This window comes from Salmo trutta, chromosome 14 (assembly GCF_901001165.1).
Source record: "Salmo trutta chromosome 14, fSalTru1.1, whole genome shotgun sequence".
NCBI lineage: Eukaryota > Metazoa > Chordata > Actinopteri > Salmoniformes > Salmonidae > Salmo > Salmo trutta.
This window is the reverse complement of record NC_042970.1, coordinates 62,694,159-62,832,145: the sequence shown is the minus strand read 5'-3', so window position 1 is coordinate 62,832,145 and position 137,987 is coordinate 62,694,159. Positions and strand designations below refer to the sequence as shown.

At 44.6% G+C, this 137,987-nt stretch overlaps 7 protein-coding genes, 1 long non-coding RNA gene and 1 other non-coding gene across 17 annotated transcripts in view; 6 read left to right on the top strand and 3 right to left on the bottom strand.

Moving 5' to 3' along the window:
* Window positions 1-31,201, top strand: part of LOC115208582 (ubiquitin carboxyl-terminal hydrolase 34-like) — a 75,166-nt gene extending 43,965 nt beyond the window's left edge. For 5 of the 7 annotated variants that reach the window (XM_029776753.1, XM_029776752.1, XM_029776749.1 and 2 more), the window contains exons 34-78: window positions 2,259-2,341; window positions 2,617-2,657; window positions 2,844-2,968; window positions 3,394-3,546; window positions 3,760-3,920; window positions 4,216-4,520; window positions 5,029-5,192; window positions 5,566-5,631; window positions 5,804-6,007; window positions 6,265-6,342; window positions 6,624-6,718; window positions 6,997-7,169; window positions 7,540-7,690; window positions 7,772-7,850; window positions 7,947-8,000; window positions 8,098-8,193; window positions 8,299-8,363; window positions 8,671-8,746; window positions 8,886-8,933; window positions 9,083-9,148; window positions 9,259-9,339; window positions 9,420-9,505; window positions 10,110-10,278; window positions 10,575-10,649; window positions 10,723-10,874; window positions 11,250-11,403; window positions 11,652-11,708; window positions 11,875-11,979; window positions 13,098-13,245; window positions 15,418-15,548; window positions 17,931-18,104; window positions 18,457-18,630; window positions 19,137-19,292; window positions 19,659-19,816; window positions 20,559-20,637; window positions 21,248-21,374; window positions 22,011-22,118; window positions 22,297-22,401; window positions 22,762-22,886; window positions 25,231-25,354; window positions 25,480-25,559; window positions 27,683-27,823; window positions 28,129-28,275; window positions 29,212-29,368; window positions 29,594-31,201. In XM_029776753.1, coding sequence (XP_029632613.1) covers window positions 2,259-2,341; window positions 2,617-2,657; window positions 2,844-2,968; window positions 3,394-3,546; window positions 3,760-3,920; window positions 4,216-4,520; window positions 5,029-5,192; window positions 5,566-5,631; window positions 5,804-6,007; window positions 6,265-6,342; window positions 6,624-6,718; window positions 6,997-7,169; window positions 7,540-7,690; window positions 7,772-7,850; window positions 7,947-8,000; window positions 8,098-8,193; window positions 8,299-8,363; window positions 8,671-8,746; window positions 8,886-8,933; window positions 9,083-9,148; window positions 9,259-9,339; window positions 9,420-9,505; window positions 10,110-10,278; window positions 10,575-10,649; window positions 10,723-10,874; window positions 11,250-11,403; window positions 11,652-11,708; window positions 11,875-11,979; window positions 13,098-13,245; window positions 15,418-15,548; window positions 17,931-18,104; window positions 18,457-18,630; window positions 19,137-19,292; window positions 19,659-19,816; window positions 20,559-20,637; window positions 21,248-21,374; window positions 22,011-22,118; window positions 22,297-22,401; window positions 22,762-22,886; window positions 25,231-25,354; window positions 25,480-25,559; window positions 27,683-27,823; window positions 28,129-28,275; window positions 29,212-29,368; window positions 29,594-30,372 — 6,075 coding nt within the window. In that variant the 3' untranslated portion in view covers window positions 30,373-31,201. The remainder of the gene's footprint in view (window positions 1-2,258; window positions 2,342-2,616; window positions 2,658-2,843; window positions 2,969-3,393; window positions 3,547-3,759; window positions 3,921-4,215; window positions 4,521-5,028; window positions 5,193-5,565; window positions 5,632-5,803; window positions 6,008-6,264; window positions 6,343-6,623; window positions 6,719-6,996; window positions 7,170-7,539; window positions 7,691-7,771; window positions 7,851-7,946; window positions 8,001-8,097; window positions 8,194-8,298; window positions 8,364-8,670; window positions 8,747-8,885; window positions 8,934-9,082; window positions 9,149-9,258; window positions 9,340-9,419; window positions 9,506-10,109; window positions 10,279-10,574; window positions 10,650-10,722; window positions 10,875-11,249; window positions 11,404-11,651; window positions 11,709-11,874; window positions 11,980-13,097; window positions 13,246-15,417; window positions 15,549-17,930; window positions 18,105-18,456; window positions 18,631-19,136; window positions 19,293-19,658; window positions 19,817-20,558; window positions 20,638-21,247; window positions 21,375-22,010; window positions 22,119-22,296; window positions 22,402-22,761; window positions 22,887-25,230; window positions 25,355-25,479; window positions 25,560-27,682; window positions 27,824-28,128; window positions 28,276-29,211; window positions 29,369-29,593) is intronic. The other 2 variants (XM_029776751.1, XM_029776748.1) reach the window with 1 other exon arrangement.
* LOC115147954 (small nucleolar RNA SNORA17) lies at window positions 9,707-9,840 on the top strand. The gene has a single exon (XR_003866534.1). It is a non-coding gene; the product is annotated as a small nucleolar RNA SNORA17 (small nucleolar RNA).
* A 7,207-nt stretch (window positions 31,202-38,408) lies between the features above and the next one.
* Window positions 38,409-54,125, bottom strand: LOC115208581 (protocadherin Fat 4). The gene is made up of 30 exons (XM_029776744.1): window positions 53,953-54,125; window positions 52,149-52,214; window positions 51,679-51,842; window positions 51,414-51,458; window positions 51,192-51,281; window positions 50,976-51,065; window positions 50,377-50,484; window positions 50,167-50,280; window positions 49,968-50,061; window positions 48,502-48,614; window positions 48,114-48,287; window positions 47,769-47,897; window positions 47,347-47,502; window positions 47,006-47,186; window positions 46,576-46,709; window positions 45,539-46,486; window positions 43,300-43,425; window positions 42,624-42,863; window positions 42,243-42,341; window positions 41,881-42,053; window positions 41,526-41,677; window positions 41,076-41,383; window positions 40,815-40,925; window positions 40,501-40,692; window positions 40,309-40,403; window positions 39,994-40,155; window positions 39,475-39,663; window positions 39,203-39,280; window positions 38,989-39,028; window positions 38,409-38,903 (listed from the first exon to the last, which is right to left on the bottom strand). The coding sequence occupies exons 1-30, from the start codon at window positions 54,029-54,031 to the stop codon at window positions 38,826-38,828; spliced, it is 4,728 nt and encodes a 1,575-aa protein (XP_029632604.1). The 5' UTR covers window positions 54,032-54,125; the 3' UTR covers window positions 38,409-38,825.
* A 5,393-nt stretch (window positions 54,126-59,518) lies between these two features.
* LOC115208579 (cell surface glycoprotein 1-like) lies at window positions 59,519-60,359 on the bottom strand. The gene has a single exon (XM_029776742.1). It carries the CDS (start codon window positions 60,319-60,321, stop codon window positions 59,635-59,637), a length of 687 nt encoding a protein of 228 aa, XP_029632602.1. The 5' UTR covers window positions 60,322-60,359; the 3' UTR covers window positions 59,519-59,634.
* Window positions 60,360-60,399: 40 nt separating this feature from the next.
* LOC115208578 (uncharacterized) lies at window positions 60,400-62,840 on the bottom strand. The gene is made up of 2 exons (XM_029776741.1): window positions 62,545-62,840; window positions 60,400-61,433 (listed from the first exon to the last, which is right to left on the bottom strand). The coding sequence occupies exon 2, from the start codon at window positions 61,423-61,425 to the stop codon at window positions 60,631-60,633; it is 795 nt and encodes a 264-aa protein (XP_029632601.1). The 5' UTR covers window positions 61,426-61,433; window positions 62,545-62,840; the 3' UTR covers window positions 60,400-60,630.
* An 84-nt stretch (window positions 62,841-62,924) lies between these two features.
* LOC115208580 (COMM domain-containing protein 1) lies at window positions 62,925-84,512 on the top strand. Its single transcript, XM_029776743.1, has 3 exons — window positions 62,925-63,139; window positions 63,687-63,974; window positions 83,007-84,512. The coding sequence occupies exons 1-3, from the start codon at window positions 62,966-62,968 to the stop codon at window positions 83,112-83,114; spliced, it is 570 nt and encodes a 189-aa protein (XP_029632603.1). The 5' UTR covers window positions 62,925-62,965; the 3' UTR covers window positions 83,115-84,512.
* A 3,265-nt stretch (window positions 84,513-87,777) lies between these two features.
* LOC115208577 (N-acetyllactosaminide beta-1,3-N-acetylglucosaminyltransferase 2-like) lies at window positions 87,778-104,267 on the top strand. 3 transcript variants are annotated; one of them, XM_029776737.1, is made up of 3 exons: window positions 87,778-88,065; window positions 100,929-101,068; window positions 101,940-104,267. In XM_029776737.1, exon 3 carries the CDS (start codon window positions 101,964-101,966, stop codon window positions 103,167-103,169), a length of 1,206 nt encoding a protein of 401 aa, XP_029632597.1. In that variant the 5' UTR covers window positions 87,778-88,065; window positions 100,929-101,068; window positions 101,940-101,963; the 3' UTR covers window positions 103,170-104,267. The 3 variants fall into 3 exon arrangements, with proteins under 3 accessions (XP_029632597.1, XP_029632599.1, XP_029632600.1); XM_029776739.1 differs by lacking the exon at window positions 87,778-88,065 and adding an exon at window positions 99,999-100,385; XM_029776740.1 differs by lacking the exon at window positions 87,778-88,065 and adding an exon at window positions 100,402-100,561.
* A 444-nt stretch (window positions 104,268-104,711) lies between these two features.
* LOC115208576 (uncharacterized) lies at window positions 104,712-105,309 on the top strand. The gene is made up of 3 exons (XR_003881203.1): window positions 104,712-104,901; window positions 105,031-105,067; window positions 105,221-105,309. It is a non-coding gene; the product is annotated as an uncharacterized LOC115208576 (long non-coding RNA).
* A 30-nt stretch (window positions 105,310-105,339) lies between these two features.
* LOC115208559 (uncharacterized) lies at window positions 105,340-114,837 on the top strand. The gene is made up of 7 exons (XM_029776710.1): window positions 105,340-106,339; window positions 106,517-106,558; window positions 106,703-106,803; window positions 112,771-112,832; window positions 113,028-113,194; window positions 113,458-113,685; window positions 114,156-114,837. Exons 1-7 carry the CDS (start codon window positions 105,664-105,666, stop codon window positions 114,563-114,565), a joined length of 1,686 nt encoding a protein of 561 aa, XP_029632570.1. The 5' UTR covers window positions 105,340-105,663; the 3' UTR covers window positions 114,566-114,837.
* The last annotated feature ends 23,150 nt before the right edge of the window (window positions 114,838-137,987 follow it).

Sequence of the window (137,987 nt, the reverse complement as noted above, 5' to 3'; positions counted from 1 at the left end):
GTCTTCTATTTCCTTTCCTTCTGAAGCAGTCTTCTATTTCCTCTCCTTCTGAAGCAGTCTTCTATTTCCTTTCCTTCTGAAGCAGTCTTCTATTTCCTTTCCTTCTGAAGCAGTCTTCTATTTCCTTTCCTTCTGATCAGTCTTCTATTTCCTTTCCTTCTGAGCAGTCTTCTATTTTCTTTCCTTCTGAGCAGTCTTCTATTTTCTTTCCTTCTGAAGCAGTCTTCTATTTCCTTTCCTTCTGAGCAGTCTTCTATTTCCTTTCCTTCTGAAGCAGTCTTCTATTTCCTTTCCTTCTGAGCAGTCTTCTATTTCCTTTCCTCTCCTTCTGAAGCAGTCTTCTATTGCCTCTTCTCTTCCTCTGAAGCAGTCTTCTATTTCCTTTCCTTCTGAAGCAGTCTTCTATTTCCTTTCCTTCTGAAGCAGTCTTCTATTTCCTTTCCTTCTGAGCAGTCTTCTATTTCCTTTCCTTCTGAGCAGTCTTCTATTTCCTTTCCTTCTGAAGCAGTCTTCTATTTCCTTTCCTTCTGAAGCAGTCTTCTATTTCCTTTCCTTTCCTTCTGAGCAGTCTTCTATTTCCTTTCCTTCTGAAGCAGTCTTCTATTTCCTCTCCTTCTGAAGCAGTCTTCTATTTCCTTTCCTTCTGAAGCAGTCTTCTATTTCCTTTCCTTCTGATCAGTCTTCTATTTTCTTTCCTTCTGAGCAGTCTTCTATTTCCTTTCCTTCTGAAGCAGTCTTCTATTTCCTTTCCTTCTGAGCAGTCTTCTATTTCCTTTCCTTCTGAGCAGTCTTCTATTTCCTTTCCTTCTGAGCAGTCTTCTATTTCCTTTCCTTCTGAGCAGTCTTCTATTTCCTTTCCTTCTGAGCAGTCTTCTATTTCCTTTCCTTCTGAGCAGTCTTCTATTTCCTTTCCTTCTGAGCAGTCTTCTATTTCCTTTCCTTCTGAAGCAGTCTTCTATTTCCTTTCCTTCTGAAGCAGTCTTCTATTTCCTTTCCTTTCCTTCTGAGCAGTCTTCTATTTCCTTTCCTTCTGAAGCAGTCTTCTATTTCCTCTCCTTCTGAAGCAGTCTTCTATTTCCTTTCCTTCTGAAGCAGTCTTCTATTTCCTTTCCTTCTGATCAGTCTTCTATTTCCTTTCCTTCTGAGCAGTCTTCTATTTCCTTTCCTTCTGAAGCAGTCTTCTATTTCCTTTCCTTCTGAGCAGTCTTCTATTTCCTTTCCTTCTGAAGCAGTCTTCTATTTCCTTTCCTTCTGAGCAGTCTTCTATTTCCTTTCCTCTCCTTCTGAAGCAGTCTTCTATTGCCTCTTCTCTTCCTCTGAAGCAGTCTTCTATTTCCTTTCCTTCTGAAGCAGTCTTCTATTTCCTTTCCTTCTGAAGCAGTCTTCTATTTCCTTTCCTTCTGAGCAGTCTTCTATTTCCTTTCCTTCTGAGCAGTCTTCTATTTCCTTTCCTTCTGAAGCAGTCTTCTATTTCCTTTCCTTCTGAAGCAGTCTTCTATTTCCTTTCCTTTCCTTCTGAGCAGTCTTCTATTTCCTTTCCTTCTGAAGCAGTCTTCTATTTCCTCTCCTTCTGAAGCAGTCTTCTATTTCCTTTCCTTCTGAAGCAGTCTTCTATTTCCTTTCCTTCTGATCAGTCTTCTATTTCCTTTCCTTCTGAGCAGTCTTCTATTTTCTTTCCTTCTGAGCAGTCTTCTATTTCCTTTCCTTCTGAAGCAGTCTTCTATTTCCTTTCCTTCTGAAGCAGTCTTCTATTTCCTTTCCTTCTGAGCAGTCTTCTATTTCCTTTCCTTCTGAGCAGTCTTCTATTTCCTTTCCTTCTGAGCAGTCTTCTATTTCCTTTCCTTCTGAGCAGTCTTCTATTTCCTTTCCTTCTGAGCAGTCTTCTATTTCCTTTCCTTCTGAGCAGTCTTCTATTTCCTCTCCTTCTGAAGCAGTCTTCTATTTCCTCTCCTTCTGAAGCAGTCTTCTATTGCCTCTTCTCTTCCTTCTGAAGCAGTCTTCTATTTCCTTTCCTTCTGAAGCAGTCTTCTATTGCCTCTTCTCTTCCTCTGAAGCAGTCTTCTATTTCCTTTCCTTCTGAAGCAGTCTTCTATTTCCTCTCCTTCTGAAGCAGTCTTCTATTGCTCGCAGCTGTTTTGTTTCTCTGTACTTCCCTCCCTGTGGTGTCTTGGCCTCTACACGAACTTCAGAACTATCCCCATGGTTAATTATTTCTATCTTAAACACTTGATAAACCATCCTTTTTTTTCCCTTTTCAGGTCTTCCTAGGCCTTGTCCAAGGCACCAACCTGATCCAGCGCTTGATCAACGTGGCCTACACCTACGACAACCTAGCACACAGGTGAGCGAACACCGAAGACGAGGCCTATGTTTCAATAGTCACACTACGCACTAGTATGTAGTACTTAACTACTTAGTGTATTTGGTGTGGCGCAATGCATGTGGTCACACTCTCCATGCCAATAAAGGCTTTTGAATTTGAAGGATAAGGAATGTGTTTGGCATTCATTGTAAGTTTTCTTGTTGTATGGACATGGATATCGGTGTGAAATGTTTTTGTACTGAAGGTTTCCCTCAACCTATCTTGACTATGTTTACTTCCTGTCTCACCTGCAGAGTTTTGAAGGCCCAGTCAGATCACCGGTCCCGTCATGAAGGTGAGCAACATTTTTACGTACGCTTAAATAACGTTCATCTACATGAAAAGTCCCACAGATTTTTTTTCCACACACACGTTTTGCTCTGACAATACAACTTTCATAGCCTCCTGTCCATTCTGTTTGTGCTTAAGAACATTGTTCTCAGTAGTTTCACATGTCTAATGTGTTATTCCTATGTACCAGTGACCCACTACTCCATGTGGCTGCTGGTGAGCTGGGCCCACTGCTGCTCTACGGTCAAGTCCAGTCTGGCCGACAGCGACCACCTCCACGACTGGCTGAAGAAGCTCACCCTGCTGGTGCCGGAGGTGAGGTCTGGGGGAGAATATCATGAGACGTTGACCCCCCCCCCCCCCCTGGAAATGATGAACAACTGCTATCTAGCATCGTCTTCATCTTGCTTTTCTTCCCCCTACCTAAAACCATGACTTTTATTTGTTTCAGTGTAACATCTGTGGGTATTTCCATCCAAAAATATTGTCTCTGGAAAGAATCTAGCTATACTGCGATTTGTTCACTATCCTATTTTGATGCCACTGAAATACTAACGAATCTGTGACCCAATTGAGCCGTGTGACTTTGGTAACAAAAGACACTCACGTTAACACAACACATTCCTCTATTTGATGTGGTCACCAAGGTCACACGGATCAATTGGCTCACAGAATCGTATAAATAGAAATGCAAATAGAGGAATGTATGGCGTTTTTAACGTGCGTCTCGTCCTTCTCAGACGGCGGTGCGTCACGAGGCTTGTAACGGCCTGTACAAGCTGTCCCTGTCTGGTCTGGACGGAGGAGAGTCCATCAACAGGTCCTTCCTGCTGCTGGCCGCCTCCACACTGCTCAAGTTCCTCCCTGACGCACAGGCCCTCAAACCACTGCGGGTGGGTACAGCACACATGCACACTTGCCCGTATAGACACATGCATATATACGCACGCATTCACAGAAACATAGACGCACACAAGCACAATTTTGTTGTACTGTATACTGACTAAAACAAATGTGTTCAGTGTGGGTTATTCAATTCCTAGGTCACGTTACAGATGCCTAATATGAGTGAAAGGGCTCTGTAGCTGATGTGCTCATGTGTTCAGGTGGAGGACTATGAAGAGGAGCCCGTGCTGAGGACGGGCTGTAAGGAGTACTTCTGGCTGCTGTGCAAGCTCATCGACAACATCCACGTCAAAGACGCCAGCCAAACCACTCTGTTGGACCTGGATGCTTTAGCCAGACACCTGGCCGACTGCATCCGGAGGTGAGTCCAAGATGAATCCAAGACCAGTTCGGTGTCTGAAACAGCATCGTATTGCCTGTTTGGTGCACTACCTTTTGATGGACCTTCGGCTCGGGTCAAAAGTAGTGCGCTATATTGGAAATAGGATCAACCCGGGTCTCTCTTGAATTAGATATTTTATGTCTGATTGCTTGCTTTGTCCACATTCTTGCTGGAGCATGAAGGCCAGCTCAAATACACAAGACAAGACTGTTTTTAAACCAGTTCTACAATTAAGTTTGCTTGATCAAACCTTGACCTGTCTCCCGCTCCCCAGCCGTGAGATCCTGGACCAGCAAGACGGCGCAATCGAGGACGACGGTCTCACGGGCCTCCTGCGCCTCGCCACCAGCGTCCTCAAACACAAGCCCCCCTTCAAGTTCTCCCGCGAGGGCCAGGAGTTTCTGCGCGACGTCCACAACCTGCTCTTCCTCCTTCCCAGCCTGGCCGACCGCGCCCAGCCCAAGTGCAAGTCGCATGCGGCCCGCGCCGCCGCCTACGACCTCCTGGTGGAGACGGTGAAGGGCTCGGTGGAGAACTACAGGCTGCTTCACAACTGGGTCATGTCCCAGCACATGCAGAGTGAGATGAACCTTTAGGAACTGTTGAAAATGCCAGTAGGAATATTTGTCAGTGAGAGTAATGCGTTGGTGGGAGGGCCCAAGGGAATACAATGGGTATTGAATTTGACATTGTGCTGGCTGACCAAACTGAAAATAGTTTTTGTCCCTAAACTGCGCCTAGCTGTTTTTTTGGGGGGAGGGGGGAGTGTGAGGGAGTATAAATACAATACGCTGGTTTTAAACAAACATCCAAATAGCATCTCGTTGAAGTCAGGCCTTCCTGTTGGTAATGTCTGCTCCGTGGATTTCCATGACTGGATCAAATGAGCGGAGCAAGTTGGTTTATTAAGTTCCAGGTCCCATTTATAAATGATGTGATTAGGATCCAGTGTACATGTTTGGGCATCATCAAGCATATCATCTTATGTCCACTATATTCTATTAGGCTTCTGAAAGATATGAAGATTTGTGTTTAGTTAATTCAATTGACATTTCTACCCCCCCCCCCCCCCCCCCCCCCCCCCCAGCCTCTCACGCCCCGTACAAGTGGGACTACTGGCCCCACGATGACGTGCGTGCCGAGTGTCGCTTTGTGGGCCTCACTAACCTGGGGGCCACCTGCTACCTGGCCTCCACTATCCAACAGCTCTACATGATCCCTGAGGCACGCCAGGCTGTCTTCACTGCGAAGGTCGGTCCTCTAAATACTGTGCTCCTCTTTCGCTCTCTTTGTCCTATCGTACCTCTCTTGCTTTTCTTACACCTCTCTTTCATTCTTTCTTTTTTTCCTGTCTTGTTCTCGCTCTCTCTCTCTCTCTATTAGTGATTGTAATGGATGATATTACAATGGTTCCTTTTTCACAATGCTGTAGGTTGTATGGGGCAATTTCACCTCATCCGCGTGTGTGTGTGTATATAGCACTCATCTGGATGATATGCGGCAGCCTTTTTGCGCATGAATGCTCATCCCACACATGCTATTTCACTCCCTCTGCCACCTGAAGAATGCTTTGATGTTGAAGTTGTGAATGTTGTTTATTAACGAGAGTTGTGCGTTTTCCCAGTACGCAGAGGAGATTAAGCACAAGACCACCTTACTGGAGCTCCAGAAGATGTTCACCTATCTCATGGTATGCAGCCGCTCTCTCTCCTCCAGCCGTCTGTCACAACACTCTATCGCCTCAGTCCGTTGACAAGAACAAACAGACATTGTCCCCGTAGAGACACTGCTACTTCAATTCTGCTCCGCTCCACCTTTCTTCCATTGCCTAATTCTCCTCCTCTCTCCGTCCCCGGTTCCAGGAGAGCGAGAGGAAGGCGTACAACCCCCGCCCGTTCTGTAAGACCTACACCATGGACAAGCAGCCCCTGAACACGGGCGAGCAGAAGGACATGACCGAGTTCTTCACCGACCTCATCACCAAGATAGAGGAGATGTCCCAGGACCTGAAAAACACAGTGAAGACTCTCTTTGGCGGCGTCATCACCAACAATGTGGTCTCGCTGGTAAGAATCACCGTACTCCTTTTTAAATGTTTCCCGGCAACATTTCCGTAGTGCAAAAGAATTGTGTAAAGTGCAAAACTCTATAAATCACACTGCGAGATAACGAGGTTTACTGTCTTTTTTGTGCTTTGCACAATTCCTTTTGCGCCACAACAATTCACTACAAAATATCGCCCTACGCGCATGTATTGCGTTCGTGTTGGAGTGTGTGTGTGCGTGAAGCCATTCTCGTTCAACTCATTTTCTCCGTCCAACAGGACTGTGACCACGTGAGTCAGACAGCCGAGGAGTTCTACACAGTCAGGTGCCAGGTGGCCGACATGAAGAACATCTACGTAAGCACATCGCCATCAGCATCGTTGACTTGGTTTAGAAGTGCAACCAAGTGTTATAGACTGGGATTTACCTTCCAATCACAAATCTCATAGCGCTGTAGTATCACACTGCTGCCTTCTATTCAGCTTGGAATTTCTACTCTGGCAAATGGCAACTTTTCCTCAAGTCATCCTATGTGTTCTGTTAGTCTGGTGTATTTTCTACGCTCCTCGTTCTTGTGGGCGTACAGTACTGCTTGGCATGCTGCTAGAGACGTTGGTGTGTCTTGGTGTTTCCTCAGGAATCTCTGGACGAGGTGACCATCAAGGACACTCTGGAGGGGGACAACATGTACACCTGCTCCCAGTGTGGCAAGAAAGTACGCGCCGAGAAGAGGTGAGTCGACTCAAACCTCCCGAAGAGGACCCTGCTGGTCCAAATGCCCTGTGCTTTCTCTCCTGAAAATCAGCAGAACCTAATAAATTGGAGGTGGTAGTTGTATATTAGACATTTTTGGAATGGTTAGCTGGTTTTCCACCAGTTGATGTTAGTTTACGATTTGAAGAAATAACTATTATTGACATCTCTAGTTTCTCTTTTTTTTTTTCTTTTTTTGTCCAAGACCTGTGCTTATATTAATCTCCCTTCCCTTTCTCCATCCTGCTCCTTTCCAGGGCCTGCTTCAAGAAGCTTCCTCGCATCCTGAGCTTCAACACCATGCGCTACACCTTCAACATGGTCACCATGATGAAGGAGAAGGTCAACACGCACTTCTCCTTCCCCCTGCGCCTCGACATGACCCCCTACACTGAGGACTTCCTCATGGCCAAGGGCGACAGGAAAGAGGGTACGCGTCACTTCCTGTTCCCGACAGACCCCCAAGCACCTGATTGGTTCTCCATAGGCCCTGTACTAAATTCACGTGTCACTATACTGTCTATTTGGTGAATTTGAAATCGGGTTGAATAGCAATATGAGGAGAATTCCCTTTTCATAGTCTGTAGAAAAAGGACAAATGTGCAGGTGCTGGATAGGAAAAACGAATATTTGAAAACAATGTCGTGTCTGTAATGCTCCGCAGTGATTTATCGCCGATATGAGAAGTTTTGATCCTAGCCTATCAGAGGGCAAGCTCGGTGGAGCAACCAGCATACCTTCAACCAATAATTGGAGGAATGGGTTTGCTCATTGATGTGGTCCACTATATCCTACTACAGGTTTCCGGGAGGAGGGTGGGGCTAAGGTGGCGGAGAGCTACGAGTACGACCTAATCGGCGTCACGGTGCACACAGGCACGGCGGACGGCGGCCATTACTACAGTTTCATCCGAGACATCGTCAACCCGCACGCCTACAAGAATAACAAATGGTGAAGAATATCTCTGGCTCTAGTATTGAAATCAGAATAAAAAAAAAAAAAGAGGTCTCTAACTTAATTTGCTTTTCTCAGGTACCTATTCAATGATGCCGAGGTGAAGCCGTTTGATTCAGCCCAGCTAGCCTCCGAGTGCTTCGGTGGAGAGATGACGGTAAATCCTAAAATAAAGACAAAGCTCCAGTGTTTTCCTGTTCATTTATACTTTTCAATATTGAAATGTTTCGTCTCACTATCATATGTCTTTTAGACAAAAACATACGACTCGGTCACCGACAAGTTCATGGACTTCTCCTTTGAGAAGGTCAGTTTCCTTGTAAATCATTTTCTAAAGTGAAATTTAGTTGAATAAAATGATGGGTTTTAAAGTTGACAGTTTGTCCCGTGTCTCTCCCCCCCAGACCCACAGTGCCTACATGCTTTTCTACAAGAGAGTGGAGCTCGAGGAGGAAAATGGCAAAGACTTCAACTTCGACGTTTCTCCAGATCTACTCGAGGTACCCGGCTGGTTACAATCTCGTAGCACTCTCCTTTCTCACGTTCTTTATTCTCTCAAAACTTTGAAATACTTATTCTGTATTTCTTTTATTTTCTCTACTCAGTGGATTTGGCAAGACAACATGCAGTTTCTCCAGGACAAGAACATTTTCGAGCACACATACTTTGGGTAAGTGACACATTTTTATACTAGCCGTCATGACTGTACCTTTTCTGAAGCTAGAATGCAGATGTGATATTATTGAGAACGTATGTTAAGAGTACTTTGCTTGTGTGCCCGTGACTTGACCCTGAAATGTATAACTAAATCGATTTTACTTATGAAGTACTGGCTCAATTAAAGCTCATATCCATTCAAATATGAACACGGTCTTGATCTGTTAACATGGTGTAAGTTATGTAGGATGAAGTGTTGCCTTGGTGGATAAACTGGTCTGAGATCAGTGTTGTGACTCACTCTGCACTCTTACCTACAGGTTCATGTGGCAGCTTTGCAGCAGCATCCCTAGCACTTTACCAGACCCTAAACCCATCTCCCTCATGACTGCCAAGGTACGACCGCACTCCACTAAAGCCTTATTCTCAACCATAGAACTTAATTTGAAAGTCCTTGAACTTTTCACAGATTTATTTATGGCTTTATCTTTCCACTTTGAATGTACTTTCTCACACTTCTCCTCCTTGGTTACAGCTTAGCACGTCATTTGTCCTGGAGACATTCATTCACTCTAAGGAAAAGGTGAGTTGTCCTTCCTTACTGTCAGTGGATGGCTCCCTCTAGTGGCTAGATTGCAGTCTGGTTATTTTTCGGCCCTCTGTTTTACAGCGTGGAAGATGGTCTGTAACTTCTAGCAAAGGTTTGTCTAAATTTCGTCTGTGTGTTTTCAGCCCACCATGTTGCAGTGGATCGAGCTCCTGACCAAACAATTCAACAACAGCCAGGCGGCCTGCGAGGTAAATTGACTGTTTGTTGAAGCACAAATCGGGGACCACATATTGTGCTGAATGGTTTTCAGTCTTTATCAGGGTAATTGTTAACTTCCTGTTTTCGTGTGGTCTTTCAGTGGTTTTTGGACCGCATGGCTGATGACAACTGGTGGCCCATGCAGATCCTCATCAAGTGCCCCAATCAGATTGTTCGACAGGTGAGAGCCCCAATCAGATTGTTCGTCTCACTCACTCACTCACTCACTCACTCACTCTCTGCCCATTTGTCCCCCATCAGATGTTTCAGAGGCTGTGTATCCACGTCATCCAGAGGCTACGGCCCGTCCACGCCCACCTCTACCTACAACCTGGCATGGAGGACGGGTAGGAATGGTTGCTTATGTAGAAATTAATCAACCAGCCAATCAATCACTCACAACTCAGAAACATGTTAATTTGTAAGCTTTATAGCGTAAACAATTGATGGCTTACGCAAACATTTTATGTTGAGTTTTTCCCTTATTAAACTAGCTTCTGATATCCCATGAGTCGTCTATAACGTGGCTCTTGAGCTGATCATGTTTTGCTGCCACTAGAGGCGATGCAGCGTGACATCACCGTGTTGTGTCTGTCTGTCATTAGCTGGCTGAGAGAAAGGCGCCACGTGTCACCAAGTTGTCCTAGCACTGTGGGCACTTGGAGTTTTGTGGCACAACATGGAGGGAAATGGTCACTAACCAAAGAAGTTTAGATTTGATAATGTTCTGGACAAACTCAGGGAAAACTCCCAAGTTTAATTCCACTGTATCACCTGGGTCATGTTCATTAAGGTACTCAACAGAGAACGTTTCAAAATGCTTTGCAACACAAAACAAAAATGGGAGTTTAAGGTAGTCCCTTTCTGTTTCAGTCCATTTTCATTTGTTTGGTACCGAATGAACGTGACCTGAGAAGTTGTCTGATGTCACTTCCTGTGTGCGGCCTCCAGGTCTGACGACATGGACGGGCCGGTGGAGGACATCGGCAGCCGCTCGTGCGTGACGCGCTTCGTCAAGACGCTGCTGTCCATCATGGAGCATGGCGTCAAGCCCCACAGCAAACACCTGACCGAGTACTTCGCCTTCCTCTACGAGTTCGCCAAGATGGGAGAGGAGGAGGTGGGTCGTGGATAACAATAGTCATTTTATAGGAATATACTCTTGACACTTTTATCCCAAAGGACTTAACTGTGTAAAAATGAGTTCCAAATGGCACCCTATTACCGACAGAGTGTACTACATTTGACCAGAGCCTGCTCTCTGAGTGCATACATTTTCAGTATGTTTTCTGTGATTCCTGCAGGGCGTGAACCCCATGACCTTGGTATTACCTCACCAAGATGCATGGCTAAAAGTCTTTTTAGAGAACAAGGTTTTTGCTAACAGTCTGTTTTTCTCTTTTCTCATTCCCCCAGAGTCAGTTCCTTCTGTCCCTACAAGCCATTTCCATCATGGTGCACTTCTACATGGGCACCAAGGGGCCTGAGAACGTAAGTATACGCTAGTTTGTGTGTGTGTGTGTGTGTTTCTGTGACAGTGTGTGTAATGCCCCGGTCACCCCAGCCCCAGGTGGAGGTGCTGTCTGAGGAGGAGGGAGAAGAGGAGGATGAGGAGGAGGACATCTTGTCCCTGGCGGAAGAGAAGTACCGCCCGGCCGCCTTGGAGAAGATGATAGCTCTCATCGCCCTGCTGGTGGAACAGTCCCGCTCTGAGAGGTAGGGCACTGCCGGGCAGAGATGGCCACGGCACCACTTGGGACACAGGAAAGCCATATATGGCACAGGGATTTGACCTGCTGCTCGCAAAGTGAGATTAGTCAATGGTACTGGGCAATTTGAGTATCACCCAGAACTAGAAAATTGTTGTGACTAGACAATTTGGTATTGTACATTTGCTGGGTCACAGAAAATGTTCATAGCTTTGGCGCAGGACAACATAGTGTTGGTAATACAGCCCAGAAGTTAGCTATAAATACTACCACATTCAGCACCCAATTTATTCGCTGTTGTCACTATCAAATCCTCCCCCTTCTTCATATGCTTAATTTCACCTTCATTCTAATCTCCTTTTCACCCTCCGTCTCTCTCCAGACACCTGACTCTGTCCCAGAGTGACATGGCAGCCCTGACCGGGGGGAAAGGCTTCCCTTTCCTCTTCCAGCACATCCGAGACGGCATCAACATCAGGCAGACCTGCAACCTCATCTTCAGCCTGTGTCGCTACAACAACCGCCTGGCCGAGCACGTACGTTTAACACGCACCGGGGCACACGCACCCACAAACAAACATGTCACCGTTGTTAATGGCAGACCCTGGCCGTGACCCCACTCTCCGAGGGTGTCTCAGGGAGAGTTGGAATTTGCAAAAAGCACATTTCCAATTTGTATTAATACACACTTTTACATGTTTGAAATAGGACAAATATAAGCACCCACTAAATTCTTATTATTACATAAACACAGAGACATCATTTCTCCTGTGTTCTATTCCAGATTGTATCCATGCTCTTCACCTCTATCGCTAAACTGACGCCTGAGGTAAGCACTGATGTGAGAACCTATACTTTTAATACATAATGCTCTCAATCTATTATCCAACTCAATTATTAGTTTGCACAAATCTCAATTTATCCCTTAAATGTGCTCTACTTTCTCTCATCTCTCTCTCTCTCTATCCCCTTCTCTCTCGCTCTCTTTCTCTGCATCCCTCTTTTAGGCGGCAAACCCTTTCTTCAAGCTGCTCACCATGCTGATGGAGCTGTCAGGTGGTCCTCCGGGCATGCCTTCCTTCGCCTCATACATATTACAGAGGATCTGGGAGGTACGGTCACACACTCAACATAAAATCACATGTTATTGGTCACATGCTTCGTAAACAGTAGGTGTAGACAAACAGTGATCCTTACGGGCCCTTCCCAACGGTTTAGATAGAACAATTATAATAATAGAAGAAATAAATAACAATATTTTGGTGCTGTTACCCCGTGTGTATATAGCCAAGTCGATGTGCAGGGGTACAAGGTCATTGAGGTAGATGTTCACATATAGGTAGGGGTCGAGTGACTCGCCAACAGGATAGATAATAAACAGTAGCAGCAGCGTATGTGATGAGTCAAGAGCTGGTGCAAAAAGGGTCAATGCAGATAGTCCGGGTAGCTATCTAGCAGTTGCCGTACCAAGCGGTGACTCAGCCAGTCAAGATTCTCTCAATGGTGCAGCTGTAGAACTTTGTTGAGAATCTGAGGGCCCATGCCAAATCGTTTCAGCCTCCTGAGGGGCAAGAGGCATTGTGTGGCCTTCACGACTGTGTTGGTGTGTGTGGACCATGTTAATTCCTTAGTGAGGAACTTGAGGCTCTCGACCCACGCCACTACAGCCAGTGGATGAGGGCGTGCTCGACTCTCCGTTTCCTGTAGTCCTCGATCAGCTCCTTTTGTCTTGCTCACGTTGAGGGAAGAGGTTGTTGTCCTGGCACCACACTGCCAGGTCACTGACCTCCCTATAGGCTGTCTTGTCGTCGGTGATCAGGCCTACCACCGTCGTGTCGTCAGCGAACTTAATGATGGTGTTGGAGTTAGGCGTTGCCACGCAGTCGTGGGTGAACAGGGATTATAGGAGGGGACTAAGCACGCGCCCCTGAGGGGCCCCGGTGTTGATGGTCAGCGAGGCGGATGTCTTGTTGCCTACCCTCACCACCTGGGAGCGGCCCGACAGGAAGTCCAGGATCCAGTTGCAAAGGGAGGTGTTCAGTCCCAGGGTCCTTAGCTTAGTGATGGGCTTTGAGGGCACATAGGTTCATCTGATTCATTGTTCTTTATCAAGTTACTTCAGTTAAACATCAATTTATTCATCTATTTGTCCTTAATCCACATTATGAAGTTATTTCAGTTGATCTTGATGCCGTTGACTAAAATATTTGTTGTGTGTGTTCTCTCCCAGGTGATAGAGTACAACCCTAGCCAGTGTCTGGACTGGTTGGCGGTGCAGACCCCCAGGAACAAGCTGGCTCACAGCTGGGTGCTGCAGAACATGGAAAACTGGGTGGAGCGCTTCCTACTGGCCCACAACTACCCCCGTGTCCGCACCTGTAAGAACACTTGTGATGTCTTTCTCTGTCTGGAAGTTCGTACTAGCTACACTGCAAAAGTATATGGACACCTGCTCGTCGTACTTGTCATTCCAAAATCATGGCCATTAAATATGGAGTTGGTCTCCCCTTTTCTGCAAAAACAGCCTCCGCTCTTCTGGGAAGGCTTTCCATTAGATGTTGGAACATTGCTGCGGGGACTTGCTTCCATTCAGCCACGAGTATTAGTGATGTCGGCCATTGATGTTGGGCGATTAGGCCTGGCTCGCAGCATTCCAATTCATCCCAAAAGTGTTCTATGGGGTTGTCAGGGCCCTGTGCAGGCCAGTCAAGTTCTTCCACACCGATCTTGACAAACAATTTCTGTATGGACCTCACTTTGTGCATGGGAGCATTGTCATGCTGAAACAGGAAAGGGCCTTCCCAAACTGTTGCCACAAATTTGGAAGTACAGAATCGTCTAGCATGTCATTGTATGCTGTAGCATTAAGATTTCCCTTCACTACAACTAAGGGGCCTAGCGCAAACCATGAAATACAGACCCAGACCATTATTCCTCCTCCACCAAACTTTACAGTTGGCACTATGCATTGGGGCAGGTAGCGTTGTCCTGGCATCTGCCAAACCCAGATTAGTCCGTCGGACTGCCAGATGATGAATCGTGTTTCATCATTCCAGAGAACGCGTTTCCGCTGCTCCAGAGTCCAATGGCGACGAGCTTTACGCCACTCCAGCCGTTGCTTGGCATTGCACATGGTGATCTTAGTCTTGTGTGTGGCTGCTCGGCTATGGAAACCCATTTCTTGAAGTTCCATAAAAACAGTTATTGTGCTGACGTTGCTTCCAGAGGCAGTTTTGGAACTCTGTATTGAGTGTTGAAACCGAGGACAGACAATTTTTGCGCCCTACGGGCACTCGGTGGTCCTGTTCTGTGAGCTTGTGTGGCCTACCACTTTGCGGTTGAGCCGTTGTTGCTCCTAGACGTTTCCACTTCAAAATAGGGTGATTTTTGTTCATCATTCTATTTTCCATAGTATCAACGCTCTTATTAAAAAGTGGTGCTGTGCAAGAGGGGCTTTCTCCTCTACTTCCTGTCGGTCAGGTTGCCACCAGATACAGGGAGTTAAGAAAATTAACTGTTTTTTCTTTCTTTCTTCTGGGATCTTCTGTATACACATTCTCCTCACAGTCCTTGTGTAATGATTGCACAGTGAGATCAATGGCAGGTTTATAGAAGTGGGTGAACAATCCAACGCTTGGTGAATTTGGCTTCAGAATGATAGGAAGAGCCGACCTCGAAGGATCATAAAGCGAACTTCTTACTGCTTATCAGACATATTTCCACTTGCCGAACACGTACTTCTCAGATGAAACATGCATCCTCTTAAGACAATTGTTACATAGTTGCAGTCCAAATTGGGCTGTGGTCTCTCAGCCTTTCATTCAACAGAATAAAACAAGAGTATAGTACAAAAATAATGGTATCAGAATAAAAACGTTGACGTCAACAATAAAGGAAATAAATTCATTTGAGTAGGAGTTGCCCTCAAAAACAAGGAAATAAATACAGCAAGTAGATGGCGCTGCAACGACGTCTTTGAAAGAAGTCCATAAAGCAAACATTAAATAAAGATTTCACTACAACACAACGCCACTCCATCCTGTTCAGCATTTCCATGGTTAAGCTATGTGGTGCTTCGACCCCTGGCCTTGCGCAATCTTGCCTGCATCCATCTGATCTTACAGTTGACCGGGGCAGCTCTATCATGGAAGCCCGTCCAACATTTTTAAAGTCACTGAGCTGTTCAGTAAGGCCATTCTACTGCCAATGCTTGTCTATGCTCGATTTTATACAGCTGTCAGCAGCGTGTCCACATACTTTTGTGTATATATATAGTGTAGGTTACAAAAGCTCCCCATAAAACAATGCCCTAAACGGGTTACAAAAGTGCCCTTTCATCTTGTGTGTTATTTGTTACTCCCTCTCTCGCTTCCATCCCCACCTCTCACAGAGAACCAACAGAGAGCTAGGTACCACTGCACTCATCCCCCATCATTCTCTTCTCACTCTAGCAAAAGAACAATTGTGTAGTTAGCCTGGAAATATAAAAAAGGGACAGACATTTAGGCGAACCGCTTGTCTAACTCTGAATTGTCCCTCTGTCCCTCTAGCGGCAGCCTACCTCCTGGTCTCCCTGATTCCCAGCAACTCGTTCCGCCAGATGTTCCGCTCCACGCGTTCCCTCCACATCCCCACGCGGGACCTGCCCCTGTCCCCCGACACCACCGTGGTGCTCCACCAGGTACGGGTACACTCTGCAGTCCTGTGTTCTATTAGTGTTCGGTTCTACTCATGGTACAGACGGACACCGAGAAAAGCTCAGAGCAGATTTATTCACCCAACTGGATGCTTCAGCTAAGTAGCGTAACGTGCAACAGGGCCGGCCTGCTCGTTAGGCAGGGTTGGGCGTCCGCCTATGGCGGCAGATTGAGGGCGGCATTTTCTGAGCTAAACTGGCCAAGGCGCACCAACAAAAACACACAAAACCTCACACAATTCTGCCCAAAAACAATGACAATTTCTCTCGGCCAGTGGCATACGGGCTTTTTAGGTGAGCGCTGACGCCGCCCTCTGATGAGCAGTGCCCACTTTGTCAAAGACGGGGGGGGGGCGTAAAATATTGTGCTTGTCCATTTCCAGCGAGCTTCTCCAGGGGGCTATTGCAGAGATGCGGCGCTCCACCAACATTCGGTCAAAAGGAAAATCTTAACGTAAATCATGTAGCCGATAAAGCATATGGTAGAATGAGCACGTAGCCTTTTCTGTAGTCTACAGGCTGCAGATAAAATTTGACAATTTATTAAGACAGACACTTTTTTTTACATCATGCAGGTTTCTCTGATCAAATGAAATGGCGCCCAATTACATAAAAAATACTCTGTCACGTTAACAAACAACGTATCCTAAAAACAGGACAGGTCAGAGTAAAATGGACTGTCTAGAATCTACTATCACAACTGTTGTCCAGGACTTTCACCCCATTGTCATGATCAGTGGTTTCAAGTTTGTATCTGTACATTTTTTGGACCAGTTGATCATAGCGAAAAATTCAAATATTTCTGCATTTCCTGTTGTGCAAACACATTTCAAATAGGCTCACGATAACTCCTGATGAGGTTGGGTAGATGATATTCAGAGCTTAAATAGCCAAATTGATTAGTCACAGGAATTGGGACTAATAATGCCAATGCAACGGTCTGTTTTCCAAATGGGCCTACCACGTGTATGGGTATTCATAAAATTCCATGGCTGGCCGACATGGTAGGCTGCACCCCAGTAAGCCAGCAGCATACCACCCTGCATCCCACTGCTGGCTTGCTTCTGAAGCTAAGCAGGGTTGGTCCTGGTCAGTCCCTGGATGGGAGACCAGATGCTGCTGGAAGTTGTGTTGGAGGGCCAGTAGGAGGCACTTTTTCCTCAGGTCTAAAAAAATATCCCAATACCCCATGACACTGCCCTGTGTAGGGTACTATCTTTTGGATGGGACATTAAACGGGTGTTCTGACTCCCTGTGGTCACTAAAGATCCCATGGCACTTATCGTAAGAGTAGGGGTGTTAACCCCGGTGTCCTGGCTAAATTCCCAAGCTGGCCCTCATACCATCATGGCCACCTAATCATCCCCAGCTTACAATTCATCCCCCTCCTCTCCCCTGCAACTATTCCCCAGGTCGTTGCTGTACATGAGAATGTGTTCTCAGTCAACTTACCTGGTAAAAAAAAACTGTAAAATACAAGCATGAGCTGACGTTTTTTTGTTATCTCGCCAAGGGCGGCAGAAAGGCACGGACCGTCCCTGCGTGCAAGTTACACAAGCATATATATTTATACCCCGACTAGGCGGATTTCCCCGTCTTGTAAATCTAAGATAAACAATTAGTCTCTGTTGCTGGACGGAAACTAGGTCTGTGCCTCTTTTGTTGGTGTCCAGAACTTTCCTGGCCGAGTGTGTGTCTGTGTGTGAGAGAGAGAGCTGTAGTTAGTGTCGCTGGGGCCCCTCTGGTCCCCCACAGATGTTTCCTCCCTCTTCAACTCTTGTCCTCACATTGATGTTGAGTTCCACCTCTCCTTGCCCTTGTTCCTCACAAACTAACTTGGCTTAACATCAACCCGACTGTTGCTCTCTTACCTACTTCCTCAGTGTTCATATACAGCACTAACAGTGTGTGACATGAAACCGACACTTTGTACTTCCCCTTGTCGCTACAATAACACACAAGCTCCAACAACCTAACCCACAACAAGATTACTACCACTAATGAGCTAATTATACAGTTAAAATGGGGTCAGGTCAAAAGGTGTCCATCATTAGTGACGTTTCGACCAATCAGGTCTCGGCAATAATATCCATATCCTGGTATTTTCTGATCACCTGCTCAGACTTTGGATGATATCTTCTATTTCGAAGACTTCAAGTACAGATATTTTGTTGAAACTGGGATTAGTGGATTTAATTTGCAACCCATAAAGGAGACTTACTGTGTCTTTTGAAGAAATTGTATTATGCATGTACAACGATTAGATTGAAGTGTCCGTGTTTCAGAGGAACCGTTTTGAAGTTATGTTTATTTTGTATGAAAAATAGAGAATAATATCTCCAGTCTTTCCCTTGGCTCCTATACCAGGTGTACAACCTGCTTCTGGGCCTGCTGGGCCGGGCCAAGCTGTACGTGGACGCGGCGGTACATGGGACCACCAAGCTGGTGCAGTACTTCAGCTTCATGACCTACTGCCTCATCTCCAAGACGGAGAAGCTCATGTTCTCCGGTTACTTCATGGACCTGTGGAACCTCTTCCAGGTGAGGGGAGGGGGAGGGTGAAAGGGCTTTGTTTGCTTCGGGAAGAGTTAAGTGGGATAAATTAGACTAGTATTATATTTGCATATTATTCATAGTCATTAGAAGTCTGTTTGTGCGTTCACCACACTACACTAGAATAAATACAGGTATTTAGTACATCTCAAGGCGTACACTTAAAATAAAAATGAAGCATATTAACTACTTTTAGATTTGTTTGGTTCCTTTTTCTCTTCCTCTGTGGTGTGTTCACCTACACACACCTTATTGAAGAATAACATTAGTGATAGTAATGAAATAATTGAAAGAGCACTTGTCTGCTCTTTCTCCATGTTCCCCCCCCCCCCCCTCTCAGCCCAAGCTGTCTGAACCAGCCATCGCCACGAACCACAACAAGCAGGCCCTGCTCTCCTTCTGGCACAACGTGTGTATGGAGTGTCCCGAGAACGTCCGGCTGGTCGTCCAGAACCCCGTGGTCACTAAGAACATCGCCTTCAACTACATCCTGGCCGACCACGACGACCAGGAGGTGGAAATAATAAATATAGCTGCAAAGACAGCCTAATTATTTTTACAAATTAATTTAAATCTAGCTGCGAGCAGAGGCAACGAGGTCCTAGCAATAGAAACAGTACCACTTGGTCAACCGTTGGGAAGCATGACACTAAAATGGGCAAAGGCGATACCGATCTGAAGCATGTTTACGAAGTTGCATAATTCTACCTCCAGTAGGTGATGAGTTGTGTGGTGCATGTTTTCCACAACGACTTTGAGGACTAATGCTTCCACGCTACTGCCACAGACTACTGTCCATTCCAACTTAATGTTTACCCAACTCCCTGCACCTACGTCCAACAGTTCAGTAGTTTTAACCTTCAGTGCAAAGAAGCGTCTTCGACTAGCGTAGAGCGGCGGTCTCTGAAACGCATCTTTTTCTTAGCTGTTTGTCCAGGAACAAGTTGTAAATGTACAAATGTTACTAGCAGGAACACAACAGTCGCTAGAGGCGAGTCTGAAAGCCTGCTTTCCCAACAGGTGGTGCTGTTCAACCGGGGAATGCTGCCAGCGTACTACGGCATCCTGAGGATGTGCTGCGAGCAGTCGCCCGCCTTCACCCGCCAGCTGGCCTCGCACCAGAACATCCAGTGGGCCTTCAAGAACCTGACGCCGCACGCCAGCCAGTACCCAGGGGTGGGTGGTCCGACTGACTGACTCTCTGTCCCTTTGTGTATAATGGGAAGATTCCCTTATTTGACTGGGTGCTGGTGTGTGTTGTCTATCCGTGTGACTGTCAATCTATCTTTTCTCTCTTACTGCCTCAGGCGACTGTCTTACCCCTCTGTTATACTGCCTATGTCCATGACCCCCTCAGTCATGTGCCCTGTCCAGAAACATCCCCTAGGCACTTCCGGAAGAGATCAGATGGGTAGTAGTGGGGGCTAGGCCTCTGATGTTTCTAGATGGGCTCTCTGACTCCTGTATGAGGTTGATTTGCGTTTGTCTCTGTTGAATCTCTGACCACTGTCTGGTGTGTCTGGTGTGTTTGTCCCCCTGCAGGCAGTGGAGGAGCTGTTCAACCTGATGCAGCTGTTTGTGGCCCAGCGGTCAGACATGAGGGAGGAGGAGCTGGAGGACGTCAAGCAGTTTAAGAAGACCACCATCAGCTGCTACCTCCGTTGCCTGGACGGACGCTCCTGCTGGACCACACTCATCAGGTAACACACAGAGAGGAGATCTCACACACACACACAAATAGAGAGGAGAACACACACACAGAGAGAGGAGATCTCTCTCTCACACACACACAGAGAGGAGATCTCTCTCTCTCACACACACACACACACACACAGAGAGGAGATATCTCTCACACACACACACAGAGAGGAGATCTCTCTCACACACACACACACACACACAGAGAGGAGATCTCTCTCTCTCTCTCTCTCACACACACACACACACACACACACACACACACACACAGAGAGAGAGAGGAGATCATCACACACACACACACAGAGAGAGGAGAGCACACACACACACACACAGAGAGAGATCACACACACAGAGAGAGAGAGAGAGGAGAGATCGCGCACAGGGGGCAAGGGAGGGGGGAACGTGCTCACTCACACTTGCCACCAGGGTCATGTTCATAAGGCACCACATGGAAGAAAAAGGACTGAAACCGGGACTACCTGGAATTGTCCAATAGGACACAATCATTTGTTGCAAAACGTTTTAAAACATTTTCCGTTGCATGCCCTAATGAACACGGCCCAGATACGAAGCATCTGCAGAGCTTTAAAATATGAACACCCGGCAACTTAACCAGAGAGATGTCTGATGCCTTTTTAGAGAACCACATGGGCACGGTCTTTCTTTTGAAATGAAAGCTGTGTGAAATCCAGTATATGTCTATGATATAATGTATGTGGTGTTTTGTGTCTTCGTTCCCAGTGCCTTCCGTGTGTTACTGGAGAACGACGAGGACAGACTACTGGTGGTCTTCAACAGAGGACTCATCCTCATGACAGAGGTACGACGAGACACTAGTTATGGTCATCAGGCTTATTTTGAACCATTTATACATTGCATCATTTCCCTGGCTTGTTTATTAGAATTCTGAGTTTGTTTTAGGAAAGTGGGGTTGGGGGTAGACTGGTCACATTTCCAAGTCTCGTTCATCGCTCAGCCGAGTGAAAGCGGAAATCAAGACTTGGTTGGAGTTAACGGGTTCAGAATGTTAATAATATGAGCGTTTTTAATGTAGTTTATATCCAATATAGTTTCTCAAACTCAAGGGTGTTTATAGAGGTTCATCATGACATCAGCTGTTACATAAATCATGTCCTGTCCTTTGACATGCCCCTCCCTCCCTCTCTCTGCATCCTGCAAATAATGTTAGTAGTTTGATACAGTTTCTTCATTGTGAACTGTATCCAGTAAAACGATATTTTACTGTAAAGTGTAGGAACGTTAAGTGTCAATGTAGGTTTAATTTCAAACATAAACTGTTGCCTGTCATTTGACCTGTCTCTCGGTGTGTGTGTGTGTGTGTGTCTCTCTCTCTCTCTCTCTCTCTTCTCTCCTCTCCTCTCCTCTCCTCTCCTCTCGTCGGTCTCTCTCTCTCCTCTCTCTCTCTCCAGTCGTTCAACACCCTGCACATGATGTACCACGAGGCCACAGCGTGTCATGTGACGGGGGACCTGGTGGAGCTGCTGTCCATCTTCCTGTCGGTACTCAAGGCCACGCGGCCCTATCTGCAGCGCAAAGGTCAGTAAAAGCTACCCCCTCTCTGGATGTTGTAACTTTAATGGGTTACAGAGTTCATGTTTACAGTTTATTCATTGAGCTGTATCTAAAGATATTTTAGTTTTATATGTAAGAGTAAAATATTATTAGAATTCATGTGATGGAGATTGAGAGAACTATGTACATATTTATGTTGTATAAGTTAGTATTGGATTACGCTATTGACTGCAAGTACCAGAATGCCTTTTTAAAAAAAGAACACGCCAGTTATGTGACAAGTATCCTGGCTTTCGCTAGCAACTTTTTTTTATTGTTTTGTAGAATCTAAAGTGGTAAAATGTGAGTGTTATTACTAAAACTAAGCTTTCATGTCACAACCAACATCCCGAGTCATTACTTTGAAGATATTTATTCTATACTGACCACCTACCTTGTAGCAAAACCTAATTTTCAAGTCAAATGTTCTGTCTCCCATTGACATCAATGCTAATGACTAAGAGAACATTTGACTGAAGTGAAAGTTAGGATTCACCCCCTTGTGAATAAGCCCTGTGTTGTTCTGTCACAGCCTTTTTGTTAACTAGAGCTCAATGACTTGCCTTTTTTTATTTAAGGGCCCTGGTGTAAAGTCTCTGTATAACCTCTGTTCTCCTATAGACGTGAAGCAGGCTCTTATCCAGTGGCAGGAGAGGATTGACTTTGCCCACAAGCTGCTCACCCTCCTCAACTCCTACAGCCCCCCGGAGCTACGCAACGCCTGCCTGGGTGAGAACACACACACACACCATTTGGATAATATTTGACCACATTTCCCCTCTAAACTATTCCACATCATATATACAATAGACCTTTGGAACAATTCAAATCCCTCGACGTGATGTCACAAGTAGTTCCTGTGTCTTTCTGTCCTCCCCCCCCCCCCCCCCCCCCCCCCCCCGTCCAGATGTTCTGAAGGAGCTGGTCCTGTTGAGTCCCCATGACTTCCTGCACACGCTGGTGCCCTTCCTGCAGCACAACCACTGCACCTACCACCACAGCAACATCCCCAGTGAGTCCCCCTCCAACTGCTACGCTAACAACTAATGTACTGACGCAAGTTAACGAGGACCAACACAAGCAATCATGAAAATAATAATGATGAAGACTACACAGTTCACGTATTATATGTAGCAGCGTGCTGTCCTAAGAACTCTGGCTCTGTCTGTAGCCTCTGGTTCTCCTAGTGCAGGCCAGAGTACCGGGGAGTCTTTGACTGTCCTGCAGATATCGAGAAAGAAAATAAACATGTTTTTTTTTTTTTCCGGTCCAAATCTCCCGTTGACTTAAATGTTGCTGTAGATTTGCGTGAGACCAGGTAGGATTTGTCCCTCTGTGATTTGTCTGAATGTGACTCTCTCTTTGTACACAGTGTCCTTTGGGCCTTACCTGCCCTGCAGAGAGAACATCAAGCTGATGGGAGGCAAGAACATCATCAGACCCCCTCGTCCTGAACTCAACATGTGCCTCCTGCCTTCCATGGTGGAGACCAGCAAGGTGTGTCTCTCTGAATAGTACCACTGCTTTGTGTCTCTTGGCCGATTCGTCCGTTTCTTAACCTCTCTGGCGCATGTGGGACGAACTCGTCCCACCTACGTAACAGCCACTGAAATCCAGTGGCGCGATTTTTGAATCGTTAGAAATACTATTACTTCAATTTCTCAAACATATGACTATTTTACAGCTATTTAAAGACAAGAATCTCGTTAATCTAACCCCACTGTCCGATTTCAAAAAGGCTTTACAACGAAAGCAAAACATTAGATTATGTCAGCAGAGTGCCCAGCCAGAAATAATCAGACACCCATTTTTCAAGCTAGCATATCATGTCACATAAACCCAAACCACAGCTAAATGCAGCACTAACCTTTTATGATCTTCATCAGATGACACACCTAGGACATTGTGTTATACAATACATGCATGTCTGTTCAATCAAGTTCATATTTATATCAAAAAACAGCTTTTTACATTAGCATGTGACGTTCAGAAAAAGCATAACCCCCGCAAACTTCCGGGGAATTTACTAACAGTTTGCTAAATTACTCACGATAAACGTTCACAAAAAGCATAACAATTATTTTAAGAATTATAGATACATTACTCCTCTATGCACTCGATATGTCCGATTTTAAAATAGCTTTTCGGATGAAGCACATTTTGCAATAATCTAAGTACATAGCCCGGCATCACAGGGCTAGCTATTTAGATACCCACCCAGGTCAGCCTCCACCAAAATCACATTTCCTATAAGAAAAATGTTCTTACCTTGCTTGTTCTTCGTCAGAATACACTGCCAGGACTTCTACTTCAATAACAAATGTTGGTTTGGTCCCAAATAATCCATCGTTATATCCAAACAGCGACGTTTTGTTCGTGAGTTCTAGACACTATCAGAATGCTTCATCACGGTGTCGCGCATGGCGCATTGGCTTGACAAAAATGTCTAAATATTCCATTACCGTACTTCGAAGCATGTCAACCGCTGTTTAAAACCAATTTTTATGCCATTTATCTCGTAGATAAGTGATAATATTCCGACCGGGAATATGCATTGAGCCTAAACAGCCGAATAAAATTTCTCCTCAGGAGCGAATCGTGCATGCGCCTCATTCAAAGGTCCTCTGAGCAGCCACTTACAAAAGGTGATAATGTGTTTCAGCCTGAGGCTCCCTTGTAAACCTTCAGGTTTTTCGCGGGTTCTGAGAGCCTATTGGAGCCCTGGGAATTGTCACGTTACAGCTAAGATCCTTACTTTTCAATAAAAAGATGCAAGACGCACGACTCCTTGTCAGACAGGGTAATTCCTGCTTGAAACCTTGTCAGGTTTTTGCCTGCCATAGGAGTTCTGTTATACTCACAGACACCATTCAAACAGTTTTAGAAAATTCAGAGTGTTTTCTATCCAAACCTGAACAATAATATGCATATTCTAGCTTCTGAGTTGGTGTAGGAGGCAGTTAAAAAAGGGCACATATTTTTTCCAAAATTCTCAATACTGCCCCCTATCCCAAACAGGTTTTAACATGAAGACAGTCTTTGGCACAAAGCTCATCTTAAGTATTGATGGTAGTTAACAGACCAGTGGTCTTAATGCCGAAGAGGATCTTTGTTTTTGGGGAGATTGTTCTCGATAGCTTACCTGGTGTCTTCTCTTAAATGAAATCTGTCCTACCTGGTTAAAAGAATGGTTGGATAAGTGGAAACGGTGCCCGGTAGTGCCGCAGCTGATGTTTCTTCGCAGTTCAAGGTCTGTTCATACCGTGTGTATGTTTGCGCTAGTGTGGTCTTCTTGCTGTCGTTGAGAAGGATCATCAACTTCCATGTCTCTCTCTCCTACCTCTCTCCTTCCTTCCTCTCTGCTTCCTTCCTCTCTGCTTCCTTCCTCTCTGCTTCCTCCTCTCTGCTTCCTCCTCTCTCCTTCCTCTCTCGCTCCTCCTCTCTCGCTCCTCCTCTCTCGCTCCTCCTCTCTCGCTCCTCCTCTCTCGCTCCTCCTCGCTCCTCCTCTCTCCTTCCTCTCTCGCTCCTCCTCTCTCGCTCCTCCTCTCTCGCTCCTCCTCTCTCCTTCTCTCTCGCTCCTCCTCTCTCGCTCCTCCTCTCTCGCTCCTCCTCTCTCGCTCCTCTTCTCTTCGCTCCTCTTCTCTTCGCTCCTCTCTCTTCGCTCCTCTCTCTTCGCTCCTCTCTCTTCGCTCCTCTCTCTTCGCTCCTACAATGAATTTACACAGATTATACTTACATTAGAATTTGATCAGACACTTATACAATGAGAGAACTATGGCCACGGTTAGCCCCCTAATCAGACAGGTCTACTGTCTCGCTCTCGCTCCTCTCTCCCTCTCAGGGTAAAGATGAGGTGTATGACCGGATGCTCCAAGACTACTTTCTGTCTTACCACCAGTTCATCCACCTGCTGTGTCGAGTCGCCATCAACTGCGAGAAGTTCACAGAGACCCTTGTCAAACTGAGTAAGTGGGGGTTTGTGTGTGTGGATGCATTTCTAATGTTTCTCTATCTAATGACCTAAGAGGCTCTATGGTTGTGTATGTGTGTATCTGGGGTCTCCAATATGGCCATATCTCTCTGACTCCAGGTGTCCTGATAGCGTACGAGGGCTTGCCTCTGCACTTGGCCCTCTTCCCCAAGCTGTGGACGGAGCTTTGCCAGTCTCAGGTAAATAACACATACTTACACAGACTTGCGCGCACACACTTTAACACACACTTTAACCTGTTGAGGACAGACGTTCCGCTAGCGGAACCCCGTTTCGCCTGCAGAACCCCTAGCCAACAGCTGTCGTGGAAAATTGTCTTAAGAACATAATACTCTTACAAGAACTTGTGAATTCAATATAGACTTTAATACAGAGTAGCAAAGCCGAGCCCTTCCATGGAAGGACCCTATTACATACGTAACCGAGCCCCTCCATGGAAAAGACTACATTCTCATATAACAGAGTCCTATCTTTATAGGATTCTGTCTTTGCATAACGTATAGAGTCCCCTCCCTCTATATGAAAATGGCTTCTCTTGACCGTTCTTTACCATTATCTCTCCATATCAGTTGTTGCTTGTTAACGCCCACATCTGACAGCTTTATAGGTTCTAATGCTAGCAGGGCCTCCTCATGTGGTACAAAAATGATGCATGCACTGCATGCTCATGTGTGGTCCTCTTGCCACCATCCTTTTCTCTGTGCCCCTTTGTCTGACTATCTTGAATGTATTTGGGGCCCTTTCTGCATAACTCAAGTACAGTTGTCAGGTCGCTATGCCTCCCACCGTGGCCTGTTTCTCTATTAGAACCAGATGTCATCTTCTCCTCCTATAGCCAATGTGTTTATGTTCTTTCTCCTTTAGCACAGCTGCTTATCTCCCACACAGCCAATGGCATCACACGGCGCGAAATACAAAACCAACTAAAATACCACAATTCAATTTTCTCAAACAATCAACTATTTTACACCATTTTAAAGATAAGACTCTCGTTAATCTAACCACATTGTCCGATTTCAAAAAGGCTTTACAGCGAAAGCAAAACATTAGATTATGTTAGGAGAGTACATAGCCACAAATAATCACAGACATTTTCCAAGCAAGCATATATGTCACATAAACCCAAAACACAGCTAAATGCAGCACTAACCTTTGATCTTGATTAGATGACACTCCTAGGACATTGTTATACAATACATGTTTTGTTCAATCAAGTTCATATTTATATCAAAAAACAGCTTTTTACATTAGCATGTGATGTTCAGAACTAGCATACCCACCGGGTATCCGGTGAATTTACTAAATTGCTCATGATAAACGTTGACAAAATACATAACAATTATTTTAAGAATTATAAAATAGCTTTTCGGCAAAAGCACATTTTGCAATATTCTGAGTACATAGCTCGGCCATCACGGCTAGCTATTTTGACATCCGCCAACTTCGGGGTCACCTAAACTCAGGGGTATTTCGTGACAAACAAATTCAAAATATTCCATTACCGTACTTCGAAGCATGTCAAACGCTGTTTAAAATACATTTTTATGCTATTTTTCTCGTAAAATAGCGATAATATTCAGACCGGGCAACGTTTTATTCATTCAAAGACTGAAAGAAAAACATGGCGAGTTCTTGTGACCGCGCATCTCCATTCTCACTGTCCCCAGGCTGACCACTTACAAACTCTGCTGCTGTACTTTGCCCAGAGACAGCAGACACCCCATTCCACTTTCTGGCGCCTTTAGAGAGCCAATGGAAGCCTTAGAAAGTGTCACGTTACAGCACAGATGCTGTATTTTTGATAGAGATGCAACAGAAGGACAACAAATTTTCAGACAGGGCACTTCCTGCATGGAATCTTCTCAGGTTTTGGCCTGCCATATGAGTTCTGTTATACTCACAGACACCATTCAAACAGTTTTAGAAACTTTAGAGTGTTTTCTATCCAAATCTACTAATTATATGCATATTCTAGTTTCTGGGCAGGAGTAGTAACCAGATTAAATCGGGTACGTTTTTTTTATCCGGCCGTGAAAATACTGCCCCCTATCCCAAAGAAGTTAACACACACTTTAACACAAACACTCACTCAAATAGTCACTCACACTATTTCTCTCTCACTTGCAAACACACTTAACACACATCAAAATCTACTAACACACTTAACACTCATCAATCTACAAACACACTTAACACACATCTGAAACACACTTAACGCATCTCAAACACACTTAACGCGCATCTAAATCTACAAACACACTAAGTGTACACTGTCACTGACATCTCCTGTGCTGTTCTGTAGTCAGCCCTGGCTAAGACGTGTGTGAAGCTGCTGTGCGAGGACCCGGCCTTCGGCGAGTACATCAAGTGCATCCTGATGGATGAGAGGACCTTCCTCAACAACAACATGGCCTACTCCTTCCTCACCTGCTTCCTGCACAAGGTAGCCATCTTGGAGCCATCGCTACCATCTGTTTATTTCAACGCTGACAGCCTCTGCTTTAGCCTGTTTATAGCCTGTAATTTCATTTATGCATCCAATGACGAAGTGCACCCTTTACCAAGGTTTCATGCGTAGCCTGAGTCCCAGATCTGTTTTGCCGTCTTGTCAGCTTCAAATGACCCCAATGATGTTGGCAAGACTGCATAATCTGATCTGGGACTCAGGCTAACCCCTTGCTACTTTAAATACCAAGTTGATGTAACTTGCGAGTGCATGGCCGTAAGTGTGTGTGTGTCATCTCTCAGGTCCAGAGCCAGGTGCTGTCAGGCCCCAGCTGCGCCAACCTGATCAGTCTGCTGGTGACCAACCTGCTGAACGAGTACCACAGCCTACAGCCCGAGCTGGCCTCGCACCGCCTGGAGCTGAGCAAGACCAGCGGCCTCCTCAACGCTGTCTGTACCCCTTATTCATACACTATTCACGCCTTATTCACATTCTGATGATGCACTATTCACGCCTTATTCACATTCTGATGATACACTATTCGCGCCTTATTCACATTCTGATGATACACTATTCACGCCTTATTCACATTCTGATGATACACTATTCACGCCTTATTCACATTCTGATGATGCACTATTCGCGCCTTATTCACATTCTGATGATACACTATTCGCGCCTTATTCACATTCTGATGATACACTATTCACGCCTTATTCACATTCTGATGATACACTATTCACGCCTTATTCACATTCTGATGATACACTATTCACGCCTTATTCACATTCTGATGATACACTATTCACGCCTTATTCACATTCTGATGATACACTATTCGCGCCTTATTCACATTCTGATGATGCACTATTCGCGCCTTATTCACATTCTGATGATACACTATTCGCGCCTTATTCACATTCTGATGATGCACTATTTGCGCCTTATTCACGTTCTGATGATACACTATTTGTGCCTTATTCACATTCTGATGATACACTATTCGCGCCTTATTCACATTCTGATGATGCACTATTCGCGCCTTATTCACATTCTGATGATGCACTATTCACGCCTTATTCACATTCTGATGATACACTATTCGCGCCTTATTCACATTCTGATGATACACTATTTGCGCCTTATTCACATTCTGATGATACACTATTCGCGCCTTATTCACATTCTGATGATGCACTATTCACGCCTTATTCACATTCTGATGATGCACTATTCACGCCTTATTCACATTCTGATGATGCACTATTCACGCCTTATTCACATTCTGATGATGCACTATTCGCGCCTTATTCACGTTCTGATGATACACTATTCGCGCCTTATTCACATTCTGTTCTTTTGTCTCTCTCCCTCCCACTCTTTAGGACCTGCGAGCGTTGGCGTTGATGTTGTCCATACACACACCCCAGGCGCTGGACCCGGCTCTGGGTCCGGCCCTGCAGGAGTTGCTGTCCAAGTGTAGCGCCTGTGTGCAGCAACGCAGCGTGCTCGAACAGGAGGCCAAGGACCGCAAGGCCAAAGGTACGACACACACTCATGCATACAGTATACTGTCACAAACATGAAACATTTAAACGCTTTGATGGTAGTCAAGTGTGGTGTCCCTTTCAGCCTATTGTCACATAACAGGGTTGGACTCTATCATTTAAACTCGTTGGGAAATGATGAATTGAAGTTGAAAATGCTAATGATGGCAGTACCTGTACACAATGTGAAGGTTAATCACCTGAGTTTCTTCTCTCTCAGCGGAGGAAGAGGGCGCCACCCCAGTGAAGCGCCGGCGGATGAGTAGCGACGACGGCCCCGGGGAGGGCACCAGCGCGGGCACCAGCACCGGGGGTGTGACCGTTTCCGGACCCACCTGCGCCGCCGCCTCCTCCCTCCCCCCATGTGTCGAGCTGAAGCCGGAGCACCAGGAGGCACTGACTCCCACCAGCACCTCGGACACAGAGACGCGGGACTCCTCGTCCCTCATCGACCCGGGAACCGAGCACGACCCGCCCTCACCGGATCCTACCGCTGTCACCAGTTGCAGCCAACCTCCAGGGGACACCTCCCCCAAGGAGGAGAAGATGGAGGCTTCCTCTTCCTCGTCGTCCTCATCATCATCATCCTCTTCCTCCCTCCCGGAGACGGGAGAGTTGTCGTACGGCGGCAGCGGACAGGGAGGGGAGGAGCTGCAGTCGTCTCAGACTCAGCAGGCAGCCATGGCAGGAGCGGAGGAGGAAGAGAGGAGGGAAGCAACGGCGGCAATGGATGAGACAAAGGAGGAGAGGGAGACGGGCTCTAAGACTTGCGGAGGCTCGGCCGCCCTGGCCTCGGAGGACCTGGCCTTCCCATCTGCCCTGGGGCTGGCAGGAGAGGGGCCGGAGGTCCCAGGGTGCAGTAGCCACGCCCCCTCGCAGGCTCTGACAAACTCGGCCCCGCCTCCGGACACACTGGAAATGCTCTACAGGACAGTGGAGGCCACTATCGCCGTGGTTACAAAACTATCTGGGAAAGGGCCCTGCTCCGCCTCCTCGTGACATCACCATTATTATTGTCAGCACCATGAGCCCTTTTAATATCTTTTTTTTGTCTGTTATTTCTTTTATCTAAATGAATTATGCTCTTTCGTTTAACACTTTTCTTTCCCTGTTTTCATCCTTTCGTTTGTCGTTTCCCTTTTCTCTGTGTGTTGCGTTGGCCTCTGCTGATGTGCTTCTATCGATTGGCTCTTGTGCTCCGGTATGTCACGTGATCTCTCTTCTCCGGCTTCAATGACAGAAGAAGGCGCTAGACGGCATGCTCCCAAATGACTATAAACATGCACAGCCGCCGATCCATTGGACGAAAAAGATCAAGTTATAATAAACTATAGCACATTTTTTCTAAGGGCAAAAATAACGTGTTTTTTTTTTTTTTTTTTTACTGATTTCAGAGTTCTTTTTGAAGTGATTTATTTGTTTGAGGTTGCTGTAATGGGGAAAGGTTTACAGAAATTTTAGTCTCTTCTGTATGCAATTTAATTTTATTGCATTTTTACTCTGTATAAAATGGTGTCCTCTGTGCCAGTTTTGTACTTTATGAAAGAGGCAAAAGTTGCCTTGCTTTTTTCTGTGGTTAATATCCAAACTAAGTTTACCTGTACATTAAAAAAGAACCACAAGAAACTTGATTCTGTAAAGAATCTTCTCTAGTTGTTGCCTGGCGGTGTATATGAAAACGATATATATAGATATATATATATCTTTATATATATATATAATGGTGCTTTATTTGACACGATATCTGTGGCTGAAATAAAGCAGACTTGGTGTGACAGTAGGAGCTTTATTTTATTTACTGAAAATACATTCCATATTGTCCTTCTTGCTTCTGGTTTTATTTCTTTTTTTTATTTCTTTCGATATAGGATGAATTAATCAATTGTAATATGAATAATTATGAACTGGAAACTACAATGAGCTATGATACGTTTTTCTATAGCATCCTCAAACATCCTGGAGTAAATCAGATTGATTTAGCGATGTGATTGACTTACTGTTTTAAGGATTTCCCCCGTACAGCCTTTTATTATTTTTATTTCATCTTTATTTAATTAGTCAAGTCAGTTAAGAAGAAATTCTTATTTACACTGATGGCCTAGGAACAGTGGGTTAACTGCCTTGTTCAGGGGCAGAACGACTGATTTTTACCTTGTCAGCTCGGGGATTCGATCTAGTAACCTTTTGGTTACTGGCCCCAACGCTCTTAACCACTAGGCTACCTGCCGCCCCAGCCTTCACCATGGTCCTAAGGTTTACTAGAATGTTTCCAGACACATTACACTATGCGTTACACTGCTGTGAAGAACCACAATCATTTTAATTGAACCTTGTCTTTATCAAATCAAATGTATCCCATTTAGATGGAGTATGTTTTCTAGAGAAACCTGATCCTTGGACTGCAGCAGTTTTGAGAGAGGTATTGGGGGAGACTGTGACACAAAATGGCCGCTGCTATTAGCTCTTGTTTTTTTTTACTCCGTCTGGTTTTACTTTACACCTTAACAATCTGTCTGACTGGGTCGTATGTTGTGATGGTGTAAGTCGTGCACACCCCAATGCTAGATCACTGTTTTGAAACAGATACACAGTCTAGAAACTGTCCTTGAGGAGATGACATGGTGTTACTCTACATTTCCCGATCCTGGTCTTGAGAGACCTGTGTGTGTATGTTGATGGTATTTTATCTTAACATCCTGTTAAATTTGTGTTGATTTGTTACAGGGTACTGAAGACCAGCTTACACAGGGACCCTTCGGGCAGGTGTGTGATTTGCGGCGCAACGTGTCAATTTCAACCCCCCCAATAATATGCCATGATAAGTTTGATTTCCCACTGTAAAGCGCCAAGCACCTACAGGCTTTCTGGCTTTGCACCACAGAATCAGTTCCTTATTTTATGATCGTATCTCCCCACTGCCAAATATGCTTTTGGCTGCGCCGGCCCATGGTAAGCGCATAAATGCGCACAATGCAGTATAGGCTACACTCAAATGTTCCAATATGCAATTGGCGGGAGCCGTTGTAAAAAGCGCACCGTATGTCAGTGGTATTATGTGACCGAGATGAGCATTTAGAAAGAGGGGAGATCTAACGATGCAACAGCTAGCATGGGTTGCTAATATAACTAGGATTGTCTTGGGCTGCTGGACTATGAATTAAATTTTAAAAATAATAAACATTATTTACAAGTATTCAGACCCTTTTGCTATGAGACTCGTAATTGAGCTCAGGTGCATCCTGTTTCCATTGATCATCTGTGATTTTTCTACAACTTGATTGGTCCATCTTGGGTAAATGCATGATTTGGAAAGGCACACAAATCAAATAATTTTATTGGTCACATACACGTATTTAGCATTGTTATTGCGGGTGTAGCGAAATGCTTGTGTTCCTAGCTCCAACAGCGCAGTAACATCTTAACAATTCACAACAATACACACATCTAAAAGTAAAATAATGGAATTAAGAAATACAAAAATATTAGATTGAGCAATGGAGTGGCATTGACTAAAATACAGTAGAGTAGAATACAGTATGTATATATATGTATGTATGTGTGTGTATGTATATATATATATATATATATATATATATATGAGATGAGTAAAGCAGTATATACTGTAGGCATTATTTAAACATTATAGTGACTAGTGTTCCATTATTAAAGTGGCCAGTGATTCCAAGTCTATACAAGTTGAAGTCGGAACATATACTTAGGTTGGAGTCATTAACTCATTTTTTAACCACTCCACACATTTGTTAACAAACTATAGCTTTGGCAAGTCGGTTAGGACATCCACTTTGTGCATGACACAAGTAATTTTTCCAACAATTGTTTACAGACAGATTATTTCACTTATAATTCACTGTATCACAATTTCAGTGGGTCAGAAGTTTACATACACTAAGTTGACTGTGCCTTTAAACAGCTTTGGAAAATTCCAGAAAATGTCATGGCTCAAGAAGCTGCTGATAGGCTAATTTACATCATTTGAGTCAATTGGAGGTGTACCTTCAAACTCAGTGCCTCTTTGCTTGACATCATGGGGAAATCAGCCAAGACCTCAAAGAAAATTCTAGACCTGGTTCATCTTTGGGAGCAATTTCCAAATGCCAGAAGGTACCATGTTCATCTGTACAAACAATAGTACGCAAGTATAAACATCATGGGACCATGCAGCCATCATACCGCTCAGGAAGGTGACGGATTCTGAACATACTTTGGTGCGAAAAGTGCAAATCAATTCCAGAACAACAGCAAAGACATTGAAGATGCTGGAGGACACCGGTGCAAAAGTATCTATATCCACAGTAAAACGAATCCTATATTGACATAACCTGAAAGGCCTCTCAGCAAGAAGGAAGCCACTGCTCCAAAACCGCCATAAACAAGCCAGACTTACGGTTTGCAACTGTACATGGGGACAAAGATTGTACTTTTTGGAGAAATGTCCTCTGGTCTGACGAAACAAAAATAGAACTGTTAGGCCATAATGACCATCGTTATGTTTGGAGAAAAAAGGGAAACGCTTGCAAGCCAAAGAACACCATCCCAACCATGAAGCACGGGGGTGGCAGCATCATGTTGTGGGGGTGCTTTGCTGTAAGAGGGACTGGTGCACTTCACAAAATCATGAGGAAGGAAAATTGTGGATATATTGAAGCAACATCTCAAGACATCAGTAAGGAAGTTAAAGCTTGGTTGCCAATGGGTCTTCCAAATGGACAATGACCCCAAGCATACTTCCAAAGTTGTGGCAAAATGGCTTTAGGACAACAAAGTCAAGGTATTGGAGTGACCATCACAAAGCCCTGACCTCAATCCTATAGAAAGTTTGTGGACTGTGTGTGAACTGAAACTTTGAACTGAAAAAGTGTGTGCGAGCAAGGACATCTACAAACCTGACTTATTGTGGGAAGCTTGTGGAAGGCTACCTGGAACATTTGACCCAAGTTAAACAATTTAAAGGCAATGCTACCAAATACTAATTGAGTGTATGTAAACTTCTGACCCACTGGGAATGTGATGAAAGAAATAAAAGCTGAAATAAATCATTATCTCTACTATTATTCTGACATTTCACATTCTTAAAATAAAGTGGTGATCCTAACTGACCTAAAACAGGGAATCTTTACTAGGATTAAATGTCAGGAATTGTGAAACTGAGTTTAAATGTATTTGGCTAAGGTGTATGTGAACTTCCGACTTCAACTTCACCTTAATAGAAAATGACTCAAGTAAAAGTGAAAGTCACCCAGTAAAATATTACTTGAATAAAAGTATTTGCTTTTCCATATAATTAAGTATCAAAAGTAATTGAATTGCTAAAATATACTTAAGTATCAAAAGTAAAAGTATAAATCATTTCAAATTCTTTATATTAAGCAAATGGGAAGGCATGATTTTTTTTCTTATTTACGGAAAGCCAGGGGCACAATCCAACACTCAGACATAATTTACAAACGAAGCGTTTGTGTTTAGTGAGATTGCCAGATCAGAGGCAGTAGGGATGACAAGGGATGTTCTCTTTTAAGTGTATGACTTGGACCATTTTCCTGCCCTGCTAAGCATTCAAAATGTAAGTAGTTCTTTTGGGTTTCATGGACAATGTATGGAGTTAAAAGTACATTATTTTCTTTAGGAATGTAGTGAAGAAAAAGTTGTCCAAAATATAAATAGGAAAGTACAGATAATTTAAAAAGTGACTTAAGTACTTTACACCACTGCTCTTATTAGCCTTTCAAATCACTGTGAATGACTTAGGTCCTAGAGTAGATCCATGTTGGCATATCAAAACATAAAAATAAACAAGGTATTTTATTTTGTGATGGTTCATCTTCAGTTTGCGACAGTTGAAATTGCACTTTGGGAGGATTCTGATTTTTATATAAGTTAGTCTTGAGACCTGGATAACTAGAGTACCAGTCAAAAGTTTGGACACACCTCATTCAAGGGTTGTTCTTTATTTTGACTATTTTCTACATTGTAGAATGATAGTGAAGACATCAAAACTATGAAAAAACACATGGAATCATGTAGTAACCAAAAAAGTTAAACAAATCAAAATATATGCTATATTTGAGATTCTTCAAAGTAGCCACCCTTTGCCTTGATGACAACTTTGCACACTTGGCCTTCTCTCAACCAGCTTCATGACGTAGGCACCTGGAATGCTTTTCAATTAACAGGTGTGCCATGTTAATTTGTGGAATTTCTTTCCTTCTTAATGCGTTTGAGCCAATCAGTTGTGTTGTGACAAGGTAGGGGTGGTATACAGAAGATGGCCCTGTTTGGTAAAAGACCAGGTCCATATTATGGCAAGAACAGCTCAAATAAGACTAGAGAAACGACAGTCCATCATTACTTTAAGACATGAAGGTCAGTCAATCCGGAAAATGTCAAACGTTACGTTTCTTCAAGTGCAGTCATAAAAACCACCAAGTGCTATGATGAAACTGGCTCTCATGAGGACCGCCACAGGAAAGGAAGACCCAGAGTTACCTCTGCTGCAGAGGATAAGTTAAGAGTTAGCAGCCTCAGAAATTGCAGCCCAAATAAATTCTTCACAGAGTTCAAGTAACAGACACATCTCAACATCAACTGTTCAGAGAAGACTGCGTGAACCAGACCTTCATGGTCTAATTGCTGCAAGGAAACCACTACTAAAGGACTTGCTTGGGCCAAGAAACACGAGCACTGGACATTAGACCAGTGGAAATCTGTCATTTTCGTCTGAGTCCAAATTTGAGATTTTTGGTTCCAGCCGCTGTGTCTTTGTGAGACGCAGAGTAGGTGAACGGATGATCTTCGCATGTGTGGTTCCCACCGTGGATCATGGAGGAGGAGGTGTGATGGTGTGGGGGTGCTTCCTGGTGACACTGTTTGTGATTTATTTAGAATTCAAGGCACACTTAACCAGCATGGCTACCACAGCATTCTGCAGCGATATGTCATCCCATCTGGTTTGCGCCTAGTGGGACTATCATTTGTTTTTCAACAGGACAATGACCGAACACACCTCCAGGCTGTGTAAGGGCTATTTGATCAAGAGGGAAAGTGATGAAGTGTTGCATCAGATGACCTGGCCTCCACAATCACCCGACCTCAAACCAATTGAGATGGTTTGGGATGAGTTGGACGGCAGAGTGAAGGAAAAGCAGTCAACAAGTGCTCAGCATATGTGGGAACTCCTTCAAGACTGTTGGAAAAGCATTCCAGGTGAAGCTGGTTGAGAGAACGCCAAGAGTGCAAAGCTGTCATCAAGGCAAAGGGTGGCTTCTTTGAAGAATCTCATATATGTAAAGTGTACGCTGGGAGTCAGGAAGCAAGTACAAGGAGGGCATTTAATAACTAAATGAACATAGAACGAAACATGAGTAGCGTACAGACATGGGACACAGGAACAGAGTCAATAACGCCTAGGGAAATAACCAAAGGGAGTGATATAGATATATATATATATATAGATATATATATATATATATATATATTAGGGAAGGTAATCAGGCAGGCGATTGAGTCCAGGTGAGTCTAATGAGGCGCTGATGTGCGTAATAATGAGCAGCCTGACGACCTCAAGCGCTGGAAAGGTAGTATACGTGACAATATAAAATACATTTTGATTTTTTTTGTTACTACATGATTCCATGTGTTATTTCATAGTTTTGATGTCTTCACTATTATTCTACTATGTAGAAAATAGTCAAAATAAAGAAAAACCCTTGAATGAGTAGTTAGCAAGTTTCCTAGTTCCGACTAGCACGTGAATGCGGCAATATGCATGAGCGCTCCAATGTATACATGTTTTGAAATTTTAAAATGAGTAAAAATGAATTAACATTTCAAATGTATTCCTATATTGTTGTGTAACTAGTGAATTATTGGTGATGAGATGTTGTGTAATTGTTATGTTAGCTAGCACAATATCAGGCTCCTGCCCTTCTCTACTGCAGTTTCAGATGAGCAGCATTCAGTGAGTCCATGTGAACAAGTAGCCAGTGCCCTTAATGGATGTGCCAATGCCTAAGAGGAGAAAAGTGCAGGAAAAGTGCAGGGTTCAAAGATGGCCAATAGAGAGAGAGCAAGAGCACCATTCATGTTAAGGCAGGGAGAGGACAAACAGGTCATCGGGTGAGCATTTCAGGTTGTGTAACCAAGTAAGAACATTCTGGACAGATTGCCTCGACTCCTTGTAAATGAATTGGGTGTAAGTAGTGCTTGACTTGGGCAGGATCTCACCGGAGCGGATTACCGGCACCTCACACATCTCACACAGCTTGAGCTCCTATTCCTCTTATAGAATATTAGCTTAAAAAAATGAGTACCGGCACCTATTTCAGTCCAAGTTAAGCACTGGGTATTAGAAATTATTCAAGTATTAGCCAAGCGTGGTGAAGGGTACACAAATAGAATATATTTGACATTTAAATGTAATGGTGTGGTGGTGACTTACTGTTGAGTAAGAAGGCAGTTTAAAGTAATATAGAAAAATATTGGTGTGTCAGTTGTGATTGGGGTATATTGAACAAATTATCAGGGCAGTTGTTTATGTATTTTCCCTTATATATTCACCAGGAACAATCATTTCACAGCTATTTTTTAAAATGATCCTTCGGGGGGGGGGGGGGGTGCCCCCGGACCCTCCCTAGATGGGTGTTGACCCTGACCCCCTCCAATATCCAACAAAAAGTTACGCCCTTGTCTTCAGGACAAGTATTTGGAAACACCCCACCATCCATCAGATCCTACAATAGTAATGGTACAATAGCACAAATTTAGGGGCTACAAAATAATATATTGATCCATTAATCATCCTGATCCTTTTGCTGACATCTGGGTAGTGCTCATTAGAGCATCCAACAAAATACTAAAATGAGTCTTATTGGACAAGTCCAGGTTGTCCCGTTTCAATCTGTTTTCTTCCGTTTGGTGCATAATGAACATGAGTCTGTTGTCTCAAGGTCGAGCCATTTTCAAAGGTTTGAGTCTAAGCATTAGCATAGAGAAATGTTAGTAAAAATAAAGACTTTCTATCCAGGGTATGTCTTTTTTATTAGTTAAACCTAAATGCAGTGAAAAGTTGGTTCAGGTATGTTTGGTGACAGAGGAAATATATACCGCCATTAGCACTCAGAAACAATATATTAGCATATAAAATAATTAATAGTAAGTGCTATTCTTAGTGCTAAAATGTTCATATTCATATGAGTGCCTTTTTTATTCTTACATTTATTGGCCAAAGGTCTTTGTTTATTTTACAGAGAAATGCTCCTAATATGGGCGCAGCATAGACTGTAGCCAGCAATTGACGGTCAAAGCATTAGTGCAATAGCCAACCAATAAGTCAGAGTAAACGAATCATTCCTTGATTGCAGTGTTGCTCCATCTGTCTCACTGCTCTGGTACACATTCATTGTGTGGGCTTGTTTGTGTTTAGTTGTCAGTGGGACTTAAAGAGAGGAGTTGTCGCTGTCACCATCTGGGACTGCCTCCTGTGAAGTCTTACTCTTTCTCCATGGCCTTGGCCCCTAAAAAACAACAGCATGGATCATCGCCCTTAACCAACAATCGCACTGCATATTTGAATGGCCTGTGTTTGGCCTGGCTTCTTACCTGTTCTGAGCCTGTTGCGGATGCCTTCATATCGTTATTTCTAAAGCAGAAGAAAAGGCGGATGAGAAAGAACTCGCATAGTAGTAGCTGTCTAAAAATGAGAAAGTTTTGATTTGGAATATTACTCGTTCAATTGCATCCCATCATTTAATCGGTCACAAATGAATCTAAAGTTAAGACATATGTATTGCATATTCAAACAACAGTACTTTACGTGTAAGATTCATTTCGCCTATCAATGTCAAAGCTTTCCCTACAGGAGTCCTCTATGGGTTCTTTCATCCTTCTGAACCTGAAAAGAAATGGAGATGTTGAAACGGTGGTTAGCCTAGAATAATTTGTATCGTAGTCATTTTGGGGATAAGGGGGCCATAATTGCAAATATGGCTAGTGGCAAGGGCTAGATTCATTATCATAAGTAATTTTTTGCTAATCTTAACTTAATGTTAATAACAAACACTAAGCAAACATGAATAAGCTACTCACTTGATAACAGTGAACGCCACCATCGCCACCAATCCCAGCAGGCTCAGGCCGAACAGGACCCCCAGGACGATTACTATGACCTGGTCAGAGGCGGGGTCGGCTGACTCCTCCTCCACCACATGCTCCAGCCCCGCCCCAAACACCTTCTCTAGCTCCGCCTTCACCGTGCCCGCCTCGCCCTGCAGCTTGCTGTGGGCGGCATCAGAGAACGGCCATTAGGGGCTTATTCTCGAGAACGCAACGTCACATTACAGATTTTTCAGACAGATTTGTATCGTGTAGAACAGACATGGATGTTCATCGTGCCGAATAGAAAATTGTGGAGGCAATGTTGCGTCCAGTCACTGTATGTCTATGTCAACTACTAAAGAATGTTCAAAAAAATTCCCTTAATGAGACCAACCCCCGACCCACCACCCTCAAAGTTAAACTTTAATCAACAATGGCTTTGATTTTCTCATTTTAGGATGGGCTGCTTTGTTGTGGATGAAGTGATTTTCGACAACACATTGGTCTTACTTTTTGACGTCTTCGGCAGGGATGACTTCCCCGCCGTCCACAGCAATGAAGCTGACGTACGTCTTGGCGGCGCCCCCAGATTCCCGGGATGCAACAGCTTCTCTGTTGGTGCTGGAAATCTCTATCACCTTCACGGTCCAGCCCAGAACTCGCCCTAAAGACCTAAGAGACACAGAGAACGAGAGACATATGAGAAAGACGGAGGAAGAGCGATAGAGTATTGAAAGTGGGCAAAAGGACCCCGTCTAACAGCCCCACACTTTTGTGTGGTCCATATTGTGTGGTACAAAAATATTATCAGTTCTAATATCTTACTCTTCCATCTCAGGGACCTTCTTCTCCACAACATTGGTGGCCTGGTTGAGGGAGATGACTACGACATCATTACTGGCACTTCCCTGCACGTCCACCTGGGGGCAGAATAGAGCGGCATACTGTAACTACTGTTGCAAGTGAGTTAAGTCATGTGTGTTACCATATGTACTGTACACTGTTGTCACCACTCACCTTCACCCTGGTTGTAGCATGGAGTCCTTTAGGATCTGTGGCCTTCACCAGGACGGCGGTTGTCTTTCCTTCTAATCCCACCGCTGACACCACGTACACCTGGCCCGTGGAACGGTCCACGTCGAAAGACGAGCTGGACTCCGTCAGACTGTAGTCCAGACGACCGCTGTCACCACTGTCTGGGTCTGTGGCCTGGGGAGAGGGGCGAAGAGTGGGGGGTCAGGATGGAGGAGCTGGATGAGAAAACGTATGTCAACTTTGACATGGCACCAGGGATGTAGGGGTTTCCCGCTGTTCACTTTTGCATCCCTTACCAGAACTTGGACCACAGGGTATTTGTATGGGGCAATGCTGAAGATCTTGGCTTCATAAGTTGCTTCCTTGAACTCTGGGGCCTCGTTCACATCTTCCACCTGCACCCTGACCTGAGAGGAAGAGTGAGGGAAGAGAGGTGAGGGACGAAAGACTACTTGTGATTCGAAATCTGTTCCCCCATATGATGAGATCTTTTCAGCGAAGCAACACCTCTAGAACTTCCTCTAATTCTGGTCGCCAGGTACCAGGATGGGTCATACCATTGCGACGGCAGAAGTAGGAGGAGTCCTGGAGTCCACTGCCTCCACCTCCAGGATGTACCACCCCTCAGTCTCTTTGTCCAGCGGCTCTTTGGTGGTGAGGGCTCCCAGGGCATCGACGGAGAACAGGTCCGTGTGCGTGGTCAGGACGTAAGTGACCACAAACAAGGGGCTCCCTGGGGATGCCTTCACTGTCCCCACGGGTCTCCCTTTTGGTTCGTTCTCCGGAACGCTGAAGTTGTAGGAGGAGCTCTCAAAGGCCACGTCCACTCCAAGGCTGACAGTCATCAGGAATACCTGGACATTGGCTGTGAGGGGAAAAGAGAGAAAACACACACAGATTTAGTATCCATCATTATTCAGACTAACATACAAAATAATACACTCTAACTCAACGTTACAAAAACACAGAGACAAACACAAATCCACTTGCGATGCTCGATCCCTGACCTGTGGAGTTCAGAGGAGGCAGCCCGCTGTCCTTTGCCATTGCAGTGAGTTCAAGCAGTGTGTCCTCCGTGACATCAGAAAGGTCAGAGGCCACGGTCACCTCTCCTGTGCTACCATTCAGGGCCAAGCGAGGGGAGGCACCTGAGGAGAAACTAGATAGCCAGAGGAGGAGCATTTGGCGCATAACTCGGTGTAAATACAGACACATTTCTTCAATATCGCTAAGGATCCATTTAGGCCGATTTTATTCCTTAATTTGGACTTGAAACTCATCTCTTCAGTATCGGCTCTACGACTGGGAGTAGAACGTTCAACAGAGGTGTGTGTGAGAGTTGGACAGCAGTGCATGGCTAACCTGTAGGTGACGAGAGCGTTCAGGCCCATGTCCTTGTCTGTGGCAGAGAGGGTCAACAGCCCGTCCCCCACCTTGGCGTCCTTCACCAGGATGCTCTTAGTGTACGTACTGGCACTGAACACCGGCGGGTTGTCATTAACATCTGTCACGCTCACTCTGATGCTGGTCATGTTCTGGTGAAGCGGGGTTGGAATCATTGAAACCAACTTTGTGTAAGAAGGTAGGCTGCACAGAACTTTGATATTGTGTGTTATGGTATTGTGGTATATAGTGTTATGATATGGTACTGCTATGGTAATGTCGTACTGATTTCAGGGTGAAGGGACCCTATAAATTAGGCCACTGTGTTTTGTATAGAGTACCTGTCTCTGTGGTGTCCCCTTGTCAGTGGCCACAATGACCAGCTCATAGATGTCCTTGGTCTCCCGATCCAGAGGACCCACAACCAGTAGCATCCCATCCTTCAGCACAAGACACACTAGTGTAAATACACAGTGTTACCCTAACAACATTGCTCATGATTAAGCGTGTATACTGAGATGAAATGTCCTGAGAAGAAACATGGTTTGCCAATGATGTCATCAAAAGCGTCTGCTTTTTTAGTTTGTTGTGTTTGGTCATTTCTTAATCAAAATGATTGACACCTCAGTAAACGAACCTGGTACTTGATCCAAATTGTCATCTAACAAAATGCATTATGTAAAGAAGGTTCACCAGAAGCTTCATTATTTGGTTGGACTCACCTCTCTGAAGCGAAATAGCGTGGCAGATGAGGTGATGGTGACTTCTCCGTTGGAGCCGAGATCTGAGTCTGTGGCCAGGATATGGTACACCTCTCCTGGAGACTTGTCAGAGTACTCCCCCTCAGGGAAAGGGATGGGGTCTGGAAGAGTAGGGAACTGGGGTGTGTTGTCATTGTAGTCCAGAACGGTGATGTTGAGCTGGGCTGTGGCGTTCAGGCCACCTTTGTCCACCGCCACCACCTGAACACAGTGAGAGGGTTAAGATCTTAACAGGTGACATAGTTGACAGCCCTTAACATGTCACTTCCTTGAAACTGTTGACTCCCAACGTGTAACGTTGTTGACCGTCATGGTCTCGCTGAGCATCTAAAGTCAAATTATCAGCCTGCATTTGCCTATCCACGTCGTACATTTTTATCACCGATATGACTTAACAACATGAGCAAACACAATGTTCACTTTGGTGTCTGGGTGGGGTTGAGGTCCGGGTGATAGGAAGAGATAGATTGTCCTCCAGTTGCGTCCTTGCCCATCGTTAAGATATGGAAAAGTTTCCCCCCTCTACATAGATTACATTTATGGAAGTATACCTAACTGTTGTTGGGGCTTATATTTGGGTGTAGACCTTCTGAGAAATGCAGCTGAAGCACATGTAGATTGACATGACGTAGTATACCTGTAAAACATAGTTATCTTCTGTCTCTCTGTCCAAGGTGACGTCATTCTTCAGGGACACAACACCTTGTTTGTTTATGTTGAAGGTATCACTGGTAAATATGAAGTGACCATTCGAGAATCCACCCTAAAAGGAAAACACAGAGATCATGGTGTCAGTTTATCATTCCAACATTAGTCATAAATGTATTAGTGGGATGGATGTATTGACATATCTTCAGATTGTTGATATTGTCATGAAATACACCATTATATCTCACCATTATGTATTGTCATCGATATACAGTACCAGTCAAAAGTTTGGACACACCTACTCATTCCAGGGTTTTGGGGTATTTTTACTATTTTCTACGTTGTAGATTAATAATGTAGACATCAAAACTATGAAATAACACATATGGAATCATGTAGTAAGCAAAACATTTTTAAACAAATCAAAATATATTTGAGATTCTTCAAAGTAGCCACCCTTTGCCTTGAGGCCAGCTTTGCACACTCTTGGCATTCTGTCAACCAGCTTCATGACGTAGCCACCTGGAATGCATTTCAATTAACTGGCGTGCCTTGTTAATTTGTGGAATTTATTTCCTTCCTAATGCGTTTCAGACAATCAGTTGTGTTGTGACAATGTAGGGGTGGTATACAGAAGATGGCCATATTTGGTATAAGACCAGGTCCATATTATGGCAAGAACAGCTCAAATAAGCAGAGAAACAACAGTCCATTATTACTTAAAAAAATAGTCACTTTAAGACATGAAGGTCAGTCAATCTGGAAAATTTCAATAACTTTGAAAGTTTCTTCAAGTGCAGTCTCAAAAACCATCAAGCGCTATGATGAAACTGGCTCTCATGAGGACCGCCACAGGAAAGGAAGACCCAGAGTTACCTCTGCTGCAGAGGATAAATTCATTAGAGTTAGCTGCACCTCAGATTGCAGCCCAAATTAATGCTTCACAGAGTTCAAGTAACAGACACATCTCAACATCAACTGTTCAGAGACTGCGTGTATCAGGCCTTCATGGTCGAATTGCTGCAAAGAAACCACTACTAAAGGACACCAATGGTCCAAGAAACACGAGCAATGGACATTTAGACCGGTGGAAATCTGTCATTTGATCTGATGAGTCCAAATTTGAGTTTTTGGTTCCAACCACCGTGTCTTTGTGAGATGCAGCGGAGGCGAGCAGATGATCTCTGCATGTGTGGATCATGGAGGAGGAGGTGTGATGGTGCTTTCCTGCTGACAGTGTCTGTGATTTATTTAGAATTCAAGACACACTTAACCAGCATATTGCTACTACAGCATTCTGTAGCGATATGCCATCCCATCTGGTTTGTGCTTAGTGGGATTATTATTTGTTTTTCAACAGGACAATGACCCAACACACCTCCAGGCTGTATAAGGGCTATTTGACCAAGAAGGAGAATGATGGAGTGCCTCATCAGATAACCTGGCCTCCACAATCACCGATCTCAACCCAATTTTTTTTATGTAACCTTTATTTAACTAGGCAAGTCAGTTAAGAACAAATTATTATTTACAATGACGGCCTAGGAACAGTGGGTTAACTGCCTTGTTCAGGGGCAGAACGACAGACTTTTACCTTGTCAGCTCGGGGATTCGATCTTGTAACCTTGTGGTTACTAGTCCAACGCTCTAACCACTAGGCTACCTGCCTGCTTCATGAGATGGCTTGGGATGAGTTGGACCGCAGATTGAAGGAAAAGCAGCCAACAAGTGCTCAGCACATGTGGGAACTCCTTCAAGACTGTTGGAAAAGCATTCCAGATGAAGCTGGTTGAGAGAATGCCAAGAATGTGCAAAGCTGTCATTAAGGCAAAGGGTGGCTACTTTAAAGAATCTGAAATATAAAATATATTTTGATCTGTTTAACACTTTTTTGTTCCTACATGATTCCATACGTGTCATTTCATAGTTTTGATGTCTTCACTATTATTATACAATGCAGAAAATAGTAAAAAATAAAGAAAAACCCTTGAATGAGAAGGTGTCCAAAATGTTGACTGGTTCTGTATATATTTGCTTTGATATATATATATATAGTAGTTGATATATCGTCATTGTTATACCGTAATCGATATACAGTAGTCAATATTTTTCATATCGTGCAGATATATCACTGATCTCAATGTAGATGGTAATGTTATAGATATTGTTTATATCATAACAAAATATAATCGATCTCATGATGATAATGACAGTCTCATTTCTCTGACCTCATCCTCGTCGGTGACCTCCAGGGTCACGATAGCCGCTCCACTGGCCAGGTTCTCAGAGACGGCGACATCGTAGCGCTCTGCACTGAACTGAGGTGGGTTGTTGTTCACATCTTTCACCCTCACCACCACTGATCCATTCCCAACGAGGGACGGGGTCCCCCCATCTGCAGCCTGTACCATTAGGTTGTACACCTTCACTGCTCCATAGTCCAAGGCCTGAGCCAGCCGCAGTTCCCCAGTGGAAGAGTCCAACTGGAAGAACGCCACGGTCAAGGGAGGGTCTTGCTGAAATATACTATAGGTCACTGTACCATTTGTGCCTTCGTCAAGATCCACCGCTTCTAGGGTGACCAGTGTCGTTCCCACAGACTCTGTTTCTAAGACCTCAACCTCATATTCCGTCTTGGAGAAACTTGGAACATTGTCGTTGATATCAGATACTTGAATGAGCAGGGTGGCGGTTGCGGAGAGAGCTGGACGACCTTGGTCCTGAGCCACCACCTCCAGGCTGAACTCTGCTTTGGTCTCTCTGTCCAGCGCCCCAGCCAGGGACACCATCCCTATTTTGGGATCGATAGCGAACTTCCCCTCGCCTCCCCGGAGGGCATAGCGGAGCTCCCTGTTGAAGCCGTCGTCCGCGTCCGTGGCGGTAATGGCAGTGAGGTTGGCCCCTACCTCCGTATCCTCCGGGACCAGTTGTGCCACAGAGCTGGCGCCAAACACGGGGCTGTTGTCATTGATGTCAATCACTTCCACCACAACGGTTGCCTCATCGCTACTGGTGCCATCCGAGATTGAGATCTGGACTGAGTAGTTCTTTTGGGTCTCATAGTCCAGTTTGACCTTAGAGGTGAAAACGCCTTTGGAGTCAATGGCGAACTTGTCGGCGTCTGTCAGGACCTGCAGTGTCACGGGAGCTACTGTTGTTACTGCTAGGAATGTCACCTGTATATGGGGTGACAAAAATGTTATAGGATCAATCTGGTTGTTTTTTTTCAGATGAAGTAGAATTTAGTGGTTCTGGGGAAGTTCACCTTGACAATCATCGTCCCTGGATCCGTCTCTTCCTCTATCCTCCCACGGTAAGTGTTCAAGAGGAACTGGGGTTTGGAATCTCCAGGTGCCTGGATCTCCACTAGCACCGAGGAGGAACGAGATGTTATGCCACCTACAGGACAGGAGGAGAACAGTCACTTTGGGCTGCAATTTCTTTGGGAACCCATAACCAAGTCTCCAGCTGTTGACTGACTAGCCTCCTGTAGATATACACTATTCCTCTCATATTATTTTAGTCTACAGTGTATATATACTATGGTTACTAGACTATGGTATGGTTGCTCGTGTTCTTTCACATATCTTCTCAACTTTACGTTCAGATTAATTCCGCACTACAACGCGCTCCACAAAATTGTTTACATGACACGACCTTCAAGTTCTCTATACAGAGACTGTACCTAGACTCACCGTCTCTTGCTGCCACATAGAGAGGGAACTGAAGGACCTTGTTCTCCTCCAGAGGAATGTTTTTTTCCAGCTTTATCTCGCCTGTGTTTTCATCGATGGAGAAATATTCTTCCAGGTTCCCAAACTCTATTGAGTACTTCACCTGTCCATTAGCACCAGCATCCAGGTCTGTTGCTTCAACCTACCAATCACATGGCGTGGTGACAAAGCAATACCATTGTTTTCTTTTTACAATCGTGTTACTATGGCTATCATGTGTTTCCCACATTGTAAATGGCTCTGACAAAACTCTTTAACAAACACAGTGACGAATTGAGGTTCAAGGTTAGAAACCATCTCACCTGGGTAACCAACATCCCCACTGTTTGGTTCTTGAAGACCTTGCCCTTGTACACGGAGCTCTTAAATTGAGGACTGTTGTCATTCTCATCCAGGAGGGTGACGTTCACATCAGCCAACACAACGTGGTTAGGTGGGTCATTTTCCCGTGCTTCAATCTTCATATTGGATGTAAGGGAAGATATGGGAAGGTGTTCAACAGCATACCAACTGACGTGTGCACTCCCTATTGTGACAGACTTGTTGATAAGACATGTTTTATTAGATGGTACAGGACACTGCCAAGTGCCATTAGACCTGGAGTTTGCACCTTTTTAGACATATTTACAGGTTCGTTGCTGATTTATTAGTTAGTGTGATTATGTCTGCTGCTTAATGGATAAAGTTGTAGGTCTGAGTACTGTTATGTTTCAGAGGGTCTGACCTGAAAGATGAAGTTTCCAACAGTCTCCCTGTCCAGGTCAGCTGAACTCTTCACTATGACAGTTCCATCCAAGAGTATAGAGAAAGGTACAGACTCCGGAAGGATCTGCAACGTTCCCACAAATCCACCCTGAGACAAAGACAAAATGGTTTCATGTCCAATTGGGGGAAAAAATGAAGTTTTAGCGTGACAAATGATTTGGCTCATGTAGAAACAGACACAACTCAAGATACAAACGTGTAAACTGTTTTGATATATGCACTTATTGACATCGCATCTCTTTTTTTGTAAATCCATCACCCATTTTTTTTTATGTGTAATGAACCTCTAAGCCACTGTACCTACCTTGTCCAGGTCAGTGAGTGTGACTCTGAAAACAACTGTGTCTTTTTGAGAGTTCTCCAATATTGCGACAGAGTAGCTGGCTTTGTCAAACTCTGGAGCGTTGTCATTGACGTCCTCGATTGTAACAGACACCAAAGCGTCAGCGGTCTTTAGGCTGTCATCCTGCTGAGATGCCTGGAAGGAAGTGATAGATGTTGATATTTGACATCTGCAACTTGGGATGTATACAATGGTCACCAGCCCTCCTAATGCCCATACCATGTTAACTGTCTTAATGCACTTATGATTGTGAATAAATCTACAGTGAGAATGAACTGAGAGAAGTACGGTTTTACTTATTTAGAGTAGTCATAAAATGCTAGAATGCTATAGCTACAATTCCCAATACCTTGATATTGACAGTGACCGTGGGTATCTCCTCTCTGTCCAGCCCAGTCACCACAGAGATGACTCCACTGTTTGTGTCGATGTTGAAGTTACTGAGATACTTGCTTGGCGATACTGAGGTAAAGTCACACAACAACATTCCACCACAATGTGAACAGAGCCCAAAAAATTGCCTCATACATACATTTTCATGCAAATATGATATTCTGATGCTTTCCATATGCAAAGATACACTCTGTGACCAAATGTATGTGGACACTTGCTCGTCGAACATCTCACTACAAAATCATGGGCATTAATATGGAGTTGGTCCCCCCTTTGCTGCTATAACCTCCTCCACATTGCTGTGGGGACATGCTTCCATTCAGCCACAAGAGCATTAGTGAGGTTGGGCCTGGCTCGCAGTCTGCGTTTTCAATTCAACCCAAAAGTGTTCAATGGAGTTGAAGTCAGGGCTCTGTGCAGACCAGTCAAGTTTTTCCACACCGATATCGACAAACCATTTATGTATGGACCTCACTTTGTGCACGGGAGCATTGTCATGCTGAAACAGGAAAGGGCCTTCCCCAAATTGTTGCCACAAAGTTGGAAGCACAGAATCGTCTAAAATGTAATTGTATGCGGTAGCGTTAAGATTTCCCTTCACTGGAACTAAGGGGCCTAGCCCAAACCATGAAAGACAGCCTCAGACCATTATTTCTTCTCCACCAAACTTTATAGTTGGCACTATGCATTGAGGCAGGTAGCGTTGTCCTGGCATCCGCCAAACCCAGATTTGTCCGCCGGACTGCCCGATGGTGAAGTGTAATTCATTCCAGAGAGAACGAGTTTCCACTGCTCCAGAGTGCAATGGCGGTGAGCATTACACCACTCCAGCCGACGCTTGGCATTGCGCATGGTGATCTTAGGCTTGTGTGTGGCTGCTTGGCCATGGAAACCCATTTCATGAAGCTCCCAACGAACAGTTCTTGTGCTGACGTTGCTTTCAGAGGCAGTTTGGAACTCGATAGTGAGTGTTGCAACCGACATGATTTTTACGTGTTTCAGTACTCGGCAATCCCGTTCTGTGAGCTTGTGTGGCCTACCACTTTGCGCCTGAGATGTTGTTGCTCCTAGATGTTTCCACTTCACAATAACAGCACTTACAGTTGACCGGGGCAGCTCTACAGTAGCAGGGCAGAAACTGGACGAACTGTCTTGTTGGAAAGGTGGCATCCTATGAGGGTGCCATGTTGTAAGTCACTGAGCTCTTCAGTAAGGCCATTCTACTGGCAATGTTTGTCTATGGAGATTGCACGGTGGTGTGCTTGAGTTTATACACCTGTCAGCGACGGGTATGGCTGAAATAGGCGAATCGACTAATTTGAAGGGGTGTCCACATACTTTTGTATATATAGTGTACTTGTTTCATATCAATTTGTTTTCTTAAGACTGATGGGAGTTGTAGTCCAAGCCTAAGTAGATTACCTGAACTGATGCTGTAGACTATAGTCACATTAATGCCAGTGTCTCCATCTTGTGCTTTTATGCCCTCTGGCTGGATGGTGAGGAAAGGCCCTGTCTAAAGAGGAGATGATGTATTGAATAGACATCACAGCCATAGCAACACAGTAGCTTTAAGGAGACATATGATATTTTGTAGTCTGATGGGTATGATGACACTCACTTGGTCTTCCTGTATGGTAGCCTGGTAAAGGCTGTGATTGAAATAGGGATTCAGATTATCAAAGTCCGTGATGTCAAGAAGAACGTCTGCTGTGTCGAAGAGATCACCATTATCCTAAAAAGAAGGATCCCAGAAGCAATATTAATAGATAAACATGGATATCCATTTATGGACCAATGGGGTAGGGTGTGATATGGTGAGATCACCTACCTGCGCCTGAACTGTGAATTTGTAGTTTTGGGCGACGTTGTAGTTCAGAGGTCTCTTCAGCAGTACAGCCCCATCGTTGCGGACCTCAAATTCAGCGGGTGCTGGGTCCTTAAATAAGGTGGAAGACCAAGTCATTGTGGAACAGTATCAGAGGAAGAATCAGATGAATCTATTCAGTCATCATTTCCATTGGGTTATCCAATACCTGCTATAGATTATAGACTTACATAGCTGTATATATTTTTGTAAGACAGTTCTATGGACAGTTTAGACTAGCTGTTTACTTTGGTGAATGTGACAAATTGATCACGTCGCTGTGACTAACTTATGCGACCAGAAAGATTCGAACCTGGATCTCCTGTCCATCCCTCTAAGCTAAGGGAGCTAATGTAGCTCAAGTGTGGTCATAGAACCACTGCTGTTACATTCAGGTCCTGGTCTATACTTTTTTATAAGTGTATCAGGCGTCTCAGAGTAGGACTGCTGATCTAGGATCAGGTCTCCCTTCTTATTTATTATTATCTAAAAGACTAAACTGATCCTATATCAGCACTTCTGCTCTGAGACTCTTGGTGAATACAGGCCCATGTGTAACTCACCAATATGCGGTATGTAATTCTGTTGTTGTTTATGCTGATATCGGCGTCCACTGCTTTCACTCTGATCACCTCAGTGTTCACTGCCTGAATCTGGAGAGACAAAACACATGGTGGTTAACCACGTAAACAACCCGTAGGGGCTCATGCTCTCCATTGCATTGCAAGGTGTAAGACAGGAGTATCATGTTTTTGCCAACTCATCTGATGTAGTCTTACCTCAGATATCGTTTTCATGTACACCTTTTGCTCAAATATTGGAGCGTTGTCATTTAGGTCGGTGAGGATAAGTTTTCGTATATTTTCTAGCTGAAGAGAGAACAGTTGTTATGGCAACAAAATGCACTTCTCATACAATACAATATATTGTTACAATCCATCATATACCGTTACAGCATACATACTAACCATTGTAGTTTATAATCTTTCAATTTTACTTACCCCGCCATTCACACACACAACAGAATACCAAAGTTGCCCGCCAACCTACAAGAGAGAGGGGGGGGGGGGGATAATTGTAAAGTTCAAAACCCATTTTGTCAATAAAAAAAGCTAACACCTAAAGTGAACCATACTAGACCATGAATGACGTTGTATAGCTCTGATCCAGAGCGCTACTGAGCATTCCTCTACTGTAGGAGTTTAGCAGAGGCACCAACACCCTGGACCAGAGCTAGACATTGTAGAGCAGCCAGAACCATCTCACCTGTGGTAACAGATCTGCATCCAGCGCCATCTTCGTACGGACTGTTGCATTTGTACTCCCAGGGGTGTAAACTAACTCGAGAAAACTGATGTGTTCTGGAAAGGCATACGACGCAAGCCTCACGGTATTACCCACGGGGATCTCGTTGAGGACTTCCACTTCCCCTGTTGTAGCATCAGGGGGAGGCAAATATTCATTTTGGTGATGTGTAGTACCAGCAATTTGTATTGAATGTTGTTGAATGTTTCCCCCATTACAGTCAATATATTGTAACAAAGGTTGTTACAAAAAAGACTGAACCCTTTCTATAAATCTAATTTTCTCCCCTCATCCAGGCATCTCTCTTTTCCTGTGTGATCGTTTATTAAGAGAAATACCAGTAAGACAAATTGGTTTGGTGACTCATGAACAAATATAATACTTGAATGGATATGTCATGGATGACTGCAATGAATGACTGCATTGATTACCCTCATATTCCTCATCCACAGTTCCCAGTGTTAGGTCTGACCCTTCAGCACAGTTCACTGATGTACCTAGAAATAAACATTAGGGCAAACATGGTATTGTTTATGTGGATCTTTAGCATCATGAAATGGCAAATTACAATCTCTAATCAGAATTCTGGTGAATTATTTTTGAGTTGTGTCAATATCTCCTGTATTGCCTGTTTTGCATGTTATTTTGCCATTAATACGTGTCACATATCAGTTTGCAAACAATGTAAAGAAATATTTTAAAAAATCATTGAGTTAATAAAGCCGCATACAAACATGGTCTCTTTTTTGCTTTTTTTGAATAAGGCAGCTCCTTAATGCAGGTGTTTCAGCCTAGCTCAGTGCTTTGTGTGGTGGTGGGGCAGCCAGCAGAAAATACGGAGCATAGGGGTTGGTAATGTTCTCTAGTTACACCGTGATTGGCTCAGTGTTCTGTCACTCATGGAGACACTATATCCCTGCAAAATCTACGGGGAGAGCTCAAAAATTCAAGCCCCTTGGGTGCTGCCATAAAGTTACATTAGAAGTGCCCATCCAAGAAGTCTCAAGGTCATTGGCCACAGATAAAATCATTATATCTACCGTAGATTTGATGGGACTGATCATGTCAACATCATACTTTCAAAATCTTAGCTAGCAAACTAGACAAGCAGTCATCATCATGAATCACGTTGACAATCTACTGGCAAATCCTTTTCAACCCTTGTCATATGAAGATAAATAATGGAGAGAAATGATAGATAAAACGTATTGGTGCTCATTGGCCTTTGGACATAAACATTACACAACAAGTTGGAAATCGCAAATTCAACAATGAGTGGTTTGGAAGGAATCAGTAGCGAACTGCAAGCGTTGTAAAGCAATCACTAGCCTGCTATTCAGTGGTGGGTGTGTGGTCCAAGTCTGGGTTTAAGGGTCTCTTTTCCAAGCTTAAAAGGATAAACATTCAACACCATGGGCCAGAAAAGGTTGAAAACATTGTCTATGCTGTTAATCCAGCATGACCTCTGCCATGTTCAAAACAACTGTAAACTCGGAAATCTCAGACTTCAGTGAGTTCAAGACAACTGGGACCTTGGGAAAAAATAAGCTCCTACTGGGAAAATACGTTTTTAACGGTCATTCAATTCGGAATTCCATGTCGGGAACTCAGGCCTCTTTGTAAAGATCCAACCTGAAGATCACTGACGCCATGATTCAACCTTGTTTTTTTCCGAGTTCCCAGTTGTCTTGAAAGCACCATAAATCCAGAGAATGCCAGACTTTGATGACAAAGTTTGAGGATAAAATTGTTTAGTGTTGTGTAGTGGCTTTGCTGGCATGCATCTCAAAAAAAAAAATTTGGGGGGGGGGGTCTGCCCTACCAAGATTGACATGCTAAAATTGCCACTGTAATTAGGCAACAAAAATCTATGCGTCATGGTCTAATGGCACCGCTCTCGGATCCAGCCACATATATGCCTCTCCCTACCGGTTCATTCCCCGCATTTACCCTTCCTACTGTTACTCCAACTTGCCTGTCTCCCCCTCTGTTTACTAACGTCTAAATGAAGTGTCAAAAATACATAATAATAAAATAATAAATAGCTTATATGTGTAAAATAATATAAGAACATACATTTAGCAAAATACAAAGGCAAATCAATTACCGATTTAACATTTCTAATTGATCTTAACCGTTTTCTATTAATCTACTGTATACAGTATTCCCCAAACCATGTACCGTGTTGATATCATACCAATCTTCAAAATGTAGCCACAAACAAACTTTACTCACTGATGGGGATGCCCGTGACAACATGAACACATAGAGAGCCTGAGAGGAGTAACATCCACATAAAACGTATAGCCCCCATATTGGATGGTGATTGTCCCTACTTTTCTACCTCCTGCTACAGTACCGTCCACAGCACCTGCTTGACCAACTGATTTCCTCAGTAAAGGGAATATTGAAATGGCCACACTTTATTTGCCCTACAATATATTTATGACTTGCCATTAAGTGTTACTGCCTGACTACAGGGATATAAACAGGTCCAAGGGGCACTGACAACACCATGAAATGTGTTGCGCATTCATTGTAACAGCCACATACAGATGTAGGATCTTAATTTGAGCCAATTTGCTATGGCAGGAAAATAATCCTACAGCAACAGGAAAGTTGAATTATGATGTGGATTATAATTAAGGGATTTCTTTTAGGGGTTGATACATTTTTCGTCAGGGCAAATAAATTCTGAAATCAATGTCCAAATTACAAACTTTAGAAGCCAAATACACTTCAAGTTTGCATTCCCTGCTGTGCAGGATAATTATCAGCAACAAAAGAGTGATCAAATTAAGATCCTACATCGGTAGGGCGCTACCTTATAGTATGAAGTCTAAGTTTCATTTCCTTGTAAGAGGAAAGGGAGTGCTTTATAGTTTTAAACTTCTTCAGGATCGGTGTCCCGTCCACAGGACGGTTGAGCTAACGTAGGCTAATGCGATTAGCATGAGGTTGTAAGTAACAATAACATTTCCCAGGACATAGACACATATCTGATATTGGCAGAAAGCTTAGCTATTAGAGTGAGAGAATACCATGCTATTGTTTGAGGAGAGTGCACAATTTTGAACATAAATTATTAATAAACAAATTAGGCACATTTGGGCAGTCTTGATACAAAATGTTGAACAGAAATTCAATGGTTCATTGGATCAGTCTAAACCTTTGCACATACACTGCTGCCATCTAGTGGCCAAAATCTAAATTGCACCTGGGCTGGAATAATACATTATGGCCTTTCTCTCGCATTTCAAAGATGATGGTACAAATAAAATACAAAAGAACGGTTGTTTTTTTCCTATGTGTTATCTTTTACCAGATCTATTGTGTTATTCTCCTACATTCCTTTCACATTTCCACAAATGTCAAAGTGTTTCCTTTCAAATGGTACCAAGAATATGCATATCTTTGCTTCAGGACCTGAGCTACAGGCAGTTAGATTTGGGTATGTCAATTTAGGCGAAAATTGAAAGAAAGGGGCGGATCCTAAAGAGGTTCAGTGAGTGTGGTTTCAGCCTTCCCGCCACCAACATATCAATGCCAAAAATCATATAAATTGATATGGATAAAAGTTTATCCAAAATGGACTCCTAAGCTTGGCAGCTCCATGGTAACATGGTGTTCCAATAAAAACTTCCTGTAACTGGTACATTGCCTGTCAAACACACCTCAGCCTTATCACTAAGTTTACCGATATTGAGATAATGGTCAGACCCATACCTAGGATTTGAGTTGAGGTTGAACTGTATGTCTGTCTCGGAAAATATCTAGTGCATTTCAATTCAATTAAAACATATGTATGCTGCAGGGAAATTATGCTTTAATGCTCTCACCTCAGATTAAATAGCCAGTTGGCTGTACCTGTACAAGTTTCTAGTCCTGTTTGTGGTGACATTAAACTATATATTCAATAAAAACTGAGTGGGAGATGAGGTTATTTTGAAACAATGTGATTTGAGAAATCGAGACTGACCACCTTATGACACTGTAACAGAGTGTATACTGTAAACCGTCTATAAATAGACCATCTTTGACTGTAATCGGTGAACTTTGACCTAAATCACAGCTGGTGTGACACACACAAAGATACACAGTAGTTATAAACTACTGCTTGAGAAAAATGGATTTCACTTGATATGAGAATAAATGTGTGAATCTATTTAAATGAATGCAAACAGGTCATTTTCTACAATATTGTAATGAGATGATTTTGAATAAAACATACATTTTGAATATGAGAAACTTTAATAAATGCATTGGAACAGAAACCAAGTTAAAGAAGCTAATTCTGTCTTTCTCTTCATTAATCCTGTTCTAGATGTACATATCTGCCTATAGCATCCCACACCTGGGAACTATAACACAGGCATAATCAATGAACTACAGGATATTCTGATTGGTCAATCTCAGTGCAATCTTACAGTGAATAGAGAATAAAGAGTGGGAAATAGATGGGTTGATTTAATGTATGCTTTCTTTGTTCGCTAATGCATAAATGGTGACTTTCCCTTTAATCAACAGTTGGCTTATGATTTATAACAAATTCACATTCTGAATGAATGACTCATAATGAGTCTACTTTGACAGTTTATACCAGTTACCCGCTTGTAAAACCGCTTTACTCATCTCTTTCTACTTTCACAAACGTTTTAACTATAAGGTGTGGTATCGGTTTGTGGTTAAAGATGGTCGTACTTTTTTCTGCTTTTTATCGGAAACAATTTACTGTAGGTGTAACGCCCTGGCCATAGAGAGGGGTTTTTTGTTCTTTATTTTGGTTAGGCCAGGGTGTTACATTGGGTGGGCGTTCTATGTTCCTTTTTCTATGTTTTGGTATTTCTTTGTTTTGGGCCGTGTGTGTGGCTCCCAATCAGGCACAGCTGAAGCTCGTTGCTGCTGATTGGGAGTCACACATAAGGAGCATGTTTTTCCTTTGGGTTTTGTGGGTAATTGTTTCTGTTTGAGTATTTGCCTAACAGGACTGTTTGCTGTCGTTTTGTTCATTTTGTAGTGTTCTCTTGTTTGTTTAGAATTAAAATTCTAATGATGAGCACATCCTCTGCTGCACCTTGGTTCCCTCTTACAGACAGCCGTGACAGAATTACCCACCAACAACGGACCAAGCAGCAGAGGAAGGAGCAGCACAAGGAGAGGCACCAGGAGAAAAGCTATCTGGAGTCATGGACTTGGGAGGAAATCCTGGATGGGAAAGGACCATGGGCTCAAGCTGGGGAGTATCGCCGCCCGCAGTGGGAGATCGAGGCGGCGAGAGCTGAGAGGCGCTGGTACGAGGCGAGGGAGCTCAACGGACACGGGAGGCAGCCCCACAATTTTTTTGGGGGGGGGCACACGGGGAGATTGGCAGAGTCAGGTGGTAGACCTAAGCCAACTCCCCGTGCTTACCGGAAGCAGCGTGGTACTGGTAGGACACCGTGTTATGCTGTGGAGCGCACGGTGTCCCCAGTGCGCGTTCAAAGCCCGGTGCGCTACATACCAGCCCCCCGCAAGTGCCATGCGAGTGCAGGCATCGAGCCAGGGCGGATGGTGCCAGCTCAGCGCGTCTGGTCTCCAGTGCGCCTCCTCGGTCCAGGTTATCCTGCGCCGGCGTTGCGCACTGTGTCTCCAGAGCGCTGGGAGGGTCCAGTTCGCCCAATGCCTGCTCTCCGCCTGTGCCGGGCCAAAGTGGGCTTTCAGCCTGGAGTGTGGGTAAAGAGTGTCCGTACCAGAACTCCAGTGCTCCCCCACAGCCCGGTTTATCCTGTGCCTCCTCCTCGGACCAGGCCTCCAGTGGGTCTCCCCATCCTGGTCCATCCTGTGCCACCTCCCAGGACCAGGCCTCCAGTGGGTCTCCCCATCCTGGTCCGTCCTGTGCCACCTCCCAGGACTAGGCCTCCAGTGGGTCTCCCCATCCTGGTCCGTCCTGTGCCACCTCCCAGGACTAGGCCTCCAGTGGGTCTCAACTGTCCTGAACTGCCAGAGTGGCCAGGGACGCCCGCCAGCCCGGTGAGTCCTGTGCCTACGCCTAGGGCCAGGCCTCTGTCATGTCTCCCCAGCCTGGTGAATCCTGGGTCAGTGCCGTCGGAGCAGCCAGGGTCGCCCGCCAGCCGGGCGCAACCATCGCCGCCCGCCAGCCGGGCGCAGCCAGGGTCGCCCGCCAGCCGGGCGCAGCCAGGGTCGCCCGCCAGCCGGGCGCAACCATCGCCGGCCGCCCACCGGGCGCAACAAGGGCCGCCCGCCAGCCGGGCGCAACCATCGCCGCCCGCCAGCCGGGCGCAACCATCGCCGCCCGCCAGCCGGGCGCAACCATCGCCGGCCGCCAGCCGGGCGCAACCATCGCCGCCCGCCAGCCGGGCGCAGTCAGCGTCGCCCACCAGACCTTCGGCGCGGCCAGGTGCGCCACCTAAGAGGGCGACGTCAAGGGTGGAGCAGAGGCCACGTCCCGCACCTGAGCCGCCGCCGTAAGAAGGCCCACCCAGACCCTCCCCTTCAGAGTCAGGTTTTGCGGCCGGAGTCCGCACCTTTGGGGGGGGGGTACTGTAACGCCCTGGCCATAGAGAGGGGTTTTTTGTTCTTTATTTTGGTTAGGCCAGGGTGTTACATTGGGTGGGCGTTCTATGTTCCTTTTTCTATGTTTTGGTATTTCTTTGTTTTGGGCCGTGTGTGTGGCTCCCAATCAGGCACAGCTGAAGCTCGTTGCTGCTGATTGGGAGTCACACATAAGGAGCATGTTTTTCCTTTGGGTTTTGTGGGTAATTGTTTCTGTTTGAGTATTTGCCTAACAGGACTGTTTGCTGTCGTTTTGTTCATTTTGTAGTGTTCTCTTGTTTGTTTAGAATTAAAATTCTAATGATGAGCACATCCTCTGCTGCACCTTGGTTCCCTCTTACAGACAGCCGTGACAGTAGGGCTCTATTCAATGTGTGTCGCTGAAGCGTTACAGATTGCGAGAAATAAATGTAAAGGTAATTTCCCATTGAGACGACATATGTTTACCGTGACTGCGCAGTCGCCAATGGAATTTGCCTTAATATTTCCATCACGCTGTAACGGTAAACATATCGCTGAAGAAATGTAACCACCCTGAAATTCATAGACAATACTCTTATTGGCGACAAGGCAGGCCCCTTAGGATTTAGATAAATCATAAATAAAATAATATTTTAATGGGCATACTAAGGCCTTTGAAAAAAAGATGTATGCAAGGATAACCCAAAGTGACAAAAAAGTTTGTGCGGACATTTCACTGAACTATTAACAAATCGTTTACAAGAGTATATCATTTGACTTTGATACACCTATCGAAAAGCTTATCTAAAATGTAAGGCTGTATTACACCATACTTATATTTTTGTCATTTGAGTCTTTGTAAACAAACTATGTATACCTTTATATCACAGTGATTTCGAGAAGAGGTTTGGACCTATTGGCGTAGCACAACTGTTTGAGTGTTGGACCGACAGTCTACGGACCCGGGTTGGAGTCCTGGTTGGAACACACTATCATTGTCACAGTGGTCGATGAAAGGGGACCAAGGCGCAGCGTGTAGAGTGCTCATTCTTACTTTATTTTATGAGAACACTTAACAAAATTACAAAACGACAGCCAACAGTTCCGTAAGGTACTCAGGCAAAACGGAAAACAACTACCCACAAACCCCAAACGAAAACAGGCTGCCTAAGTATGGCTTGCAATCAGAGACAACGAAAGACACCTGCCTCTGATTGGAAACCATACCCGGCCAAAACATGGAAAACAAACCATAGAAATAGAATACTAGAAAAACCCACATAGGAACAGAAAACCCAAAATATATACAAAACAAACCCCCCTGCCACGCCCTGACCATACTACTATGGCAAATGACCTCTTTCACTGGTCAGGACGTGACAATCATGCCAATCTCCTGGGCTGTCAGTCTTTGCAAGCATAGCTCCATTTACATCCGATGTAGCTTATTCTGTTCCATACCTGTTCCAAACCAGGAACAGGTTCTGTATTCTGTTCCAAACCAGGAACAGGTTCTGTGTTCTGTTCCATACTTGGAACAGGTTCTGTATTCTGTTCCAAACCAGGAACAGGTTCTGTGTTCTGTTCCATACTTGGAACAGGTTCTGTATTCTGTTCCAAACCAGGAACAGGTTCTGTGTTCTGTTCCATACTTGGAACAGGTTCTGTATTCTGTTCCAAACCAGGAACAGGTTCTGTATTCTGTTCCAAACCAGGAACAGGTTCTGTATTCTGTTCCAAACCTGGAACAGGTTCTGTATTCTGTTCCAAACCAGGAACAGGTTCTGTGTTCTGTTCCAAACCTGGAACAGGTTCTGTATTCTGTTCCAAACCAGGAACAGGTTCTGTGTTCTGTTCCAAACCTGGAACAGGTTCTGTATTCTGTTCCAAACCAGGAACAGGTTCTGTGTTCTGTTCCAAACCTGGAACAGGTTCTGTATTCTGTTCCAAACCTGGAACAGGTTCTGTATTCTTTTCCAAACCAGGAACAGGTTCTGTGTTCTGTTCCAAACTTGGAACAGGTTCTGTATTCTGTTCCAAACCAGGAACAGGTTCTGTATTCTGTTCCAAACCTGGTAACTGGGCTGCCATTGGGCTGTATTGTAGTTTTCTCTAGAAGTATAGAAGTTGATTATAATCTATAAGAAATCTACACATATTAAGAAGTGATTGTATGTTAAATAAATGATTTTTAATAAAAAAATAACTTTATTCTAAATAATTGTTTAAAAAGTGACTTAGGGTTAGGGTCACTGCTGTAGGTACAGTGTAACAATAATGAGTAATTACAATAGTGTTGCACTGTAGACCTACTTACAGGAGCACTGTAATAAATGATGTCCACAGTTATTTCCCCATTCGTCCTGTAAGATGAACCCTTTTGACTCTCTTTGGCCCAGTCTACAGAATGACACAGCATCGCCTCTCCGGCCGAGGCTTATGGGAGTCTCTGCCCTCGGGGATACTGACAGACACATGATGCATTTTGCTCTCATGAGGCATTGAGTCACGTGGCATGTCAATCACAGACTCCCTTGACGGTGTTGGCCTGGGACTCACAACAGAGGCCCTCTTGATGTTGACCCAGTCAGGTTGGCTGACAGCTGGTTGACAAACGGTGGTGTGGCTTCGAGCTGGAGTCTCTTGCCACTTGACTGCTTTGACTAACATAATGGATGTGGTGTACCCAGCTTGCCTTAGCAGCTCTTCCAGTTCCAGATTACGGATGAGCTTGACCAAACCCCTACTGATTCGATAGGTGTTCTGGCGATCAAAGGTCCTCACATCCTCGTGTTGGGTCACATAGACTTTATCCAACACCATGCCAGGGTGAAGACTGATGATGATACGGTCCATATTGCTGTCATCATGGTGTCCTTTGTAGTTCTGCCTAACGTATGGTGGCAGGTCACCTGCCCCTGGGGTATTCAGGTTGCCCACCTCATAATACGGAAAGTTCTGGTTGGGGAGCAGTTGATAACAGTTACCGTCACACTCGAGTCGGTTATCGAAGTAATGGAAGCCGAACTCCTTCCTTTTGGGGTTGAACAGCGCCAGCAGGTCACCATTGTTGTCGAATATGACGTAGTTATGGGAGAACCAGTAGAGCAGGTAAAGCCCATGCCTGGGCCAAGGCCTACCAAAGCCAGACGAGTTGAGGTATCCAATTTCATTTAACGTTTTAATGTTAGCCATCGTTACACCTGAAGAGATTGGAGAGGAGAGAGGAAAACAAAATGTTTACCCTACAACTACATGACATGCCTGTCATACACAATATAGCTACAGTACATGACAAAAAGTATGTGGACACCTGCTAGTCGAACATCTCATTCCAATTTCATGGGTATTAGATATGGAATAGGTCCCACCCTTATTGTGCTGATGTTATTTCCAGATGCAGTTTGGAACTCGGTAGTGAGTGTTGCAACCAAGGACAGATGATTTTTACGCGCTTCAGCACTCGGCGGTCCCGTTCTGTGAGCTTGTGTGGCCTACCACTTCTCAGCTGAGCCGTTTTTGGTCCTAGAAGTTTCCACTTCACAATAACTGCACTTACAGTTGACCGGGGCAGCTCTAGCAGGGCAGAAAGTTGACGAACTGACTTATTGGAAAGGTGGCATCCTATGACGGTGCCACGTTGGACGTCACTGAGCTCTTCAGTAAGGCCATTCTACTGCCAATGTTTGTCTATGGAGAATGCATGGCGGTGTGCTCGATTTTTGGGTTTGGCTGAAATAGGAGAATCGACTAATTTGAAGGGGTGTCCTATACTTTTGTATGTATTTCTATGTGAGAGTTCCACAACGTTGTGCCCTACTGGATAGAGTGGACTGAAGCCAAATACCTTTGTTGCCTGATCCTGCCACAACCTATAACAACCTAACCACTCTACCATCCTCATTCTCTGAGCCACAAAGCTCAACCTATTCTAACCTCATTCTGCATGTAATGCTGCTCTCAAACTTCACACTATATGATCAGAGTTGAAGAAGTTGAGGTCAGTTACTTGTGAACCTTGTCAATATTCAAACACTCAAAAATATTTTGTCAATTGTTTTGATTATTATTAGTACTGGCTGATACTGTAATTCACAAACTATACAATAATAGGTGTTTGATGTTACAGATACGATGCCAAATGGCGAAAACAACCTTTGGTAGACGTTACTATGTTGCCATGAACACACACACGCGCGCGCGCGCGAGCACGCACCCTGCGCTCTCTCTATCTCTCTCTCTCACACACTTTCACACACACACACACACACACACACACACACACACACACACTCATACATTCTTGCCATGTACCTTATTTATGAAGTAGATCTGTTCTTGCTGCTTTCTTGCTGTGCGTATGCTGTGTCCTAGTGAGTGTTTTACGGGTATTATCCTGGTAGGGCTGGGAGGCTGGAATTTAGGAAATGAAACCGAAAGTACCACATTTTTTGCATGCCAACATTAAAGACTGATTTTGAAACTGTACAAAAATACTTTTCATGTTCTATTTAGTTTGTCAAAGGTTTACAGAGGCTATACTATATTTTGAATATTCATTATGTAAGACTACATTTTATCAACTTCATGTAGCTTTCAACGATGATTGGTGTGTGTATGGGTTTTCTTGGATATGTAGATCAATCAGCGATTGATCTAGCTGAGTATTGTGAGAAAAACAACCAATGAGCTGGCATACACATGACCGGAGTCACGTGACCTGTGGGGCTGCAACATGGCGGATGTTGAAACATCGAAATCTTTGAACGGTTTGTTAAATGGAATAGCACAAATAGTGTATTATAATAATGCTGAAATAACAGAGGAACTTTTGAAAAATGAACTTTATCCAGACTTAACGCAGGAGGAGTTTCGTGCGATGCATGAAAAGATGAAAGGTCTTATAAAGGTACTGCCAACTTCTGCATTTTGAGACCATTCTCGTCTGATTCCTCTCGTGTTGATTGACTTGAGAAATGTAACAAGCTACATTATTATAGGGATAGGCTATAGGTAGCAAATAGTTACATGTTTCAAATGCTCAACTCGTCCTGCAGCCCATATGCTTGAAACCTGTTTCTCTCTTTCTTTAGCTGTCTGTACAATCTTACCAAAACAGATCTTTCAGCTCAATCACTTAATTTAATGTGTACTATACTGTACAAATGGCCTTGTAAATAAATTGCTAGGATAGGGATTGTGGATTCAATCATGTTGACAAGTGGTTTTCAATGATAGATCAGTTTGTCTGCCCTACAGGCTGAGATTTACCCGTCACTAGGTGGCAGCACTAGAACACCTGTGTAAACACGTCAAGTTTCCCTTCAATGACCTTGATGTGAAGATGACGTTGTCTACATTTCTATCTTGTCCAGGCCAAGATAATACAACTACAAAAACGTCAACCTCTTTGTTAGACTAACAAATCTTTGCTTATTTTCTCCTCCCCCTCTCAGTCTATCGCCACTGCTAACATGGATCAGGCCCAGCTGGAAGCCTTCCTGACTGCCCAGACCAGGAAGCAGGGCATGGGGGGTGTGAGCGCCGAGCAGGCGGCCGCCCTCTCCCGGTTCTGGAAGAGCCACCGGGCCCGGGTGAGGGAGAGCCTGCTGGGCCAGAGCCGCTGGGAGCCCGGCCTGAAGGGCCTCACCTGGAGGGTGGACCTCCAGACCTCAGCCAGCAGAGGAGGGGCCGTTAACATTCCCGTGGCCCTGGTGGAGCTGGAACTGGGCAGGGCTGGAGAGGTGAGAGGGGAAAGGAGGGTAGGAAGAGGGAGGGAGGGGTGCGGAAGAAGCCCACGCTTTAAAATAAGTCACACTGACTGTACAAGCACATTACATGGCTGCCTACAATTAGACCAATGTTATGTTTTGATTCCCCAGTTGTGCTTTCAGACATAGTACATTATGGAAATCAACAGGCTTTCTCCTCTGGATTTGTTCCATAATGTGCCCCAGGTGGGCGGAGTTTGCACATTTTGATTTCAAACCATCATCTAATTAGTCTTAAAGTGAAATTGCCACCCGCCCGGGCCACCGGGTCATGCATAGTTGAACATCTAGGAAATGTAATGTCAATATAATGTAGGACTATGCAAACTGAGGAAGCTGAAGAGCACATGTCATTCAGAACACATCAGTGACTTTTTACTCGCCTTCCTCTTTCCTGCTTTATCAGTATATTTATTACATTGTCATAGTTCCAAATGTTTGTGTCTGATATACCAGCGCTACATATACAGTACTAGTCGGCCTCTCACCTGTTAAGTCCTCAACCTAACATATTGTTTTGTCCCAAATGACACCCTTTTCCCAATTTAGCGCACTACTTTTGACCCTATGAGCCCTGGTCAAAAGTATTGCACCATATAGGAAGTGGAGTGCCATTTGGGACGCATCCATAGTTGAGGGTTGGGACTATACTGGAATTTCGATAGTATCACTGTAACCCCATATCTCACAATACATCTAAGAATGCTGGTATGACTTTTTAATGGCACGATATATTTTTTTGTTGCAAAAGTGGTGTTCATTTTGGTCATCCCAAAAGTGTGTGTGCCTTTTTTAAAAAGTTTTTCCCCTGCCTCTATCATGTTATTGGCCAGCGTTGTTGTGGAGAGTTGGCATCTCTGTGGCTCTGCTGAGATGGCGACTTGGCTCTAGCTTCAATCCTTTTAGTCTGGAATTAGCTGAGGACACTAGTATCTTCTCCTCTTGGTATTAGTAGCAGGGAGAGTTCCAGGAAACAAAACGTTTCACAATTATTGGTGCCAAAACATTGTCTTACGCCAGATAGACAATGCAACAATATTGCCTGCTGTTCGGTTGACAGACGAGTGTTGCGTAGGAGTGACGTCACCTGCCAGAAGACAATGTGCAATTCCCTGGGAACAGGGATGCTGGGAATCAGATTTTTCACTTTAAAATCTATGTCAAACAAAAACCAATGATTGCAAAGTTAAACAAACCATAAAGAATGACGGTTTGTGTGTGAAAAATGAGTCTCAGCATCACTCCGCTACTGTGGAATTGCCCCAATGTAAGGTAAACACTGTTAGAATGTGAAAACGAGGGGGCGTAGTACTATAGTAAGTGAGACTACATTGCAGTGTCGGCACATCAGTCCCAGGGAATATGATTACTGTACCAATTCGTAAAAGAAAAGTACATTCAGCTTTTTCTGCTCCTACTACAGATTTGTTTTCCAACCACCACACTAGCTATATTTAGTTGATTATTATTATTATTATATCCATGATTGGTTACAACACAGTGCATTATAACAAGTATAATCATCTACATCATCCATGCCAATGAATCCATATATTTTCTTTGTCCCTACCAATAAACGTCCTTTTATAGCCAGTAAATGTAACTGGCCAGTAGGCTCATACTCCCATATCAAGATCATTCTAAATGCTTTAGGTTAGGATTCTGTGGGCTTTCATTTAATCTCTACAACTTGAAAGGTTTAAATGACTTAGGCCTATTTCATTATCCCATCTATAACCTATGTATCTATAAGCTATATATAGAATGATGCCAAATGTTGATTGGCTTTGGTTTGGTCATAGATCAGATGGAAAAATATTTTCCCTTGTTTGGTTTGTAAAGTCGCTATGGACGCCGCGGCCCAGATGTCCACGTGGATATTCCGTAGAGCGTCTGAGAGGGGGAAAGTATTTTGAGGTGTGCGGGCCCAAATGGCATCCTTTTCCCTATAGGGCATTACTTTTGACCAAAGAGAATAGGGTGCCATTTGGGACTCACACCAAGTCAACAGACAGACCCCAGCTAAAGCAACCACCACGGAGGTTACAGGTCTGGGATCAGCTTGCCCCACCCCTTTCCTCATCTTAATCACCAACGGCCAAAGCACCAAACAGAGTCTATTCCAGCAATAGGACGACATCTTATCTGCATGACGGAGCTACATCCATTCTATGGTTGGTTGGTTGGTGGGCTAGTTTGTCCCGCTAATGCTTCTATAGCCTTGATTCTCTAGAGCAGGGTGGGCAACTCCAGTCCTCGAGGGCCTGATTGGTGTTACTTTTTCTCCATCCCTAGCAAACACAGCTGATGAATCAAATTGCATTCTAAACTGAAGATCGTGATTAGGTGATTATTGGAGTCAGGTGTGTTAGCTGGGGCAAAACTGTGTCACGAATCAGGCCCTCGAGGACTGGAATTGCCCACCCCTGCTCTATAGAGTCAACTGCTTGAAAAGGCTATACTGAACTTTTGCTTCTGAGGGTGCTCTAGAGCCAAAAGGGGTCCCCCAGAAATATTGCCCAAATGACCTAATTTAACAGGAAAATGTGTATGAACCATACAGAATACAATCAAGACAACATTTCAAATGTCTTCCTGTTTCTTTTGCATGTCTCATCTTCTAATGGACCGGAGTGGCCCACTTTCATTCAACACACAGGCCTATTTACTCTGAATCGGTAGCTCCCTGTAGACTTGCGCTAAAATGGAGCATGGCATCCGCTCCCACTTATTTAAATAAACTTGGAATAGCCTAATAATGGGCTGGGTGGAGTCTGCTCCGTTCCCAATGGAGCTTCAGCTTTTATCTGGGATCAAAAATATGTTCTAATCTGACCCAATCACTTCCTTTGCTGTAACCACAGCCATTGAGCCTTTTCATGGATACTAAAGCAGATTCAAAGCCGATTTATGAAAACATCATTTTTACTAGGGTGAATAGAAGTCGTCTGTTGACATTTTGATTTGGCAGTGGGAGAGACTCTTTTTCATTCGCGAGAACTTGAACCAAGAATTCCAGTGCGTGTACTTCTTACAATAACGTGAAAAATCAATAACTTCACTTTGTAACCTAGTAGCACAGTTGTAACATTTACAGCATGCAAACTAGAGGCCGACAGACCATTGGTAGTCTGTGTAGAGTAAGATTAACAAGGTCACATGGAATTTTTCTACAGGTTAGTCACCCCTCATCTATAAAACAAACAGTAGCACGAGTCTGAATTATGCAGTATAGGTTTTCTGATAAGGAGGCCAATTTGGTTCTGTAACAGTTTGTAATTGGGTCAGTAACCAAAAGATTGCTGGATCGAATCCCTGAGCCGACATGGTAAAAATCTGTCGTTCTGCCCTCGAGCAAAGCAGTCAACCCACTGTTCCCCGGGCGCCGAAGACGTGGATGTCGATATGCAGCCCCCCGGACATCTCTGATTCAGAGGGGTTGGGTTAAATGCGAAAAGACGCATTCAGTTGTACAACTGACTAGGTATTCCCCTTCCCCTTTATCATTTGCCCAGTGATTGTGGTTAAAACATCCTCTATCCTACCTACACATACTGTTCTCTGCAACTGACCGTTTTATCAGGTGCTGTGAAATAGTAAACTAATTCTGTTGGTTTTGGGGGGGAAATCCGCTGAAGTCGTTGTTCAATGGATATATTTACTTAGCTGAGGGAAGCTAAGTAAATAGCACCACTGCTGGCTGTGCTCTCCCCTTTGAGGATGACCACAGTACATGCTGTACATTCTATTGAATTCTCAGAGCTCCAGTAGTAAACCGTCTCTTTGTGCTGTATGAGGGTGTAGTTTCCACATTTTTACATTTCATATAGCACATGTTCCTGTTCTGTAGGCAGGACACGTTATGAAACATCTCAAAATGGAGGTGCTACAGGATCTTGTCCAATAAGAAGACACATTTGTTTTTCCCGTTGTAAAATGTTTTGTCCTACTGAACACCATTAACTAAGCCCATGCAGGTGTTGGTCTTGACTTTTCATCCGGATGACAGCCTAAGCCTTAGTTCTCCTACTGTAAGTGCAGTACATTTGACAGACCGTGTTTTGCACCAGTGATCCGTGGAATCAAGAGAGGAGCTCCTAGTTGTTTGATTTACAAGACAAGCTTTTACCAGCAGCGAACGAACCCAACCTCCATTACCTTGTGAAGTCAAAGACATAATGCACCAACAATATCAGCCATCAGGCAGAAAGAACGTTGACTGAATCCCTATGACCAAGTTGTTTTTGGCAAAAGGGAAGGTTTGTTCTGTGTGTGTGTGTGTGTGTGCCAATTCAAGAGTTAGGAAAGTGAAGAAATATGATAGGTATGAGGCATTCCAATTCCTGACTATAGATGAGAGCTGGCATGTAACATTAGGTGTCTTTTTTAATTGGAAGGTGGAGAGTAAAGACAAGGAAAGTAGAGGAGGATGATTGTTTATTACACATTGTCTCCCTGTCCTATTTTCTCAGGATGCTGGCTTATAACTGTTCTTACATGTCAATGTGTTTACCTACATGTCAGTCATCGGCAAACATAGAAGGCATGACCAATTATTCTCTCCACACAGGTGACTTCTCAGAGGACTGCACAGTGAAATCTTAAATACAAAACATTCCGCTTGTTTTCTCTCCCATCATTCTTCCGTTTTGTTGTCTCTCGATAACAGTAACGGGAGCACACTTGTATTCCCAGGTTATCCAGCCTGATCTCATAGACTAGACGTAACATAGTAAATGTATATCCGGCCCACTCAAATGAGTATGATATGTTACGTTTGGTATGGTTACATAAGACCAATGGTTCCTGAAGGCAAAAACTAAAGTAGGATGGGCGTAGAACCTGAACGTCTAGCAAATCAAAGGTTGTGAGTTCGAATCTCATCATGGACAATTTTAGCTAATTAGCAACTTTTCAACTACCTGCTACTTTTTAGCTACTTTGCAACTACTTAGCATGTTAGCTAACCCTTCCTCTAACCCTAACATTAACCTTTACCCTACCCTTTAACCCTAACCCCTAGCCTAGCTAACGTGAGCCAGCTAGCTAATGTTAGCCACCTTTCTAGAATTCGTAACATGTCATGCATTTTGCAAATTTGTTACATATTGTAAGTTTAGCAAATTCGTAACATAATACGAATTGTAATTTGTAACATATCATACGAAATGTATGATGGACACCCACAAATGAAAACGTACCATATGAAATGTAACATATCATACCAAATGGAGTGTCTCAGATTTCCATACAGAATAATAAGAAATGCTCTGAGACCAGGTTGGGGTATCATATCTCACGATAGGCCCCGGCTCTGTTTTGGCTAGCGCTCTCATTATCTCATATCTTATTGTTTTTCCAGTAAATAAATGCATTAGCGTGCCGCACGATCCTGAGCGTGGCCCTCTGAGAGTTTTAAATGAGTTCTCTAATATATGATGACAGATCTGGTAGACTCATAGGTGTCTCCAATATTGAAGAGAGGAATTGTTGTAGCAACAGTGAGTCAGCATTCTAACTCTGTCTGCATCCCAAATGGCCCTGTATTCCCTATATAGTGCACTACTTTTGATCCAGAGCCTATGGCCCTCAAAAATAGTGCACTATATTGGGAATAGATTGCCATGACCTTGAGACGCAGCCCAACTTGTGAAACTACAGTATTCAGACCTAAGGAGTGGTTAGTGGTTATTAGTTATGCACAAAATGGGGATGGTATAGTGGGGGAAAAAAGTATTGATCCCCTGCTGATTTTGTACGTTTGCCCACTGACAAAGAAATGATCAGTCTATAATTTTAATGGTAGGTTTATTTGAACAGTGAGAGACAGAATAACAACAAAAATATCCAGAAAAACGCATGTCAAAAATGTTATAAATTGATTTGCATTTTAATGAGGGAAATAAGTATTTGACCCCCTCTCAATCAGAAAGATTTCTGGCTCCCAGGAGTCTTTTATACAGGTAACGAGATGAGATTAGGAGCACACTCTTAAAGGGAGTGCTCCTAACCGCAGCTTGTTACCTGTATAAATGACACCTGTCCACAATGACCCAAAACACACGGTCAAGGCAACAAAGGAGTGGCTCAAGAAGAAGCACATTAAGGTCCTGGAGTGGCCTAGCCAGTCTCCAGACCTTAATCCCATAGAAAATCTGTGGAGGGAGCTCAAGGTTCGAGTTGCCAAACGTCAGCCTCAACCTTAATGACTTGGAGAAGATCTGCAAAGAGGAATGGGACTAAATCCCTCCTGAGATGTGTGCAAACCTGGTGGCAAACTACATGAAACGTCTGACCTCTGTGATTGCCAACAAGGGTTTTGCGACCAAGTACTAAGTCATGTTTTGTAGAGGGGTCAAATACTTATTTCCTTTATTAAAATGCAAATCATTTTATAACATTTTTGACATGCGTTTTTCTGGATTTTTTTGTTGTTATTCTCTCTCTCACTGTTCAAATAGACCTATTAAAATTATAGACTGATCATGTCTTTAAGTGGGCAAACGTACAAATCAGCAGGGGATCAAATACTTTTTTCCCCCACTGTAGATAGATTGGATAGGACTACCGTTGTCTCTCGGTTGACCTGTAGTGTGTCTAAAATGACAGTTTGTATTCAGTGTCTTCTATGAGTCCTTTTGTATTACAAATTTTACAGTTGCCTGTCAAAGTGTTTAGCAAACCATTGTCTCGGTTATTTGTGCCAGGTATGCTGTGTAGGCCTATAAAGCATATCATTCAGTTTGTGCTGTTAAGTGTGTAGGCAAAACATAAACGCATGCATACTGTTAATGCTCCCTCAAAGAGAACTTAAACACTGAGTGCATCGATGGTCTGCAATGTAGTTAATTCTCAATGCATTTTCCCTCTGCACATGGCTAGCATAACAGCACATACACTACCGTTCAAAGGTTTGGGGTCACTTAGAAATGTCCTTGCTTTTGCAAGATGTCCATTGAAATAACATCAAATTGATCAGAAATACAGTGTAGACATTGTTCATTTTGTAAATAACTGGCTACTCCTGGCTAACGTCTCTGTCCCGAAGCAAGCACCAGTTAGCCTGGAGCTAGCCTCAAGCTAGGCCCATCTCCTGGCTAGCCAAAGGGGTCCACCAGCCAATTCTTGGGCTACAATACCACTTTTGCCAATTGGTCTGGACCCTTTACTGCCAACACGAAGCCCCGCCGATCCATCACGGCTGGTCTGCCGACCTAACCGTCCGAGGTCGTTTCAACAGGCTCTTCCGTTGCGACTTCGCCGGAAACCCGCCTGCTTCCCCGGCCCGTTAGCTGTCTGAATCGCCACGTCTCCAGCTCGCCTAGCATAGCAGCGACTACGGAATTGGCTCCCTGACTCGTCTAGTGCTACTCATTGGACCCTATGATCACTTGGCTACACATGCCTCTCCCTAATGTCAATATGCCTTGTCTATTGCTGTTTTGGTTAGTGATTGTCTTATTTCACTGTAGAGCCCCTAGCCTTAGATGGCCCTTTTGTGCCACCCCCCCCCCCCCCCCCCCCCCCCCACACACACACATGCAGTGACCTCACCAGGCTTAACTGGTGCCTCTAGAGACAAAACCTCTCTCACTGTTACTCAATGCCTAGGTTTACCTCCACTGTACTCACATCCTACCATACCCTTGTCTGTACATTATGCCTTGAATCTATTCTTCCGCGCCCAGAAATCTGCTCCTTTTACTCTCTGTTCCGAACGCACTAGACAACCAGTTCTTATAGCCTTTAGCCGTACCCTCATCCTACTCCTCTGTTCCTCTGGTGATGTAGAGGTTAATCCAGGCCCTGCAGCCCCCAGCACCACTCCCATTCCCCAGGCGCTCTCATTTGTTGACTTCTGTAACCGTAAAAGCATTGGTTTCATGCATGTTAACATTAGAAGCCTCTTCCCTAAGGTTGTTTTATTCACTGCTTTAGCACGCTCCGCCAACCCTGACGTCATAGCCGTGTCTGAATCATGGCTTAGGAAGGCCAACAAAGATCCTGACATTTCCATCCCTAACAGCCAAAGGAGGTGGAGTTAGCCTGCAGAGTTCTGTCATACTATCCAGGTCTGTGCCCAAACAATTGGAGCTTCTACTTTTAAAAATCCACCTTTCCAGAAACAAGTCTCTTACCGTTGCCGCTTTTTATAGACCCCCTTCAGCCCCCAGCTGTGCCCTGGACACCATAGATGGGGGGCAGGCAATCAATTCACATATCTTCAGAGTTCGTACTGTTAGGTGACCTAAACTGGGATCTAAGCTAGATGCCCTCAATCTCACACAAATTATTAAGGAACCTACCAGGTACCACACTAAATTTGTAACCATGGGCACCCTCTTAGACATCATCCTGACTAACTTGCCCTCTAAATGCACCTCTGCTGTCTTCAACCAGGATCTCCGAGATCATTGCCTGCATCCGTAATGGGTCCGCAGTCAAACGACCACCCCTTATCACTGTCAAACGCTCCCTAAAACACTTCAGCGAGCAGACCTTTCTAATTGACCTGGCCCGGGTATCCTGGAAGGATATTGACCTCATCCCGTCAGTAGAGGATGCCTGGATGCTCTTTAAAAGTGCTTTCCACGCCATCTTAAATAAGCATGCCCCATTCAAAAAATGTAGAACTAAGAACAGATATAGCCCTTGGTTCACCCCAGACTTGACTGCACTTGACCAGCACAAAAACTTTCTGTGGCGTTTTGCATTAGCATTGAATAGCCCCTGCGATATGCAACTTTTCAGGGAAGTCAGGAACCAATATACACAGTCAGTTAGGAAAGCTAAGGCTAGCTTATTCAAACAGAAATTTGCATCCTGTAGCACTAATTCCAAAAAGTTTTGGGACGCCGTAAGTCCATGGAGAATAAGAGCACCTCCTCCCAGCTGCCCACTGCACTGAGACTAGGAAACACTGTCACCACCGACAAATCAATGATAATTTCAATAAGCATTTTTCTTCGGCTGGCCATGCTTTCCACCTGGCTACCTCTACCCCGGCCAACAGCTCACAACCCCCTGCAGCAACCACTGATTTCAATGGCTGGCACTTTTATAATAGGGCGAAATCGTGCCCAATTGCAGTTCCTAGGGCTTCCACTAGATGTCAAGTCTTTAGAAAGAGTTTCAGGCTGGTTTTTGGAAAAATGAGCCAGAAATTGTAGTCTTTCTAGGTGGTTCCCATTTTGGCTGTTAGTGTTTCCAAGCGCGTGAATGAGAGCGCGTTCTTTGGCATTTTTCTCCGGTAAAGACAATAACGATTCTCCGTCTTAAATTTTATCGTTTATTTGCATATTAGGGTACCTAAGGTTTGATTTATAAATGTTGATTGACTTGTTTGACTTGTTTGGATAAGTTTATTGGTAATGTTTGGGATTCAGTTTGTATGCATTTTGAAGGAGGGAAACCGAGTGGATTATTGACTGAAGCGCGCCAGCTAAACTGAGTTTTTATGGATATAAAGAAGGACTTTATCGAACAAAAGGACCATTTGTAATGTAACTGGGACCTTTTGGAGTGCCAACAGAAGAAGATCTTCAAAGGTAAGGCATATATTATATCGCTATTTCTGACTTTCGTGTCGCAACTCCCTGGTTGAAAATGATTTGTTACGCATTTGGGCGCTGTCCTCAGATAATCACATGGTTTGCTTTTGCCGTAAAGCCTTTTTGAAATCTGACACGGTGGCTGGATTAACAACAAGTTAAGCTTTATTTTGATGTATTGCACTTGTGATTTCATGAAAGTTTCATATTTATAGTAAAATAAATTTGAATTTGGCGCTCTGCAATTTCACCGGAAGGTGTCCCACTAATCCGCAAGAAGTTAACAGATCACCGACCATTTCGAATCCCACCGTACCTTCTCCACTATGCAATCTGGTTTCCGAGCTGGTCATGGGTGCACCTCAGCCACGATCAAGGTCCTAAACAATATCATAACCGCCATCAATAAAAGACAGTACTGTGCAGCCGCCTTCATCGACCTGGCCAAGGCTTTCGACTCTGTCAATCACCGCATTCTTATCGGCAGACTCAATAGCCTTGGTTTCTCAAATGACTGCCTCGCCTGGTTCACCAACTACTTCTCAGAGTTTAGTGTGTCAAATCGAAGGGTCTGTTGTCCGGACCTCTGGCAGTCTCTATGGGTGTGCCACAGGGTTCAATTCTCGGGCCGACTCTTTTCTCTGTATATATCAATGATGTCGCTCTTGCTGCTGGTGATCTCTGATCCACCTCTACGCAGATGACACCATTCTGTATACATCTGGCCCTTCTTTGGATACTGTGTCAACAAACCTCCAAAACGAGCTTCAATGCCATACAACACTCCTTCTGTGGCCTCCAACTGCTTTTAAATGCTAGTAAAACTAAATGCATGCTCTTCAACCGTTCGCTGCCCGCACCCGCCCGCCCGACTAGCATCACTACTCTGGACGGTTCTGACTTAGAATATGTGGACAACTACAAATACCTGGGTGTCTGGTTAGATTGTAAACTCTCCTTCCAGACTCACATTAAGCATCTCCAATCCAAAATTAAATCTAGAATCGGCTTCCTATTTTGCAACAAAGCCTCCTTTACTCATGCTGCCAAACATACCCTCGTAAAACTGACTATCCTACCGATCCTTGACTTCGGCGAAATAATTTACAAAATATCCTTCAACACTCTACTCAGCAAACTGGATGTAGTCTATCACAGTGCCATCCGTTTTGTCACCAAAGCCCCATATACTACCCACCACTGCGACCTGTATGCTCTCGTTGGCTGGCCCTCACTACATATTTGTCGCCAAACCCACTGGCTCCAGGTCATCTATAAGTCTTTGTTATGTAAAGCCCCGCCTTATCTCAGCTCACTGGTCACCATAGCAACACCCACCCGTAGCACGCACTCCAGCAGGTATATTTCACTGGTCATCCCCAAAGCCAACTCCTCCTTTTGGCCGTCTTTCCTTCCAGTTTTCTGCTGCCAATGACTGGAACGAATTGCAAAAATCACTGAAGCTAGAGACTTATATCTCCCTCACTAACTTTAAGCATCAGCTGTCAGAGCAGCTTACCAATCACTGTACCTGTACACAGCCAATCTGTAAATAGCACACCCAACTACCTCATCCCCAAATTGTTATTTATCCTCTTGCTCTTTTGCACCCCAGTATCTCTACTTGCACATCATCATCTTCACATCTATCACTCCAGTGTTAATGCTAAATTGTAATTATTTCGCCTCTGTGGCCTATTTATTGCCTTACCTCCCTATTCTTTTACATTTGCACCCACTGTACATTTTTCTATTGTTATTGACTGTACGTTTGTTTGTGTAACTCCGTTGCTTTATCTTGGCCAGGTCGCAGTTGTAAATGAGAACTTGTTCTCAACTGCCTACCTGGTTAAATAAAGGTGAAACAAAAATAAAAAAACAGTGAAGAGGCGACTCCAGGATGCTGGCCTTCTAGGCGGAGTTGCAAAGAAAAAGCCATATCTGACTGGCCAATAAAAATAAAAGATTAAGTTGGGCAAAAGAACAGACACTGGACAGAGTGTTCCTACCTAGAAGGCCAGCATCCCGGAGTCGCCTCTTCACTGTTGACGTTGAGACTGGTGATTTGCGGGTACTATTTAATGAAGCTGCCAGTTGAGAACTTGTGAGGCGTCTGTTTCTCAAACTAGACACTAATGTACTTGCCCTCTTGCTCAGTTGGACACCGGGGCTTCCCACTCTTTTTATTCTGGTAAGAGCAAGTTTGTGCTGTTCTGTGAAGAGAGTAGTGCACAGCGTTTTATGAAATCTTCAGTTTCTTGGCAATTTCTCGCATGAAATAGCCTTCTCAGAACAAGAATAGACTGACAAGTTTCAGAAGAAAGTTCTTGTTTCTAGCCATTTTGAGCCTGTAATCGAACCCACAAATGCTGATGCTCCAGATACTCAACTAGTCTAAAGAAGGCCAGTTTTATTGCTTCTTTAATCAGGACAACCATTTCCAGCTGTGCTAACATAATTGCAAAAGGTTTTTCTAATGATCAATTAGCCTTTAAAAATTATAAACTTGGATTAGCTAACAACGTGCCATTGGAACACAGGAGTGATGGTTGCTGATAAAGGGCCTCTGTACGCCTATGTAGATATTCCATAAAAATCTGGCATTACCAGCTACAATAGTCATTTACAACAATACATGTCTACACTGTATTTCTGATCAATTTGATGTTATTTTAATAGACAAAAAAATGTGCTTTTCTTTCATAAACAAGGACATTTTCTAAGTGACCCCAAACTTTTGAACAGTAGTTTACTTAACCAAACAGGAAAAATACTTATCATTCAACATACAGTATCAGTAATGTCTTCACTAGTAACCAAACAGGACCTACCTGAATTTTTCCAATAAAAAAAATGCTTGTTTTTGTTGCATAACGTTTGCTACATTGTGCACTAATGAATATACACCCCTGGTTACCTGTGTTTTGTCATGTCCAGCCCGAACGGGCATGTGGCACTGTGTGGATGTGGGTCACTGTGGGGACATGGGGATTTTGGGCCCCATGAAAAGATATCACATTGGGCCCCACCACCACAGGCCACACCAACCCTGTGCAATTTCTGTAACCACACACCTCCAGAACCCAATCAACCCATTCAAAGCTTTAAATAACTCTACCTTTGCAGACTTGCAACTCTCTTGTAGTCCGATATTTACTGACAGTGAGCTGTGAAAATATAACACTGTGCAAACATGCATGCAACATTCTGCATACAGTGGAATTCACTATTTGATGCAAGACACATACCCTCAAAGAAATGTGCTGAAGGCCATCTTTTACAGTCTAAATGTAATTTTTAATGGTAAAATTATTGAATGGAAAATTATTTTAACATTAATGAATGACTTAAAATAAATATAACTTAAATATACATTAACCTCTTCAATTAAATTCAATAATCTGCTGCTGATTTTATTAAGTATACATACCAACTAGAAAATAAGCAGCTGTAAAAGTGGAAATGGGAAAACAAAATGAAAAAGCCTGATGGTGGTGCTAGAGGAAAGGTCAAGAGGTCACCAAATCAATAGGTTTCTTCCACTTGGGGTCTTGATTGTGCACGACACATTTTATGGCAATCCAGCCATTACTTTGAGATATCTTGTTCTCAGCCTGTGGGCATTATGTGTGTAGTGATCCAATAGCGATGCCATTTAACAGTTATCACTGGCCCTTGCTCAACCTTGCCCAGCGCCGAGCCTTCTTGCTAGCAAAGTCACTGATCAAGTCTTTGAAGTCCAGCTTTCTAGCTAACTGACTTTCAATAGACAGCATGGCAAGACTGCAAAGCCTGTCCTGGGACATAGTGGACCTCCCATATATATATTATTTTTTTAATCAGTTTTAGCTTACTGAAAGCTCTCTTGCCACAGTCACAGGCAGCGTGCAAAATATACATAAAGCAATGCACAGTTCTCCAAAAATGCTTTTTTACAAATTGCATTCTGGAGACCAAGACGGGACAAGTTAGGGGGGAAAGTGGCAGCATATACAGTGTTCAGGTGTCTTACTTCATTTTGAAACTCAGGTGTAAGATCTCTGGAATACTTCATGATCAGTGATTGGCACACAGAAGGGACTTTATCCTCACTAATCTGCCCAACTTTCAGAACAGCATAAAATGATTCTACAATTTTTGCAGTGGTGTGGAACCTAGTGTCCAAGTTGCTTATGATGATGTCCATGGCAGTAAAAAAAAGTGTTCTGAATTGCTGCACTGTCCTGAGCTGTCTCCTCTTGAGAGGTCTCATCATGGAATCTCTTTATTTTCCTCTGGCGGCTGTGTTTCTTGCTAAATTGAGGTGCAACATTCATTCGCATAGCAATCAGTGTTGCCTCAGACAGGAGAGACTCGCATCATCTTTAGGGTTGGCAGGTAGCCTAGTGGTTAGAGCATTGGGCCAGTAACCGAAAGGTTGCTAGATCGAATCCCTGAGCTGACAAGGTAAAAATCTGTCGTTCTGTCCTCATTGTAAATAACAATTTGTTCTTAACTGACTTGCAAATAAGAATTTGTTCTTTACTGACTTGCAAATAAGAATTTGTTCTTTACTGACTTGCAAATAAGAATTTGTTCTTTAACTGACTTGCAAATAAGAATTTGTTCTTTACTGACTTGCCTAGATAAATAAAGGTTAAATTAAATTAAAATTAAAAATATATAAGAGCCTGGATCTCTTCCTTTTAAGGCTCTGATTTTGGCTGCCTCTGTGTCAAGTGAGATTTTTCCTGACTGGAGAATCACATTCCTGTCCTCAATGCCTAGCAGTACCTGCAATTATGCCAACTGACATGTCACTCAACACAATGCTGCTCACCTCCTCCTTCAGTTGGGAATAGGGCTGGTTCAGGAGTATGGGGATGGGGAATAGGGCTGGTTCAGGGGTATGGGGATGGGGAGACGGGGCTGGTTCAGGGCTATGGGGATGGGGAGACGGGGCTGGTTCAGGGGTATGGGGATGGGGAGACGGGGCTGGTTCAGGGGTATGGGGATGGGGAGACGGGGCTGGTTCAGGGGTATGGGGATGGGGAGACGGGGCTGGTTCAGGGGTATGGGGATGGGGAGACGGGGCTGGTTCAGGAGTATGGCCTTCCCTGTAGCTCAGTTGGTAGAGCATGGTGTTTGCAACACCAGGGTTGTGGGTTCGATTCCCACGGGGGGCCAAGTACGAAGAAAAAAAAAAAAAAATGTATGAAAATGAAATGTATGCATTCACTACTGTAAGTCGCTCTGGATAAGAGCGTCTACTAAAATGACTAAAATGTAGGTTTGTATGGGGATGGGGAGACGGGGCTGGTTCAGGGCTATGGGGATGGGGAGACGGGGCTGGTTCAGGGCTATGGGGATGGGGAGACGGGGCTGGTTCAGGGCTATGGGGATGGGGAGAGGGGGTTGGTTCAGGGCTATGGGGATGGGGAGACGGGGCTGGTTCAGGGCTATGGGGATGGGGAGACGGGGCTGGTTCAGGGCTATGGGGAGACGGGGCTGGTTCAGGGCTATGGGGAGACGGGGCTGGTTCAGGGCTATGGGGAGACGGGGCTGGTTCAGGGCTATGGGGAGACGGGGCTGGTTCAGGGCTATGGGGAGACGGGGCTGGTTCAGGGCTATGGGGAGACGGGGCTGGTTCAGGGCTATGGGGAGACGGGGCTGGTTCAGGGCTATGGGGAGACGGGGCTGGTTCAGGGCTATGGGGAGACGGGGCTGGTTCAGGGCTATGGGGAGACGGGGCTGGTTCAGGGCTATGGGGAGACGGGGCTGGTTCAGGGCTATGGGGAGACGGGGCTGGTTCAGGGCTATGGGGAGACGGGGCTGGTTCAGGGGTATGGGCATGGGGAGACGGGGCTGGTTCAGGGGTATGGGCATGGGGAGACGGGGCTGGTTCAGGGGTATGGGGATGGGGAGACGGGGCTGGTTCAGGGGCTGGGACAACTGATTTAGTATGAATAGCTTGCTGAAAGAGGAGCGAAATGTAAACACTGAATTTTCTGTGAAGATATTAAGTAACTAATGTTAGGGGAGAAAAAAGTAGGCTATGGACTAAGCTAACAGGTTAATTCCCACCACTCACGGACTACACCCACTTTCCTTTGTGAAAAATTGGGTGACATACTGTCCTTTTCTCTCTCCTGTCTTATTTTTCTTCCCTTTCGTTTTTGGAAGCCTGATTTTTCTTTAGGAAGCTCCTTTTCCCTCTCCTCCTTTTCCCTCTTTGGATGTTTACTTTTTGCCAAAAACAAGAAAAGAAAAAGAAACCGTTTTATTAGTACATTGTAAAAATATATATATATTAATGCTAGGTTTAAAAAAAGATTAACCTAATGTGCTAATTTTCAGTCACAGGCGCCACTATTCCCCCCCATCCCCCCCCCATACGGCGCCCCTGCTGCTGGGGCTCCCATTTCCCTCAGATCTCTTGTCTGCCGCTCCCCTGGTACTGAGAATGAGGCCAGCAGAGCAGCACGCCCTTGAAGACAAGACACCACTTAGTTGAAGTCTCTACAGTTCTGTTGTATGAGAGGAGTTATTCATAAATTAAGTTGCTGTCACTATGGTGAATTTACTACCTTTTTTCACCTGAGAGTAGAGGAAGGTTTTATATTTTTTTTGAATATCTGAAACATACGATACACTTGCAGTGAAGCCGCTCAACAACTACACCACACCAGTCATCCACCAGACTCCCATTCAGAGTGACACACACATCCAGGGTCAATGCCCTGCTCAAGGGCACGTTGACAGATCTCCTCCAGGCCAAAAAAACATGAACCCGAACCCTCCAAGATCCCCCCCACAGTTCCCCAACAGCTGTCCCTGAACCATTCGAGAACCCCCCCCCCCCAATAAATTCCATTCCCCACCCTCAAGAACCCCCCAATGCACCAACAACCAAGAAAATGAACTATAGAGAAAAAAGACAGAAGAAAACAATGCAAAATAAAAACAACCCCAAAAAACTAAGGACATCAAGGACAACTAAAAATCATAACAGCAATGCCAACTGTATATGTTTGTGTGCATGTCTGGTGCTATTGCGTGTGTGTGTGTGCGCGTGTGTACAAACACCTGCACGGCATCAGCCTCAGGCAAACCGGCATTAGCTGTAAAACACTGCCCCTCAGTGTCAGTAGAGGTAGATTAGGATCGAGGTGTGCCTCATGGTACTTAGTTGACAATTTAGTAGGCTAAACAGTAAATGAATGGTCTTTTTTTTAAATTTGTATTTATTTTATTTAACTAGGCAAGTCAGTTAAGAACAAATTCTTATTTATAATGACGGCCTACCCCGGCCAAACCCGGACGATGCTGGGCCAATTGTGCGCCACCCCATGGGACTCCCAATCATGGCCGGATGTGATTCAGCCTGGATTCAAACCAGGGACTGTAGTGACGCCTCTTGCACTGAGATGCAGTGCCTTAGACCACTGCAACACTCGCCTGTATTAAGGCTAATGAGGAGCACTTATACAGTAACTGTTTTGCAGCCTAATAAAAGTAAATGATTATAGGTGTTCAGGGCTTTGTCCTTTCAGTCTATGCAAGGAGATTACACAGAGTAACTGCATCTTAACTTGATCTATCAAGTCCTGCTTACTAAGCCACAATGTTTGTGTTTTATAGAGTTGAGTGACAGTTGAACAATGCGCGTGGCATTCCATTAAGCTGAGTTATACGAGGTGGACGGACAGCTTCAAGAGGGTCCTCTCTCTCTCGCCAACCGAAATTAACACTGAATCGTCCCAGGCAACAGACACGCTTCAAACCCTGTGCTTCAAACAAACACATGACTGTGGAAAGAAATAAGGCAGCAGTAGCCAGTAACCAGGCAACCGTTCTTTAAGAGAGGTGATGGGGCCCTTGTGTAGTGATGTCCACTCTCGGGAACAAACGGACTAACAAAGACATGGACCGATGGAAGGTCTTGTGTCCTATTGTGGCCACCCAGGGACATTCATTCATTTTTCAGTGGCATGTAATTAAGATGCTACATATCATAGAAATTGATGAATAGATCGGCCAATCACACGATCTGCACATGGTCTGTGTACGCTGCGACTCATTTGAAAATATACTCCGACTCAAGTATCCCAAAATGTTTTGCATGCCAGCAATAAACTTTTCAAGATGTTTAACTATCAAAATACTGAAGTACAGCCGATATGATGCAAGTTATAATTTTGAAAACTTGATTGCTGACATACATCCCATTTTGGGACTATATCGACCATGGGCTAGTGAAACATACGAAAATGTAGTTTTTGGGGTGGATTTTTCCTTTAAAGGCAGGTGCTATAGTTGCTCTCCTGGCTTTACTTCACTTTTCTGGGATCAGCTTCCATATTCTAGTCATTCATATCTGTGACCATTATGAGTTAAACATGATGCCACAAAACATCATGTAAAGACTCAAAGTAGCTCTTCAAGGGGCATGGATGTCCTTGGACAGTCCGCTGTTTTTGTTTTTTGAGGTCTTCTCCTTTTCCCTCTCCTCCTTTTCCCTCATTTGTCTTTCATCCCCTGTTCCTGTCGCCATCTCTCTTTTGATGGCACGCTGGTTAAAGGTCACATTCTCACTAGTGATATTGGAGGCTATTTTTGAAATGCCTCAGAGGCATGAGAGAATGAAAGTGAGTTTCTAGGGACCCTGCTATAAATGGGGAAAACTCAAATGACTGTGCTACAGGAAAAGTGTGGCTATATTTAGGCCAACTGTTGCCTTTTATTTGTGTCAGTAAGTAACGCTAGCTGTACCTCTAGGTCATCTACCGCACGCACCACTTTACAACAGTCTAATGAAATCGCTGTCCACTGTATTAGTTTCTTGGTAACACATTCAAAATAACTTTCTTGAATAAGCATCCTTTATAAACCTTTATTAAAAAAAACGAAGTGTTTGTTTATTTACATTAGTCCTTTTTAGTTTGTTGTCCGTTGGAAAGAGAAAGAACAAGTGTTTGGTCCTAACTGAATGTGTCTAGACCACATCCTGGTTTGAGGCTCCTCTTTCTGTTAACTTTCTGACCCCATTTTCAAACACCTCTTCCTGTAGCACGGTGTTGAAATATGCTTTTAAAAGGCTCAACGGATGTCAAACTGGCTTAGATCTCAGGTCCCATCTTTAGCACCACTGCATAACAAAGTCTAGTTCTTACAGCTCTATGATGTCATACAGTGGATGTTTTATAGGAGTTTCCTAATCTGACCTTTGCTCCCGCTTTATGTGGCTGAGAGCTTGGACCTTAACAGGAACCTTTACTCACATCAAGTCCTATGTTATCACAATGTTTCTGATGTCACGTCAGTTGAGCTACATCCCTCAACCCATCATCCATGAAGTAGGCTCTACTGCCTGTTGTCTTGGTCTTAAAATATCGTCCCTATTTTCCCTTTGCCTTCCTTCCTTCCTTCCTTTCCCCCACCCTTTCCCTCTTCTCCGTTCTCATTTTCCCTCCAGGACTCAGACTTTGTGTGTCTGGAGTTTGACGAGGCGAAGGTGAACCAGGTGTTGAAGAAGATGGCAGAGATCCAGGAGAGCATCGACGCCATCGTACACCGCAGCTAGGGTCTACATTTCTGTTTGAAATAGGAGAGAAACGGCCCCGTTCTGTAAAAACAATAAGTGGGTTTCCTGTCTTTTCCTGTCATTTCTCTTCATTCTATGACTTGGACAGAAAACATTAGCCTGCCATGCAGCAGACGGGAAAACTATGCATTATAGATGTATCTTTATACCTTATTTACTGTACACACTGGCTAGCTAATTTCTTCCAGTAAGTCCTATCTGTTGAGTCTAACAAAGGGGATATTGTTCAGTCACTGCTAGAGAACCTGCGGTGTGTTTTGTGGCCAGGAAGGAAGACTTCTTTTCACGTACAGAACATGCAGTACTGTTATGCTTGATTTACAATTAGTGTCAATTTTGTACATGCCCATTGCCATTCCAGACAGTGACACATTTTGATATTTTCAGTTTAAGCCTAGTAAACCTAACATCCCCTTGCTTAATGTTGGGCAGACAACTTGTACAATATCGTTGTTCCCAAAGGAGCTGCTTCTTTCAACACTATTTCTAGCCCCTCAACATTCCGGCTGCCTGACCTGGCCTGAACTTTCCGTACTGGGCACAGACCAGGGGTGTAGGCTGTTCATTGAGGTGAGACATTCACAACATTGCAAGTAGAAATAGAACTGACAAGATTTGCTATTCTACATGACAGACAAGCCTATCTGTTGTACATGCAAAATAAGGATCTGAACATGTTGTATGGTTGCACCCTCCTGGACACCCTCCTGGACACCCTCCTGGACAGGCCCACATTCTCTCCCAATTGGCCCAATGTCTTAAATATCATTATTTTCATGTCTCACTTATTTTGTATTGATTGGAAAGACTTGATTGTTGAAAAGCAAAATGATGGAAATGTATCCGGTCCTTTTGAACTGTCAGTGATCATAAAAGGAACATTTATTCATCCATAGTGATGTCATAAAGATGAATTTGTACAGTAAAGGTTAGAGCTGGGACGATAAACCAAGAATTATTGATACTGACCGAACCGACCAATTAGCTCGAACATTTTACTGATATCGAGGAATGCGTAGTTTAAAAAATTCAGTAAGTCTGCTAATATACGCTATTTCTAACTGGATAATTGATTGCTACAACATTGAAAGTAGTAGTTTTAAGGGTAATACAAAAGAAGTAACTGGTGCACATTCATGTTATCAATTTATTGTTCAGTTTGTCATTATTGTGATAATTCAGTCGATTTATCGTGATTTGTCCATATCGCCCAGCTCTAATGAAAGGTCCATGTCATCTTGTTACCCCCATTTGCAAAATGGGATATCAACCCACACTTTGGACCAGGGGTTAAAATGTTTTATTAAACTGTAACAAAATGTATCAAAGCCTGCTTTTCATGTTGTCTTTGTAATGAATAAAACAAAGTTAAAGGACCCCCACACTTTCTGTCGTCCGCATTCCAAGAACCATAGGTCTCCTCAGTATCTTTTCCTCCTCGATTCTTCCTGTTCAAAGTCTGGACGGTAGCTATAGCGTTACTGTTTGACAACCAAGCCGACTTGCACGGACTGGCACTGTTGCCTCTGAAGTGAGGAGGGGTGGCTGGCTTCCTGACGGGAGAGAATGACACTCGAGGCTTTGATGACGTGGGGGAAGTTGATTCATAAACACCCTTTGCGTGACACCACCATTGGCAGGGAGCTGACTGGGTCTGAGAGGACAGATACACCCACGTACATAAGGACACACCCTCCTTGTAAAGTGATAGGAGGACGTCTTGGGGCAACTTTAATACGGTTGTGTTGACATGATGATTGTGGTCACAAGGGCCGGTGATGAGACCGACGGGTCGGGAAGGTTTTGTGGTTTACTCATCTGCCGTGAGCTGGGCTGACCTGTAGTCCCTATAACCCACTAGTCGTCTGGTGTACATTCACACCCTCTCGCCGTCAACTAAGTAACCAAAGTCGGATTTGAAATCCAGTCCTCGTCAACTCCGTAACCCGAAGAGAAACCCAGCACCCTAGCCAAACGCCTCAGTCTGGAGGCCCATTTCACAATTGCATTTAACTGGATGTGGATTAGACAACAGACATCTACAGGTCATACTGTAACATCTAGAACTCAAAGTTGGTTTTATTTGGACGTTCACCAGAGTTCAAGATGGATTTGTTTTGTAACACTTTAATAAGGAGTGGGCTTTGATTAAGGACTAGCGCAGGGGCGTGTGATGGTTTAGGCTTGAAAGTCCTCGCTGACGAAAGCATGACTGCAGACTCCCCGCTTAAATCCCTGGATGCCTCCCAAATGACATCCTATTTCCTATATAGTGCACTACAATTGACTAGGCCCATAGGGCGCTGGTTGAAAGTAGTGCACTGTGTAAGGAATAGGGTGTCATTTGGGAGGTAACCAGGGATTTAAGCCATTTGGGATTCAACCAGGGAGACAGACATTCAATTAGCAATTATAAAAAAGTCAGACTGAGTTCTAGTAATTATGGCATCTGCCCATGTTTACGATAGGCGATAAAGAAATGGACTTTCCAGCTAACCCAATTATACCAGCCTGTAGTCATTCTTTTGTGTTTTGAGTCTGCCGTGTATTTAGACAACTGTACTACAGTCCTGCCAAATACAGGTGGGGCGGTGACACCCGAAGTTTAATCTAGTTAATATGTAAATGAGCAAGACTGTGTGTGTGCAGAAACCGGAGTTGACTATTGAACTGGGAAATTAGGAACTGTAAGAGGCTTGAAATGAATTTAATTGCGGTGTCACTTCCTTTTAGAGTCTAAATGGTGTTTGGTTCATTGGAGAACTCGGGGCTTTTGCCATTCTCAAGTCAAGAAAAAGCTCACACCACCTCAATTTCCCTCTTCCCTGATGGACGAAACTGCCTGAGGGACACTGCTGAGAAAGTTAAGAGGACTTACTATAAGATTACTGTGAAGACAAAGTTCAGGAGTGTGAGGCAGAGATAGTGTACCGGAAACACCTGTAGTCCTGAATCACCGGCCAAAACCTATAGATGAGAGGATTTACTTTCTAAAACATTTCATCCAACATTACATGCTACTATATTTCATTGAAGTCTGCAGCCAGTTTTGTTTAGTCATTCATTTGAAAACGGCCTTGAATTGAATTGTGTATATGAAAGCCTATCGCTTACAGTATACAAAACATTAGGAACACCTGCTCTTTCCATGACCGACTGACCAGGTGAAAGCTCTGAGCCTTTATTGATGTCACTTCAATCGGTCTAGATGAAGGGGAGGAGACAGATTAAAGAAGGATGTTTAAGCCTTGAGACATGGATTGTGTATGTGTGCCACTCAGAGGGTGACCGGGCAAAACAAAATATTTAAGTGCCTTTGAACAGGTTATGGTAGTAGGTACCAGGCACACCGGTTTGAGTGTGTCAAGAACTGCAATGCTGCTGGGTTTTTTCATGCTCAACAGTTTTCTATGTGTATCAAGAATGATCCAACACCCAAAGGACATCCACCCAGCTTGACACAACTGTGGGAAGCATTGGAGTCAACATGGGCCAGCATCCCTGTGGAACACTTTCGATACCTTCTTAATGTGTTCTTAGAGTATATACACTGTGTACAAAACATTATCTACCCATATCAAGATACAAACAATACATATAATTATGGAGTCCACATATGAACTTGGGACCGCAAGCTCATAAAATAGATGGTAATCACAGTGGAGCTTTTGGTATTGTAATGGCAAGACAGAAACGAAGGCTTATGTTTATTGTCATGAATCTTGCCCTGGAGGCAGAACTGAACGAATTCTGCCAGCTGCAAAGTACAAATTGGATAAGTGGGTTCGCCAATTATTATTTTTTGCAATATCTTTTTTTTAAATGGAGAAAAAAAATCAAGTACAGATTATTGTATGGGACCATATACACACGTTTTTGAGAAAGATAATTAGGAAAATAAAATGTTATTGAGGAAATGTATTCATTGGTTTCTTTTCATTTTGGTAAGTGTTGAAAATGTAATGAATTGAAGGTTATTTGTTGACGTGAAAATTGGGGTGGGGTCACAAGAAATGTAATCCCCAGAAATTCTGGTGGAAAAAAATGGTCGCTGAAAAAGTTTGAATACCACTGCATTAGGGTTATCGGTATGGTTAAGGTTGGGTTAAAAATCCGATTTTATGATTTTGTGGCTGTGACGGCTATAGTGACCACTCTGCAGAGCTGCCTCCAGGACAAGATTCGTGACAATAAATGCCAACCTTCGACAGAAACACTGTAATAACTGAATTGACTGGGGGAGGGTGACGAAGATGTGTCATTGTCAATAATCCTCAATAACAAACAACATTAACTGAAAACATATTTGAAGCCAGGTATCCTATGCATTCAGCTGAATTCGCTCATTTTAATTCTGTCTCTGTACACTTGTATAGGGCGGAAAATGAAAGTTCTCTACCTTGGTTTTATAATATGAGATGTCTAATCACATGGTCTCCCAAAATATTCATTAAAGTATACAAACAAAGGAGACCCGGTTCCCCTAGTTAATATCAAAGGCCTACACCACATAATTCAAGGAGGAGTCGTGTCCCTCAAACGTTACCCAGAAAAAAATACGAATAGAATTTTTTCTCCCAATGATCTGAACGCAGGCTGGAATTTTCCTCTTCCTAAAATGCGGAAGGTGTGAGTGGAAGTCAAGATCAGAGAGGAACACAGACAGAGCGTTACTAAGGCGTATTCTCTCTCTCTTTTTGGAAAGGCATTGACTTTCACTTTACACAGGACTTCTACTATGATCTATGAAATATTATTAAACTAACATGGATTGCTTATAGTGAGCATAGGCGACTCACTCTAAAGTTACGCTTCTTGTAACTATTTGCGGAAAAAGGATCATATTCATATAGACTCGTTTTGTAGGCTACAGTATAGGCTTTGCGCCAGGATGTGGTGGACTCCTTTGATTGGAAACTTTGCTATTCAGGTAAAGTATAGCAACCAGGTTTTGAGAATACATGCTGTTTAACCATTTTGGTTAGCAAAATGACTTAGAAGACCATTCATTGCGTTTGAGTCCTGCGGCTATAGCAGAAATTATATTCTATTATAATTTTGCAACGCCACCATAGCTACGTATGCCAGATAGAAAAACATAGGAATGTTATTAATTTTGCTTCCATCACTTTTGCTCCTATAAATACTAGTATTTGATCAATGTTATATTATATAATAATGAATAATCATTACTTTAACCATGAATCAAACACTGTTTCTAGAGGAAAAGATGAGTGACTTAGTTAATCACCTGTAATGAACATAGTAACTGTTGATAATGACTTCATAATGGGTCGTTCCATGTAATTTAATCAAGCCATGACATCCACTATCTCAAATTATTTCTGTAGTTAGAAACAGATAAGATTCCTGCAACATTATTTTCTTGAAATATAGTTTGATCTCAGAAATTAGGCTAATTAATTGAACCCATATGGGCCCTTTTAATTCATAGGATTCATATAATATTCGAAATTATAGTAGCTTACATTTGAAAACAGTTAGTATTTGAAACGGTGGTAAAAAAAAGCATTGGTTGCTGTCATACCTTGTCAACAGACTGTTTACTGGGTAAGAAAATCAATGTCCTTTTATAAATTGGGTGAATTCCAAACCAAATTTTATTAGTCACATGCGCCGAATACAACAGGTGTAGGTAGACCTTACAGTGAAATGCTTACTTACGAGCCCCTAACCAACAATGCAATAAAAAAGTATATGGATAAGAATAAGAAATAAAAGTAACAATTAAAGAGCAGCAGTAAAATAAACAATAGCGAGACTATATACAGGGGAGTACCGGTACAGAGTCAATGTTCGGGGGCACCGGTTAGTTGAGGTAATATGTACATGTAGGTAGAGTTATTAAAGTGACTATGCATAGATGATAACAACAGAGAGTAGCAGCGGTGTAAAAGAGGGGGGGGCAATGCAAATAGTCTGGGTAGCCATTTGATTAGGTGTTCAGGACTCTTATGGCTTGGGGGTAGAAGCTGTTTAGAAGCCTCTTGGACCTAGACTTGGCGCTCCGGTACCGCTTGCCGTGTGGTAGCAGAGAGAACAGGACGTGTACTGCGTACTAGGGTGGCTGGAGTCTTTGACAATTTTTAGGGCCTTCCTCTGACACCGCCTGGTATAGAGGTCCTGAATGGCAGGAAGCTTGGCCCCAGGGATGTACTGGGCCATTCGCACTACCCTCTGTAGTGCCTCGCGGTCAGAGGCCAAGCAGTTGCCATACCAGACAGTGATGCAACCAGTCAGGATGCTCTCGATGGTGCAGCTGTAGAACATTTTGAGGATCTGAGGACCCATGCCAAATCTTTTCAGTCTCCTGAGGGGAAATAGGTTTTGTCGTGCCCTCTTTACGACTGTCTTGGTGTGCTTGGACCATGTTAATTTGTTGGTGATGTGGACACCAAGGAACTTGAAGATCTCAACCTGCTCCACTGCAGCCCTGTCGATGGGAATGGGGGTGTGCTCGGTCCTCTTTTTCCTGTAGTCCAGAATCATCTCCATTGTCTTGATCACGTTGAGGGAGAGGTTGTTGTCCTGGCACCACACAGCCAGGTCTCTGACCCCCTCACTATTTTTTAACCTTAATTTAACTAGGCAAGTCAGTTAAGAACAAATTCTTATTTACAATGACGGCCTAGGAACAGTAGGTGTTAACTGCCTTGTTCAGGGGCAGAACGACAGATTTTTAACCTTGTCAGCTCGGGGATTCGATCCAGCAACCTTTCAGTTACTGGCCCAACACTCTAACCACTAGGCTACCTGCCGCCCCTATAGGCTGTCTCGTTGTTGTCGGTGATCAGGCCTACCACTGTTGTGTCATCGGCAAACTTAATGATGGTGTTGGAGTCGTGCCTGGACGTGCAGTCCTGAGTGAACAGGGAGTACAGAAGAGGACTGAGCACACACCCGAGGGGCCCCTGTGTTAAGGATCAGTGTGGCGGATGTGTTGTTACCTACCCTTACCACCTGGGGGCGGCCCGTCAGGAAGTCCAGGATCCAGTTGCAGTGGGAGGTGTTTAGTCCCACGGTCCTTAGATTGATGAGCTTTGAGGGCACTATGGTGTTGAACGTTGAGCTGTAGTCAATGAATAGCATTCTCACATAGGTGTTCCTTTGTCCAGGTGGGAAAGGGCAGTGTGGAGTACAGTAGAGATTGCATCATCTGTAGATCTGTTGGGGCGGTATGCAAATTGGAGTAGGTCTAGGGTTTCTGGGATAATGGTGTTGATGTGAGCCATGACCAGCCTTTCAAAGCACTTCATGGCTATAGACGTGAGTGATACGGGTCGGTAGTCATTTAGGCAGGTTACCTTAGTGTTCTTGGGCACAGGCACTATGGTGGTCTGCTTGAAACATGTTGGTATTACAGACTCGGACAGGGAGAGGTTGAAAATATCAGTGAAGACACTTGCCAGTTGGTCAGCGCATGCTCGCAGTACACATCCTGGTAATCCGTCTGGCCCTGCGACCTTGTGAATGTTGACCTGTTTAAAGGTCTTATTTACATCGGCTACAGAGAGCGTGATCACACAGTCTTCTGGAACAGCTGGTGCTCTCATGCATGTTTCAGTGTTATTTTCCTCGAAGCGAGCATAGAAGTAGTTTAGCTCGTCTGGTAGGCTAGTGTCACTGGGAAGCTCTTGGCTGTGCTTCCCTTTGTAGTCTGTAATGGTTTGCAAGTGTTGCCACATCCGACGAGCGTCAGAGCTTGTGTTGTACGATTTGATCTTAGTCCTGTATTGACACTTAGCCTGTTTGATGGTTCGTCGGAGGGCATAGCGGGATTTCTTATAAGCTTCCGGGTTAGAGTCCCGCTCCTTGAAAGCGGCAGCTCTAGCCTTTAGCGCAGTGCGAATTATTCCTTTAACATTGCGGGGGGGGGGGGGGGGGGTCTTCAAACTTTGTTCACCTAATAGCAGGAACAGCACCATCTAGTGGTCAGAACCTGGTAATATCTGGCTGTAGGATGGGACATAAACAACTTCAATGACTAATTTATCAGTACAGGGAAAGAAACATCACCATAATAATTGTCAGACACATAGAACAGATACTATATAGTCGTTGTGGTGGTGGGATTGGTGTGGGGGTCCGAGGGTGGCTTTTGACTATTCCTTTGGATGGTGTCGAAATCCTCTTCCTTTTTGTGGTGGAACAACCCTAATCTAACTACATACACTATATGCATTGAAACTGTAAAAGCCAATCTACAAACAATACCCCATAATGACAAAGTGAAAATAAAACACAGAAATAACTTATTTACATATGTATTCAGACCCTTTGCTATGAGACTCGAAATTGAGCTCAGGTGCATACAACTTGATTGGAGTCCACCTGTGGTAAATTCAATTGATTGGACATGATTTGGAAAGGCACATACCTGTGTATATAACGTCCCACAGTTGACAGTGCAGAGCAGAAACCAAGCCATGAGGTTGGAGGAATTGTCCGTAGAGCTCCGAGACAGGATTGTGTCGAGGCACAGATCTGGGGAGGGGTACCGAAAAATTTCTGCAGCATTGAAGGTGCTGGCCGCCCGGCCAAACTGAGCAATCGGGGGAGAAGGGCCTTGGTCAGGGAGGTGACTGGTCACTCTGACATAGCTCCAAAGTTCCTCTGTGGAGATGGGAGAACCTTCTCTGCAGCACTCCACCAATCAGGCCTTTATGGTAGAGTGGCCAGACGGGAGCCACTCCTGAGTAAAAGGCACAAAACAACCCGCTTGGAGTTTGCCAAAAGGCACCTAAAGACTCTGAGACCATGAGACACAAGATTATCTGGTGTGATGAAACCAAGATTGAACTCTTTGGCCTGAATACCAAGCGTCACGTCCGGAGGAAACCTGGCACCATCCCTACGTTGAAGCATGGTGGTGGCAGGATCATGCTGTGGGGATGTTTTTCAGCGGCAGGGACTGGGAGACTAGTCGGGATCGAGGGAAAGCTGAATGGAGCAAAGTACAGAGAGATCCTTGATGAAAACCTGCTCCAGAGCGCTCAGGACTTAAGACTGGGGCGAAATTTCAACTTCTAACAGGACAACGACCCTAAGCACACAGCCAAGACAATGCAGCAGTGGCTTCGGGATAAGTCTCAATGTGCTTGAGTGGCCCAGCCAGAGCCCAGACTTGAACCCGATTAAAATATCTCTGGAGAGATCTGAAAATAGCTGTGCAGCGACGCTCCCCATTCAACCTGACAGCTTAAGAGGATATGCAGAGAAGAATGGGAGAAACTCCCCAAATACAGGTGCGCCCAGCTTGTAGCGTCATACCCAAGAAGACTCAAGGCTGTTATTGCTGCCAAAGGTGCTTCAACAAAGTACTGGGTAAAGGGGTCTGAATACCTACAGTATCTCACAAAAGTGAGTACACCCCTCACATTTTTGTAAATATTTGAGTATATCTTTTCATGTGACAACAGTGAAGAAATGACACTTTGCTACAATGTAAAGTAGTGAGTGTACAGCTTGTATAACAGTGTAAATTTGCTGTCCCCTCAATAACTCAACACACAGCCATTAATGTCTAAACCGCTGGCAACAAAGGTGAGTACACCCCTAAGTGAAAATGTCCAAATTGGGCCCAATTAGCCATTTTCCCTCCCCGGTGTCATGTGACTCGTTAGTGCTACAAGGTCTCGGGTGTGAATGGGGAGCAGGTGTGTTAAATTTGGTGTCATCGCTCTCACACTCCCTCATACTGACTGGTCACTGGAAGATCAACCATGGCACCTCATGGCAAAGTTACTCTACATAAAGATGGCCTGGCCTATAAGAAGATTGCCAAGACCCTGAAACTGAGCTGCAGCACGGTGGCCAAGACCATACAGCGGTTTAACAGGACAGGTTCCACTCAGAACAGGCCTTGCCATGGTCGACCAAAGAAGTTGAGTGCACGTGCTCAGCGTCAATAGACGTATGAGTGCTGCCAGCATTGCTGCAGAGGTTGAAGGGGTGGGGAGTCAGCCTGTCAGTGCTCAGACCATACGCCGCACACTGCATCAAATTGGTCTGCATGGCTGTCGTCCCAGAAGGAAGCCTCTTCTAAAGATGATGCACAAGAAAGGCCGCAAACAGTTTGCTGAAGACAAGCAGACTAAGGACATGGATTACTGGAACCATGTCCTGTGGTCTGATGAGACCAGGATAAACTTATTTGGTTCAGATGGTGTCAAGCGTGTGTGGTGGCAACCAGATGAGGAGTACAAAGACAAGTGTGTTTTGCCTACAGTCAAACATGGTGGTGGGAGTGTCAAGGTCTGGGGCTGCATGAGTGCTGCCGGCACTGGGGAGCTACAGTTCATTGAGGGAACCATGAATGCCAACATGTACTGTGACATACTGAAGCAGAGCATGATCCCCTCCCTTCAGAGACTGGGCCACAGGGCAGTATTCCAACATGATAACGACCCCAAACACACCTCCAAGACGACCACTTCCTTGCTAAAGAAGCTGAGGGTAAAGGTGATGGACTGGCCAATCATGTCTCCAGACCTAAACCCTATTGAGCATCTGTGGGGCATCCTCAAACGAAAGGTGGAGGAGTGCAAGGTCTCTAACATCCACCAGCTCTGTGACGTCGTCATGGAGGAGTGGAAGAGGACTCCAGTGGCAACCTGTGAAGCTCTGGTGAACTCCATGCCCAAGAGGGTTAAGGCAGTGTTGGAAAATGGTGGCCACACAAAATATTTACACGTTGGGCCCAATTTGGATATTTTCACTAAGGGGTGTACTCACTTTTGTTGCCAGCGGTTTAGACACTAATGGCTGTGTTGAGTTATTTTGAGGGGACAGCAAATTTACACTGTTATACAAGCTGTACACTCACTACTTTACATTGTAGCAAAGTGTCATTTCTTCAGTGTTGTCACATGAAAAGATATACTGAAATATTTACAAAAATGTGAGGGGTGTACTCACTTTTTTGAGATACTGTACGTAAATGTGTTATTTCCGTTTTTTATTTTGAATGAATTTGCAAAAACGTATAAAAACCTGGTTTTGCTTTTTCATTATGGGGTATTGTGTGTAGATCTAAAACAAAATGTAATCAATTTTAGAATAAGGCTGTAACGTATCACATGTGGAAAAAGTCAAGGGGTCTGAATACTATCCGAATGCACTGTAGATGAAGGGGAAAAAACAGGTTAAAGAAGGATTTTTAAGCCTTGAGACAATTGAAACATGGATTGTGTATGTGTACCATTCAGAGGGTGAATGGGCAAGACAAAAGATTTAAGTGCCTTTGAAGAGGGTATGGTAGTGGGTGTCAGGCGCACCCGTTTGTGTCAAGAACTGCAACACTCCTGGGGTTTTCACGCTCAACAGTTTCCTGTGTGTATCAAGAATGGTCCACCACCTAAGGACATCTAGCCCACTTGACACAACTGTGGGAAGCATTGGAGTCAACGTCCCTGTGGGGCAAGCGTCCCTGTGGAATGCTTTCAACACCTTGTAGAGCTGTTCTGAGGGCAAAAGGGGGTGCAAATCAATATTAGGAAGGTGTTCCTAATGTTTTGTACACTCAGTGTGTGACCAGTATAGTCTACATAATACGGGCTCAGTCTGTGTTTTCATTGAGTACCTGATTCCTAGCAGTTGCTCATCTAATAGCATTAGGGGGAGGGGGAGAGACAGGAAGTAATTTCTGGAGATATGGAACACTAGGCAGAACCATTGACTGAAACAGGTTTTGGGGCCTAATGGATCCCAAGGGGAAATTCACCATAGCAACCAAATGGTTACGAAGGGATACTGTCAAAATCCTTTATCTATTGCGTATTCTTCACTGACAGGGTAAGTAATGGTTCAGAGGGAGACGCGTGGACATGTGCTGAGGAGGCCGCACACGCACTGTACACCCCAACTGTGCACTCCGTCCATCTCAAACCTGTTGCTTTGTTGCTCCATATGTAGGCCTATGACTAGTCTCTTTTCACAGATTATGTGAAAATAGACTAGCCTATTAGTAAATCAATGTTTTCCTTTGTATTCACTGAGGGAACATTTAGAGGCACTCTATTCTCCATTATCTCCATTTATAACACCCCAGAGCCCACAAAAGAGACTCCTTGTGGGCGTCTTCAACCAGACTAGCGCTCCATAATAACCATGAAAATATGTTTATTTTTCCTCTGTCATGCCTAATGTCCTTCGAGTTAACAGTTAGCATGCCCCTTTCCCTTTCCCTTTCCTCATTCACTTGTTGTCACTTTTACATCATTGGCTTACATCACTAGAGGTCCATAGTAACCTTTGAAATGTATATAATTCACATGTAAACTCCCCAACATATTTATTTGGACAATGAAGCTAAACTTAAAGTGCTGAACTTAAAATGTGGCTCTATACTCCAGCATTTTGGATTTGAAATCAAATGTTCTAAATGAGGCAACAGTACAGAACATCACCTTTTACTTGAGGATATTTTCATATCTGTTTTACCGTTTAGAAATTAAAGCACTTTATGTATCTAGTCCCCCCATTTGAATGTATCAGAAGTATTTGGACAAATTCACTTATAGTATATTGGATTTAGTCAAAAGTTTAGTATTTGGTCCCCTATTCATAGCAGGAAATAACTACATGAAGCATGTGACTCTACAAACCTGTTGATGGTAAGAGGTTAGTATGTTTTGGGGGATGACCTTTGTGCATCTGTAACTTTCTCTCTCATCATTATTCACGATTCACGATAATCTGTAATCATGGTAGCATCTACATTAATGTAGAAGTGTTCAGAAACATATTCTATTCATATTTACAATAAAAGTGACTCCAAAATGACACAATACATTATTTACCATTTATTTCTATTGGTTACAACATCATTTGAAATACACCAAAAACCTGGAAAATACATCCAACAAGTTTGTAGAGTCACAAGCTTGATGTAGTGTGCTAGGATTTTGATCTGATTTATTAGGATGCCCACTAGCCGACGCCAATGGCGACAGCTAGTCTTAGTGGAGTCCAACATATAACACAAAAGACATTACAGACAAAATACTTTACAATTTACATACATTTAAAAACATTAACATGTAGTGTGTGTGTGCATCTATCAGTTACACATACATGTCAGTACATACACACAACAAGTAGGTCACATGGTGGAGAGTCGTTGTGCTGTGAGGTGTTGCTTTATTTGTTTTTTGAAACCAGGTTTGCTGTTCACTTGTGCCAATATAAGATGGAAGGGAGTTCCTTGCACTCTGCCTCTGTAAAATACTGTACGTTTCGTTGAATTTGTTCTGGACCTAGGGACTGTGAAAAGACCCCTGGTGCCATGTGTGGTGGGGTAAGTGTGTGTGTCATTTCCAATTTCCAACACATTCATGTTTCTTATAAAAACAAGAAGTGACATAGTCAGTCTTTCCTCAACTCTTAGGAATATTGGTCCAAAATACTAACCTTTTGACTAAATGTTATACACTATAAGTGAATTTGTCCAAATACTTGACACCTTAAAATGTGCGGACAAGACACAAAGTGCATTAATTTCTAAACGGTATAATATATGTATAAAATATATCCTCAAACAAAAGGTGACATCCTGTAATGTTGCCTCATTTAAAATATTTGATCTCAATTCCAAAATGCTACAGTATAGATCCAAAGAAAATGTTTTACTTCACTGTCCAAATAAATACTTAGGGGAGTATATGTATTTCTACCCTAATGTCCTTCAAGTTAGCACTTCTCACTTTCTTATCAGTGGGTGGCCTCTTAAGTCCTATTGATACCACACTGTTGAGTCACCTGTGCTTCAGGGAACACGTTTGTCGGATGTTTAATTATGGGCCCCCACTCAAATACCATATGTGAATTGATTGCCCCCCATCTATCTTCTGAGCTCGTGCTACTAGGTGACCTAAACTGGGACATGCTTAACACCCCGGCCATCCTACAATCTAAGCTTGATGGCCTCAATCTCACACAAATTATCAATGAACCTACCAGGTACAACCCCAAATCCGTAAACACGGGCACCCTCATAGATGTCATCCTAACTAACTCGCCCTCCAAATACACCTCTGCTGTTTTCAATCAAGATCTCAGCAATCACTGCCTCATTGCCTGCATCCGTAATGGGTCTGCGACCAAACGACCACCCCTCATCACTGTCAAACGCTCCCCAAAACACTTCTGCGAACAGACCTTTCTAATTGACCTGGAATGACATTGACCTCATCCCGTCAGTAGATGATGCCTGGCTATTCTTTAAAAGTGCCTTTCTCACTATATTAAATAAGCATGCCCAACTAAAAAAATGTAGAACTAGGAATAGATATAGTCCTTGGTTCACTCCAGACCTGTCTGCCCTTGACCAGCACAAAAACATCCTGTGGCATTCTGCATTAGCATCGAATAGCCCCTGTGATATGCAACTTTTCAGGGAAGTTAGGAACAAATATACACAGGCAGTTAGAAAAGCTAAGGCTAGCTTTTTCAAACAGAAATTTGCATCCTGTAGTACTAACTCAAAAAGGTTCTGGGACACTGTAAAGTCCATGGAGAATAAGAGCACCTCCTCCCAGCTGCCCACTGCTCTGAGGCTAGGAAACACTGCTACCACCGATAAATCCACTATAATTGAGAATTTCAATAAGCATTTCTCTACGGCTGGCCATGCTTTCCACCTGGCTACCCCTACCCCGGTCAACTGCCCGGCACTCTCCACATCAACCCGCCAAAGCCCCCACCATTTCTCCTTCACCCAAATCCAGATAGCTGATGTTCTGAAAGAGCTGCAAAATCTGGACCCATACAAATCAGCCGAGCTAGACAATCTGGACCCTCTCTTTCTAAAATGATCTGCCGAAATTGTTGCAACCCCTATTACTAGCCTGTTCAATCTCTCTTTCGTATCATCTGAGATTCCCAAAGATTGGAAAGCTGCTGTGGTCATCCCCCTCTTCAAAGGGAGACACTCTAGACCCAAACTGCTACAGACCAATATCTATCCTACCCTGTCATTCTAAGGTCTTCGAAAGCCAAGTTAACAAACAGATTACCGACCATTTCGAATCCCACCGTACCTTCTCTGCTATGTAATCTGGTTTCAGAGCTGGTCATGGGTGCACCTCAGCCACGCTCAAGGTCCTAAACGACATCATAACCGGCATCGATAAGAGACATTACTGTGCAGCCGTACTCATCGACCTGGCCAAGGCTTTCGACTCTGTCAATCACCGCATTCTTATTGGCAGACTCGACAGCCGTGGTTTCTCAAATTATTGCCTCGCCTGGTTTACCAACTACTTCTCTGATAGAGTTCAGTGTGTCAAATCGGAGGGCCTGTTGTCCGGACCTCTGGCAGTCTCTATGGGTGTGCCACAGGGTTCAATTATCGGGCCGACTCTCTTCTCTGTATACATCAATAATGTTGCTCTTGCTGCTGGTGATTCTCTGATCCACCTCTACGCAGACGACACCATTCTGTATACTTCTGGCCCCTCTTTGGACACTGTGTTAACTAACCTCCAGACGAGCTTCAATGCCATACAACTCTCCTTCCATGGCCTCCAACTGCTCTTAAACGCAAGTAAAACTAAATGCATGCTATTCAATCGATCACTGCCCGCACCTGCTCGCCCGTCCAGCATCACTACTCTTAGACTTAGAATATGTGGACAACTACAAATACCTGGGTGTCTGGTTAGATTGTAAACTCTCCTTCCAGACTCACATTAAGCATCTCCAATCCACAATTAAATCTAGAATCGGCTTCCTATATCGCAACAAAGCATCCTTCACTCATGCTGCCAAACATACCCTCGTAAAACTGACCATCCTACCGATCCTCGACTTCGGTGATGTCATCTATAAAATAGCCTCCAGCACTCTACTCAACAAACTGGATGCAGTCTATCACAGTGCCATCAGTTTTGTCACCAAAGCCCCATACACTACCCATCATTGCGACCTGAATGCTCTTGTTGGTTGGCCCTCGCTTCATACTCGTCGCCAAACCCACTGGCTACAGGTTATCTACAAGTCTCTGCTTGGTAAAGCCCCGCCTTATCTCAGCTCACTGGTCACCATAGCAGCACCCACTCGTAGCATGCACTCCAGCAGGTATCTCACTGGTCACCCCCAAAGCCAATTCCTCCTTTGGTCGTCTGGATCTTTCCTTCCAGTTCTCTGCTGCCAATGACTGGAACGAACTGCAAAAATCTCTGAAGCTGGAGACTCATATCTCCCTCACTAGCTTTAAGCACCAGCTGTCAGAGCAGCTCACAGATCACTGCACCTGTACATAGCCCATCTGTAAACAGCCCATCTACCTACCTCATCCACATACTGTATTTATTTATTTATTTTGCTCCTTTGCACCCCAGTATCTCTACTTGCACATTCATCTTCTGCACATCTACCATTCCAGTGTTTAATTGCTATATTGTAATTACTTCGCCACCATGGCCTTAACTTACCTCATTGGCACTCACTGTATATAGACTTTGTTTTCTTTCGTTCTACTGTATTATTGACTGTATGTTTTTGTTTATTCCATGTGTAACTCTGTGTTGTTGTATGTGTCGAATTGCTATGCTTTATCTTGGCCAGGTCGCAGTTGCAAATGAGAACTTGTTCTCAACTAGCCTACCTGGTTAAATAAATTTTTAAAAATACAGAACTTTATACGCCGTCTGAATGCAAATCATTTTATAACATTTTTGACATGCGTTTTTCTGGATTTTTTTGTTGTTATTCTGTCTCTCACTGTTCAAATAAACACACCATTAAAATGATAGACTGATCATTTCTTTGTCAGTGGGCAAACATACAAAATCAGCAGGGGATCAAATACTTTTTTCCCCTCACTGTGTGTATGTATATATATATATATAAAAATGGCTGCAGTCAGTCAGTGAATGAAATGTCAGTGTTCCCACATCTACAGTATAGGCCTACTACTCTCACCAACAGTGTTCAACAGTGACAAACTCTATCCATGGCTTGCACATACTACCGATGTGAGTGTTTGCGTAGTTAGATTGCGCAGAGGAAAAGTGTAACTTGCTGCACTCTGTACTGCTAGGCTGCATTCCAAATGGCACTCTGTTCCCTATATGGTCCACAACTTTTGACCAGGCCCCATAGAGCTCTGGTCAAAGTAGTACATTTATATATGGAATAGGCTGCCATTTGGGACGCACACTAGTCTGCTACTGCAAGTGAGTGGAGGAGTCATGTTCGTGGCTCGGCATTCAAGGATCGACTTTTCAGGTTAGATTTGACAGCTTGTGTATCATGCTGCTGCTGAACACACGCACTCACACAGCAGAGCAATATTTTTGAATTACTGTAGCCTAGCTCTCTGTCTAGTTTTGTTAAAGAGGTGCAATGCCAATCGGCAACCGTCATTTCCTAAAAGGCTAAGATTCTTCCGTCTACTTTCACAAGTAAGAAACTCTGAGGTCAAAGGTACAGGATTCCATTGCTTTCAGTAGATGATCCACAGTGACGGTTCGAGTAGACAATCTACAGCAAACAGAAATAGTGACACCCAGATAGTTGTTGACTACAACAATACCTCTAGGAACTACAACACCACCTCGGTTGTAACCAGGTTCTTTTTTGGGATTTGTAGTTATTGTGTGTAGGGCTTAGCTTATGTAGGGAGTGTATAAGCATGTCTAATTGCACTGTGGTTTGCGCATGCCCTATAATAACCCCTTGAGAAAAAGCCTGCCTTTCCTGAAGAAAAACAGCAGTGTTGTTGACATGTTATGGGCTTGTGTTTGTGTGTTTTTTGTTGTTTGTTTCCAGGTGGCTGCTGCAGGAACACCAGTCCTGTTCCAGTTCCCCTTTCTGGGCCCTTCTCCCATGCAGGAGACCCACATGGGCTAAGAAGGTCTGGGTTGGGAACCACAGGAACAGCCTGACCAGTAATTTCCTGCTACTCACAGGTAATATGCTAGATATCATTTGATACAGCGGGAGGAACTAACAGTGGTTACAATGGCTCAGTGGGTTGGATCACGGTGCTTGAAACACAAAGCTGTATGTTCACTCTCACTTCCAAATTGGAAATATATAAGGATACGTGTTAAATAAAAGTAATTACCATTGTTGTACTTTTTATGATTTAATCAAAGCATTTGCTGGTTCTATCCGAGGCTCTGGTTTGTTTTCTTAGAACAGTTTGACCCGTGTAGCTAATTTTACACTCGGTTCACATTGCACAACCATAGAGATTCCTTACATGCCAGTGCCCCGAGGCTCAAGAAAGCTCTCGGTGAAATTAATAATGCACATGGAAATGTGTGGCTCTTTTGTGTGGGGAGGCCAGTTTAGCCTGAGATTACACTGACACACTGCCACCTGTAATTGGTGTCATGAGGAGAGTTCCTCGAATTGGGACCGCGTGATGATGCTAGTCTGGGCATTGTAGAAAGAGAGGGAGGAAGAGAAGGAAATAAAGAAGGGATAAAGAAAAGTGTGCACAACTCATTCCTCGAGGATTAGGGGATAAAAAGCGGGCTGGTATGCGGCTGCTGCTGGGTCCGGCTCGGACACAAACAACACACTGAACAAGAAGGCCTTCTAACCTGCTTTACCTTAAAACATTTCTCATTAAGTATACTGCCTCAAAACCGTAGGCCACCAACTGTGGCCCACAACTACCTTTCACTATGTTTCTGAATGGGCCCGTGCCTTCTAGGTTTGTTGTAAGTCTGCCGATCTCGTTATGGTCGCTTCATACTCTGTACGTTGTAAGTCTGTAACTTCTGGGTTTGGTCTCTTACTTCCTGTTTGTCTCTATCACTTCCTGTCCAGGTCCGGAAACTGCAGCGAGCCAAGATGCACGGCTGCCGGAAGAAAACCAGGGTGCTGTGTGTGATGATGATGCTCAACATCTTCGTCTTCATCCTCGTGGGCGTGTCTCGGAACCTGGGCCAGGACAAGGGGGACCAGCAGAAGCTGCGCATTCCCTCCAAGAGGTTCTGGAGGAAGCAGATGACCAGTGAGATCTTTTGGAATAAGGAGCAGCAGAGGCTGGACTACATCTACAACCCCATCCTCATGTCGGGTTTGACCAATGACTCCCTCCTGGAGCTACCTGATTGGCTCAACGACACCAGGTCCCCGGACCCCTGCCAACCGGACTACAGCGTCACCACCCAGGTGAAGGACTACAACTCCCTGCCACCCCGCTTCCAGGACTTCCTGCTGCACATGCGCTGCCGCTCGTATCCGATGATCATGGACCAGCCACGCGTGTGCGAGAGCAAACCCTACCTCCTGTTGGCTGTCAAGTCACTGGCACCTCACTTTGACCGGCGGCAGGCCATCCGGGAGTCGTGGGGGCGGGTGGGGGTTCTGGCCAATCGGACTGTAGCCACGGTCTTCCTCCTTGGCAATGCCTCGGCAGTCGACCACTTCCCCAACCTGTTTGGGATGCTCAGTCATGAGTCCAGACTTTACGGGGACCTCCTCCAGTGGGATTACCGAGACTCCTTCTTCAACCTCACCCTCAAAGAGGTGCTATTCCTGGACTGGTTCAGCCAGCGTTGCTCCGACGCCCGCTTTGTCTTCAAGGGGGATGACGACGTCTTCGTCAACACCTGGAGGATCTTAGACTTCCTCCACAATCTTCCAGAGATCAGGGCCAGGGATCTGTTCATAGGGGACGTAATCACCAACGCCGGCCCGCACCGGGACAAGAAGCTCAAGTACTTCATCCCAGAGAGTGTATTTATAGGGCCATACCCGCCTTACGCCGGGGGAGGAGGGTTCCTGTACTCTGGGGAACTGGCACTGCAGTTGCATAACATCTCCCAGCAGGTGGCGCTGTATCCTATTGATGATGTCTACACAGGGATGTGTCTCCAGAAGCTGGGCTTGGTCCCGGAGAAGCACAAGGGCTTCAGGACGTTTGACATTGATGAGAAATACAGGGGCAACCCGTGCGCGTATAAGAGCTTAATGCTCGTACACAGCAGGACACCGCAAGAGATGATCAAAATCTGGGCCTGGCTCAGCGATCCGGAATTGAATTGTCAGTGAGACATCTACATCATCCCATATTACACCCTATTCCCTACACAGGGCACTATTTTTGACCAGAGACCTATGCACCCTGGTCACAAGTAGTGTACTATATAGGGAATCGGGGTGCCATTTGGCATGTATCCAATGGGTCTTTGAGAAATATGTTTGATGTGTTCTAAGTGCTTTCATTGCTTTTTGTGGAATTCGTGAAATCCTCGAGGTTCGGTAGCAATGTTGCCTTCACGTGCTAGTCTGACTTGCTAACTAGTTGTAGTTATACACGTGCCGCGTTCAACCAGTTAACAAGTCGAACATTTTTGAGTTTCCTGGTTCCGACAAGCACGTCACAAGTCAGTGTGTTCCAGCTTCAATAGAATCAGTGGATATATCCCAAGCATTCCAAAGTATTATTTACATGAACAACAATTCATGTACACTTTCCAAGACAGCGTTCGGCAAATGTAGTATCATTAATATAAATGTACTACTACTGTATGTACTATACAGGCACTATTGCATGTGAGGTCCTTCATTTGCAAGAAATGTAATTTGTCACAATAACAGTCATGTGAAAATCACCTACGATTTGGGGGGGAAAATTCATATCACTTTTAATAGTAACAAGACAGTTCTCTACTTGTGCAAAATGGCAAATGGTGTGTGAATGTCCTCCTTAAGCTGTTTTTCCAGACTGTTACGCCAATACACAGGGTGGTATATTGCTGTAAGCTCTCTCAATGGATCTGACGTTTCTTTGCACTTGATTCTAGAAACAAACTATTTATGTTATTTGAAAGATTGCTGGTTTATTATAACTCTTAAAGCTGGAATCCGTAGTGGTGAAACTACCACGTCCGTTTGTGCGATATTACAACAACAAAGAAGTTACTTAAAACAACAAACACACTGTTTTTTTCCCCTTCATATTGAACATCATTGAACATCATTACACACGCGATAGGACAGCAGAGTTTCTTATCCTGGCGTGACGTTCCATTTTCTGCCCTATGTTTGTTTTGTTTTTATGTTTTCATAAAGTGTCTTATGTGATGGATACCTGGAGTATTTTCATTTTTTTATGACAGTGAATAAAAAAACGATTCAAACATCAAACCTTGGTATCACTCTCCTGCTTCAAAGTTGATCTGAATCATAAAGCACTCACTAAAGATGCTAAACTATTGCTCTACTTTTATCATCAGCAGCATTAGGCTACTTAAAGTGCCCCAAAAATAAGTATCTGTTCACTACTGCATACAAAACATCAAACGTTTAGAATAAACATCTTTACCATTGGATCATTAATAATTCATGGCATTGTCGTTCTTGTAAAATATATTTGTATTTATAAAGTACTTGGTAAGATAAAAGTACAACATAATACTTGTTGCTTCTGAGAAGTACAGCTGCAGAAGTCAAGTTATTTTACCTACAACAGTGTAGCAGTGACACCTAGTGGATACAACCCATATAGACCAGAAGCATACGAATATCAAGGCGTGCTAATTAGCTAATTGGCAATATATTTCACCTGTTTACGTCCACTTTTAGCGGAAACGGAAAGAAACATCGCTGGAAAGAATTGACAATAGCTGGGACAGTGTAGGAAGCCGACCTGCTTGCTAAATAGTGGAAAAAGTAAACACAACGTGACACTAAAATGTCACGAAATCATTCAAAGTTAACATTTGTACGTTCACTACTACTTGCCAATGGTTTATTTACCGCAAACTGCGACCTGTCCTGGGTAAGTTGATGACTGACTTCCTTCTATAAGCATTTTCCCTACATTTCGCTGGAGGTTGTAGGTAGATTTCAAGTTGTTGACTAACATTCATGGTTTAATGCTACCTCAACGTTTTTATTACGTCCTTAGATAAATAACTTTAGGAATGACGCTTACAACCCTCCCGGTAAGACAAATATTTATTATGTAGCCTTTGGGCCCTGTACTGTGGTCTTTGTTTAATTCTTTCGTGTGTGTGTGTGTGTTGGGGGGGTTAGTCCTAGGACTGTCATTTGGACATTATTGGATTGTCCTTTACACTCTGTCCACAACTTCTCAGATGACCGTCATGGTTATGAGGGCAACGCCTTCTTCGCGCTGCGAAGCTGCCACCAGGTGATGCGCGGCAAGAGCGGCGAGTTCTTCTCCCCAGACTACCTGTGCTCCAACCCACCTCTCTGGTGCAACTGGACCATCCAGGTAGACCCTGGTAAACGTGTGCTCCTCCACCTAGAGGACTTCACCCAGTCAGATGCATGCAGCGGGAAGCTAGACCAGATCCACCTGGATGAGCCCCTGGGGGTCGCGGGGGGTCACAGGATCCTGGAGAAGTGTTGGGGTGAGGCCAAGTACACGTCCCTCTCCAACATCCTCCACGTGGTTCAGCTGATCAGAGGCAAACCCAGTCCGCCCCACAGGGGCTTCTATGGGCGATACGAGGCGTTCGTACCGCCAGTCACGTACAATGCTTATGGTGATACCACCGAAGAAGAATGGAAGCTGATGACTGAACCAAAACTGATGGAACTGGAACCTTTTCCCTCTCTGGCAAGTTTCACCAAGTTTCTTCCCATGAAGGGGGGTGAACCTACGGAGGCCATTTTACTGGAGCGCCCCACCCCGCCAGCTCAGACCAACCCGGAGGTGGTGTTTGACTATTTTGACCAACTCACTTCCTCCTCTGTGTCCAATGAGCTTCCACCATGGGAAGCAGAGGAGCAAATGGTCAGAGAGGGGCCCTTCAAGTTTTCTCCTGTTCAGAGAGAGGAGGAAGATTGGAACAGAGGAATCTCAGAGGGGACTGAAGCAGACGAGAGCCACCTGACAAGGGAAGACTGGAAAGTGGGTAACTTGAGTGGAGATGTGGTGGACCGTGAGTCCCATCTGCCCTTGACTCCCACTCCCCCCATGGTGGTCACTCATCAGGGGATGTCATGGTCATGGAGGGATGCCACTGAGACCCACACAGCACACCTTGGAAGTGACCGCTCCACACACCAGTCCCCTGTTTTGAATCCCAAATCCTCGCCGCGCACCCCGTCTGCTATGCGAAGGAACGTGGATGCTCAAACTACAGATACCATCCCTCCTACAGGGTCTAACATCGGGTCGCACACAACAGAGGTGGATGACCAAGGTGAGGAGTCTGGCAATAAGGAATTGCTGAAAATGACTCTGGGTGAGTCTACAGCATCCAGTCACACTCATACACCCACTGATACCCAGGATCCCTTCAACCATCACCCAAACATGGTTGAACTGTTTTTCGACAGCAGACATTATGGTAGGTAGTCAGCAATTTAATTTGCATACTTTGTCTGGTTTATGAAAACTGTCTTGCATGTTTACTTTGCAGAGAAAGCCAGAAATCACACCGAAGTACCACACTTACCAGAAGGTGATTTATTTTTTTCTTTTCAAAAAGGTATTTTTAATACAATTCAAAGGCTATAACAAAAGTTTCAAGTCAGTAGCCTTTGTACAATAGTTATAGAGCTGTGTATGAGTATTAAAGTAGATGCCTACTTTTTGTGTTTCTCAGACTACCTATTTGAAGTGGCTGTTGAAGTCAACTTCCTTGTGGCGCCAGAGGAGAATTGGGACCATCTTGTGAGATCACTGTTGATCTCAGTGAAGTCTCTGGTGAGTTATCTCATGTACTATAGAGCCCCACAGTGGTGTCATAATACCTGTAAAACCTAGCAGTCAAACAAGGAAATGGTTCCAATCGTTTTTCCACAATGAATGTTTCCCATTGGGGATTTTAGGAACACTTAAAATAAGGGCTGTGTTTTGTTTTGTCTTATCCTGGCATGACGTTTTGATATCCATGTAAATCTCAGACAAGGTGAGATATAGATGGATATATTCGGCTCTATTTACACTCGGATTCAAAAATTCTAATAAGCATCAAAGTAGACATCATGCAAAACTACAAATCCCTGTAAGCTCCTGCACGTCATCTCTAGCTGACACCAGGTATTGTATCAATTTAAAACTTGCACAAGACGGTTCCCAAAACTGTCTATTTTAAAGGAATGTAGCCAACATGAGAGGTAATCCAGAGATTCTTACCTTTGCCTCGATTCGACAGTCTCATCCAGATCATGGCATTTGTTGTTCTTTATGATTGCCACATTAGTAGCTAATTAGCATTTCATTTTTGGGGGGGTAAATACAGGCGAATACGGTGCCTTCGGAAAGTGTTCAGACCCCTTGACTTTTTCCACATGTTAGGTTACAGCCTTATTCTAAAATTCTCATCAATCTACACACTACCCCATAATGACAAAGCAAAAACAGGCTTTTAGAAATGTTGACTTTTTTTCTAGTTTGTTAAACATCACATTTACCAGACCCTTTACTCAGTACTTTGTTGAAGCACCTTTGGCAGCAATTACAGCCTTGAGTCTTCTTGGGTATGACGCTACAAGCTTGGCACGCCTGTATTTGGGGAGTTTCTCCCATGTTCAAGCTTTGTCAGGTTGGATGGAGAGTGTTGCTGCTCAGCTATTTCCAGGTCTCTCCAGAGATGATTGATCTGGTTCAAGTCCGGGCTCTGGCTGGGCCACTCAAGGAAATGGAGACTTATCCCGAAGCCACTCCTGCGTTGCCTTGGCTATGTGCTTAGGGTCGATGTCTTGTTGGAAGGTGAACCTTCGCCCCGGTCAAGTCCTGAGCGCTCTGGAGCAGGTTTTCATCAAGGATCTCTCTGTACTTTGCTCCGTTCATCCTTGCCTTTACTGAGGAGTGGCTTCTGTCTGGCCACTCTACCATATAGGCCTGCTTGGTGGAGGGCTGCAGATTATGGTTGTCCTTCTGGCTGGTTTTTCCATTGCCACAGAGGAGCTCTCTGAGTGACCATCAGGTTCTTGGTCACCTCCCTGACCCCCCCCCCCCCCCCCCCCCCCCCCCCGGCTCAGTTTGGCCGGGCGGCTAGCTCTAGGAAGGGTCTTGGTGGTTCCAAACTTATTCAATTTAGAATGATGGAGGCCACTGTGTTCTTGGACCTTTAATGCTGCAGACATTTTTTTTGGTACCCTTCCCCAGATCTGTGCCTCTACACAATCCTGTCTCGGAGCTCTACGGACAATTCCTTAGACCTCATGTCTTGGTTTTTGCTCTGACATGCACTGTCAACTGTGGGACCTTGTATAGTCAGGTGTGTGTGCCTTTCCAAATCATGTCCAATCAATTGAATTTACCACAGGTGGACTCCAAAACAAGTTGTAAAAACAACTCAAGGATGACCAATGTAAAACAGGATGCACCTATGCTTAATTTTGAGTCTCATAGCAAAGGGTGTGAATGCTTATGTAAATAAGGTATTTCTGTTATTTTTTTATAAATTTGCAAATGTTCATATCTGTTTTTGCTTTGTCATTATGGGTTATTGTGTGTAGATTGCAGAGGATTTTATTTATTCAATTTTAGAATAAGGCTGTATTGTAACAATGGAAAATGTCAAGGGGTCTGAATACTTTCCGAAGGCACTGTCCTAGAGAGATTTACACGGTTATCAAAACGCCACGCCAGGGTAAGCCTAAAGGCCCTTGTGGGGGAAATGAATGGTGGGGAAACGATTGGGAACATTTCCCTGTTTGACCGCTAGGATTTATGGGATTTATGACAGGCTGTGGTACTCTAACTTTCTTCATAAATGAATGTCATCTTACAGTGCCTTCAGAAAGTATTCATACCCCTTGACTTACTCACCATTTTGTTGTTACAGCCTGAATTCAAAATTGATGAAATATACATTTTTCCCTCACCCATCTACACACAATACCCCATAATGACAAAGTGAAAATATCTAATTTACAGTTGAAGTCAGAAGTTTACATACACCTTAGCCAAATACATTTCAACTCAGTTTTTCACAATTCCTGACATTTTAATCCTAGTAAAAATTCCCTGTCTTAGGTCAGTTAGGATCACCACTTTATTTTAAGAATCTGAAAAGTCAGAATAATAGACTTTTTTTCATCATGTTCCCAGTGGGTCAGAAGTTTACATGCCTTTAAATCGTTTAACTTTGGGTTAAACGTTTTGGGTAGTCTTCCACAAGCTTCTGAATTTTGGCCCATTCCTCCTGACAGAGCTGGTGTTACTGGGTCAGGTTTCTAGGCCTCCTTGCTCACATGCTTTTTCAGTTCTGCCCACAAATTTTCTATAGGATTGAGGTCAGGGCTTTGATGGCCTCTTAAATATCTTGACTTTGGAAAGCCCATTTGCAACCAAGCTTTAACTTCCTGACTGATGTCTTGAGATGTTGCTTCAATATATCCACATAATTTCCCTTCCTCATGATGCCATCTCTTTTGTGAAGTGCACCAGTCCCTCCTGCAGCAAAGCACCCCCACAACATGATGCTGACACCCTGTGCTTCAAGGTTGGGATGGTGTTCTTCGGTTTGCAAGCCTCCCCCTTTTTCCTCCAAACATAACGATGGTCATTATGGCCTAACAGTTCTATTTTGGTTTCATCAGACCAGAGGATATTTCTCAAAAGTACGATCTTTGTCCCCATGTACAGTTGCAAACCGTAGTCCGGCATTTTTATGGTGGTTTTATAGCAGTGGATTCTTCCTTGCTGAGAGGCCTTTCAGGTTATGTTGATGTAGGACTCGTTTTACTGTGGCTATAGATACTTTTGTACCTGTTTCCTTCAGCATCTTCACAAGGTCCTTTGCTGTTCTGGGATTGATTTTTCACTTTTCGCACCAAAGTACGTTCATCTCTAGGAGACAGAACACGTCTCCTTCCTGAGCGGTATGATGGCTGCGTGGTCCCATGGTGTTTATACTTGCGTTTTCTTTACATTTTTCCCTTGATGTCAAGCAAAGAGGCACTGAGTTTGAAGGGAGGCCTTGAAATACATCCACAGATTAACCTCCAATTGACTCAAATGATGTCAATTAGCCTATCAGAAGCTTCTAAAGCCATGACATCATTTTCTGGAATGTTTTTAAAGGCACAGTCAACTTAGTGTATGTACACTTCTGACCCACTGGAATTGTGATACAGTGAAATAATCTGTCTGAACAGTTGTTGGAAAAATAATGTCCTAACCGACTTGCCAAAACTATAGTTTGTTAACAAGAAATTTGTGAAGTGGTTGAAAAACTAGTTTGAATGACTCCAACCTGTGTATGTAAACTTTCGATTCAACTGTACATAAGTATTCCCACACCTGACTGAAGACTTTGTAGAAGCACCTTTGGCTGCAATTACAGATGAGTCTTTCTGGTTAAGTCTTTAAGAGCTTTCCACACCATTTTAAAAAACAACAAACATTTTCAGGTCTTGCCATAGATTTTCAAGTAGAAAAGTTCAAGTTTTAGTCAACTAACTCGGCTACTCAGGAACGTTCACTGTCCTTTTGGTAAACTCATGTACATTTGCCCTTTTTAGGTTATTGCCCTGCTGGAAGGGGAATTCCTCTCCCAGTGTCTGGTGGGAAAGACTGAACTAGGATTTTGCCTTTTTATCCTGGATAAACTCTCCTTAACGATCACAATAATTCCTATAACATTATGCAGCCACCACTATGCTTGAAAATACGGAGTGGTACTCAGTACTGTGTTGTATGGAATTTGCCCCAAACACACAACTTTGAATTCAGGACAATGTTAAATGCTTTTTTGCAATATTACTTTAGTGCATTGTTGCAAATAGGATGTATGTTTTGGAATATTTTTTTATTCTGTGCAGGCTTCCTTTTCACTCTGTCGGTTAGGTTAGTATTGTGTAGTAACTATACCGAACCAAAATATAAATGCATCATGTAAAGTGTTGGTTTCATGAGCTGAAATAAAAGATCCCAGAAATGTTCCATAAGCACAAAAAGCTTATTTCTCAAATGTTGTGCACAAATTTGTTTACATCCCTGTTAGTGAGCATTTTTCCTTTGCCAAGACAATCCATCCACCTGACAGGTGTGGTGTATCAAGAAGCTGATTAAACAGCATGATCATTACACAGGTGTAGCTTGTGCTGGACACAAGGCCACTCTAAAATGTGCAGTTGTCACACAACACAATACCACAGAGGTCTCAAGTTTTGCAGGAGAGTGCAATTGGCATACTGACTGCAGGAATGTCCACCAGAGCTGTTGCCTGAGAATGGAATGTTAATTTCTTTTACCATAAGTCGCCTCCAATGTCGTTTTAGAGAATTTGACAGTAACCCCAACAGGCCTCAACTGCAGACCAGGTGCCGCCACGCCAATCCAGGACCTCCACATCTGGCTTCTTCATCTGCGGGATTGTCTGAGACCAGCCATCTGGACAGTGGATGAAACTGGGTTTGCACAACCAAAATTTGTTGTGAAGGAAGATCAGCTGCGTGCTCGTTTCCTCACCAGGGTCTTGACCTGACTGCAGTTTGTCGTCATAAGGTAAATGCTCACCTTCAATGTCCACTGACATGCTGAAGAAGTCTGCTCTTCACGGGTGAATCCCAGTTTCAACTGTGCCGGACAGATGGCAGACAGTGTATGGGGTAGTGTTAGGGAGTGGTTTGCTGATGTCAATGTCGTGAACACAGTGCCTGCCCCATGGTGGGGTTATGGTATTGTCAGTCATAAGCTACGGACAGCAAACGCAACTGCTTTTTATCGATGGCAATTTGAATGCACAGAGATACCGTGACGACATCTTGATGCCCGTTGTGCCATTCATCCGCTGCCATCACGTTTCAGCATAATGCACAGCCCCATGTCACAAGTATCTGTACAGAATTCCTGGAAGCTGAAAATTGCACAGTTCTTCCATGGCCTGCATACTCACCAGACATGTCGCCCATTGTGCATGTTTGGGATGCTCTGGATCAACGTGTACAAAAGTGTGTTCCAGTTCCCCTAGCGACTGCACAGCCATTTGAAGAGTGGGACACATTCTACAGGCCACAATCAACAGCCTGATCAACTCTACGCGAATGAGATGTCTCACTGCACGAGGCAAATGATGGTCACACCAGATACTGACTGGTTTTCTGATCCACTCCCCCACCTTTTCTTTTTAAGTTATCTGTGACCAACAGATGCATATCTGTATTCCCAGTCATGGGAAATCCATATAGTAGGCCCTAATGAATTTATTTCAATTGACTGATTTCCGTATGAAATGTAACTCAGTAAAATCTTTGAAATTGTTGCATTTTTATATTTTTGTTCAGTGTACAATGTTGATCCATCCTCAGTTGTCTCCTATTACAGCCATTAAAGTCTAACTGTTTTAACGTCACATTGGCCTCATGGTGAAATCCCTGAGTGGTTTCCTTCCTCTCCGGCAACTGAGTTAGGAAGGACTCCTGTGTCTTTGTAGTGACCGTATTGATACACCATCCAAAGTGTGTAATTTAATAACTTCTCCATGCTCAAAGGGATATTACTTTTTTCTTTTTAGGTGCTGTTCTTTGTGAAAACAAACCCATTCCACTTTGACATTATGGGTTATTGTGTGTAGGCCAGTGACAAAAAAAAATGAATCAATTTTAAGCTAAGGCTTTAACAAATCAAAATGTGTAAACACTATGGCTTTTGGTCATTATTTACTGTGACTGGACTGGTGCATTTGTGATTTGGAACTGCAATTATTATGTTTTTCAGATTAATGAGCAGTTGGAATTTGTCCACATACCCAAAACCCTATCCTCCAAAAGAATAAAAAGGTTGGTTCACTACATTTTGTAACCAAGAGCTCCAAATGTCATCTTTCTTGACTGCAAACAAATACTTGTATTTTTACTGCATAAAAAGGGTTTGTTGGCACTGTAATTAATAAAAATACAAAGTCAACTTTTGCTGAGTTAGGCTACAACTGATGGATTGAATGCCTTTTTTAAGTTTTTTTGTTGTATCAACAGGTTGAGTGCAGGAGTGCTTTACATCCTCTGGTTGCATATTGGGGGTGGGCCAGAAGGGGTGAAGGTTCCCAGGACCCTGCACCCGGCCCTGCAGGAGCTGTTAGAGATGGTGGTTAGCCCCAGGGGCAGCTCAACACACGGTGTCATCGTCTCTGTATCCACCGCTGGTAGGTCTCAAAGTTTCCTCCAAACAAATATAAATCTGTAGCTTATTTTGCACTGTACTCTGATCTTTACAACTGGCACTAAAGGTTACTGCAGAGATTTAATAAGATATTGTGTTGTATAGCTTGCAACTAGGTGTCTTGGGGCTCAGTGAGGTGAAAAATGTATTTGTTTGACTTTAAATAATTGATTTGAAGTTATTTGTTCTCATATTTAATAACTCCGTTAATCAACCTTACTTTTGCACCCTGTGTGTGTATCTCAGATGTGAATGAGTGTGTGACTCAGCTGGTGCTGTGTGACATCAACGCTGAGTGTGTGAACCGCTTTGGTTCCTACGCATGCCGATGCCACTCCGGGTTTGAGGACATGTCTAGGCTGGGCTCCGGTGGAACCATTTGCGTGGACACCAAGGCCGCTGATACGGACCGGCACAATAAGTCAACAATTACGGTGGATCAGCATAGTCCTGAGCAGCAGCACCGCAACACTGGTACTCCATAGATTTTGGTAGAATTATTGTTCTCTGAAGTACAAGGAAAACATACAGTATGACATTGGTTAGTGAAAAATCAGTGGCACAGAAGTTAACAAGAGTCTTCCCTGTGGCTCAGTTGGTAGAGCATGGTGTTTGCAATGCCAGCATGGTGTGTGCAACGCCAGGGTTGTGGGTTCGATTCCCACGGGGGGCCAGTACAAAAACAAAATGAAATATAATGTATGCATTCACTACTGTAAGTCGCTCTGGATAAGAGCGTCTGCTAAATGACTAAAATGTAATAGACCACCACCCTAATATTCCCGATTTAACCCCTGAAAATGGGTTTGTTAGGTAACCCTAACAGAATGTGTAACCTTAACATTGTGTTAGACAGAATGTTAGACATAAAGGTGCATGGTTATGAAGGTGACTGCACTAGGTAAATTGTGTACATCTAATCCTTGCCTAACTTTTGACCTTAGGCTGCACTTTGACGTGGTCCAGCGGGATGATCAAAGGCATCTACGTGGCGTGCTTCCTGCTCAGCTTCCTCATCCTGCTGCTCCTCGGTACCGTGGGCGTGCTGTACCACCGCCACCACCGGGGGGCGTTCCTGGTCCGCTGTCGGAGCAGCAGCCTCGGGAGCGTCCCCCCCATCCCCCCTCCTGACTACAAAAACGACGGCAATGGCAACAGTTCCAGCCGCACCAACTCGGAGCTGCCCCCTCCGCTCCCACCCATACGGCGCCCTAAGGAGGGCTGGGCTCGCCCTAAAGAAGGCTGGGCTCACCCCAAGGACTGCTGCCCTTCGGTGGACCTGCCCCTGCTACGCTTCAGCCCCCTGCAGCCTCTTGATGGGTACATGGAGCCAGGGGAGGGTGTCAAGCTTTGAAGAGAAGATTGCTCTGTGGTTGTCCTCAATGTGCAATGAGAGCATTGAGACCCCGTTCTGGGCAGGTTGACTTCACTGTTTCCTGAGTTCATTATTTTTCTGTTTTTCTTTGCCTTTTCAATATTGATGATATTTCTTGACTGTTATTACCTTTTTGTATTACATTGTCTTTGTGTGTAGTTTGGATGTGCTACTTGATATATTCTTTGGATCATTGTATATAGTATATTTAACAGATTAACTTCAATTAAATAAATGTTAACTTGGCTCTACATTGAATATATATTAAAATGATTTTTTTTTTTATATATTGAAATGGGAAAGTACAATTTCTGTAACAAAGTAGGCTTCTTTGTTTTATATGCAGGCATAGCTGCTGTTTTGGCATTATGGCTCAAAATAAAATGTATTTACTTGTGAGGGGAAAATGCCACAGAAAATGGACCTTAAATGAAAATACCAATGTCACAGCGCTATTACGCGATGTTGTGCTTTTCCCACAAGATGGCAGCGCGTGCTAGGAAGTGTCTCTAAAAAAGCTCCGTTTTCGACTGGGTAAATACAAAGTTTTGTTTTCCTCTGTGGTTCTTAAATATGTAAAAAAAACAAGGGTATACTGAAAACGTAAAACAAATACAGGAGTTAAGGCACGCACCAATGACCCCCACCGTCGGAGAATAGATGAGGAAACGGTAAGAATGAGCCATTGTGCCTCAAAGATGATGAAATTCTAGACCCCCACGCACCTAATCTGTAGCCCGAGCTCAGAAATGTTAATCCCCAGTCTCTAAGAAAAAAAAAATGTAGTGGTAGATTGTGTTTTGTCGTTGAAATGGCACGGTGTCAAACCGTACCCTTTCATTTGTTCCACTGCCAGAATGCTATGCAAGGAAATTGCCTAATGATAAAGGTCGCTGACTGAATTTCATTAGGCTACCTGCTCTGCTCAGCGGCCTAACCAGTTATCCAAGCCAAATTATTAATATTTCAAATGACAGGAATATTTCAAATTGTGTAGCTAGGCCTACTAAAATTCATTGCATGATTCAGCAATGTCCACCTTTCTCTCAAAAGTGCTTTGATTCTAATTCGAGTGTAAAACATTGCCACATGCCTGGCTGAGAAGTTTGACATTCTCCTTTACTCATGGCATTGCCCTAATAAAGATAAACAAATGAATACAATATGGCTGATAAGTGAAAACTTCTCTTTTGAAGGGAAACAAATCCCACCTGCATTTGAATGGTAGAGAAGCTAACTCAAGTTAAGGGTGGGCAGACAGGTCCCTATCTAAATTGTTGCTATTGGATGAGCAGAGTTAGCATTTTATACAGGCGGGAAGTGCATTTAACAGGCTAATCTTTGGCCGGCCAGGCAGGGTGGGGAGACAGGGTGGTCCACCTAGTCCAAACCACATTAATAGGCTTACACCACCTAATCCAAGGCAGTGTGCTGTCACATGGGAAGTCTGCTGACCTTACTTTATTTTATTGCAGGGCACTTGCTCTTCAGCCCTTTTGTGCTCAAACCCGCTCAAACCCTGTGTTCTTTTCAGGAGTAAATGTCCCTTTATAAAATTCCCGGTCCCTTTCCTTCATGTCTGTGTTCAAGGGCTGGACATGAAATGAGACTGTCACTGTGATGTGTAGACTAGACTTACCGCCACAGTAGTCCTCCAGCCCTGAGGCAGTACAATTTGAACAAACTGACTCGAGCCGTTCTATCAGAATCTCTGTCTCTTTCTTTAGGCCTATGACACATTGACAGTTATGTACAGCATAACAGCTAGACTAAATGTAAACTAATAGGCTATATATGATAACATTTTGGTTGGAATGGATTTCAAGCTTGATAATGGATATGGGGGCCTCATCTGAGGCTTTGATCCACCATATTGTGTGTGTGTGTTTTAATGTTGTCTGTGGTGGTCTGGTAGCTGGGGGACAGACGGATCACTCCTCCAGATGTGCTCTCAGCATCTGCTCTTCCACTGCTGCCTCCCTCCCTCACCCCACGCTGGTCCCCCCCCCCCCCCCCCCTGTGAATCAGATGCCAGGGCCCCTGAACCTGGGACTTCTTTGTTGCTGCTCTGAATGCCTCTCATGTCTGCTAGGTAGAATTGGCAAGGACAGCGGGCTCTGGGCAGCGATCCACAGGGCAGTGGGAAGAGTTGACGCCTCCAGTCGCTCACAGTGGGCCCTCTGGCGGAGCTGGGGGTCGAGGAGGGCACCCTTCCCTGTGGTTGGCCCGGCCTGGTCCCCCCCTGCCGTCCACCGAATCTCGCTGAGCTCACCTGCCTGCCAGGCAGCGTCATCTGGCCATAATCCTCTCCATCCCCCCACCTTCCTCTGCTCAGATGCATTGTAACAGTGGGTGTGAGACTGTTCTGTTAAGAATGGGGGAGTGGCCATCTCGTCTCTGTGTGGTGGTTATGCTCAGGTATGTATTTTCTGTTGCTTGGCTTTAGGTGGTTCTGGCTGCTCTGAGGCGTTCCACAAAATGGCATTAAGAGGTCTCAGATATTACACCTATTCACCCACGAGCTTGACCCTCAGGGGGCACAAGCAGAAGGGTTTGTATGATGATGACAGTGATGACATCTGCAGTGGTATGTTTTACGGGCCTAGACTACGGTATATAGTAGGGGTATATGCTACATGCAAGCGCCTGTATATTGTACTGGTTACGATTTGGGCCGACGTTACAGTGCTATGTTTCTGTCCGATGCTCACTGGTATCTGTACAGCTGAATGTCAGGGCCATTACTCTTAAGGGTAGCCATGTAACTACCTGAACTCAGCAAAAAAAGAAACGTCCCTTTTTCAGGACCCTGTCTTTCAAAGATAATTTGTAAAAATCAAAGTAACTTCACAGATCTTCATTGCAAAGGGTTTAAACACTGTAGCCCCAACAGTTACACTGTTTCACATACTTGTTCAATGAACCAAGAACAATTAATGAACATGCACCTGTAGAATGGTCGTTAAGACACTAACAGCTTACAGACGGTAGGCAATTAAGGTCACAGTTATGAAAACTTAGGACACTAAAGAGGCCTTTCTACTGACTCTGAAAAACACCAAAAGAAGGATGCCCAGAGTCCCTGCTCATCTGCATGAAATTGCCTTAGGCATGTTGCAAGGAGGCATGAGGACTGCAGATGTGGCCAAGGCAATAAATTGCAATGTCCTTACTGTGAGATGCCTAAGACAGCGCTACAGGGAGACAGGACGGACAGCTGATCGTCCTTGCAGTGGCAGACCACAGGTAACAACACCTGCACAGGATTGGTAAATCCGAACATCACACCTGCGGGACAGGTACAGGATGGCAACAACAACTGCCTGAGTTACACCAGGAACGCACAATCCCTCCATCAGTGCTCAGAATGTCCACAATAGGCTGAGGGAGGATGGGCTGAGGGATTGTAGGCATGTTGTAAGGCAGGTCCTCACCAGACATCACCAGCAACAACGTCGCCTATGGCACAAACCCACCGTCGCTGGACCAGACAGGACTGGCAAAAAGTGCTCTTCACTGACGAGTCACGGTTTTGTCTCACTAGGGGCGATGGTCGGATTTGCGTTTATCGTTTAAGGAATGAGCGTTACACCGAGGCCTGTACTCTGGAGCGGGATCGATTTGGAGGTGGAGGGTCCGTCATGGTCTGGGGCGGTGTGTCACAGCATCATCGGACTGAGCTTGTTGTCATTGCAGGCAATCTCAACGCTGTGCGTTACAGGGAAGACATCCTCCTCCCTCATGTGGTACTCTTCCTGCAGGCTCATCCTGACATGACCCTCCACAATGACAATGCCACCAGCCATACTGCTCATTTTGTGCATGATTTCCTGCAAGACAGGAATGTCAGTGTTCTGCCATGGCCAGCGAAGAGCCTGGATCTCAATCCCATTGAGCATGTCTGGGACCTGTTGGATAGGGCTAGGGCCATTCCCCCCAGAAATGTCCGGGAACTTGCAGGTGCCTTGGTGGAAGAGTGGGGTAACATCTCACAGCAAGAACTGGCAAATCTGGTGCAGTCCATGAGGAGGAGATGCACTGCAGTACGTAATGCAGCTGGTGGCCACACCAGATACTGACGGTTACTTTTGATTTTGACCCCCCCCTTTGTTCAGGGAGACATTATTCCATTTCTGTTAGTCACATGTCTGTGGAACTTGTTCAGTTTATGTCTCACTTGTTGAATCTTGTTATTTTCATATACATATTTACACATGTTAAGTTTGCTGAAAATAAACGCAGTTGACAGTGAGAGGACGTTTCTTTTTTTGGTGAGTTCATGTGTGGGTTGCATCCAAGCCTCTGCCCCCAACACACTAAAGCTAATGCTTACGAGCATAAAGGATGACCTATTGGCAGTTGCCAATGCCACCAGCTAGGTCACTCTGGCTGATACTTCAAGCTAGCTCTGCTAGCTTATGCCACGAGCGTCTCTATGTGCTGTTACCTTGTTGTGTGGTATTTACAGTTGTCCAAACAGAATTCACTTTTTTCGAAACAATTAACACGCAGCCCCAAACTGTAGGCCAAAATGACACATTCAATTTGCTAAGTGCACTAAGACTCTAAAAACATTAAATACGTGACACAAAATCAATTACCTCCATTAAAACATACAACTTGTAATCTAATGAAAAGTTATTTCAATCAATTACTATAAATACTAATTATCGATATATCCTAACATGGTTATACCTCTTTTATATGTCTGTGCCATTTGTTGATACTAGAATTATAGTATGCACCATAAAAGGCAAGTAAACATATCACTGCATGGGCTGTATTCTTTTTCCTAAAATTATTTTACCAAAGATGACCAATGCAGGAAAATGTCACTCAAGAGCATGAGTATCCAGAAACCAAAGGCTTTATTTAACCTTTTTCCATTTTAACTGAGAGCTGAACTATACTACATGGCTAAAGGTATGTGGACAACCCTTCAAATTAGTGGATTTGACTATTTCAGCCACACCTGTTGCTGACAGTTGTATAAAATCAAGCACACAGCCATTCAACCTCCATAGACAAACATTGGCAGTAGAATGGCCCGTACTGAAGAGCTCAGTGACTTTCAACGTGGCACCATCATAGGATGCCACCTTGCCAACAAGTCAGTTCGTCTAATTTTTGCCCTGCTAGAGCTGCCCCGGTCAACTGTAAGTGCTGTTATTCTGAAATGGAAAAGTCTAGGAGCAACAAAGGCTCAGCCGCAAAGTGGTAGGCCTCACAAGCTCACAGAACTGGACCGCAGAGAGCTGAAGCAAATGGCGCGTAAAACTTGTCTGTTCTCAGTTGCAACACTCACTACAGAGTTCCAATCTGCCTCTGGAAGCAGCTTCATGAAATGGGTTTCCATGGACGAGCAGCCGCACACAAGCCTAAGATCACCATGTGCAATGCCAAGCATCGGCTGGAGTGGTGTGAAGCTCGTTGCCATTGGACTCTGGAGCAGTGGAAACGTTTTCTCTGGAGTGATAAATTATGCTTCACCATCTGGTGGAGGAGGTATAATGGTCTCGTGGCTGGAGTCTGACAATTTTTAGAGCCTTCCTCTTACACCGCCTGGTATAGACGTCCTGGATGACAGGAAGCTTGGCCCCAGTGATGTACTTGGCCGTTCGCACTACCCTCTGTAGTGCCTTGCGGTCAGAGGCCGAACAGTTGCCATACCAGGCAGGGATGCAACCAGTCAGGATGCTCTCGATGGTGCAGCTGTAGAACCTTTTGAGGATCTGAGGACCCATGCCAAATCTTTTCAGTTTCCTGAGGGGGAATAGGTTTTGTCAAGCCCTCTTCACAACTGTCTAGGTGTGCTTGGACCATGTTAGTTAGTTGGTGATGTGGACACCAAGGAACTTGAAGCTCTCAACCTGCTCCACTGCAGCCCCGTCGATGAGAATGGGGGTGTGCTTCCACATTCTAGACAATTCTGTGCTTCCAACTTTGTGGCAACAGTTTGGGGAAGGCCCTTTCCTGTTTCAGCATGACAATGCCCCTGTGCACAAAGTGAGGTCCATACAGAAATAGTTTGTCAAGATCTGTGTGGAAGAACTAGACTGGCCTGCACAGAGCCCTGACCTCAAACCCATAGAACACCTTTGGGATGAATTGGAATGCCGACTGCGAGCCAGGCCTAATCGCCCAACATCAGTGGCTGACATTACTAATGCTATTGTGGCTGATTGGAAGCAAGTCCCCGCAGCAATGTTTCAACATCTAGTGGAAAGCCTTCCCAGAAGATTGGAGGCTGTTATAGCAGCAAAGGGGGGGGGACATTTATATTTACGTCATTTAGCAGACTCTCTTATCCAGAGCGACTTACAAATTGGTGCATTCACCTTATGATATCCAGTGGAACAACCACTTTACAATAGTACATCTATATATTTTTTGGGGGGGAGGGTAGGGGGGGGGTTAGAAGGATTACTTAATCCTATCCCAGGTATTCCTTAAAGAGGTGGGGTTTCAGGTGTCTCCGGAAGGTGGTGATTGACTCCGCTGTCCTGGCGTCGTGAGGGAGATTGTTCCACCATTGGGGTGCCAGAGCAGCCAACAGTTTCGACTGGGCTGAGCGGGAACTGTGCTTCTGCAGAGGTAGGGAGGCGAGCAGGCCAGAGGTGGATGAACGCAGTGCTCTTCTTTGGGTGTAGGGACTGATCAGAGCCTGAAGGTACGGAGGTGCCGTTCCCCTCATAGCTCCGTAGGCAAGCACCATGGTCTTGTAGCAGATGCGAGCTTCAACTGGAAGCCAGTGGAGTGTGCGGAGGAGTGGGGTGACGTGAGAGAACTTGGGAAAGTTGAACACCAGACGGGCTGCGGCATTCTGGATGAGTTGTAGGGGTTTGATGGCACAGGCAGGGAGCCCCGCCAACAGTGAGTTGCAGTAATCCAGACGGGAGATGACAAGTGCCTGGATTAGGACCTGCGCCGCTTCCTGTGTGAGGCAGGGTCGTACTCTGCGAATGTTGTAGAGCATGAACCTACAGGGATGGGTCACCGCCTTGATGTTAGCGGAGAACGACAGGGTGTTGTCCAGGGTCACGCCAAGGCTCTTAGCACTCTGGGAGGAGGACACAATGGAGTTGTCAACCGTGATGGCGAGATCATGGAACGGGCAGTCCTTCCCCGGGAGGAAGAGCAGCTCCGTCTTGCCGAGGTTCAGCTTGAGGTGGTCCACACTGATCCACAATGATATGTCTGCCAAACATGCAGAGATGCGATTCGCCACCTGGTTATCAGAAGGGGGAAAGGAGAAGATTAATTGTGTGTCGTCTGCGTAGCAATGATAGGAGAGACCATGTGAGGATATGACAGAGCCAAGTGACTTGGTGTATAGCGAGAATAGGAGAGGGCCTAGAACTGAGCCCTGGGGGACACCAGTGGTGAGAGCACGTGGTGCGGAGACGGATTCTCGTCATGCCACCTGGTAGGAGCGACCTATCAGGTAGGACGCAATCCAAGAGTGAGCCGCGCCGGAGATGCCCAACTCGGAGAGGGTGGAGAGGAGGATCTGATGGTTCACAGTATCAAAGGCAGCAGATAGGTCTAGAAGGATGAGAGCAGAGGAGAGAGAGTTAGCTTTAGCAGTGCGGAGAGCCTCCGTGACACAGATAAGAGCAGTCTCAGTTGAATGACCAGTCTTGAAACCTGACTGATTTGGATCAAGAAGGTCATTCTGAGAGAGATATCAAGAGAGCTGGCCAAGGACGGCACGCTCAAGAGTTTTGGAGAGGAAAGAAAGAAGGGATACTGGTCTGTAGTTGTTGACATCGGAGGGATCAAGTGTAGGTATTTGAGACGGGGTGCAACTATCGCTCTCTTGAAGATGGAAGGGACGTAGCCAGCGGTCAAGGATGAGTTGATGAGCGAGGTGAGGTAAAGGAGAAGGTCTCCAGAAATGGTCTGGAGAAGAGAGGAGGGGATAGGGTCAAGCGGGCAGGTTGTTGGGCGGCCGGCCGTCACAAGTCGCAAGATTTAATCTGGAGAGAGAGGGGAGAAAGAGGTCAAAGCATAGGGTAGGGCAATGTGAGCAGGACCAGCGGTGTCGTTTGACTTAACAAACGAGGATTGGATGTTGTCAACCTTCTTTTCAAAATGTTTGACAAAGTCGTCCGCAGAGAAGGGGGGGAGGAGGATTCAGGAGGGAGGAGAAGGTGTTAAAGAGCTTCCTAGGGTTAGAGGCAGATGCTTGGAATTTAGAGTAGTAGAAAGTGGCTTTAGCAGCAGAAACAGAGGAAGAAAATGTGGAGAGGAGGGAGTGAAAAGATGCCAGGTCCGCAGGGAGGCTAGTTTTCCTCCATTTCCGCTCGGCTGCCCAGAGCCCTGTTCTGTGAGCTCGCAATGAGTCGTCAAGCCACGGAGCAGGAGGGGAGGACCGAGCCGGCCGGGAGGATAGGGGACATAGAGAGTCAAAGGATGCAGAAAGGGAGGAGAGGAGGGTTGAGGAGACAGAATCAGGAGATTGGTTGGAGAAGGGTTGAGCAGAGGGAAGAGATGATAGGATGGAAGAGGAGAGAGTAGCAGGAGAGAGAGAGCGAAGGTTGCGACGGCGCAATACCATCTGAGTAAGGGCAGAGTGAGTAGTGTTGGAGGAGAGCGAGAGGGAAAAGGATACAAGGTAGTGGTCGGAGACTTGGAGGGGAGTTGCAGTGAGATTGGTAGAAGAACAGCATCTAGGAAAGATGAGGTCAAGCGTATTGCCTGCCTTGTGAGTAGGGGGGGACGGTGAGAGGGTGAGGCCAAAAGAGGAGAGGAGTGGAAAGAAGGAGGCAGAGAGAAATGAGTCAAAGGTAGACGTAGGGAGGTTAAAGTCACCCAGAATTGTGAGGGGTGAGCCATCCTCAGGAAAGGAACTTGTCAAGGCGTCAAGCTCATTGATGAACACTCCAAGGGAACCTGGAGGGCGATAAATGATAAGGATGTTAAGCTTGAATGGGCTAGTGATTGTGACAGCATGGAATTCAAAGGAGGAGATAGACAGATGGGTCAGTGGAGAAAGAGAGAATGTCCACTTGGGAGAGATGAGGATTCCAGTCCCGCCACCCCGCTGACCAGATGCTCTCGGGGTATGCGAGAACATGTGGTCAGACGAGGAGAGAGCAGCAGGAGTAGCAGTGTTTTCTGTGGTAATTCATGTTTCCGTCAGCGCCAAGAAGTCGAGGGACTGGAGGGTAGCATAGGCTGAGATGAACTCTGCCTTGTTGGCCGCAGACCGGCAGTTCCAGAGGCTGCCGGAGACCTGGAACTCCACGTGGGTCGTGCGCGCTGGGACCACCAGGTTAGAGTGGCAGCGGCCATGCGGTGTGAAGCGTTTGTGTGGCCTGTGCAGAGAGGAGAGAACAGGGATAGACAGACACATAGTTGACAGGCTACAGGAGAGGCTACACTAATGCAAAGGAGATTTGAAAGATAATTAACTAAACAACTGGGGAAGCGAGAGAGCAGGGCCTCCCTCACTAACCATTCGCTGAAACACTCAAATATAACTATTCCAACTTCCACTTAGAAATTATAATTGATGTAAACTACAGTGGTTCAATGTTTCCGGGAATAGGCTCAAACTTAGTTTATTCAGCTAGATAACTTGGTACAGTATTCTTCCGTGAAACCCACCCAGTGCACCGTGTCTTATGACGCCGTAGCTAACTAGCATGCTAGCATCCAATAACACACGGTTAGCACCAATACTTGGTTACAACAAACTACCAATGGATCATTCGTGTCCGTGTCTAGTTCCTTTCATAACACAGAAGTAATTTAAACGTTGGCTAGCTAACACAAAGTCAGTCCTGCTAGCTACACAAGTGGACTACACAACTCGAAAGCTTACGTTGCAAAAATCTTATTGACTAAAAATGATACAGTACTGCTAGCTGGTAGAGTTGGCTAGCTAGCAGTGGCTGCGTTTACCTTTATCTTTGATACAAAGACAACTATGTAGCTAGCTAACGTTACACTAATCAAATCGTTCCGTTGTAATGTATTTAGTTTCTACAGTACCGCTAGTTGGTAAAGTTGGCTAGCTAGCAGTGGCTGTGGTGTTGTGATGTTGACGCCGTTTGGAAAACAGCACGAACGAACGAATACAGCTGGCTAGCTAACCTTGTTAGTTTCTCAAAGTTAGTTTCTCAAAGCTACACCTACATCTTTAGCTACACCTTTATCCTTGCTGCAAAGACAACTATGTAGCTAACTAGCTAACATTACACTAATCAAATCGTTCCGTTGTAATGTAAGGAATGTAAGGAAATGTAATATTACCCGTGGAGCGAAGAACAGCACGACTACTCACTCCAGCATCCGGACTCCATATTAATGCCCATGATTTTGTAATGAATGTAACGAGTGGGCTGAGAGTCAGGAAGCAAGTTCAGGGAGTGAGAGTTTTAATTTTAAAAAAAAACTATGAACACGAAACACAAACAACGCACCGACATGAAAACAGAGTCAATAACACCTGAAGAAAGAACCAAGGGGATTGACAGATATAGGGAAGACAATCAAGGAGGTGATGGAGTCCAGGTGAGTGTCATGAGGCGCAGGTGTGAGAGTCGATGGTGACAGGTGTGCGGGATAATCAGCAGCCTGATGACCTAGAGGCGGAGAGGGAGTATACGTGACAATGAGGTGTTCGACGAGCAGGTGTCCATGTAGTGTATCTTCCTCTGTTGGCCCCTCTACCTCTTCATTGTCCTTGCCCTCGGCCTCTTATTTGGTCCATTATTGCAAACAGCAATAAACAGCATTTATTTTATGCATAAGGACTGATTTAACATGTGCAGAAGAGGTTCACATTCATGGGAGTCATTTTTATCAGCTGTGACCAAATGTTTAAATTTAGTTTGACATGATTTGACTTTTTCAACTGGCTTTTGCATCTTTTGTAGAGAGTTGTGTTTGATCTGCAAAAATGTGCCTAGCATTTGCATTGTGTTAGTAATCGAGACAAACTGTAATAGTATTTTTGGTGTGGTAGTGTAGTGTTTTGTCATTGGCATTACATATTCAGATGTTTTTTTACGATATAGGCCTACTACTATACAGATTGAATTGGAGTACGATTCTGGTCAACAGATGCAGCAATGTAATGCAGGGATCTGTAGGCCTAGGCTAATGACACTGGTCTAATGCAGAATATGAATCCTTAACAGCCAGACAGAGCATACAGTTGGCATAGTAGTTATTTATTATTTCATATTTTTAAAGCACATTTTTGTCTATGCCGCTACACAGTATGTGAGTTTTCGGGTCAAAAGTGTTCTTACCTTTTTTGCCCCTCACCAGTTTGCATCCTTGTTATTGTTTCACATCTGTATTTGTATTCAATTTATAAAGAAATAAAGTGGGATTTATGCATCTTTATAATTAGACTAAACTTTCCATTTTAAGTTGAAGACTTGGTATTATACCTCCTAACTAGTGATATTCCATTCAGGTGTGGTCTTAGTGATTTGGAGGCCCCAGGCAGGGCCAGTCTGAATGTGCCATGAACACAACCAGTCATAATGTTTTCATCTTATTGTCAAACAAATCACTTCAAAAGGAGGTTACCTTCGCACATTCGTCCAAAATAGTTCCAGCATCCGAACAGTGCACCTGACAACATTCCTTCAAATCGCAAGTGGCTGAAACTGTCTCGCTGGACAAAGCATCTGAGCGAGTGAAACAGCACCTCTCTGTCTTACTATATGTAGCCCATATATCTGAAGCATATATCTGATACTGTCTGGCCAAAAAGAGTATGACAGGCAATACTCTTTTTGTCCAGACAGCATCGGATACATGGGCTACACATACATGTACTCTCGATAACGATAGCAGTATTATCAGCAGCACCTGTGTTTTTACTAAAGAAATGTGTTAACTTTGACATTTTTCTGTTGAAATTAAATCTACTTTCCTTCTTTTCCCTGCCCCACTCTGACAAGCGCCTCATTGCTGCAGCTTAATATCAATGAAATTCATGTTTGCAGTCGTATCGCTTGAAACAATGAACGGGAACTCTGCCACGGTGGAATAGTCCATTATTTTGAACCAGTCCATGGGTGATTAATGATTCTTGTTTCTACTATTATGAGAAAAATATGTATTATATTAATACTGTTATGAAATGTATGTATATTATGTATGGAAATAAATTATTGATCTAATTATTAATTATTATCCAGCTGTATGGATTAATTTACTTTTTGGAGGGCCTTTTTTGTCGACAATGGTGCCTCATTAACCTGGTTACAGTGGCCAGGCTATAACGGCTGTCTTTGGAGAGAGTGAACCAAGGTGCAGCGTGGTTAGTGCTCATCATTAATTTATTGAAGATAGAACACTATAAACACAAAAAACAAGAAACCGACAGCCAAACAGTTCTGTCAGGTGCAAAACACTAAACAGAAATTATCTACCCACAAAACCCAAAGGAAAAACATGCTGCCTAAGTATGACTCCCAATCAGCAACAACGATGTACAGCTGTTCCTGATTGGGAGCCATACCCGGCCGAAACAAAGCAATCCCCAACATAGAAATACAGACATAGAATGCCCACCCAAATCACACCCTGACCAAACCTGAATAGAGACATAAAAAGGCTCTCTCAGGTCAGGGCGTGACAGTACCCCCCCCCCCCCCCCAAAGGTGCGGACTCCGGCCGCAAAACCTGAACCTATAGGGGAGGGTCTGGGGGGGGGCATCTCTCCGCAGTGGAGGCTCTGGAGCAGGACGCAGACCCCGCTCCACCACTGGCTCACCCCACTTCACTGGCTCCCCTAGAGCGTGATCTCCTGCCGCCGACCACGGACTGGGGACCCTCGCAGCAGGCCCCGGACTGGAGGGCGACTCTGGCTGCGCCCGGCTGGCGGGCGACTCTGGCTGCTCCGGACAGGCGGGCGGCTCCGGCTGCTCCGGACAGGCGGGCGGCTCCGGCTGCTCCGGACAGGCGGGCGGCTCCGGCTGCTCCGGACAGGCGGGCGGCTCCGGCTGCTCCGGACAGGCGGGCGGCTCCGGCTGCTCCGGACAGGCGGGCGGCTCCGGACAGGCGGGCGGCTCTGGCGGCTCCGGACAGGCGGGCGGCTCCGGCTGCTCCGGACATGCGGGCGGCTCCGGCTGCTCCGGACATGCGGGCGGCTCCGGCTGCTCCGGACAGGCGGGCGGCTCCGGACAGGCGGGCGGCTCTGGCGGCTCCGGACTGGCGGGTGGCTCCGGACTGGCGGGCGGCTCTCGCGGCTCTGGACTGGCGGGCGGCTCTGGCGGCTCCGGACTGGCTCTGGGCGCATGCACAGGATTCACCAGGCTGGGGAGACATGCAGGAGGCCTGGCTCTGGGCGCAGGCACAGGACTCACCAGGCTGGGAAGACATGCAGGAGGCCTGGCTCTGGGCGCAGGCACAGGACTCACCAGGCTGGGAAGACATGCAGGAGGCCTGGCTCTGGGCGCAGGCACAGGACTCACCAGGCTGGGAAGACATGCAGGAGGCCTGGTTCTGGGTGCAGGCACAGGATTCCCCCGGCTGGGGAGACATGCAGGAGGCCTGGCTCTGGGCGCAGGCACAGGACTCACCAGGCTGGGAAGACATGCAGGAGGCCTGGTTCTGGGCGCAGGCACAGGACTCACCAGGCTGGGAAGACATGCAGGAGGCCTGGCTCTGGGCGCAGGCACAGGACTCACCAGGCTGGGAAGACATGCAGGAGGCCTGGTTCTGGGCGCAGGCACAGGACTCACCAGGCGGTGAGCACGCTGCTTCCTCCACTCCTGGTGCTGCTCCCCCTCCACGCTGCTTGGTCCGTTTTTGGTGGGTAGATCTGTAACGGCTGTCTTTGGAGAGAGTGAACCAAGGTGCAGCGTGGTTAGTGCTCATCATGAATTTATTGAAGATAGAACACTATAAACACAAAAAACAAGAAACCGACAGCCAAACAGTTCTGTCAGGTGCAAAACACTAAACAGAAATTATCTACCCACAAAACCCAAAGGAAAAACATGCTGCCTAAGTATGACTCCCAATCAGCAACAACGATGTACAGCTGTTCCTGATTGGGAGCCATACCCGGCCGAAACAAAGCAATCCCCAACATAGAAATACAGACATAGAATGCCCACCCAAATCACACCCTGACCAAACCTGAATAGAGACATAAAAAGGCTCTCTCAGGTAAGGGCGTGACAGGCAAAACTCCCCTCCCTCCCAATTTCCTTGATTCCACTGATTCCATTGCTTTTCCCAAGTGGACAGGGATCGTTTTTACTCATCACCAAATGGTGTCTCACCATATCACATCACTGCATTTCCCGTGTTATTTATTAAGTCAATGAGCCTGGTTTACACACAGTAGTGTTCAGGAATCCAGACAGAGACTGATGATGTGTTTTTGGAACCTTTTGGGGGGGCAGTTAGCCTACCTGTATACATTCAGGGAAGGCTTTGTTTTACTGTTGAGTCAGATATAGTACTCCTCTGTGAAGGTTTTGTTTTACTATTGAGTCAGATACAGTACTCCTCTGTGAAGGTTTTGTTTTACTGTTGAGTCAGATACAGTACTCCTCTGTGAAGGTTTTGTTTTACTGTTGAGTCAGATACAGTACTCCTCTGTGAAGGCTTTGTTTTACTGTTGAGTCAGATACAGTACTCCTCTGTGAAGGCTTTGTTTTACTGTTGAGTCAGATACAGTACTCCTCTGTGAAGGCTTTGTTTTACTGTTGAGTCAGATACAGTATTAATCTGTGAAGGTTTTGTTTTACTGTTGAGTCAGATACAGTAGTCCTCTGTGATGTTGTCTTTTCCAGTCTGGATGACTGTCTCCCAGTGAGTCAGTTAGACGGAACACAACGTGCCTCCCTCCGTCTCCGTGGGGGTCTGACGCCTGTCCTTGTGCTCTAGGCCACAGTGACAGTGGACTTCTGTAACTCTCTGTTTGTGGTGGAGCCAGTGATCTGCTCCGTTAGGTCCACAAGGGAGCACCGCCACAATGATGGAGTGACTTTACCCGTCCGGTGTGTCAAGAGACTAGTTAATGAACCTCTGCTTACACTGCAGCTGCAAGCCTCAGCTTGGGTGGTCAACATGTCTGCCCTCTAATGCCCACATTGCTGTTTCATCATGGATTATCACTGAACATAAACGTACCATAGTAAGGCAATGTTCAGCCATCCTGCCAATGCAGAACCTGCCCCACAGGAACAGTTATTTGGGGATTTGACAGTTGTATTAACTTTGAGCACAAGTATCGATCCCACCTTTGCTGCTGCTCCATAGCCTGTCTAATTTACAACGTAGGCCTATTGATTGTAATACATCTCTCTTTCCTTCTCTCTCTGACCTCAGTGAGCATACTGCTGAGTAGAGGGCCTTACTCCCTTCTGTTGCGGGGCAGAGCTGGACGGGGACTAATATGACATGAGGGCTATGTGTGTGTTCCAGAGTACGTCTGCATGTTCATAGGGAAACGGCCATATTGCCTGTCCTGAGGAAGAGCTGCCGTTGGAGAAAACCGCTGACCTTGCATCTCCTAAACAGGATGAGTCCAGTGATAGTCCCATAGATTTGTATTAACCTGATATGACTGTTGTGTTGCTATTATATCAGAGGCAGGAGGGAGTTTTATCCCCCTTTCTACTCATGGCACAATGTATTGGAATTGGCCTCTGCAATTTATTTTTCTATTAGCCAAGTCCTCTGAAGTGTGATTGGGCTGTGAGCCAGTGGTAACTGGTCAGGCCGGTGGAGAGTGGACTGGCCGAGCTGATAAGGCTAGAGTCAATCCAATACTCTACACAGCACAGTGACTCTGGCTACAGATGGACCGCTTTTACAACTGTGATTGAATCTAGATATGAGGAACTGGTCTGACCACCCATCCCCCCCTAGAGACAAGCTCCAACATACACAACTAGGGGTGACTTCCTGTTCCAGCTCTCTAGAAACTTACAGTACCTTACCTTGGCTGAGCTCGAAAGGCGTCAACAAAACAGTCTTCATTTTTCCTAAGCTGTGATGTGCTGTGTATACACAGCTGATCAACTGCGGCCATCAAAAGCTTTTGAATTGCTGTAAGTAGGGCAGATGGCTGTGGTATTTTGTGTCTTCACTAATCCAGGCTGGATATTTACTGGTAACATTTCACAAAATGGCTCCAGGGCATTGACGAGAAGGATGTGACAGAAGAGTTTTGGAGGGGGGGGGGGTCTCTAACCAGTGCACCCCTCACCACCACTAACTCTATCCCCTTTAACAGTGATGCCCCCCCCCCCCCCCCCCCCCCCCCGGCACTTGGACCAGCTGTGGATCAATACAGGGACATCTGTTGGTGTTTCAGCCTTTGTGCCCCATGGCTCTCCTGCTACTGAACATACCCTGTACATGTAGCAATACAGGCATAGTGTTCTCAGTAACTACTGTAACTCTGTGGAGCTCATAGTGAAACGTGGAAATTGAATCTTATTCCCAACCCCTGTCACTGAATTGGCTAGATCTTCGATTCCATTTCCAAAATATTGCAGAACCATTTTCAAGCTATGACTTGATATCTCTTGATACAGTAGTTTGTTTGAGGTCAGTTTCCCTTGATATTAATGAGGAGATAAATTAGACCAAAAAACAACAACATAGCCTAATCAGTTCTCAGGGGTACTTGAGGACCAGCTTTTAGACTCCTTGCCAGATTGAACCAATGACATACTGTAGACCTACCAGTACTGTATGTGTGACGCTGCAGCAAGTTAGAATAGTCTATAGGGGGCAGTGCACAGCCTTTTCCTACTACACCCTCTTCTCTCTCCTCCCAATGCAGGACTTTAATCATTCTTTGGATACAACAATAGGAGAAACATTTATAGTCATATCCAGGTAATGAAAGAGGTGTCTCGTTGTCCTCTTTCATTTAACACATTGTCACAGCCCAGAGCCCTAATCTCGCTCTCTGACGGACAGTTGCATCCTGGGAAAGATGTGCATGTCATTGTTTGAGTGAGTCAAATCTGTTAAGCCCTTATTCTTCCGAGGGGTATTTGCATATTAGGAAGTATTCCTTTAGTGGCGGGCCAAATCCTCCTTATATGTGATGTGATGCATTTTTTTGTATCATTTGTGAAGTATCTACATGCGCTATTAGCGCTGCATAATACCGCTGTATAATCTCAGAGATAAGATGGGTTCTCTAAAGTGTAGCATTACGCCGGGATCAAACACCGCAATTTCAAGCAGACTCAAAGGGGCTCAAATGTCAACGGAAATGTCAAGTGCTTTCACAACGGCCGAATACCGGAATACCTTTTTTTATCACCACCACCACCATCACAATTCCTCACTAGGCCTGGACTCTGTAATATGTGATAACACCAGCTCCCTCTGACACACCTGGCCTCCCCTCCCCCTCTCTCACGCCTCCTCTGATTTATAATCAGGATGGCTTTCCTAATTCCACAGCGAGACTCCGTCCGTTATCTACGCTTTGGCGTTCAGCGCGGCGAGGTACATGGCACAGTCTGGCATGCGCACCACCACGGGTCTGTCTGTGTCCACGTCAGGCAGTGCAGCCCCTCAGGAGTCTCTTCTGTGCATTGGGGCCTGGAACGGCCACAGTAACATTGTTTAGTTCAGGTGGTAACCTGGTAACTGATAGAATAGAGTAATGGAGGTATACTACTATGAAGACATACTACTGCAACCCTACGAGTGAGCCTACCATCTGTCTATGTACCTATACATGTACAGTAAGCATGTATACGCAACGTAGACTGTCATTCAGAATCGTACTCTTTGTACTGTACCATATTCATGAGACACAACCGTACCATCGGCTCGCTTCTCCCTCTGGTTCGTTCCAATGTCATATCAGAGACGGAAGACATTTTCAGAGTCACTTTGCATCTGTTCTGTGGCTGTGTTTGTCTATTTGTTTTGTTCTTCCCTGCTGTATATCTAAGCGCTGATTTCTGCCGGCGAGGGACACATGAAAAGAGCCATGGCACGAACAGAAAACAAGCCCTCAGAGACGGGGAGGATGAAATGAAAACACAAGGAAAGGAAACAAGGCCCAGGAATAAGCTGCGATTAAACCGCAAACAATCAAGCAGGCAGGGACGAGGAGTTGGAGAGAACAAAAACACAACAATGCAAGCAAATAAAACGGGCAAACAGGGAACGCCACGTGTTTATGGAAAGATCTTGGCGAGGACAAATTACACCAACTGCCGATTAACAGAGCGGCGTGCTTTGAAGAAAAAAGAGAAGGAAAAATTTGTTTTGTTGGAAATGGGAGCCGTTTCTTTGACAAAGAGATGTCATTGGATATCATTGTAGGAAATGGACGCCTCTGTCTGTGAGTGTTATCTTGCTGTAGCTGCACCAGAAGACAATACACCAACAATCCTGAACCTGTTTTCGTTCACCATTGCTTTAAAGACCTGTAACATTTCAGCAAAACAAATATTCTTGCGTCATCTGAAACAGTCAGGATTCTTTTGGCACTTGTGTCTTATTGGCCTTGAAGCTAATCTCTCCCTCTCTACGTCCTACAGTAGAGAACTTGGTCGAAACTGTTCAAGTGGAACGATGGTGGTGTTTCCATACAATTGACTGCGCTTCTGAAGTCCTGACACAAGGTCCCTTATGACAGATGAGGGCTTTTTAATGGTCTCCATGTGAACGCACTGGACTGGTTCCTCTTAATTAGTACTTTGTCTCTGGTTAGAAGTGACCTTTTCTTTTTCACCCTCCTCTTTTGTGCTTTTACTCTGTTTCTGTCTCTCTCTCCTTGGTTATGCGTGGCTTTGCCCCTATACCATACTGTATAGTCAGCCATTTTGACAATGCCATTCCAGCAAGATGGCCCTTTCTGAATCGCTAATGATACCACACTGTTTCGTTCCAAAATTGGCCCCTTTGAATTCCTGGCCACTTTATGGCACAACCTTAAACCACAAACCCATCCAAAAAGCACAACCAGCGGTGTCCCCCTGTCATCCTGCTCTCTCTCCCAGGCGCTACCATGGTTTCTCTGGCATGTCTGGAGAGCGGCTGCAGCCATCACCTCCTCCATTTGGAGAATCAGAGATGACCTTTCCATGAATAAAGTCAAAGAGGATTAAGGCAGAAGAAGCCTTCCCAACGTCGGGCGAGGGGAGCGGCAGATGCAACCTCCTGTGAACGTGGCTAGAGTGTTGATGCCTCCGCCGCCTGAAGGCAACGCTTACTAGGGCTGAGTGTGTGTGTGTATTTAAATGTTGTGCAAAAAAAAGACAGACCTGGCTCTAAGTGGGAACGATAGGAGAAAAGAAAACAGTCAGAGAACATGTCTTCTTGAGTTGCCAAAAAAAGTATACTTTCAAAATTCCTGCTAATCCCTTATTGAAGATATACATTGAATTATTGCCCCAATCATTAATCCGTTCAATTTGAGGCAATAGCATCGCAACCTAATATCCTTATCTGATGTATTTGCCACTCCTATCTAATCCATAGGTTACAAGATGTACGAACACGGGGTGTATTGCGTTAAGTAAAAGATCTGCCCATCACACACTCAGGATTATAGCAATTGTGCTTAGCCTACCTTTATTCACAGCTGAACTAAAGCCAGGATCAGGGCTGTGCATTGACACCCCTGCCTTTGATCAATCTGAACGGAATCTTATTTCTTCATTAGCATTAATGCATTTGGCGGATATTGATCTTTGATATATCAGACAAACGAATGATAACTGATCCCATTAAATGTTGATTCTTCCCCTCCATTGTCCTCAAATCACCACCTGCTCTCATTGGGTTGCTTTGTGTTGTTGGCCACACATCGCTTTGCACTGTGTGTGATGCAGTATACCTAAAAGCTTTGTCAAAACTGGTTTTGGATCAGTCCTGGATCTCAATCGCAACAGAAACCTTTTGGGGTCCACTATGGCAGTAGATAAAGTGGGCGCCTGTTCTGTTGTATTCATTTGAGTCCTCGTTGCCTTAAACCGAGTCAGAAGCGCAGGCCTCCCCGGTGGAGTCAAAGGTTGGGCTGCTGCTAATCTGTGCAACATTAGGAGAGTAATCCTCAGGGTTGAAGCTTGACTGTTAACAGTTTTCTTCTTCCCTTTTGTCTTTGTGGTAAGTGATCTTGGAAGATTTTGAGGGATGCCCCTGGTCCACAGAGGTAGCATTAATCGTGGGAAAGGAATTCTTCCACTGCTACTACAGAATTGTGGTTGTGGTTTCTTAGTTCTTTGTGTTGTGGTTTCCACTGCTATAGGCTACAGAATTGTGGGTTTTTTAGTTTGGCGGATATTGACATCTTTTCACCTCTAAACCACCTCTCTGGACTCAGACTGATAAGAAAATGATGTTCCACAAACCACTTGGACGAAGGAGTGGGAAGAAAGAATGAGAAATATATAGATAAATCCTCCTTTTTCCTCGACCTATACCAGCTAAACCACCTGCTACTCTACAAAGAGAAATTCCCAGGCTTAGGGAATGAAAGAGCCCTTCAACACAGTGGGTTTTGTCTCCTTGTGCAAATGGAGAGAAGCAGGGCATGTCAGATTGACGTGGCACTTCTTGTCATTCAACACAAGTTTTCGGCTTAATCCCCCTTCCGAATCCACTTCTTGACTTCAGTGTCCGTGGGTTTTATTTCTGCGGTCTTCATATTTCTAAACGTCTGTTTTCCGTAAACAGAAGTAGTGTAAGAAGTAGATACAGAAGAAAGGCAGTTTTCTGTTCTGTGTGTGTCAGTGTCTGTGTGTGTGTGTGTGCGCTTACACAGTTCCTGTGTTAAGTGCTTAAAAATCATCCAAATACCCACGCACATCGGTATAGGAACGCTTTACAAAGCCTTGTGTAATCTTCCTTTTTGGTGGGTCCTTAGTTTCATCTGCAGGCTATTACTGTACGGCTTTTTTTGGGGAATCTGCAAAAGAGGAGGGATGTACAAAATGGCGGAAAAAGGAAAACAAATTGTATTGTAATCTCTCGAGAGAAAAGGACGCTTGAGTGAGGGAGTCCCATTGACCCTCCATCTTTTTTTCCCCCCTTCCTGAAAATCCCATAATCCTTCATGTTTGATGTCTCAAAGCTAATGGCGTTTATTAGGACGGCCCAAAAGGCGCTTTGTCCCCGGCATGGTTGCCGTTGAGGTTTTGAATGACATTGCGGAGAGAGAGCGGGTAACTTTAGCTTAATCTGGGCTTATCTGGCCCCGACGCACACACAGGTGTGTGGCCCTTAAGCCCAGGGGAGGCAGGCCTTCTTCTGCAACCCACCACCAAAGATCAATCCAGCTCCTCAGGCCAGAGACATCCAGAGGAACATACACACCGCACCTTTAACCCAAGACGCTTTATCCTCCTCATAGATTGAAGTGCTCACTATCACATTTTAATTAAATTACAGCCAGTGCTCTTTCTCGATATCTCTTTCTCTCTCTGGTAAAGAAGACCCAGACCGAACTTAAACTTGCTTGAATCAGTTTTTGTCTTGTGAGTGAATGGAGAAGGCAGCTATACGGGTTTGGTTGTATCCTCCATAGTGGTTTGGTTTCAGGCCTATACCTTTCCTTTAAGCTTCTACTTCATGACATTGCAGTGGGCGATGACTTTTGCCCTCTTTACGTAAGGCTCCTTAAAGAAACGTCTTTGCCTGTGTTTGTCCATTACATTATACCAGGCATTGTCTTTGAGCTTTTGATACTTCATTTGCTGTATGTGGTAAATTGGTCACAGCTGTAACTATTTCAGCACTAATTGTTTCATTTAAGATATCATGTGTGCCTCAAACTTGGATGACGTTGCTGCTATGCACACTGTGTCCGTTTGGAAAATGTAGGCCTATAACATGCATCAACGTGTGGCCGAGGAGTGCTGACGCTCTTATTGGATTTGGAAGCCGCTCCTTCAATAAAAATAATGAATTTCCCATAATTCAATAGCAGATATAAAGGCCAACCTTCCCAGTGATCCATAAACACTACGATGATGAGGTCATCTTTTCCGGCTTACATGTGGAGAGTATTAACTAATTAAATACAGCAATGAAATAATAGTGGAATACATTTACAATTCAAATATGGTTTCAATAATGAACGATATACGTTATTTAAGGGCAATGATAGGAGATGGCAAGCATTGTAATCAATGTGTTGTGTACAATTTGAAGAGAATAATCCTAAATATCTGTAGCTTAATTAAAAAGTATTGTGTCCAATATGTAAATCTTACCCACCAAAGCATTAAGGTGACTTGACTTTAGGTCATATGTTTTCTGTCAAGGATGTAACCTTCAGGGGTCGACTTTCAAACCCCTCCCATGCACATAGTAAAAGGGGTGGGATCCAAAGGAAGAGGAACAGTAATATCTATCATACCATTTTCTCTTGAAACTCCCGCACCCCCTAAACTGGGGAGTTTAGGGTTCCTCATCCGCCTTCCTTCAGCATTGCTATTGAGTTTGATTCCCGTATGGTCCAATATGACAGATTTACTGTATCAGGTCTAGTGACTAATTAACTACAATTTAACATCCTCTTTGGTGGTTTCATTTTCTCAAGGGCGTCCTGTCCACTTAGCCTGCTCCATATCAGGACCTTGTATTTAGATAGAAGACAGACGTTGAGGATAATGTCTAGATAATCCAGGAGTAGGCTCAATCTGGCTCTGGGAAACTGACCCCATACGATACTTATTTTATTGGACCTTTCTCTCATTTGTCTCCCTAGCCCCCAAGTCACTTTCCCTCGCTGCCCCATCTCAGTAAATGATGAGTCGTCACTGTACAGGACGATAGCTGGACCGCCTCCATTCATTCTCTCTTGACATTTTGTCACCTCTAACATAATGACTTTGGGTGACCAACAGGGGGCATTAGCCAGCAGCTTTAAAATGGATGCTTTGATATCCCTAAGCTGTTGATGTAAGCTTCTCATATCAGTGACAGAGGGAGATGAGCAGCATTCGCTGCTATTTATGATCAAGATTACATTTTGGTCAATTACCTCTCTCCTCCCCATCCTATTATTAATGTGCACTAGTATCTTATTGCTGAGATCGGTGTTTTGTGTGTGTGTGTGTGTGTGTGTGCGCGTGTGCGTGTGCATTTTCACGTGCATGTGCGCTGCTACACGTTTCCGCGTTAGGAAGCCAGGGCATAGTAGACGTTTGTATGGCATAACAAGATTACACTGCAGAATCCTAGCTCCCAGGGAAAGAGCATCACGTCACCCTCAGCCTTTTTCTCTCGGCGTCTGTCTCTCTTTCACCAGGCTTAGACGCGCTGATCTCAGATACAACCATCCTCTCTAATCCAAGCCTTGATAAGGCTTCAAAGCAACATGCCATTAATAGCGTGTTTGACATTATCCGTGGAAATACGCCGGTTTGAACATATGACCCCCTCATTATGAGGACCCATATGTTCTCATACGCCACATTATTCC

What these genes read in the sequence shown, in the direction of transcription:
- LOC115208581 (XM_029776744.1), bottom strand. Translation starts at nt 54,031, where the DNA reads ATGGGGGCTATACGTTTTATGTGGATGTTACTCCTCTCAGGCTCTCTA. An exon ending in TGTCACGGGCATCCCCATCA is followed by an intron (nt 52,215 to 53,952) that starts GTGAGTAAAGTT and finishes GTTTATTTCTAG; the next exon opens with GTACATCAGTGAACTGTGCT. An exon ending in AGGGGACACCACAGAGACAG is followed by an intron (nt 42,054 to 42,242) that starts GTACTCTATACA and finishes CCGCTTCACCAG; the next exon opens with AACATGACCAGCATCAGAGT.
- LOC115208559 (XM_029776710.1), top strand. Translation starts at nt 105,664, where the DNA reads ATGACTGAACCAAAACTGATGGAACTGGAACCTTTTCCCTCTCTGGCA. An exon ending in AGTACCACACTTACCAGAAG is followed by an intron (nt 106,559 to 106,702) that starts GTGATTTATTTT and finishes TGTGTTTCTCAG; the next exon opens with ACTACCTATTTGAAGTGGCT. An exon ending in TCCTCCAAAAGAATAAAAAG is followed by an intron (nt 112,833 to 113,027) that starts GTTGGTTCACTA and finishes TTGTATCAACAG; the next exon opens with GTTGAGTGCAGGAGTGCTTT.
- LOC115208579 (XM_029776742.1), bottom strand. Translation starts at nt 60,321, where the DNA reads ATGGCAGCCCAGTTACCAGGTTTGGAACAGAATACAGAACCTGTTCCT.
- LOC115208580 (XM_029776743.1), top strand. Translation starts at nt 62,966, where the DNA reads ATGGCGGATGTTGAAACATCGAAATCTTTGAACGGTTTGTTAAATGGA. An exon ending in AGATGAAAGGTCTTATAAAG is followed by an intron (nt 63,140 to 63,686) that starts GTACTGCCAACT and finishes TCCCCCTCTCAG; the next exon opens with TCTATCGCCACTGCTAACAT. An exon ending in AACTGGGCAGGGCTGGAGAG is followed by an intron (nt 63,975 to 83,006) that starts GTGAGAGGGGAA and finishes TTTTCCCTCCAG; the next exon opens with GACTCAGACTTTGTGTGTCT.
- LOC115208578 (XM_029776741.1), bottom strand. Translation starts at nt 61,425, where the DNA reads ATGGCTAACATTAAAACGTTAAATGAAATTGGATACCTCAACTCGTCT.
- LOC115208577 (XM_029776737.1), top strand. Translation starts at nt 101,964, where the DNA reads ATGCACGGCTGCCGGAAGAAAACCAGGGTGCTGTGTGTGATGATGATG.